We start from the raw sequence: 132,083 nt of genomic DNA, 5'->3' as shown, positions 1-132,083 counted from the left end.
CATTTCAGTGTCGTAAACCATAATCATGTGTACAACAGCTTTTCTGAGTTCTGTGAATGCTTCTAGCAAGTCATCAAACCTGAGGGTGGTCTTGGGGACCCCCAACACAGTCATGTAGTCCTCACAGCAGCCCTCTGAGGGGGTACTATGAGCACCTCCATTTTACAGATGAAGAAATCCAGGCACAGAGTGGTTGGGTAACTTGCTCAAAGTTGCACAGCTAGTAAGTGGTGGAGCTGGCTTTGAACCCCAGGCAGTCTGGCTGCAGAGGCCACACCCTGAACCACTGTGCCACATTCCAGGAGGGAATCTTGTGCTTTTAAGTTATATTTCTCTCTTCATGAATGAAATTAAGCGTTTTCCCACATAGTTATCAGCCTTCAATTGGCCCCTTTCTGTGAAGTGTCTGTTTCAGATTCTTTTCCAACTTTTCTGTTGAGTTGTTCACAATTTCCATATTGACCTGTAGGAGTGGCTGATGACAGCAATTCTCTCCCCACTTTGCTTTTGGCGTTGAAACCTGCCACATCGCAGTTTTATTGTGCAGTTCTCCATTCTTGCCACAGTGGGGACTAGAAAACCACACCAGGTCTTTGGTTAGAAAGTCCTGGGGAATAGAGAGATGTTTCTAAGCTGCCACCAGAGGAGAGAGCCTGTGAGCTCCACAAGGCCGGGGATGTGCCTGTGGGTCTGTCTTATTCGCTGATGCACCCCCAGCACCTAGAGCAGTGCCTGGCAAAGAGCAGGTCTCAATAAACAGTTGTGGATGGTTGAATGACTAAGTGGTCTGATGAAGGGCTAGAGTAACAAACAGAATGAGGGTCTATCTACCAACAGGAATGGCCCCCAGACACACAGTGAACTGAGAGTCAGGGATAGCATGTGCTTGGAGACTGTGCTGATTTGTGTGAAAAGGAAACCAGGCAGGGAAAGGGGCTGGGAAGAGGCGGGCTGCGGAGGGACTGCTTTCTGGGTACAGATTTCCGTTTGGGGTGATGAGAAAGGTTTGGAAATAGACAGTGGGGATGGTCCCACTGCCCCCAATGACAATCCTCACTTGCGGTGTATTGGGCCACGTCTCTCTGGATGTTTTCAGTGCAAAGACAACCCAAAGTAGGTGTATTAGTTCCCAGGGCTGCCCTAACAAATCACCACAAATTGAGTGGCTTAAAACAACGGAAATTTTGGGGCCGGCCCAGTGGCGTAGTGATTAAGTTGGCGCGCTCCACTTCTGGTGGCCCAGGGGTTCCCAGGCCCGGATCCCGGGCGCGGCTCTATGCACCACTCATCAAGCCACTGTGGAAGGCGTCGCACATAAGAAGGCTCTGGGGGAGGATCCTTCCCACCTCTTCCAGCTTCTGGTGGCTCCCGGTGTCCCTCGGCTTGTAGAGGCATCACTCCAGTCTCTGCCTCCTCCCCTGCGTCTGCTCCCCTGTGGCTCTCTCTGTGTCTACATCCACATTTCTCTTTCTTGTCTCTTATAAAGACAGGAGTCATTGGATTTAGGCCCACTGTGAGTTCACAATGACCTCATCCCAAGATCCTTAACTAATTACATCTGCAAAGACCCTGTTTCCAGATAAGGTCACAGTCACAGCTACTGGGGGTAGGACTTATACTTTTTTGGAGGACACAGTTGTACCTTTTTTTATACACAAGGGAGATCATACTACAAATGTGTATATTTCGATGATGAAATGTGGAAAAAAATATCTCTCTAACCACAAACTATCATTTTTAAACTTTTTATTTTGAAATAATTTTAGATTTACTGAAAAGTCACAAAAAAATATATAGAGATTTCCCATATATCCTTCACCCAGCTTTCCCCAATGTTACCAGCTTACATAACCATAGAAAGTAACCAGAGAAACTAATATCAACACAATACCATTAACAGAACCCCTAAATTCCTAAACTTACTCAGATGTCACCAGTTTTTCCACTAATATCCTTGCCTGGTACAGGATCTAATCCAGGATCCCCAATGCACAGATTTGTCAGATCTCTTTAGCCTCCCAATAAGTGACAACCAACTAGAATATTTTTATAGCTAGTAGTAATTTAAAACAGGTGTAGGATCCAAATTTTCCTCAGTCCTACTTCATTTTAAAAATATGAACCAGGTAATTGAATGATGTGTGACCTCATCTGCCAGCTTGCACATCAACAATACATTGGCTTAAATTTCGAGCTATTAGAAAAACAAAAATTCAAGCTATATTTATCCCAGGACTGAACCTGAATACTTCAGGAATGAGCATCGTCTTGCATAGATGTGTGCACCTGAGCTGAGGCACGTTTGTAATTTGATTCTGACAGCATAGCGGCTGGAATACACCTCCCTTCTTCACCTCTGTAAAGGCCACGACATTTTCAACACTTACACCATCTGATCGAAAAATATACATACAGTGGAGCCAGTAGGTGCTGAATCCAAGGAGGTCAGTGTCAACACAAAATATATCAAGGATCGGTGCAAGGATTGTTTAAACAGTTAGTGATTTTAGTGGGGAAGGGGTTATGCAAATATGCAGAAAATGCATGCCTACAATTAAGGAACAAAAGACATTATTTTCACTTACAGGCATATAAAAAATTATGTAAAATAAATGAAATTATGGCTGCCCAAACCATCTTTGAAGGACCAGTTTTAATATATATGCCACTCTCTTGAGCCCTCATTTCTTCTTTTTAATTGAGATTTGATCCACATGCCATAAAAGCCACCATTTTAGAGTGTACAATTCTGTAGCTTTTAGTATATTTACAAGGTTGTGCAACCAACACCATTATCTAATTCCAGAACATTCTCATCTCTCCAAAAAGAGAAACCCTGCACCCGTCAGCCGTCACTCCCCACTTCCCCCTAAACCTCCCAGCCCCTGGCGACCACTAATCTCACTGTCCATCCCTATGGATTTGCCTAATCTGGGCATTTCATGTAAACGGACCCATATAAACTGTGGGTCCTATGACCGGCCCCTTTCACTGAGCACATCCATCTCAAGGTTCCTCCACGGGGAAGCAGGTATCAGAGCCTCCTTCCTTACGATGCCTGAATAACACTGCAGCGTGGGGGCGGACCGCATTTGTTTCTCCACTCATCGTGGGATGGACAATGGAGTCACTTCATGTTTGTTTCACTGTTATGAACAATTCAAAAAGCCTTGTGGCTAAATCCATGTCACCTTAGGACAGGACAAGGAGTGAAACTGTGTGACGCAGCTAAGTCAGAGGGACAAACAGGAGGTCTTCTAATTGTTCAGAAACGGGGCGAGGGTGGGGCCAGGCAAACGAACACCGCTTCACCCTCGTGCCCTCACCTCTGCGCGTTTCCTTGGTGGACGCGAAGAGCACCTGGTCTCTCATTTCCCACTCGCGGAGACGTCGTGGTTGATGCTCCTGGCGGCCGGGAGGGGGCGCGCGCGGGCTCAGCGGCGGTCCCGACGCCTCCCTGACTCCCCCCTGGCCCTGAGCGCTGCCAGGAGGGCCCCCGAGGCTGGGGGTCGAGGACGCCCACCCAGGCCCTTTAAGGACCGGGCACCGGCTCGAAGGTGCCTTCTGCAGGGGCGAGGGTGGGCGACTGGGCCAGCAGATGGCCAGCACCAGGAGAACGCGAGGGAGATCTTGACTCCACCCGACTTCCCGCGTAATTCCCCATTCCATCTCCTTTCCTGTTTCCATTTTCGCCCATAACGCTTCCTTTTTACAAAATCACCTTTCTTGAAGTATAGTTGACGTAGAATAAAATTTGCCCTTTTGAATCTTTTCGGATGACATGCCTACCCAGACTAGGGAAACTAAAGAAAAAATAAGCAATTGGGACTTTATCAGATTAAAGAGCTTTTATAAGACAAATGAAACCAGAATCAAGATGAACACACAACCAACCAGCTGGGAGAGAATATTTGCAAAACATACATCTGACAAGGGGTTGATCTCCATAATATATAAAGAACTCACACAACTGAACAACAAAAAAACAAACAACCCGATCAAAAAATGGGCAGAGGAAATGAACAGACACTTCTCCAAGGAAGATATACAGATGGCCAATAGGCACATGAAAGATGTTCAACATCACTAATCATCAGGGAAATGCAAATCAAAACAACACTAAGATACCACCTCACACCCGTTAGAATGGCTATAATCACCAAGACAAAAAACAACAAATGTTGGAGAGGATGTGGAGAAACAGGAACCCTCATACACAGCTGGTGGGAATGCAAATTGGTGCAGCCTCTATGGAAAATGGTATGGAGATTCCTCAAAGAATTAAAAATAGAGATGCCCTATGATCCAGCCATCCCACTACTGGGAATCTATCCAACGCACCTGAAATCAACAATCCAAAGAGGCTTATGCACCCCTATGTTCATTGCAGCATTATTCACCATAGCCAAGAAGTGGAAGCAACCTAAGTGTCCCTCGACTGACGAATGGATTAAGAAAATGTGGTATATATATACATTGGAATACTACTCAGCCATAAAAAAAGACAAAATCGTCCCATTAACAACAACATGGATGGCCTGGAGCGTATTATGTTAAGTGAAATAAGCCAGAAAGAGAAAGACAAACACTGTATGATCTCACTCATATGTGGAATATAAACCAACACATGGACAGAGAAAACTGGACTGTGGTTACCAGGGGCAGTGGGGGTGCGGGGTGGGCACAAGGGGTGAAGGGAGTCATATATATGGTGATGGACAAACAAAAATGTACAACCCAAAATTTCACAATGTTAGAAACCATTAAAACATCAATTAAAAAAAAAATTTGCCCTTTTGAAAATATACATTTGCCATATAGAACCTCCACCCCAATCAAGATATGGAACATTTCCATCATCCACAAAGTTCCCTCAGATACACTTACCTTTAAACAAACTAAAACTTAATTACTTATTCTACCTATTTGATTATGTCTCCTCCACGGCCCCTAGAGTGTAGGTTCCTGGAGGCAGGATCTTTGTTTGTTCACTGAAGTTCCTGAGTTCACAGTGCTGGGTGAATAGTAGCTACTGGACACACATTTGGTGAATAAATAAATTCCTAAACATGAGAGAATCAAATGCAAAATGAGATATTATCAAACCATTAGAAAAAAGTAAAAGCAAATGTAACGGGTTGAATCGTGTCCCCCCAAAAGATGTTGAGTCCTAACCCCCAGTGCTTGTGAATGTGACCTTATATAGAGATGGGGTCATTAGGGTGGACCCTAATCCAATATGCCAGGTGTCCATATAAAAAGGAGAAATTTGGACACAGACATTCACATAAGGAAAATGCCATGTGAAGACAAAAGAGCAGAGATCAGGGTGATGCATCTACAGGCCGAGGAGAGGGGCATGAAAGATTCTCCCTCACAGCCCTCAGAAGGAACCAAACCTCTGAAAACCTTGATCACAGGCTTCCGGCCTCCAGAAGGCATCTCTGACAAACTAACAGCAAATATCAAATATTTATCCAAGTCAGTATAGGAGGAACTCACTAAGGATAACTTTTTAAAAAAGGAAGAAACTCAAACTGGAAAAGACTGTTAGATTCAACTCTATAAACGCATACACCTATTTCCCTACCCCCCACAAATGCAAATGATGATATTTCCATCATATGTGGAATGCTAGGGTTAAGCTGCATTCAATAAAACAGATTTCTTAAATCAGATGAACAACCCAGGAGAAAGATGGATAACGCAGCAGTTCTCAAAGTGCGGTCAGCTGGCCCCTGGGGTTCCCAGAACCCTTTCAGGAGGTCCGGGATTATTTTCATGGTGACCCTGGGATGTTGTTTGCTGTCGCTGTGTGGACTTTGCACTGTTGATGCCAAAGCAGTGGTGACTCTTAGTATGGGTGAGGGCAGTGACACCAAACTGACAGGATTGTTGCCAGTGATACAATTCTAGCCTTCCAGCAAAAGTAAGATTTTGGAAAACTTGTATCTGCCACCTTTAGCTTCACAGCTTCCCAATATTGCAAGACTTTTGTGTTGAGATTGGTGGCAATATTAATGAATGTCATACGGTTTTTATATTGTATAATAAAATCTGTCAACATTTGCAAGATATAGGTAAGTCGATGAACCAATATTTTCTAAAAAACCAGCGCATGATGTTACAAAATTACGCGAGTGTAAAAGGTCCTTTCAAAGTGCAAAATAGATCAATGGAGTTGAATGTGATAGAATACATAAAATGTACTGGTGTTATCTCAGATTCCACAGTGCAGCTAACCTTCAAAAAACTACCACTTGTTGGGCTGGCCCCATGGCTTAGTGGTTAAGTGTGTACGCTCCGCTGCTGGCGGCCCAGGTTCAGATCCTGGGCGTGCACTGACGCACCGCTTCTCTGGCCATGCTGAAGCCGTGTCCCATATACAGCAACTAGAAGGATGTGCAGCTATGACATACAACTATATACTGGGGCTCTGGGGGAAAAATAAATAAATAAAAATTATAAAAAAAAACCAAAAAAACTACCACTTGTTGAGTGTCGGTGTCGTATCAAAGAGGACTATCCACGACTGTCTGAAAAGGCTATTACAATTCTCCTTCCTTTTTTCACTTACTTACCTGTGTGAGGCTGCATTTTCCTCATGTGCTTCACTCCAACAACATCCCTCGGTAGAGTGAAGGCAGAGGCAGACAGGAGACACAGCCGTCTTCTCTCAAACGCGATACGAAAGAGATTTTCACAGATGAGAACACTGCCACTCTTCTCTCCCACTTAGTGGTTTGAAGATATAGTCACACAGTGAATTTATTATTGCTATTTTACATTAAATTTCTAATATTGTAAATATTGATAGGTGTAACCACACAACCAGAGGCTCTTTGAGCTGCTCAGTAATTTAAAGAGTGTAAAGGGGTTCCCAGACCAAAAAGTTTGAGAACCACTGGACTAAAGAATGTAAATGTTAGAACCAAAGACCCACGTGATAAAACTCTGTGACCTCTCACATTGACTCCATGAGGTGGGTGCTGTTATCATCTCCATTTCCCAGATGAAAACACTGAGGCACAGAGAGGGGAAGTAACTGCTCAAGTCACACAGCTAGCAAATGCCAGAGCCGGGATTTGAGCCCAGGCATCTGCCCCCAAGCTTGTGCCCTTCCTTGGGGACAATTTGGCGACATGTTTAAAAAGCCTTTAAAATTGTTAGCCTTCTTTGACCCCTTTTAGAAATTTCAAGGAAGGGAATAATCAGTGTTGTCAGAACTTTATATATAAAGATATTTATAGTGTAATAAAATTAGAAAAAACCAGAGTCAGTGGATGATTAATAGACAACGGCAGATTCATGAAGGCCTTTGAGTGACACTGGAGAAGGCCCAGGGAAAAGGATCGGGGGACAGTGGAAGCCACAGCAGCTGAAGCAAGGGTGGGAAGCAGGGATCTGCAGATCCAGGGCCTGGAGGAAGCAGGGAGTCTTTCTGGAGGGGTGCGGATCCTGCTGATGTTTGGACAGGAAGAGGAGGAGGATGCGCGTCGGGACGCGGGAGGACGTGGGAAATGCGGGAGGCCCAGGTCAGGCGGGTCCTGGGAGCCGGTCCGTGGGACCGGGACGTGGACCTGCCTGCAGCCCGGGGGGCACTTCCAGCAGCAGCTTTAGAGCGAGAGGAGGGAGGCCGAGGGGAGGGGGTGTAGGGGAGCATGGGGTTTTCTAGAGAGGAGCAGCGTCTTCACTGGACAAACGCTGAGGAAGCGCAGCCAAAGGCGGGGGCTCCGGCCGGGCGAAGGGGAGCGGACGGAGGGAGGGGTCCACGCCGGGCTGCGGGGGCTCGCGGTGAGCGGAGGGCTCGGGGCGCAGTGCCGGAGTGAAGGCGGGGGCGTCCCTGCGCCTGGTGCGGGTGAGGGGCACGGCGCGTGCGAGCTCCGATGATGCTGGGCCCGCTCCTGCCGCCACCCGCCACTTGTCCCACAAAGCAGCGCCCAGGCCCGCAGCTCCCCGCGCCGGAGCAGTCCCGGTCCCCACCGCACAGGGTAGTTGAGAATGACAAGTATCCAGTGGCTGTGCGCTGTGAGTGGCGGCTGGACGGATGGGTGATGGGGGGACCGACGGGCGAGGGAGGCACCAATGGGCGAGGGCTGGGCCAATGGGCCCGGCCTGGGCCGATGGCGCGGCTGCTGCCCTGTCAAGGATGCTGGGCTGAGCGGAGCGAGCCCTTTAATAAACGGAAACCTTCCCTTCGCTCGCTCAGGAAAGCGACGGGGCCACCGAGGCCTTTCAACAAATACTCTTGCTTCCGCGGCGGAGAGCCGGCGTCAAACCCGGCGGGAGGTGCAGGGGTCGCAGTTGACCCCAAGCCCCTCGTGCTGGGAGACTCCAGCCAGGGACTGAAAGCCTGGCGGCAGAATCTCCGACGCTCCGCCCTTGGAGGCCACCGCCCAATCCCGAGTGGGCCACGCCCCCTTCCGAGTCCTGGCCCCACCCCCACGCGCCGATTGGTCAGGCCGCCAGTTCCGCTCCGCGCTGGGACGACCTGGAGAAACGGAGTTCGCTCAAGGAATGGGCTCCCCGCGGCCCTGCTGCGCATGCTCGCGCCGTGACCCCAGCTTGGGGTGACGGTCCCCAGGCACAGAGACTGAGGGACCTGCTGCAGCTCGGTTGGCGGAGAGGGAGGGCCTCGCTGCCGTCGCTGCACGGCCGGTGCCGGTGAGTTCGGGCCCCAGCGGCTCGGGGAGGGTCCCGGGTCTCACGGCTGGGCTGCGCCCCCCGCCGGATTCTCCCGGGGGTCCCAAGGGCTGCTGATGGGGGGCGGGGGACGGGGAGGGGCGGCGACCGCGGCCCCGGCTCTGTGTTCCGGCGCTCAGGCCGCCTCCTTGTCCTTCACCCGCGATTCGCTTCCTTTTTCCTCGCTCTTCCTTCCCCCCAACACACCCGACACCGGGACTGAGCCCTGACACCCGACATCACGGAGCCCCACACTGGGCTGCCTTTCCTCGACCCCACCCAGTACTGCCCCCCTCCCTGCACCCATCCCCAGCCCCGTCCCACGCTTATGGCTCTAGAGGTCCCTCAGGGGTGGCAGAAGAAGTGTGAGGTATTGGGGCGGGGCAGACAGTCGGAAGGCTTGGTCATGAGGTGGCGGTGATGATGGGAGAGGAGAGGAGCGGGGCGCCGGGGCCATCTGGACGCTGCATAGACAGGTCTGATGACAAATTACATTGGGTCAGAAGGAGTAAAAGTAACTAAGATTCTGAGCTAAGGTGATCAGGGGAAAGGAAGTGTCATTACATGAGATTCCCACCTTGAGGAAGCTCTTCCCTGAATACTATAGATGGCATTTCTTGCCCTTTTTTGGTCACTGCTGCTTTGCAAATCTCCCTGTAAGGATGTGTACCTGCACGCCTAAGTGGGCCCATCATCACACCAGCCAGGGGACAGCTGTCAGTATTGCTGGAAACTTTCGAAAACGACTTCACCCTTGCCTAACCGCTGTTAAGAACCCTGCTACATTTGCCGCTATTCGCATGACACAGAGGAGACCAGCCCAGAGAGGGCGAGGGGTTTGTCCTCGTGGCTGAAGATGCAGGTGTTGTGGACATTGATGGTATTTCTCTCCCATGTGTATGAAGGTGATTCTGTTGATCCATCATTAGCCACCCCAGGCAACGGGTCCTGGCTTTTAGAACCTCACTGATAAGGGATTGGACCTCTTATTCGTTTCTTATTGCTGTGGTAACAAATTACCACCAGTTTAGTAGCTGAAAACATCGCAGCTTTGAAACATTCTTACAGTTCTGGAGGTCAGAAGTCTGATGTGGGTCTGTCTGGGCTAGAATCAAGGTGTGGGCAGGGCTGTGTTTCTTCCTGGGGGCTCTAGGAGAGACAATCTGTTTCTTTGTCTTTTCCACTTTCTAGAGGCCTCCAGCATTCTTTGGCTCATGACCCCTCCCTCCATCTTCAAAGCCAGCAACATGGCGTCTCCCTGACCCTGCTTCCCTCATTACATCTCGCTCTGACTCTCTTCTCCTGCCTCCTTTCTCTGCTTTTTAGGACCCTTGTGATTGTGATTGGACCCACCTGGATGATCCAAGCTATTCTAGTTTAGTAACCTGCATTCCATCTGCAGCCTTCATTCCCCTTTGCCCTGTAAGGTAACATAGTCACAGCTTCCAGGGATTAGGACCTGGACATCTTTGGGGGCCATTATTCTTCTCCCAGGGTGTCTGAGAAGCTCCTACCGGTTCCTAACATTGTGTCACTTGGGGCCTACACTAGCCATCTTTACACGTCTGGGTCCCCTCTGTGCCAACCGACGTCGTGACGGCTGGTTAGGGTAAACGGGTGACTGGACACCTAGCAATATCCAGCCACCACATTGGGGAGTTAGGTGGAGGCATAAAGGGTGCTGCAGTGAGGAAAACTGTGAGCCTTTTGATTTTTTCAATTCGTTTCTGCTTCACCCTTTCAAATTCTGTTCGTTCGATGAACTTTTGTTGAGTGAAAATTTATTTTTCAAAATATATACATTTGGCTTAAAGTAGCTGCCTCTCAACTCTTCCCTTTACACCTAGAAAATAAGTTGCTAGAAGGTTAGGGATGAATCCAGGAAAGAGACTGATCCAGTCCGAAGGACACGTTTACCCCTGTCCATGGAGTGGCTGAAGAGCAGTCAACCTGTGAACCAGCGATTACAGACTTCTCAAGCAGAGGGCCTGTAACATCGTCAGTGTTTCTCCAAGTATCAGAGTCGAATGGGGTACTGGCTGAAAATGTGGATTCTCAGGTCCCTCTCCAGACCCTCTGAGTCAGAAGGCTGGGGATGGAGTGGTCCAGGACTGTGCATTTTTAACAAGAACGCTGGCAGATTCTTAGGTGTACTGAAGTAGAGGAACCGCTGGTTATAGACTTAATTTGCCTTTTTCTTAATATGTAACAGTTTTACTGAGATAATTTACATACCTGCAGTTCACTCACTTGCAGTATACAATTCGATGGCTTTTAGTATATTGACAAAGTTGTGTGACTATCACCACAATCAGTTTTAGAACATTTTCATCACCCTAGAAACCCCATCCCACCAGCAGTCCCTCCTCATTCTTCCCCGCCCCATCCCTCCCAGCCCTAGCCCCAGCCAACCACAAATCTGCTTTCTATCTCCATGGGTTTTTCTACTCTATAGATTTTCTAGACTCTAGGTCATTTCATATAAATGGAATCATATACTATGTGGTCTTTCATGACTGGCTTCTTTCACTTAGGATAATTTTTTCAAGGTTCCTCCATGTTGTAGCGTGGATTTTTTTAATTGCCATGTGGTATTCCATTGTGTGGATATGCCACATTTTATTTATCCTTTCATCCACTGATGGGTATTTGGGCTGTCTCCACTTTTTGGCAACTATAAATCATGCTGCTATGAACATTCATGTACAAGTTTTTATGTGGACATATGTTTTCATTTCTCTAGGGCATGTACCTAGGAGTAGAATTCCTGGGTCATATGGTAATTCTATGTTTAACCTTTTGAGGAACTGCCAGACTATTTTCCAAAGTGGCTGCACTGTTTGCATCCCCACCAGCAGTGTGTGAGGGTTCCAGTTTCTCCTCATCCTCACTAACACTTGTTATTGTCCATTTTTTGTTTTTTGTTTTATTATGTCCATCCTAATGGTGTGAAGTAGTATTTCATTGTGGTTTCATTCTGCATTTCGCTCATCACTAATGATGTTGAACATTTCATGTGCTTACCAGCCATTTGTATATCTTCTTTGGAGAAAGGCCTATTCAGAGCCTTTGCCCATTTTTAAATTGGGTTGTCTTTTTATTATTAAGTTAGAGTTCTTTATAAGTTCCAGATACAAATCCCTTATCAGATATATGATTTGCAAAAATTTTCTCCCAATCCATGGGCTGTCTTTTAACTTTCTTAATGGTGTCCTTTGACTCACAAAAGTTTTAAATTTTGATGAAGTTCAATATATTTGTTTCCTCTTTGGTTGCCTTTACTTTTACTGTCATATTGAAGAAAGCTTTGCCTACTCCAAGGTCACAAAGATTTACTCCTATCTTTTTTAAAAAAGAGATTTATAATTAGTTCTTACAATAAAGTCTGTGATCCATTTAGAGTTAATTTTTGTATGTGGTGTGAAGAAGGGGTCCAACTTCATTCTTTTTTTTTTTTTTGCTGAGGAAGATTCGCCCTGAGCTAACATCTATTGCCAATGTTCCTCTTTTTGTATGTGAGCCACCACCACAGCATGGCTGACAGGTGGTGTAGGTCTGTCCCGGGGCACCAAACCCAGGCTGCCAAAGTGGAGTGCGCCAAACTTAACCGATAGCACGGGACTGGCCCGCAACTTCATTCATTTGTTTTGGACATCCAGTTGTGCTAGATTCAATATTTGTTGAAAAGTCTATTTTTCCCCCACTAAGTTGTCTTGGCACCCTTGTTGAAAATCAGTTGACCGTATATGTGAGAGTTTATTTCGGGACTCTAAATTCTATGCGATCAGTCTATATGTCTATCTTTATGTCTTGATTACTGTAGCTTGGTGATATTGAAATTGGGAAGTGTGAGTCCTCTACCTTTGTTCTTTTTCCAGATTGTCTTGGCTGTCTGGGTCCTTTGAGTTTCCATATGAATTTTAAGGTCAGCTAGAGTGGCTCACAGAACTCAGGAAAACAGTTCACTTACTAGATTACTGGTTTATTATAAAGGGATACAACTCAGGAACAGCCAGATGGAAGGGATGCACAGGGGGAGGGGCGCGGAGCTTCCATGCCCTCTCCAGCATGCCAGCATCCCAGCACCTCCATGTGTTCACCCACCGGAAGCTCTCCAGACATTATCCTTTGGGTTTTGATGGAGGCTTTGTTACGTAGGCATGATTGAGTAAATCACTGGCCATTGGTGATTAATTCAACCTGCAGCCCCCCTCTCCCCTCCCTGGAGGAGGGGAGGTAGGACTGAAAGTTCCAACCCTCTAATCACCCGGTGGGTTCCCTTGGCAACCAGCCCCCATCCTTAGGTTATCCAGGGGCTTTCCAAAAATCACCTTATTAACATAAACTCAGGTGTGGTTGAAAATTGTTTACCCATTTCACCTTAGCTCTGAAGCTATTTTGGGAACTGAGGACAAAAACCAAATATAACAGGAGATGCCCCAGTTTTTCTAATCACTTAGGAAATTACGAGGGCTTGAGGAGCTGTGAGCCAGGAACTGTGGGCAAAGATTAAAATATTTACTTTTATTATATCATAGTATCACATTCCCCTAATGTTAACATCTTATATAACTGTGGTACATTTGTCAAAACTAAGAAATTACCATTGGTACAATACTATTAAGTAAACTACAGACTTTATTCAGATTTCACCAGTTTCTTCACTAATGTCCTTTTGCTGTTCCAGATCTAATCCAGGGACCACACTGCATTTAGTCACCGTGTCTCCTTAGTCTCCTCCCATCTTTGACAGGTCCTCAGTCTTTCCTTGTTTTTCATGACTTTGGTGGTTTTGAAGAGTACTGGCCACGTATTTTGTAGACTAGCCCTCAGTTTAGGTCTGGCTAACGTGTTCTCGTGACTGTGTTACCGGTGCGTTGGGTCCTTGTTGTCCCCCGGGATAGAAATCAACACAGACAACAAACCGGAGTAGAAAAGTAAAAGTTTGTTAGCTTGTGCACAGGAGAGGCACAGGGGAGCAGTGCGGAAAGGAAAGGGGCAGGTGGCCGGCTCATTAGGGAGCGGGACTGTGGGGCTTTTACTAGGCAAAGGCCAGGGAGGAGCCTTGTCATGGCATGTGGGGGGAGTTTCTTGTGCTTGTGCTCTTGTTTGACGTGCCACCACGTGCGTTGCATGTATCATTAGCATGCCAGCTCTTGGCCCCTGGGTGTGATTTTTACTATGGTAATGGGGCTGGGGTCACCTTCAGGCAACCCTTGGGTGCTAGGGTACATGCGTAAACTTGGAAAGTCCTGAGGCTGCGGAATGTGGATCTTGGTGGTCTCTATCTGATTCTCTTAGCTTTCTGGTTGGTTAGGGGCCTTACCTTGTTAGGCCAGGGGCCTTGCAGACGACCCTGTCTTCTCAATTAGACAGGGGTTATGGGTTTGGGGGAGGTGCAGTGGCCCTGGACCATCCAGGCCTGGGTTCGAGTCCTGGTTCTCACTAGCTGTGCAGTCCTGGGCCACTCACTTTAGGCCCTGAGCCTCAGTTTCCCCAGAGGCAGAGCAGGGATGATGGTGCCACTTGGAAGGGAGATTGTTGGGTGACGGTACTAGAGGTGTGGGCTGGTGTCATAGGATTTTTGTTCCTGGCTCAGACCGACGCCATGGCTCTCGGCACGTCACTTTACTGCTTGGACGTGGACAGGAGGGCCAGAGGATGGGGTGTTCTCTCTCTCTCTCTCTCTCTCCCTCCCTCCCTCCCCCTCTCCCTCTCCCCCCTACACAAGAGATCTCTGGGTCACTCCTTTTCTCTGTCAACTTCCACTGTGTCCATAAATTTGAAACCAGGATTTTAATGTAGTTAATTTTATTCATTTTTTCCATTCTAGTTTTTATATTAATCTTTATTTTCTTGTATGACATTATGTTGAGTAGGAATGGGGACCTTTTTTTCTGAGTAATGGACTAAAAGAGAAAATTACCATCTGAGTAAATTTATCTTATTTTTTAAATGTTAAATATTTTCCCATTGTAAAATTAATTTATGCATGTTACAGTTTGGGGAACATTAGAGAAAATTAGCGAAAAATGAAGTCCCTCATTCCTACCAGTGCTAACATTTTGATAAATTACTTCCTCCTTGGGTTTCATGCATTCTTATATAGTTCTTTGAAAACAGAATAGAAAGCACTGCTTTTTAAATTAAGAGCAGATAAAATAAAGTCGGTGAATACATGACAAATATGACTGGAGTGGAGAAGAAACAGAAAGAAGGACAAGAGGGCTGAGAGAGAGAGAGAGACGCAGGACGGGGACCAAAGTTTAGTCTTTTTTGGAAAAATGCATAGTTGTTTAGCCTGGAAAAGACCACCTTTGCTCAATGTGTTCATTAGACTTTCTATTAATGCTTTTTGTAAACCGAATATGAACACTTTAAAGTCTTCCTATATCCCTTTCGCCCCTTGTGTCCTTTTTTCTTATCTCAGAAAAATGATATGCATTTGATTTTCCTGAAAAGTGATTCATTTTAAGGAGCAACACCTCCATCTTGTGGCCTTCTAGAATACTGTTGCTTAAGACTTAAGTTGCATTTTCCACAACTACAGGCGTGAATTAAATTGTGCTCTGGCACTTTATGAGGGTCTTTATAGCTGGTCTCTAAGCAGGTTCATTCTACCCTAAGAAATGGAAAGAAAACAGGAAATACAATTATTTGAAAGCTTTGCTTGTAGCTGTGAGAAAATGTGTGTAGACAACAATAACGTGAAACGGCAGCAGTTTGTGACAGGATGAGGGGAATATGGAGATTCACTTAGTGTTTCCTTTAACTTATTCTATATAACTTTTTTCATTTAAATAATTCAGAATGTTAAAATAACCTCAGCACAGTCTATCTCCTCACTTCCTCTAGAGAGAGTAAGCGTCCCGGCCGGTGGTGTGGAGGAGCTGTGTGCTGGGCAGGGATGTTTCCAAACTGCAACTCTCCGATGAAAATAGTTTCTACAAGAATTAAAAAAAATTTTTTTTTATTTGGATAATGATCTAAAGAACAGAATCCATATAAGCATCTTCTGCAGCCCCTGGCAGGCCAGCAGAGCCTTTGGACCCATGGTGGCCTTTGTCTAAGAGCCAGCTGGCGGGAGGCCCCCAGCTGAGCAGAGACCCTGGTCTCCCCTGCGCTGGGCCCCTGTGTGCTCCTGCCTCCAGGAATGCACTCTGATCTGAACAAGAGTGGAAGTTTGGAATCAGGAGGGAGAGATGCCACAAGCTGTGATTCATTGAGCACTTACTATCTTCTAGGCTGTTGTGTCTGCCTTGTGTCCCCCCAGATTCCTATGCTGAAGTCCTGACCCTCAGAATGGGACAGTATTGGAGATGGGGTCTTTAAAGAGGTGATTCAGTTAAAATGAGGCTATTAGGGTGGGTCCTCATCCAGTCTGACAGGAGTCCTTGTAAGAAGATATGAGGACCCCCACTCAGGGAAGGCCCTGTGAGGACATAGGGAGACGGAAACAGAACCACAGAGCTGGGTTAGAGAAACAGGTCCAGGGGGACAAGTTGGCGTTGCTGGGCCTCACTGCCACCCAGGTCCTGGACAGGGTGAGTGAGGTGTCTCCTGAGGCTGCAGTCTTGTTTCCAAGCTAACACTGTAAACCAGGAAGACCCCACCATCTGCCCACTGCCCCATTGCCCCCCCAAAACACAAAAAAGCCACCCCACACTGATGTCCCAGGGCCCTGCTCTCCAGGCCAGCCCGGCCCCGCAGTTGGCCCAGTAAGCCGTCCTGACTGCTTCCCCACACCGGAGGCCAGGGAGCCCTCAGTGACCACAGATTCTCGGGACACCTCCACAGCCCTGTCCCCACCCAGGGGCAGCACCAGCACCGGCTCAGCACAAGGTCACTGCCCCAGGGGCCCTGGCCACTCCTGGGCGCTGCGATGGGCCGGGTCTAGTGAGTCCAGAGAGGCCTCCTCCCAGGGCCCGGCTTCCCCGCTGGGGTCTGCAGAGTGCCAGCGGGGCCTGGCCCATGCTCCCTGGGACCTGGTGTCAGGGTGAAGAGCACCAGGCATCCTGGGCTGGTTAGTGGCCTGAGCTCAGTCCCCACAGTGCTTGTCTCTGACCGTGGCGCTCAGTGACACCAGATACTGTTGTCCTGGACCAGGTGCCCCAAGTGCCGTGTGGGGCCAGCTCTGGATCTGCCCTGATGGGCCCCCCAGCTCCGTGCTCCATGGCCGTGTGGGCCACCCCGCCGTGCCTCAGTGTCCTCGCCTGTACATTGGGTCAATAAGAATGATGAACTCTCAAACCATAGGGCTGAAGGTGAAATGGAAAATCCCATGCAAACGCTTCACCATGCTCAGCACCTCCAGGCCTCGATTCAGAGTCACTCAGTTAGCAGCACCTCGGTCCCCTCCACGCCCCTGAGAGCCCGGTGGTTTGCATACTTTACATTCAGGAAAGTGAGGTTTGGATTGTGGCGGGGGGTCCCCTCGGTGGCCCAGAGAGGATGTGGCTGAGCAGAGGCCCCGGCCCAGGGTTGTCTAGCATCCTCAAGGTCCTGCCCCAGCCTCTCAGCCCCGGGACACCGAGTAGCCCCATGTGCCCCGACCTCCCGCCCAGATCCGATCTCCTGAGTCCCAGGCCCCAGGGCGCCTCCCCTGATGGGGTTCTGCCTACCCCCTTAGGACGGAGCCCCTGGACTCCCAGGATCCTTGCCAGGGAGGAGACAGCCGTCTGTTGGGGCCTAAGCGTGGCTGGGGGACAGCCCGTTGGTCCTGGAATGCCCCTACCCAAGCACAGCGAGCAGGAGGCTGAGAGCGTGAAGGCCGGCCAGGAGCCGTCCCCTGAGCCCCCTGAGCCGGGCACAGATGTCGTCCCCGCAGCCCCCAGGAAGCCCAGGAAGTTCTCCAAACTGGTCCTGCTGACGGCCTCCAAAGACAGTGCCAAAGTGGCTGGGGCCAAGCGTAAAGGAGTGCACTGCATCATGTCCCTGGGGGTGCCCGGCCCCGCCACCCTCGCCAAGGCCCTCCTGAAGATCCATCCCGAGGCTCAGCGGGCCATTGAGGCAGCCCCCCAGGAGCCGGAGCAAAAACGCAGCAAGCTGGACACAGGTGAGGCCCCTGTCCCAGTGAGCAGGGCTAAGAGCAAGGCCTCCCTGGGGACAGAGTCCCCTGACACTGGGGCAGCTAGGAGACAGACAGGCTAGGCTGGCTCTGGAGAGAGTACACGTGCCATGAACGTTTCTGTGTGTGTTCTGTCTACGCTGCATCTCACTGGGAGTCTCTGCATGTCTGTAGTCCTCCGTGCACGTGTGTGTGTGTCTGAGGTTGTGTCTACGTATGTATTTGCCTAGGAGGGTAAGTCTAGGTCTGTTCCTGTGGGTCTTTGTGTGTCTGTGTCCCTGGGCCTGTTTCTGTCCCCGTCTGCTCTGATGTGTTGAGTATTTATGTGTCTGGGGGTCTGTGTGTGTGGGTTTCTGTGCCAGAGGCTATTTGAGGCCTCAAGCAGACGCCCACCCACTCAGTGCAGGTGATGTTCGAACACGGATACGTCTCTGGGCGTGGAGTCCTGAGGGATGCCCAGTGTCTAGGAAAGAGATGAGCTGGGGTTTCTTCCCAACTGGAAGCGGGATCTGCTGTGTCCTGAGAAGATGGGGACAATAAAAGCCTCAGCGGTTGGCCTGTCTTTGCTGCCTGTGAACAGGTGGCTCCTGGGAGTCAGCCAAGGCACTCAGCCTGGCAGCCAGTCCCAGGAAAGGGAGGGGGCTCTGGGGTTCCATCAGTTAGCTAAGCAGTGCAGGGGACCCCACCTCATTGATTGAAACTTAGGGCTGAGTGGCCTGAAGTCACAGGGGTGTGAGCCCCTCTGCTTCCCCCTGGGCTGAGACCCCAGGGCACCTGAGATGGGGGCATCCCCAGCCACAGGCCTGGAGATCTCGGGAGCTGAGGGGTCCCTCAGCCGTCATCACTTGCTGGACAAGAGCCGTACTCAGGGAGTCAGAGGACCCTGTACCCCCAGAGCCTGTGCCCCAGTCACCCTGTGAGCACTGCCACCAGCCAGTCCTGCTCTAGGTGCCTCCGCGTGTCCACCTGCTTCCTCCTACCAGCCCGGGGGTGGAGGGTGCCATCCCCAGGACCTGTGGGGAGGCAGGGCTCTGAGGGGCCAAGTCACTGCCCTGAGGTCACCAGCTAGTCACTGTAGAGGGTGGAGGGGGCATCTGGCTCAGAGCCTGTTCTTCCTGCTGAGCTCGGTGGGTCGGGCCGTCTCCAAGGTCCTTCTGTCCTGTGAGACCTATGCTTACTGCTAGGATCTGCCCAGGCTCTGGGGCCATGTGGGCCGTACCCCACATGGCTCCGTAGTGAGAATTAGAACAAAGCCGCCCTTCCTCAGTTGGAGAGATGGAGAGCAGAGCAAGGGCTCCGTCTCAGCCCCCGGGGCTCCCCTAGGCAGGCACTCTTGGGCCGTCAACAGCCCCCTCAACCTGCCACCCCATCTTCACCTCTATGCCTGGTCCACTGGCTTCCCCACCTCTGGCCCCAATCCAGGCCAAGGGGGATAGCAGCGGCTGCCTAGTGCTCAGCCCAGGTTTGGCCCAAAGTTTCCTGGAAATGACTTTAACAGCCTCTGTGTCCCTGGGCTAGTGGCCTGTGGGAGTGTGTCTCTGGAGTCTGCAGTTACTTCTTTAAGTCAGCCAATGGCGCCCCAGAACATCCCCTGGGGGCTGAGAGCTCCAGGCCCCTCCCCAGGTCCCCCCCACACCCGCCCCTCCCTTTTCCTCTGACACCAGCCTGACCCACCCCCTTCTCTTCCAGACAGAAAAGCAGCTGGAAGGTTGGCAGGGCAGCCTGCTTCCAGTCCCTCGCAGGGCGGGGAGGAGTCCACCGTGTGTCCCAACACGCCCAGCGAGTCCCCGTCACCCTGACAACGGCGGCCGGCCTTGCTGGGTCAGTGAACTTGGCTGTGACTTCTCCCTGGGGCCCAGTCGCCACTGGTTTTCACTCTTAACATTGTGTCATTTTTTTCAGATCAAGCATAAGTTACTTCTGTAAGCAGAAAAAAAAATTCAGGAAAGAGAATAAAAGAAGCTGTACACTCCGTCCCATCATGGACAGGTTTCAAAAATGCCACGATTCTGGGTCCTTTGTGGCCCAGCTCCAGCCCCACCCTCCCAGGGGCCACTCCACGCCCCCCTGCCCTTTTCCGGCCCTTCCCCAGAGCTGCCTGCCTGGGCCATCTCTCAGACCCCCGGTGCTCTCTGGGGGCCTCCCTCTCCCAGAGCCTCACGCCCCTGAGCCCCCTCAGCCTGGAAAACCAGCGGCTGGCCCAGAGACCAGGTGGGGTCTCTGAGGTGTCCACTTCCTGCGGCCTTGGCCTGAAAGGGGGTGCTGGGACCTCCGCCCCTAAGCCCCTGGGAAACCAATCCTGGCCAGTCCCCAGGAAGCCTCAGCCTGCCCCTGCTGGCCCCTCAGGAGGCTCACCTCGTCCAGGCAGCTGCACAGACTGACAAACCCCCTGCACAGGGGCCCTGACATTCATGGCGGCCCAGAGTTCTGCTGAGGAGGGGGTGGGCCCCGAAAGAAGTGTATGGTGCCCCATCATCCTCCTTCTGGGTGGTTTGGGGGCTGAGGGAGATTTCCTGGAACCTGAGCCGCTCCCCAGACCCCCCTGCTGGAGGAGGAGACAGGAAACACACACAGTTCCCCTCCTTCAGGGAGTCAGAGGCAGCGATGGGAAAGGCTCCTCCTCCTGTGGCTTCCCCATGTGGGGTCCTCATTCTGTGAAAACTGCCACTGGGCGAAAGGAAATGGATTATTTTTTTTAAATACAGAGTTTAGAGGCCTTTTATTTTATTTTTTGCTGAGGAAGATTCGCCCTGAGCTAACCTCTGTGCCAATCTTCTTTTTTGTGAGCCACGGCCACAGCATGGCCACTGAGAGACGAGTGATGTAGGTGTATACCTGGGAACCAAACCCGGGCCACCAAATCGGAGCACGAGGAACTTTAACCACTAGACCATCGGGGCTGGCCCGAGGCCTTATGTTTTTAAACATTTTCCAAATTTAATTAGTACCTATTGACTCTCTCTTAGGGAAACGAGTCCCTTGGCACACTTTCCTTGCCCGACTCTCCAGTTTGCTGTCATTTTTACAGCGTGATTGTTTGTAACATTTATATCCTGTAACTCTAATTTGGAAAGTTTTGTCCGACTTCTGTGTTTAAATAGCTTCCCGCTCCCACCACATTTCTCCTTCCCTCAGTTCTGAGTCGTCCTCCTGGGCTGGTTTTGTCAGGTGACAAGGATGCCTGAGGAGGTGCTCAGGGTAAACATTCCATGGTGGAGTGCCACCCAGGGAAGCGGGAGTGAAGAGGAGGAGGTGAGGAGGGGGCAGGCAAGGCGCCACTTCCAGCCACGGGGCCTGGTGTCCAGGCAGTCCCGGATTGACCCCTGCCCCGCCCACTGGGCAGGGTCGCCGGCAGGTGTCCACTCCCCTGCACTTTGGTGTGGCACCATCAGCCCCTCCTGCTACTGCCGGGGAAGCCATGGGCTGGGGCGGGCACTCGGGTCCCCAGGGAGGGGGCGTGGTTGACTTGGTGGCCGCTGGAGGCCGAGTGGGGATGCAGCAAGGGCGCACCTCCCTCCTGGGCCCTGAGTGGCTGACGGTCTGGAGGTGGTCAGTACCTCGGGGCAGGAAGGCACCACCTCCCGCCAAGCCGGGAGCCCACGCACTGGGTCCAGTGGTGTCAGGGTTTTCTTTACTTTTTTTATTTTGAAACATTTCAAACTCACATAGAAGTTGAAGGGTCAGTGCAGGGGACACCATGTCGCCCTCACCTAGAGTCACCCTCCCTGTCCCTCCTGCCACCTTCTTGCCCCTTCACTTCTTGGGGACTTCAATGTCTGGCAGGAGCAGGGTGCCCGGGATCTAGTGGTAAACGGGTCCCAGCTCCAGCCTCCCAGAGCTAGACGGGAAACACGGAACTTCCTGACAGATACGTCCACAAGAACTGGCTGAGGGCTGCCCAGGAGAAGGCCAGGTGCCCCTAGGCGTATGACAGGGACCTGACCCAGTGGGGCTCAGGGAGGGCAGCCTGAGGAAGCCCTGTGGAGGAGCTGAAGGGTGAGGAGGATGGGCCTGGGAGGAGTGAGCCTGGGACCCCGAGGGAGCAGGACAGGAAGGCCAGGAGGCAGGAATGGTGGGCAGAGCCCAGTGGCCCAGGGCCTGGAGGCCACAGGGAGGGTTCCAGGTTCATCAGGGGTAGTGGGAGGCCGAGGGAGGATTTATGCAGAGGAGGGACACGGTCAGCGTTGATTTACCAAACTTTCCCCAGTGCCATGGGGAGAACAGACTGGAGGGGTCCAGAGTGGGAGCTGATATGCCAGTGAGGGGCCACCACAGCCTTGGGGGAGGTGAGGAGGAAGGGAGGGGGGAGATGCTGGAAGGAGGCTGAGATGGGCTCGGTGACAGGTGTCTCGTTTGTGGACAGGGTATGAGGGAGAGAAGACTGGCCTGCCCAGCTGGGGGTGACAGTGCCACCCACCAGGAGGGGAATCCAGGAGGAAAAGGGGCAGGAGGGAAGTGATCCCTCTGGTTTCCCACGGTTGGCATTCACTGGATGGATGTGTTCCCATGAAGAGTGGTTCCCACAAGTGTTAATGGAGCAGAAAAATCCTCAGAGATTGAAGACTGATGCCAGCCCTGGGTCCCTGCACTCTGTGAGTGGGTGGGGGCATTATGATGGGGATAAAAAGTAAATAGAGTGACTATACACTTCCTTTTAAAAAATAACTTTTAGGGCCGGCCCCGTGGCTTAGCGGTTAAGTGCGCACGCTCCGCTGCTGGCGGCCTGGGTTCGGATCCCGGGCGCGCACCGACGCACCGCTTCTCCGGCCATGCTGGGGCCGCGTCCCACATGCAGCGGCTGGAAGGCTGTGCAGCTATGACATACAACTATCTGCTGGGGCTTTGGGGGAAAAACATAAAAAAATAAATAATTAAAAAAAAAAAACGTTTAGGAGTGGCTTGGTGGTTAAGTTCGCACATTCCGCTTTGGCGACCCGGGTTTGCAGGCCCAGGTCCCAGGCATGGACCTAAACCACTCATCAAGCCATGCTGTGCTGGCATCCCACATACAAAATAGAGGAAGATGGGCACAGAGGTTAGCTCAGGGCTAGTCTTCCTCAGCAAAAAGAGGAAGATTGGCAAGGGATGTTAGTTCAGGGCCAATCTTCCTCACCCAAAACAAACAAACAAAGAAACAAACAAAAACACAGCTAAAAAAAACTTGTATTGGTATTTCCTTCAGGCTAAAAAAGGAATTCATGTCATTAGAATAAATAGAGAATACTGATTATGAAGAAATATTACAAATATCTCCGGTAATTCCAACATCTACGGATAAGTCTATGATAGCATTTTTTACATTCGGAAAATTGGGATGATATGGCTCATTTTCTCTTAACATATTATTATAACAAATGTCTCCAACATCCGCTTTACTGACTGCACAACATACTACTATGGGGACGGGTGATCGTTTGTCCAACACTTCCCATGGCTGGACGTATGCCAGCTGTTTCCAGGTTGTTAACAATCCTTGAAATAGCCTGTGTTTTCAGAGGACAAACCTCTGGAAGTGAGATAGCTGCTCACGGGGAGGTCACAGCAACTGTCACCACCCACCCCCACCCTGCCTGTGAATGCCGGGCCCTCAGGCATCCTTGCCAACACCCGATACTATCATTAAAAAGAAAATGATAATAATCGCACCCTCTGCTTCAGTCTTGTGTGCACAACCTCTGCATGTTTTTTCCTGGGGTTGCATTTTTCCTGGTGAGCTTGGAGACCCCAGGATTCCCCCCGCGGCGACGGTGGCTGGCGGATGCTCCTGGCGGCCGGGAGGGGGCGCGCGCGGGCTCAGCGGCAGTGGGGACGCCTCACCGATACCCGGGCCGTGAGCGCCACCCGGAGTGCGGTGGGGCTCAGCAGTCTCGGTGTGTCCTGCGCTGCGGACCCAGGACGCCCACCCGGGCTCTTTAAGGACGGGACACCGGCTCTAGGGTGCCTTCTGCAGCGGTGAGGGTGGGCGACTGGGCGGGGAAAGTCTCTTCAGTGATGACCCGCCGAAGGCCTGCTCCGCGGAGATGCCAGGGAGATGCTTAATCCTCGCCATCCTCCAACAGGAAGGCCGACACATGGTGCAGCCCCTCCTCCTCCCTGTCTTATTTCCCCACAGCACGTACCAGCTTCTAGATACCACGGGACTCACTGTTTATACCTATTACTTCTTGTCCCCTCTCCCCCACATAAGCTCAGCGACACCAGGGCAGGAGTGTTTGTCGGTTTGTGTCCCTGGGGTGCCCAGTGTGGAGAACAGGGAGGACGAGCGGGAGGAGAGGTGAGGGGCGCGGAGGGGGTACAGGACGCGGAGGACAGGGGGAGGGCAGAGATGCGGGGACATGGAGGGCGGAGGAGTCGGAGGTTGGATGAGCATAGGTGTGAGAGGAAGACGCCGAGGATGGGAAAGGAAGGGATGCGATAGAGGATGCGGGAAATGCCGGAGGCCCGGGGCAGACGCGCCCCAAGGAACCTGGACGTGGACCTGCCCGGACCTCCCGGGGCAGGGGGCGACTTCCAGCAGCAGCTTTAGAGGGAGAGGAGGAAGGCGGAGGGGAGGGGGTGTGGGGGAGCGTGGTGTTTTCTAGAGAGGAGCAGCCAAAGGCTAGGGGCTCCGGCCGGGCGAAGGGGAGCGGACGGAGGCAGGGGTCCCCGCGGGGCTGGGGGGACTCGCAGTGAGCGGAGGGCTCGGGGCGCTGTGCCGGAGGGGACGCGGGGGCGTCCCCGCGCCTAGGGCCGTTGAGGGGCACGGCGGGCGTCAGCTCGGATGATGCGGGGCCGCTCCGGCCGCCACCCGCCACGTGTCCCAAAATACAGCGTCCAGGCCTGCAACTCCTCGCGCCGGAGCAGTCCCGGTCCCCACCGCACTGGGTGGTTGAAAATGACAAGTGTGCAGTGGCTGTGCGCTGTGAGTGGCGGCTGGACCAAAGGGCGAGGGAGGGACCAGGGGGCGAGGGCTGGACAATGTCGAGGGCTGGACCAATAAGAAAAAGACGCTTTCTCCTCCTGGAATGCCAAAGGGTGAGCAGATTTTTTTGTCCGACTTTTTATTTTGACGTAATTTCATACCTACAGGAAAGTTGCAAGAATCGTACAAAGCATTCCCATATACTCTTCGCCCTGATTCCCCAAATGTTAGAAATGAAGCCAGCCACAGCAGCAAGATTTATAAGCGAAATTCAGAAACGAAGTGTCCAATAGGAAGATAACTAAGTTATGTAGCCAATCATATGTAAAATAAGCTTATAATATAGAGGGATGTTTACAATATAGCATTAGGTGGAAAAAGCAGGGATACATGGAAATAATTGCTGTGGAGTGTGTTCTCAATGATGCAAAATTTAAAATAGAGATTCATTTTTGAAAAGATTGACAAGAAAGATGACAATTGGAAACTCAAGGGACTCAGAACAGCCAAAACCATCTTGAAAATGAACAGAGTTGAAGAACTCACACTCTCTGATTTCAAAGCTTATTACAAAGCAACAGTAATCAAGACAGTGTGGTCCTGGCATAAGCATAAATATAGATGGATGGAATAGAATTGAGATTCCAGAAATAAACCCTCACGCTGATGGTCAATTGCTTTTCAACATGGTGCCAAAATAATTAAATGAGGGAAAAAGTACTCTTTTCAACAAATGGTGCTGGGACAACTAGGATATCCATATGCAAAAGAATGAAGTTGGAGCCCTACTTTACACCATATACAAAAAATAACTCAAAATGGGTGTAAGACTCAAATGTAAGAGCTCAACTATAAAACTCAGAATACGTAAGGGTAAATCTTTGTGAACTTGGATTAGGCAGTGAGTTCTTAGATATGACATCAAAAGCAAAGCAACAAAAGGAAAAAAACACGGGGTCGGGCCGGTGGCGCAAGCAGTTAAGTGCACACGCTCTGCTGCGGCAGCGCGGGGTTCGCCAGTTCGGATCCCCGGGCACGCACCCACGCACCACTTGTCAAGCCATGCTGTGGTGGCGTCCCATATAAAGTAGAGGAAGATGGCCATGGATGTTAGCCCAGGGCCAGTCTTCCTCAGCAAAAAAAAAAAAAAAAAAGGAGGATTGGCAGATGTTAGCTCAGGGCTGATCTTCCTCACAAAAAAAAAAAGGAAAAAAGATAAATTGGGCATAATTACAATTAAGAACTTTTGTGCTTCAAAGGACACCACTTCAACTGGGGGCAATAAAGTGAAAAAACCCACAGAATGGGGGAAGGTTTTTGCAAATCATATGTCTGATAAAGGACTTATATCTAGAATATATAAAGAACTCACACTCAACAATAAAATGACAACTCAATTTTAAAATGGGCAAAGGTGGCCGGCCCTGTGGCTTAGTGGTTAAGTGAGCGCGCTCCACTGCTGGCAACCCCGGTTCAGATCCCGGGCACGCACCGACGCGCTGCTTCTCTGGCCATGCTGAGGCCGCGTCCCACATACAGCAACTAGAAGGATGTGCAGCTATGACACACAACTATCTACTGGGGCTTTGGGGGGAAAAAATAAATAAATAAAATCTTTAAAAAAAAATAAAATAAAATGGGCAAAGGATCTGACTAGACATTTCTCCAAAGAGCATATACCAATGGCAAATCAGCACATGAGAAGAGGCTCAACATCATTAGCCATCCGGGAAATGCAAATCAAGATCACAGTGAAATACCATTTCATCTCCACTAGCATGGCTATAATCAGAAAGACAGATAATAACAAGTGTTGATAAGGATGTGGAGAAATTGGGACCCTCACACACTGCTGGTGGGAATGTAAAATGGTGCAGACCCTGTGGAAAGCAGTCTGGCAGTTCCTTAAACTGCTAAACATAGAGTTACCATGTGACCCAGCAATTCCACTCCTAGGTGTATACCCCAAAGAACTGATAAAATATGTCCACACAGAAATTTGTACATAAATGTTCATAGCAGCATTATTCATTCATTCAGTAGCCAAAAAGTGGAACTAACCCAAATGTTCATCAACAGATATATAGATAAACAAATTGTGGTCTATCCATACAATGCAGTATTATTTGGCCATAAAAAGGAATGAAGCACTGACACACGCTATAACATGGATGAACTTGGAAAACACTATGCTAAGTGAAAGAAGCCAGACACAAAAGACCACATATTGTACGATTCCATTTATATGAAATGTCCAGAATAGGCAAATCTATAGAGACAGAAAGTAGATTAACATTTGGAGGGCCGGCCCCGTGGCTTAGCGGTTAACTGCGCGCGCTCCGCTGCTCGGGGCCCAGGGTTCGGATCCTGGGTGCGCACCGACACACCGCTTCTCCGGCCATGCTGAGGCCGCGTCCCACATACAGCAACTAGAAGGATGTGCAGCTATGACATACAACTATCTACTGGGGCTTTGGGGGAAAAAATAAATAAATAAATAAAATTAAAAAAAAAAAAGAGTTCAGTTAAAAAAAAAAAAACACTTGGAGGTGATGGCTAAAGGTTTCTTTTTGGAGTGATGAAAATGTCCTAAAACTGATTGTGATGATGTTTGCACATAGCTGTGAATATACCAAAAACCATTGAATTGTACACTTTAAATGGGTAAATTGTATGGTATGTGAATTATGTCTCAATAAAGCTGTTACCAAAAAACACCAATAATAAACCCTTTATGTGTTAACATATTTTTGTGAAAAATTACTACATTTTCTAAAACAAAGATATTTTGTGACAAGAGCGGCATTGTTTTATATTTTTGCAACTCACTTTAATGTAGGCTTAACGGAAGACTACAGGTTCTCATATGTGCTTCTGCATTCAGCCTGTTACAACTTCACATGTCATGTAGCCTCTGGAATATTCCACAGGGACCTCCAGGAACCCCCAGACTACAGTTTGAGAACCATTTCTCTACTGTAAGTTCCTATATTCCCCTTTGTAATTAATAAGTATGTTGTGGGGAGATACTTTGGGATTATGTAAATACTAGTTCCTTGCTAAACTTTCACCCTCCGGTTTTAGTGGCCATTTATGATTTTTGCCTGAATCAGTTATTACTTACGATGGTCACAAATGGTGATTTTTCTGCAGCATTCTTTCTGCATTTTTTTACTTGGCTTTCTACTATAAGAAAGAGCTTTCCCTTCTCCCCATTTACTTATTTACAGCAGTATCGACTCGTGGATTCTTATTTTATTCAAAGTTGTAATCCGTTATTACCTTTATTTGAATCTCAAATCGGCCCAGTTTTGGGGTCATCTGAAGGTTTCTATGAGCTGCGTAAGAAATTTCATTTGGCTAGCTAAGGAAACTAACGGGCCTAAAGATGCATTTAAACAAACGCTCCCGCTTAGTGAGTGCGAAGTCAAATCCTGGGCAAGATCGGAGGGTCTCAATTAACGCCCCCTCCACTCACAAGTCTGAGGGCACCCCGCCCAGGATCCCCGCTCCAAGCCGCAGGTCCAACCGACGCTCCGCCCTCGCACGCCGCCGCCCAATCCTGGGCTTGCCCCGCCTCTTTTGCGAGTCCTGGCCCCGCCTCCCAGCGCTGATTGGTCAGGCTGCCAGCCCGGCGCCGCGCAGGGAAGATCCAGAGAAGATTTCGCCCAAGGAATGGGTCCCCGCGGCCCTGCTGCGCATGCTCGCCGGGAGCCCGCTTGTGCGTTCGGAGAGGCCTGGCCCCCCGCGACCGCTGGGTGGCGCGCGCTCCCGACGGCCAGCGGGGCGGCGCGCGCGGGCACGGGGCTCGCTCCCGAGAGGGCAGGTGGGGGCGGGGACCGGGCGCCGGGGTTGTGGTGGCCGAGGGTCCTGGGCGCGAGGTTGACACCTGTGGCTGCAGCGGCCGAGGCCAAAGGACCTGCCGCGGCTGGGTGGCCGGAGAGGGAGGGCCCCACTGTCGTCGCCGCCCGGCCAGTGCCGGTGAGGACGGGCCCCAGCGGGTAGGGGAGGGTCGCAGGTCCCACGGCGTGGCCGCGCCCCCGGCCAGACTCTCCCGGGGGTCCCAAGGGCTGCTGATGTGATGCTGGGGGCGGGGGAGTGGGGTCCCCCGGCTCTGCGTACCGGCGCTCAGGCCGCCTCCTTGTCCTACAGCCACGATTCGCCCTCTTTCTCCTCGCTCTTCCTGCCCCCCAACACACCCGACACCGGGACTGAGCCCTGACACCCGACATCACGAAGCCCCACACTCGCCCGCCTCTCCTGGCCGAGTGCGCCCCACCCAGTACTGTCCCCGCCCTGGCACCATCCCCAGCTCCGTCCCATCTTTGCGGCTCTGGAGGTCCCCGTGACCTTGCACTTTTGGCTGCTGTTACACCCCTCCTTCCACTTCTGATTATGGAGATGGCCGGTTGTGGCTTTCAAACTTTTTTGACTCAACCTACACTGAGAAATGTATGTTACGTGCATACCCTGTGCCTGCAGATGTAGATTCCTGACGGTCAAAATTTACACCCTGCCTCACATGATGCGGCGATCTGCTCTACATCTGTCCTGTTCCGTTCTATTCTGTTCTGTTCTATTCTTTCATTCCACAAGACTATTGCTAACCTATTAAATTGATTTCAGGACCTAATGAGATCCTTGCTTTAACCATCAGTCTTTTGCTCCCTTTACTCCTTGCTGTTGGAGGATGCTGAGCTCCAAAAGTCAGATAATCACGTGTAACCTTTAATTCCAAAGAAAGGGTATATTTGTATTATTTTGACATTTCTTCTTTCAGGGCTAGAATCATTTCTAAGACTAGATTTGAATTTTCTGGTTTGATTAGATCAGGTTTATCTTGTTTCTCTTCCAAATGCTCCTAGTTGGACTCGTGGAAGAGCTAGTGTGTGAGGTTGGGACTAGATTGTGGAGCATTTATAACGGAGATGGACATGATTTTTATTGGAGAGAGAAAAAATTAAAGTTGAGCTTTGGAAGATTAACCTGTCGGCACTGTGTAGGGAGAACTGGAATGGCCAGATGCTGGCTGGGAAGACCGTTAAGGAGGTGGTGGGATTAAGGAGGTGGTGGGAATCGAAGCCCTGGGGTGATGTGGAATGGGAAGGCGATGGAAGATGGCCTGATCAGGTGTAGAGAGAATGAGATCTGAGGACACATTAGGCCTGATGAGGGAGGAGTAAAAATAGCTAAGATTCTGACCTCGGGGAATGGGGTGATTGGGGGCTGGGAATACCATTAGTTGGATCTCCATTTCTGTGCCCTCTGCATCTCTAAATTGCTTTGGAGCAGTGGTTCTCAGGGGACATTCAGCGTTGATGGTTGTCAGGACTTGAGGGTGCTACTGGCATCTAGAAGGCACGACCAGGGATGCTGCTAAACACCTTCATTGCATAGGACCGCCCCCCACAACAAAGGCCTATCTGGTGCACAATGCCAGTGGTGCAGAGATTGAGAAGTCCTGCGTTAGAATAGCAGTTCCTAATCTTTGAGGGATCACTGCCACCTGCGACCTCTCCTGGGAATAAAGCCTGTAGGCGCACTCAGAGACTCTGCATGTAATTGTAGGAGGGTTCTGAGCCAGTCAACTCGCCCCTATAGCTCGTTAGTGGGGGAGGGGGAACAGCGATTGGAATCATCCAGGCACTTTTGTAAACATCAGGACCTTCTCTCCTCCCCAGTCCACTATTCAGCACCCGTCAGGCCTGGACAAAGAACTCCTGTTCTTGTGTGATGATGTACAGTTTAGAGAAGAATTTCACATACAAGATCTCATTTGCCCCTTTTCCTGTTTCACAGGTGAGATCAGCCCAGAGAAGTGATGGGACTGGCCCCAGGTCTCCCACCCAGCCGGATGGCGCAGAGGCCCCGGGTGTTGGCGGATGGTGATGGTGGCTGTCCCTCTCGAGTCTGAAGGTAATTCTGTGGCTCCACCGTCAGCTGCCCAGCCAGGCCCTGCCTCTCAGGACCTTACTGGTTAGGGGCTGGATCCAGGGGTGTCCAAGAGGCACCTAACAGTTGTGAATCCTGTGTGTCCCGTGGGTGTTGGGTTTACGCTGAGCCATTTGTGACTACCAGAGGGACAGCAGTGTCAGAGCAGGCCATCTGAGTACTGCACTCAGATTGCTCTGTGCCTTGATTTGGGGTGAGGGGAGAGAGGCTGAGAGAGTGATGAGCCATGAACTGTGGGTCTCCTGAAGTTTCCATTTACAGCAGCCTGACTTAAAAATACTCCATTCATGCAACAAATCTTTACTGAGTAAAAATTAAATATAAAATACATTAAGGACCAATTATTCACCTCAAAACAATGACCATCTGAAATAAAAAATACATTTAAATCCACCTAGAATCAATATACATATGTATAACAAAAGTTCCATAAAATAATACTCACTTTTATTACGTGCAGTGCAGACTGGTATTTTCTATGTATTTTAAAAATTGGTGTCTGGAACCCAAAGATTATTGGACAATGACCAGGGCAATTTGAAAAACAGTGCCTTAGACCAAAAGGGAATAAAACTCTTTCATACAGATATAAAATGAACACGTGTGAAAGATTTTACTTAACTCATTATTAATCAAGGAACCAGTAAGATCTTACAACCAGTTTGCAAGAGAATACAAAGAAGATTCTAGAAGACTGTAGATCAGGAATATTGAAATGAATGTACAAATGGTGGCAAAACTGGCTTCTTCCAAGTGGGAAGTTACTTACATATACATCTATTTACATGGAGAGAGAGAGAATTTATCCTCTATAGACTAGGATTATTTTGCATTGTTCTCAGTTATCCACAAGATACAGAGTTGTAAAAATTGCTCAAAGGCAGTGAAGGCTGGAATTGCACAGCCTGGAGGGTGTTCTAGACAATGCAGAGCTTTCCACTGAAGCACAGATTTTCCCTACTGTCTTAGGATCTCAGTGAAAGACATTTTTGGCATGAAATAAGGCTGGTCTCGTGAGATTTGGCCTCATTATTTGCACAAGTGCAACAAGTGGGTTAATTCACCATCTGGGGCTTCTTGAGTTTGCTTTGCTGGAAGTCCCCATAGGGAATCTCAGACGGGAGTTTTACAAGTCTGGTATTTGCTACCCTGAGGTACAGAAGCCGTGCCCAAGAAGCCCTCTCCCCCGGATTTCACCTGCACTGCTTATAAATTTGGGCAGGTGCCTCTCTTCTTGAGGTCCCCAAAATACCCCAAGGTGTCTGAAACTTGTTAAATTCTTAAAGGATCATTTCAAAAACGATGAAATCATGACTCTCCCACTGATTTAAAACGAACAGATGTTAGTGATTTTATTTAACGCACTGATGAGGGAACCTGGACCAGGTGATGGATTAAATGAGGCGGTGTGTGTCAACACTTCATGGGGTGCCTGGCACAAAGAAAACCTTAACCCTTCCTAGGGCGGCCACTTAGCTGTGGGCCACCTATTCCTCAAGGGTATCCGTTCCAGTGTTTCTCAAAGTGGAGCCCATGATCCACCAGTCCCAGAGCCTCACAGAATACTTTTAAAAATCCAGATTCTTGAGTCCCTCTCCAGACCCTCCATCAGAATTTTGGGTGTGAAATCCAGGCATCTGCATGTTATCAAGTGCTCGGGTAATTCTTATGGAGACTAGAAGTACACGTACAAATAACTGAAATAAAAGTTTCATGAAAACTATACTTTACCTCATTGGATGGATGTGCCCTTTCTAGTCTATTCCATCTTTTTTAAACACTGGTCTTAAGCAGGGTTTCTCAGCCTTTGCACTGTTGGCATTTTAGACCAGAACCTTCTTTGGGGCGGGGTGGGGTAGGGTGGGGAGCCTGCCCTGGGCACTGTGGGATGCTGAGCAGCATCCATGGCCCCTTCCCACTAGATGCTAGTTGCATGCCCCGCACCCCCCCCCCAGTTGTGACAACCAAAAATGTCTCCAGATATTGCCAAATATCACCTAGGGGGGTAAATCACCCCCATTGAGAACCACCAGTCTTAACCCACTATCTTGATACCTATGGTCAGAATCCTCAATTTGAAAAGAACCGTTTTAACTTGTTTTAAGAATTCAGGCCCTGAAGGCAGACACAGGAGGTTTCAATGCTGACTCTGTCCTTTATTGACCTGGCTTTGGTCACAGGAACCTAAAGTTAAGCCTTATGTTCCTCCTCTGCAATGTGAAAGAACAGTAGAGTCTAACTGATCCTCGGTGGTTTGGAAAATAATGCACACAAAGTCCTTAGCGTCGTGCCAGCCCCACGGTTGGCACTGGGTAAATATTAAGTGTTGTAATCACAGTCCTTCAGATTCTTGGAGGATGTGTTGGTCAGAATCCAACAGGGAAAACAGAAACTACTGTAAGATTTCAACTGGGGATTTCAGTGCCCTCCCTGGGGGTGGAAAAGCCGAGACGCCAAACAGGAATTGGTGAGCAGCTCAGAGATTAGCAGTGGTTAGAAGCTGCCACCCCAGCCAGGCCGAGGGTCCAAGGCAGCAGGAGGCCCCAGAAAAGCTGGAGCAGACGGCAGTGGCGGGGGCAGGTAGCTGCGGGCACCCTCCTCACTCCACCCTCCAGTGCCCCCCGTGCCTCCCATCGGCCAGGTCAGCGGGAAGTCCTGTGATCAGCCAGGAGACAGCTGGTTTGCAGGGAGGCCTCAGGGCAACTGACTGCTGCCTCTGCAGGCGCCTGCCCCTCTGTGCACCAGTGTCATCTGTGACCGGTGTTTCTCACTTTAAGCCTCAGCTGCTCAGGGCAGAGGGAGGTGCAGTGGCCCTGGACCATCCAGGCCTGGGTTTGAGGCCTGGTTCTCACTAGCTGTGTGGTCCTGGGCCACTCACTTCAGGCCCTGAGCCTCAGTTTCCCCAGAGGCAGAGCAGGGGTGATGGTGCCACTTAGAAGGGAGATTGTTAGGTGCCAGTACTGGAGGTGTGGGCTGGTGTCATAAGATTTTTGTTCCTGGCTCAGACCAACGACATGGTTCTGGGCAGGAGGGTATCTCTCTCTCTCTCTCCCTTCCACCTAGGAGGTCTCTGGGTCACTTATTTTCTCTGTCAACTTCCACTGTGTCTATAATTTTGAAATTTGGGTTTTCAAAAACCTTTTGAGTTAATTTTAGACTTTTAAAAAATTACGAAAAGAGTACAAAGAATTCCCATACCCATCACCCAGTCTCCCTGCATGTCAACAATCAGTGATCAAAACTGGGAAATGAGCATCGGTACAGCTCTATTAACCGAAACTACTGCCGTATTCAGACGTCACCACCTTTTCCCCTAGCGTACTTCCTCTGTTCCAGGATCCAGTCATCATGTCTCCTTAGTCTCTTCCAGTTGTGACAGGTCCTCAGCCTTTCCCTGTCTAATGACCTTGACACTTTTGAAGGGTCCTGGTCAGTTGTTTTGTAGACTATCCCCCCATGTGGCTCGTCAGATTGGAATGGGGGGCGCATTGGGGCAGGAATATCACAGAGATGATGCCATGTCCTCCGTGCATCTTATTGAGGGGGTCACAGTGTTGATGTGTCTTATTACGGGTGGAGTTGACCTCGGCCACTTAAGGGGCATCTGTGAGATTTCCCCACTGTCAGGTTACTGTCTTTCCCCTTGTAGCTAATACATGTCTTGGGGGAGATACTTCAAGGCTAAGCAAGTCCCGCAACAGGGATTTTAATGTACTTGATTTCTATTCACTTCTCTGTTCTGTTGTTTATATTGCTCTTTATTTTCTTGTGTGACATCGTGTCACATAGAAATGGAATCCCTGCTTTTTCTGAGAGTTATGGAGTTGAAGAAAAATTCCCAAGGAGGAGACACAGCTTATCTTTAAAGCGTTTAACATTTTCCCACTGTAAAAAGAGTTAATGCACATGTAAACAATTTTGAGAAAACAAAAGAAGTTTAAGGAAAAAATAAATCACTATTCGTACTACTTGTAACATTTTGCGATATTTCTTCCTAGTTATTTAAGGTTTTTTAAAGTCACCAATAAATAAAATAAAATTAGTCAATAAACATCAAATATGATCAGAGTGGAGAAGAGAGCGAAGAAAAGAAAAGTGGATTGAGGGCTACAGGTCCAAGTAACACTTTGGTTTTTTTTTGAAAACATTACTGTTTAGCTTAGAAAAGATAGTCTTTGCTGAATTTGTTAACTAGATTTTGCTTTCTGACTAATAAGTTTGAAAATACAAACATTTTTGGAAGGCTTCTTGAATTATTTTTGCGACATGGAAGAACTCCCAAATTCTCGTTTTGGAAACATCGCATCGAGCATTTAATTTTACCAGGGATGCGTACGCGCGTTTTAAGGCACTCCCTCGCCATCTTGTGGCCTTCTGGAGTATTGCTGCTGAGGATTTAGATGGTGTTTTCATAACTGTTAGGGGCCTATGAGACATAATGCCTGGTCCTGTACAGAGGCTCCATCTGATCTGCAGGCTGGGGCTTCCCACTCTAAAGGGGAATGAAATAGCAGACAGCATGCTGAACACAGTGTGTGTGCAACAGAAAATAAAAAGTATGTCAAAGGCACTAACACAAGAATGGAAATAGCTGTGCGTTCGAGTGGCAGGGTTATGGGTGATTTATTAATATCATGTTCTTAACATTTTAAAAATGTTTTCTATAAAGTTTTTACAATACAATATTAGCAACTTACAAAATATCTCGATATCTAATCCATGCCACCCCTTTCCTCTGATGAGGAAACCAAGCCCAGGAGTGAGAAGCTTGTTACAGTGTGTTTTTCATCCAAGTGACCCTGGGGACCCGAGGCATACCTATAAGGATTTTCTAAAACAGCCAGATTGAGATATGATTCACTTACATACAATTCCCCCATCTAAAGCATATAATTCAATGTTTTTAGTGTATTCACAGAGTTGTGCAACTATCAGCACGATCAATTTTACAACATTTTCATTACCCCCAGAAGAAGCCACACACTCCTTAGCATCACTCCCTAATCTCCCCCCCAACCACAGACCCATGCAACCACTCACCTGCTTTCTGTATCTGTGGATTTGCCTGTTCTGGACATTTCAGAGAAATGAAATCACATGACATGCTGTCTTCTGTGTCCAGCTCCTTTCAGGGAGCATGTTTCAAGGTTCATCCACATTGTAGCGTCTATCAGAACTTCATTCCTGTTTATCACTGAATGAATTCCATTGTATGGATAGGGCACATACAGGCCAGGCAGGTATTTCGGAGGGAGGACATGGTTTATAGACCGACTGAGCCAGAGCTGATCCTGCATGGTGGCCAAAGAGGAAAGTGGTGTCTACAGAGTCGGGGGGCAGCTGCCCAACGGCCCGGGTGAGAAAGAAGGGTGTGGGCCCTTCTTGCGAAGTCAAACTGCTGAGGGAAGGAGGAGTTTCTGTTAGGTTTTGTTTTAGGATACCGGAGACGGATGAACCTTGATGGTCCAAATGCAAAGCACCAGCCAAGGCAGAGAGTTTTGGCGACCAGAGAGAGCAGGATACGAATGGTGGAGAAAGGACCGCGAAGGGAAGGGGGATGTACAAGAAGACTGGGTGCAGATACTTCATTTTCCAAATCAGGCTGAAATATGTCTGCCCCCTGTATCCAGACAGTGAACAGTGATGGCAGCTTAGGATACCCGTCCTCGATGGATTAAATGTGAAACAGAGAAAACTTGCACAACTCTGAATCATAGAGGGATAGCTTCAGTTAATCAAAAATCTGCGTTGTACGCAGATCCTTGTTCACTGATGACGTTAGGTGAATGGGGCATTACCTCGGACAGTTTGTTACAGATGTTTTTTCGAGTGTGGGGTAAAATATACAACAAAAATTTACGACTTCAATCATTTTTAAGTGTACAGGTCAGTGGCATTAAGTACATTGCCATTGTTGTGCAACCATTACCTCCATCCATCTTTTCATCATCCAGAACTGAAACTCTGTCCCCAGTAAAGGACAACTCCTCATTCCCCCTCCTTCGGCCTTAGCAACCACCATCTGACTTCTGTCTCTGTGAATTCGACTACTCCAGCTGCACCATGTAAGTGGAATCACACAGCAGTGTCCTTTTGTCACTCGCTTATTTCGTGACAGACTTCTTAAATAGTAATTCTCATTTGCTCTCCTTTATATTTAATATATTTGTTCCTCTCACTGGATCACCAGCCCTTTAAACATGATGGTCTGAGGGATGTAATGCCTGTGTAGCATGGCCCCCGGAGTTCCAAAGCACCCTGGTGTTGGATATTTCACAACCATTAGTATTCTTCCATCCATCAAAAAGCCAAAACTCACCAGGTTAGTCACTTGCCAAGAATAGCAGTTACTGCTGTGTAACAAATGACCCCTGATCTTACTGGCTTAAAGTAACATTAGTTTATTATTGATCAGGGTTCTGTGGAGTAGCTGGGCTATCCCTCTGCTGGTTTCCTTGGGCTCCGTCATGTGGTACACACAGCTGGAGGGTCTGCTGGGCTGGACAGTGCAGGTGGTCTTCCTATGGCCTCTCCTACAGCCTCCTTCCCTGGCAGTCTCAGGGCCACGTCCCATGAGGGCGAGGACTTCCAAACCCCCACAGCGTGCTTCTGCCACACTCAACAAGTCACACAGTGAGTGACCAATCTGGGCTGGAGCCCAGTCCAGATTCGAGACCACATTACAAAGGGCCTGCATACTGTTTGGGAGGATTTGTGGTCATTAAACAATCTACACTTCAAGGCCCTTTAATGGTTGAGAATGGCAACCATCAATCGAATCCAAATTCTAGTTCCTTGGGGGCACCCATGCATTTCCACCAACGGTGGTCAGCCATAGTTCAAGGTCCTTTCTTGTGCTGGAATTTTTTCCATATCCTTTGAGGTACATGGATCTTGGAAAGCTTTTAAACATAAATTTTATCTGCGAGGATTGCACTGTCTCCTGACTCGGGGTACTCATGACTCGGGGTACAGTTCCACGGGAATGTGGGGGGTTCTTTGCCATGCCAACTCCCACTGGTCACGGTTGGTCATGCCAACCCTCGCTGGTCCAGAGGAGGCCGGGCTTCGGCATCCGATCGTCTGAGACATCCGATCGTGTGTCGGGTCCCTGCAGCCCCCATTCCTGGCCTGCTGCGCGGACAGTGACCGCAGGGCTTTGGGTGGCCTGCGTTGTCTGAAAGGCCTTTTGTGGAAGGGAGGGCCAGCTTCTCTGCGCCGTTTCGCCCTGTCGGGTAGAGGCCGCAGGGAAGGCAGGAGCGCCGGCAGCTCCCGGGCGCCAGGAGGATGCGGGTCGGAGTCGACCCGCCGCATTCATGCCTCCGCTGACCTCTGAGCGTGCGGACCAGAGGGGCGGGCTACCGGCGGAGGGACGTGCGCCGGAGCCAATCAGCGGCGGGGCGGGGCGGCCGTGGGCGGGGCCTCTGCCGGGACCCTTCCTTGCTCCTCTGCCCAGAGGACCGGTCCCCTGTTCCCCCGCTGTGGGCGGGCCCGGGGAGGAGCGCAAGGGGAGGAGCAGAGGTTGGCTTGTCCCGGCCCGGGGCTAGGGGTAGGACAGGCGCGGGAGGACAGGCGGGGATTCCCAGGAAGGTGTCCCTTCACCGGGTGGGTTTCCTGGAGTCCCGCCTTCAGGACAAGGCTTCCCCGGGGCCCTGGGCGGGCGGACGGTGCCGGGGCGCGGGGACACGGTCGAGACGCTGCGCCTCCTGAGTCTTCGGCCTTGGCTGCGGCTCCGCGGGCTCCCTGAGGCCCCGCGCTTGGCTGACCAGGTCTCCGGGAGCCGGTGTGGGCCCCAGACCAGGATGGGGCACCCGGAGGGATTGGAACGGCAGAATTTGGGGTGGGGGTGACAGCTCACAAGTGGGGAATCTGAAGTGTGAGGGGAGGCTGCAGTCTTGTTTCTGGGCTCTTACTGAGAGGTGGGAGGGACCTGCCACCCTCCCCACTGCCCTAAGAGGACGAAAGGGCCACCCCACACTGATGTCCCAGGGCCGGGTCTTCAGGCCAGCCGGGCCTGGTAGGTGGCCCTATAATCCATCCTGTCTGCTCCCCCAGGCGGGAGGCCAGGGAGCCCTCAGTAACCACGGATTCTCGGGACACCTCCACAGCCCTGTCCCCACCCAGGGGCAGCACCAGCACCGGCTCTGCACAAGGTCGCTGCCCCGGGGACCCTGGACACTCCCGAGTGCTGAGATGGGCCGGGTCTAGTGAGTCCAGAGAGGCCTCCTCCTAGGGCCTGGCTTCCCCGCTGGGGTCTGCAGAGTGCCAGCGGGGCCTGGCCCATGCTCCCTGGGACCTGGTGTCAGGGTGAAGGGCACTGGGCATCCTGGGCTGGTCAGTGGCCTGAGCTCAATCCCCACAGTGCTTGTCTCTGACCGTGGCGCTCAGTGACACCAGATACTGTTGTCCTGGACCAAGTGCCGTGTGGGGCCAGCTCTGGATCTGCCCTGATGGGCCCCCAGCTCCGTGCTCCATGGCCGTGTGGGCTGCCCCGCTGTGCCTCAGTGTCCTCGCCAGTACACTGGGTCAATAAGAATGATGAACTCTCATACCATGGGGCTGAAGGTGAAATGGAAAATCCCGTGCAAACGCTTCACCCCGCGCTCAGCACCTCCGGGCCACGATTCGGAGTCACTCAGTTAGCAGCACCTCGGTCCCCTCCGCGCCCCTGAGAGCCCGGTGGTTTTCACACTTTACATTCAGGAAGAAGAGGTTTGGATGGGGGGGGGGTCCCCTCAGCGGCCCAGAGAGGACGTGGCCGAGCAGAGGCCCCGGCCCAGGGTTCTCTAGCACCCTCAAGGTCCTTCCCCAGCCTCTCAGCCCCAGGACACCAAGCAGCCCCATGTGCTCTGACCTCCCGCCCAGATCCGTTCTCCTGAGTCCCAGGCCCAAGGGCGCCTCCCCGATGGGATTCTGCCTCCACCCTTAGGACAGAGCCCCTGGACTCCCAGGATCCCTGCCAGGAGGAGGAGGAGACAGCCATCTGCTGGGGCCTGAGCGTGGCTGGGGGACAGGCCGTTGGTCCCAGAATGCCCCTGCCCGAGCCTGGTGAGCAGGAGGCTGAGAGCGTGAAGGCCGGCCAGGAGCCGTCCCCTGAGCCTCCTGAGCCGGGCACAGATGTCGTCCCCGCAGCCCCCACGAAGCCCAAGGAGTTCTCCAAACTGGTCCTGCTGACGGCCTCCTCAGAGAACAAGGATGGGGGGAACTCCCAGCCCAAAGGAGTGCCTTGCGCCATGTCCCTGGAGATGTCTGGCCCTGACACCCTGGTCAGGACCCCCCAGATCCTGCCGTCAGAGGAGCAGGGGGCGGCAGTCCAGCCAAGCCCCCCAACCTCTGAGCAGAAATGCAGCAAGCCAGACACAGGTGAGTTCCAGGCCTGCTGCCCCGGGCCCCGCACCTTTGTTGTCCTACCTGCTCAGACTTGGGCCCCCTGCACCCCACTTCTTAGTGGGGTGACCTTGGCTGTCCTGTCCCTGTTCTGAGCCAAGCCTCCTTGTCTCCTGTCCCTGGTTAGTGTGACGATCGCAGGATGTCAACCCTGTGTGCCCCCCATTGCTCCCCTCCCTGCCCTTGGCTTCAAGCCTTGCTCTGCGTCAGCTAACCCAGCCTCCCCTTGCCCTCGGCAGCCCCCAAGCCCCTGGAGTTCCTGAGGACCCCATTTGGGGGCCGCCTCCTGGTGCTCGAGTCCTTCCTGTACAAGCAGGAGAAGGCTGTGGGTGACAAGGTCTACTGGAAGTGCCGCGAGCACGCCGAGCTGGGCTGCAGGGGCCGGGCCATCACTCGCGGGCCTCGGGCCACGGTGATGCGGGACCACTGCCACCCGCCCGACGAGGAGGGCCTGGAGGCCCGGCGCCAGAGACGGAAGCTGCCCAGCCCAACCCTGCCCGAAGGCCTGGGGGGTCCCGAGGGCCCCGGAGGCCGAGTGGAGGAGCCGCTGGAGGGGGTGGGCGCGTGGCTGTGCCGCGAGGACCCGGAGCCCGACCCTGGGCTGGTGCTGAGCAAGCCGGCCCCGGAGGAGGAGGGGATGCGAGCCCTGCGGCTGCTGAGCTTGCCCCCCAAGAAACGCCCGGCGCTGGGGACTGGTGAGTGCCCCTACCCTGGCTCCGCTCAGGCAGGCGGGAAGCCACGGGCCCTTTCCTGTGCCCAGACAGAAACATGGGGCCCCACGTGGCTTTTTAATGCGCTCAAAGTCAAAATGACTTTTAAAAATATAAACATGTCCTAGTAATCATTAAGCCGGTGGGCTAGAACTAGTGCTCCTGAAGCAGGGGGGGTCCCAGGTCCTTCTGGAATTTTCTGATGCAGCAGGGTCTGGTGTGGGGCCTAGAAACCTGAGTTTTCACAGGCCCCATGTGATTCTGGTAACCCATGAAGGTTCTGGTGACCTTGGGGAAGGTCGCCCTAGAGGGAGTCTTGAGCTTTGGGCCCAGGTTCAAGTTCCAGCCCCACCTCACTTAGCTGGGTGGCCTCAGAACATTGGCTGGGCTTCTGGAGTTTCAGGAGCTTTGTCCTAAGATGGGTGAGAGCCCAGAAGTTCGGGAGAAGAGGCGTTTGATGCGTGGGAAGTGGTGGGCACTGGGCCAGCCTGTGGCGGCACTGAGCCACTGGGAGTCTTAGAGGAGGTTTTCATTGCCTGTAACTGGGAGCAGGGGTTGGTCCCAGAGGCTGGGTGCCTCCTGACCTGGAAAGGATTCAGCGATTTAAGGCAGCTGCTGCGCTGAGTACCTGGGGCAGGGCGAGCCTGAGGGAGACTTATTTTTCACTGTGAATCATTTTGTACCATTTGCATTTCATGGCACGTGCATGTGTTATTCATAAAATAGATAAAGTTTGCAAACAAATCCTAAGCAAAAGCATGGCCAGGAGTGACTGGGCACATAGGCTTTGGAGTCAGAGCCCGCTTGGCCCTTCCCGGCATGTGACCTGGGACGTAGTATTTAACCACCGAGAGCCGTGGCCTCCTTACCGACCACCAGGAGGGGAACGGAAACTCATCCTTGGGTCGCTGGGTGGGGGGTCAGTGGGAATGCACCGGGGCCAGCAGACGCCTGGCTCAGGGGAAGCCATGGTAAATGTCACCAGAAAGGAGAGCAGTTTATGGCCCCACTCCTCGGGCTCCCCACCCCCGCCAGCCGGCTCCCAGGGCCAGCTGTGACCGCCCTGGATCCCTCCTCCAGGAGAGCCCCAGGCCCTGGAGTTCCTGAGGACATGCTACGGGGGCAGCTTCCTGGTGCACGAGTCTTTCCTCTACAAGCGGGAGAAGGCTGTGGGGGACAAGGTGTACTGGACGTGCCGGGACCATGCGCTGCACGGCTGCCGCAGCCGCGCCATCACCCAGGGCCAGCGGGTGACTGTGATGCGTGGCCACTGCCACACGCCCGACGTGGAGGGCCTAAAGGCCCGGCGGCAGCAGGAGAAGGCCACGGAGACGCTGCAGGCCAGGCCCGGTGGCCCCGGGGGCCAAGCAGACACACCGTTCCAAGGTGTGGACAGCCTGTTCTACCGCAGGGGGACTGGCACCCTGACACTCACCAGGCCATGGCCCAGAAAGCGCGTCAAGGTCAAAGATCAGGGCCTGCCGGCCCAGCCCAAAGCCCTGCAGGGAGCCCCTGAGGACCAGGATGAGGACCCGGGTGAGTCCTCCATACCCGCTGGCCCAGAGCTGGGCCCCTTCAAGGCTGCCTTCCGAGTCCCAGGAGGTGGGAGGGGGGCCCTGAGGCCCAGAGTTCCTGCCTCCCTCCCCCCGACCCCTCTCTGATTTCTCCCCAGGCGGCCCTGAGTTCCTGAGGACCCCTCTGGGGGGCAGCTTCCTGGTGCACGAGTCCTTCCTCTACCGGCGGGAGAAGGCGGCCGGGGAGAAGGTGTACTGGACGTGCCGGGACCAGGCCCGCATGGGCTGCCGCAGCCGCGCCATCACCCAGGGCCAGCGGGTGACCGTGATGCGTGGCCACTGCCACCCGCCCGACCTGGGGGGCCTGGAGGCTCTGAGGCAGCGGGAGAAACACCCGGGCTCGGCCCAGCGGGGGAGCCCAGGTAGGACGACAGCAGAGCGGGCCTCAGGGACGGGCAGGGGACACAGCCAGCCAGCCTTGCCCTTTGACTTCCCATGTCCCCAGGAGATGTCCTCCCTTTCCTTCCTGGAATGCTCTGGAAGGAGTGAGCCCTATCCTCTGGCTCTTCCCTTTCCTCCCTCCCCCTCCTCACCCACCACATCCTGCTCTCTCAGGTGGGGGTCCTCACCCTCCTGCTCAGACCCGCCTGCGCTGCCCCCACATCTCTGCACTTGCTAGACCCGGGCTCCCTCTCCTCCTCCTCCTCCTTTTCTTGTCTTGAGAATTTATAGGATGGATAGAATATAGAATTTATAGGATGGATAGCGGAAGCTGCCTGCACAAGGCCAGTCTCGCGTCCAGACAGTGAGCGGGTGATTCAGTTCCCAGGACATCCGACGGACCGGGAGCTCAAGGGCTGAGGGTGTATTTTCATGTAATCGATTTCTTTGCCCCTCCAGCTGCTCTCTCCTGAGGGATCCATGACGAGGGTCACAGCCCCGCCCTCGTCATCTCTGTCCCCTGGGTTGGCCCCACAGTGCTGGTCTTCTGCTCTCGAGGTCGCCATAACGTAAGCTCGCCTGTCCTCAGCTTGCTGAGAAGGGCAGTTCCAGCCCCGTGTGTCTATGTCCTGGCTCTCCCTCTGTCCGCCGACACCTGCCTCTCCTTCTGCATCTGGTCCTGCAGTGCTGAGTCCTCTGAGTCTCCCACACCCGGAGCTCTGCTTTCACTTCCTTCTGGCTCTTTCTTTATTCCATTTCCATGGGACTCCTGTGGACAGGGAGGTGATGCCACGAGGCACACGGCAGCCCCCACTGGCTCCTCACCCCAGCTCCCACCCAGAGAACCCCTCTGAGCTTCTTCCGTTGTTTCTCGGGGTGTCTGCTGCCCCATTTCTTAAAACGGGCTTCCACCGCTATCCGGTGCTTTTTTAATTTCCTCGTGGCCTGTGGACTTCCAAGGAGAGCCAGTAGGCCTCGCTGTTCCCCGCGGCCCCTCCTGGCAGGTGCCACAGGTTTTGTCGTCATGTTATTGCATAAATCTGCTCCCGGCTGAGCCAGGACTGCACCTTGGCCCCTTTTCCCCCCTCACATGGCTGTTTTCTCTGCAGTCCGGTGGTTCCTTTGTTGGCCTCGTGTTCTGTGTGCCATCACGTCACCCCATCAGTGGGAGCTCTGTGTTCTGCTCCGGGTCCCCTGGCCCCACCACCCCATCTCCCGAGAGTCCCCTGGGCTGGACACCACCTCTGGGCCCTTCTTTCTCTTGCTTGGAAGGACTTCTGAAGTCCTTCCTCTAGTCACCTCCCAAGCAAGAGTCCCCGGAGGTCATACTGCAGAGACTGTGGAGGTCACACTGTGGGGACACTGGAGGTCACACTGTTGAGACCGTGCGTGCCTGAAGATGGCTGTCACCTCCCCATATGTCATCTAGTCCCTGTCCTTGGGAGGCCACAGCATTCTGAGGACTGATCCTAGGCATGTGATGGGTCTTTGCTTGAAGCTTTAGGGTCATGTCTCCATCCCTGGGGTCTCTGGCTGTGCTGGGGGTACTAGGGTCTTTTCAGGCCGGAAACTCGGTCCTTCGCTCCGAGCAATTTTCTCCTGTTCCTGGATAACTCCGCTCCCCGTTTTCTTTCTGTTGCTCATGTTGGTCAGATGTCCATCTTCCATTTCCTCGAATTTGCCCCCCAAGTCCTTCTATTTAGTTTCTAAGTTTTGCTCTGGCATTTGAGCGTCTCCTTTGCATTCCGTCGTCCCAGGAGCGCGGCAGCCCTGTCTCTCCGGCCTCTGGCACAGCCTTCTTTAAGTCTTTGCTTTGATCTCCGCCTTTCAGAGCCAAGCTTGTCTCATACTTCTGGTGATTTTGGCCATCTGCTCGTGTTTAAGGCAAGACTAACACGCTCTGCACGTGGGCGCTGGCAGGGGGTGGCGGCGGGGGTGGTGCTTAATTTCAGGAGGCTGTGGCAGCCAGGGGTCTCCACCTTGAGACCCTGGACCTCGCCTGTGTGGGTCTACAGCTGGCCGGTGTGCACAGGACAGCCTCCCACAGGGCCGCTAAGCCGGCTGCCAGCATTCGTTCCAGGACTAGGGCAGGGAAACGGGGGAGGTGTCAGTTCCGGATGCAGACTTCCACTTCCTCCTTCCCCTGGCGCAAGCACTCTTGCCTCATTGCTCTTCACGCAGTCACTCTCCCCCGGCCCCCCGTTTAGGCCTGCCCTGGACCCTACCTTCGGAGGGACCTCGCTGCCCTGGGCTTGGCCTGTGACCTCCACTGTGCTTGGTGGCTGCTCCTCTGGGCTGGCAGTTTGCCAAGTGTGACCACATGTCCCCCGAATCCTTGCCTCCAACACTCTGTCAGCTCCTCTGCTTTGCTGCCCTCCCTCTCCTCTCCAGATCTCTGGCCTGTGCCCCGTGCCGACATCATTCCTCGGCGGACATTTTCATCGGTCACATAGCTCCATTCCATGGCCAGACGCCCCTCACCGGCCCCCCTTATCCAGGGCATCCTCACCCCCGTGGCTTCCGCTACTCCCCAGTCTGTCTCTAGCTCCTCTGTGTGGTCCTCATGCCTGGACCATGGGAAGGGAGTCCTCTGGGCAGAAGCGCGCGGCCACCTCCCGGTGTCCTCCCTCTCGACACGTCCAAGACAGTGGCCATGCACTCCTTGCCTCCTCCTGCCACCCTCCAGTCAAATCCCCACCAGCCTGGCTCTGGGGAGTTGACCCTTGATCTTTCTATAGTGCCATCTCCTGCTGTGCACACAACGCCCATTTTGCTCCTGATTGCTGGTTCCCCAAATGGGCTGTCCACTTATTCCTCCAACTCAGCAGGGACCACACGGCCTTGTGGGCCCCCCCGTTGCAGGCACATAGGATAAGTGAGTGGACGTAGCAAAGACGCCACCTTCTATAGGCCCTGTGAGGTGGCGGCAGACCCCTGCCTGCAGGGGCCTCCCCCTCACCAGTCTCCCACCTCCCTTCACTCCCAGGCTCAGGAAAGGAGCCCCCGGAGCTGAGGCTAGGCTGGGTTTGGGGGTGGGGGTCTGTGTTCTGGGCTCTGGGTCCGTCTCGCTGTGAGGTGGTGGGTACAGCATGGGGGCCCTTGGGTCTCACTCCAGAAGCCATGCTGCTCTTGGTGCTGAGACCAGGAGCACCACCACCCCTTGCCGCTCTGCTCTAAGGCCTGGGTTCCAGGCTCTCCCTCCTCTGCTTCTCTCTGATTTCTCTCCAGGAGACCCTGAGTTCCTGAGGACCCCTCTGGGGGGCAGCTTCCTGGTGCACGAGTCCTTCCTCTACCGGCGGGAGAAGGCAGCCGGGGAGAAGGTGTACTGGACGTGCCGAGACCAGGCCCGCATGGGCTGCCGCAGCCGCGCCATCACCCAGGGCCAGCGGGTCATGGTGATGCGCAGGCACTGCCACCCGCCCGACCTGGGGGGCCTGGAGGCCCTGAGGCAGCGGGAGCAGCTCCCCAGCCAGGCCCAGAGGGAGGACTCAGGTGCGGGTGAGGGGGGTCGGGCAGGCAGCCCCGGGGGCCAGCCCCAGAACACAGGCTAAGGGCTGCCTGCTGGGACATTCTGTGGTGGCCCATGTCCAGCCAGGGTCCAGCCATGCAGTTGGTCTGCCTGCCTGTGATGTGAGCTCCCTGCGGGCAGTGTACTGGGTGTGCCGGGCCCACCCTCCTGGTGCTGGTTCTAATCTGGGATCAGGTGTCAGTGGGAGAAACCCACTCTGACTGCTAGAGATAAGGGGGGTGGGGGCCCAGGGGCATTATCGGCAGCTACAGGAAGGGCTCGGCACCCACTTATGGGGCGGTGCACCTGGACCTTGAGGTCCCTCTCTGGGTCTCTCTCGTGCTGTTTTTGTCTGTCTCCTCTCTCACTCCGCCCTTACAAGCCCATTCCCCCCTCTTCTCTCTGGCCATTCCAACCCCAACAGTGCATGACCTTTCAGTTCAGGTTCTTAAAAGTCTCTCTCGAGAGTGGATTAGTTGCCAGCTGGCCGAGGGGAAGGTGGACGGGGAGCCAGGAGGCCCCTGCTGCATAGTCCAGACCAGCCATGGGCCTCCCAGAATGTTCCAGCCCTGCCCCTCTCCTGGGGCCCTGCCAGCAAATGTAGAGTCAGCGGGGTCAGGAGAGGCCTGAAGGGAAGCTCGAGGTTTGGGCGGCTGTGGGGCCAGCCTCCCTGGGCAGCACCAGAGCCCTGAGAAGAGACCGCCAGTCTGCACTCCAGGGTGTCAGGGCTCTGGACCTTGGGCTGGTGGCCTGAGCTTCAGTCCCCAGGGCCCCACATCAGAGACGGGGTGGAGGGCAGTGACCAGAGTGTGTCCTGTGGGGGGGATCGCAGTTTGGGGCAGGCTGGTGGGACAAAGGAAACTGCCTCTGTCCTTGGCACCCAGGCTCTGTCCCCTGCACCCCACTCACGTGTCCTGTTCCCTTAGGGACCCTCCAGCCTCTGGAGTTCCTGAGGACTTCCCTCGGGGGCAGGTTCCTGGTGCATGAGTCCTTCCTCTATCGGAAGGAGAAGGCGGCTGGGGAGAAGGTATACTGGATGTGCCGGGACCAGGCCCGCCTGGGCTGCCGCAGCCGGGCCATCACCCAGGGCCAGCGGGTGACCGTGATGCGCAGCCACTGCCACCCGCCCGACCTGCTGGGTCTGGAGGCCCTGAGGCAGCGGGAGCGGCTCCCCAGTGCGGCCCAGCAGGAAGACCCAGGTACAGACAGGGGTGGGGAAGAGGTGGGGACAGAAGAGCTGTGGGTGTCTGGGCCTCTGTCAGCCCCAGGTCCAGACACCTCACGGGACAGGCACTGTCTGAGGAGCTCTGTGCCCTGGTCTTTCTGCCTTGCCAGACTACTCTCCTCTCTACTGGCTCCTTCTCCTGAAGCTGAAAACACATCTACATCTGTCCCACCCTTAAAAACAGCTCCCCTTCTAACTACCCTTTTCTCTCCTTTCTTTTATTCTAACTTTTTATGGATTGTAGTCTCTTTTGAAAATCTGTTGAAAAACTATAGACTACCCCAGAAAAATGTACTAATGTTTATGTGTGTGTGTGTGTGTACATGCCCATGCACACACACATGTAAAGTTTTGCAAATAATTAACTTTATTGAATTGAAAATGAGTTCCCTTTACATAAACAGAATATAAAACCAGTCTTTAGAAAGCATCATATGTCTCGGGGGGCCGGCCCGGTGGCGCAAGTGGTTAGGTGCGCGCGCTGTGCTGTGGCGGCCCAGGGTTCGCCGGTTTGGATCCCGGGCGCGCACTGACACACTGCTTGGCAAGCCATGCTGTGGCGGCGTCCCATATAAAGTGGAGGAAGATGGGCACGGATGTTAGCCCAGGGCCAGTCTTCCTCAGCAAAAAAAGAGGAGGATTGGCAGATGTTAGCACAGGGCTGATCTCCTCACACTCACAAACAAAGAAAGCATTACGTGTCTCATATTAATTCATATAAATATTAAGGGCCATGTCTTATAAAATACAGGAATGAATCCAAGTTGTATAAAGCAACCAAAAGAAACTTCATTTCTGCTTAAAACAGAAAAGGAGATTCCCATGGGAAAGCCACTGTTTGGCTTAAACAAGAAGTAGAAGTTGTGAGTGCCTCTGGTGAAGAACAGATCATCTCTGATATCTAGTTCGTTCCCAGTCTTTTTGATGACAAGGTGAAGACTAACTCTTAGGATCTCAAATAGCTTATTTTACCAGACACAGGTAGTTTTGGGCATTAGCAAACCAGAATTCCCAATGACTCTGCAAATCAGAGTCATTCAACCTGGTTTCCTTTCTCCTTGAGGTCGTCATTACAGGGTGTGGGCCTTTGGCTCTAGCAGCTTCAACAAGAAAAGAATTATTGGGGGCTGGCCTGGGGGCCTGGGCCTATTGGGGGCATAGCAGTTGGGTTCGTGTGCTCTGCTTCAGTGGCCCGAGGTTTGCAGGTTCAGTTCCCTGGCGTGCACTGACACACCACTTGTCAAGCCATGCTGTGGTGGCATCCCATATAAAGTAGAGGAAGATGGGCATGGATGTTAGCCCAGGGCCAATCTTCCTCAGCAAAAGGAGGAGAATTGGCAACAGATGTTAGGTCAGGGCTGATCTTCCTCAAAAAAAAAAAAGAAAAGAAGAAGAAGAAGAAAAGAAAAGAATTATTAATCTGTGTTTTCAATTTTTTTTCCTCAGAGAAAATAAAACTTCTGCCTGAAGTTCAACTGTGCCTCAAGACTTGTTCTCCTGAAAGCCAGCAGATTTATGGGTAATTGTATTAGTTAGCTAATGCTGCATCACAAATAACCCCAAAACTTAGTGGCTTAAAACAACAAATACTTAGTCTCTCTCACAGTTTCTGTGGGTCAGGATTTCAGGAGTGCTTGGGCTGGGTGGTACTGGCTCAGGGTCTCTCATGAGGTTGAAGGAAAGATGTCAGCCAGGGCTGCAGTCATCTGAAGACTTGAGTGGGGCTGGAGGAGCCACTTCCAAAATGGCCCATTCACTCACATGGCTGTGGGCTGGAGGCCTCAGTTCCCCACCATATGGACCTCTCCTTAGGGCTTCTTGAGTACCCTCAACATGACACCATCTTCCCCCAGAGCAAGTGATCCAGGAGAGAGCAGAGCAAGAAGGAGGCCACCAACAATGGCAGAATTCGTATTCTTCTCAAGCACACTTGGGACATTCTCCAGAATAGACCCTATCTAGGCCATAAAACAAGATTCCGTAAATTTAAAAGGATTAAAATCATACAAAGTATGTTATCTGACCACAGTGGAATGAAACTAGAAATTAATAACAGAAAGAAGTTTGGAAGGGCCGGCCTGGTGGTGCAAGGGGTTAAGTGTGGGTGCTCCACTGTGGCGGCCCAGGGTTCGCCGGTTCAGATCCCAGGCACGCACCGATGCACCACTTGTCAAGCCATGCTGTGGCAGCGTCCCATATAAAGTGGAGGAAGATGGGCATTGATGTTAGCCCAGGGCCAGTCTTCCTCAGCAAAAAGAGGAGGATTGTCAGATGTTAGCTCAGGGCTGATCTTCCTCACAAAAAAAAAAAAGAAGTTTGGGAAACACACAAATATGTTTAAATTAAACAACACACCCCTAAATAACCAAGGACTCAAAGAAGAAATCACAAGGGAAATTAGAAAACACTTTGACGTGAACAGAATGGAGCTACAGCATACCAAAACTTATGGGATGCAGCAAAAGCAGTGCTTAGAGGGAAATGTATAGCTGTAAATACTTACATTAAGAAGAAGAAAAATCTCAAATCAATAACTTAAACTTATATGTTAAGACACTGGAAAAAGAACAAAGTAAACCTAAATCAAGCGGAAGGAAAGAAATGACAAAGATAAGAATAGAAATTAATGAAATAGAGAAGAGAGACATAAGAGAGAAAATTAACAAAACCAAAAGTTCGTTCTTTGAAAGGATCAATAAATTAACAAACTTTTAGCTAAACTGACCCGAAAAAGTTTTTTAAAGATAGAGAAGACTCAGATTATTAAAATCAAGAATGAAAGATGGAACATTACTACCTACCTCACAGCAGGGAAAAAAGGATTATAAAGGAATACTATGAAACAAGAGCATGACAACAAATTAGATAACTTAGATGAAATGAAAAAAATTCTAGAAAGACATAGGCTACCAAAACTGATTCAAGAAGAAATAGAAAATCTGAATAGATCTACAACAAGTAAAGAGATTGAATTAGTAATTTAAAAACTTCCAACAAAGAAAAGCCCAGGCTCAGATGACTTCTTTGGTGAGTTCTACCAAATGTTTAAAGAAGAATTAACACAAATTCTTCACAAACTCTTCCCAAAAATAGAAGAAGAGGAACACTTCCCAACTCATTCTATAAGGCCACTATTACCCTGATACCAAAACCAAGCAAGGACATTACAGAAAAACTACAGACCAAAATCTCTTAGGAATAAAGATGCAAAAGTCCTCAACAAAATACCAGCAAACTGAATCCAGCGACATAAAAAAGGATCATACACCATGACCAAATGGGATTTATCCTAGGAATGCAAGATTGGTTTAACATCTGTAAATCAGTTAACATAATACAGCATTTGTGCAGAACAGACTTAGCATAGCAGGCTTGTGACTGCTGTCCTTAGAACAGCCTGCTTGCAAGGTTGACCCTTAGCTGGCATCTAGGACTCAGTGTAGTTCCCTACACTGACACAATACTGTTCCAGAATGATAGCAGTTGCTCACTCTTATCTGTTTGTACAAAGAATGTGATTTTTGCTGAACACTGCTTTTCTTCTGAGATTCTGGAACTTCAGTGACTGCAGCCAGGCACTCAGACACCATATGCCTACATGATCGACCCCCAGTAAAAACCCTGAATTCCTAGGCTCAGGGGAGTTTCCCTGGTAGACAATACCTCACACATGTCATCACAGCTCCTTGCTGGAGAATTAAGCACATTCCGTGTGACTCTGGTGGGAGAGGACTTTGGAGAGTTGTGCCTGGTCTCCTCTGGGCTTCACCCCCTGTACTTTTTCCTTTTGCTGATTTTGCTTTGTATCTTCTCACTGTAATAAATCTTAGCCAGGAGTATGACCAGATGGTGAATCCTATGAGTCCTTCTAGCAAAATCACCAAACTTGGGGGTGGTCTTGAAGACGCCAGCACACCATGTCAATAGAATAAAGGACAAAAAACATATGATCACTGAATAGACATGAAAAAGCATTTGACAAAATCTAACACCGTTTCATGATAGAAACACTCAACAAACTAGGAATAAAAAGGAGCTTTCTCAACCTGGTAAACAACACCCATGAAAACCCCACAACTAACGTCACACTCAATGGTGACAGACTGAGCGCTTTCTGCCATAGATCAGGAAGAAGACAAGAATGCTCACTCCCACCACTTCCACTCAACACCGCACTGGAGGTTCTAGCCAGGGTATTAGACAAGAAGAAGAAAGAAGAGACATCTGGTTTGGAATGGAAGAAGAAAAACTCTATTTGTAGATGACATAATCTTATATATAGAAAATCCTAAGGAATCTACTAAAAAGCTATTAGAACTAATAAACAAGTTCAGCCAGGTTGCAGGGTACAAGATCAATATGCAAAAATTAATTGTATTTCTATACACTTTCAATGAGCATTCCAACAGAGAAATTAAGAAAACAGTTCTATAGTTCAATATGCAATAGCATCAAAAAGAATAAAATATTTAGGAATAAATTTAATAAAAGTGTAAAACATACTGGAAAACTACAAAACATAGTTGAAAAAATTAAAGAAGAGATAAATAAATGGAAAGACATCCCATATTCATGGATTGGAAGACCTAAAATTCATATGGAAACTCAAGGGACCTTGCCAAAACAATCTTCAAAAAGAACGAAGTTGGAGGACTCACTGATTTCAAATTTCAAAGTTTATTTCAACAATTTCAAAACTTACCACAAACTTACAATAATCAAGACAGTGTGGTACTGGCATAGGATAGACATACAGATCAACAATTGAGAGTCCAGAAACAAACCTTCACATATATGGTCAATTGATTTCAACAAGGGTTTCAAGACAATTTAACGGGGAAAAAATAGTCTTTTCAACAAATGGTTCTGGGACAACTGGATGTCCACATACAAAAGGGTGAAATTGGACCCCTTCCTCACACCATGTACCAAAATTAACTCTAAGTGGATTGTAGACCTAAATATAAGAGTTAAAGTTATAAAACTCTTTTTTTAAAAAAAAGATAGGATTAAATCTCTGTTACCTTGAATTAGGCAGAAATTTTTAGATATGACACCAAAAGCACAAGCAACCAACAAATAGATAAATTGGACTTCATCAAAGTTAAAAACTTTTGTACTTCAAATAACACCATCAAGAAAGTGAAAAGAATCTCAATCCACAGAATGAGAGAAAATATTTGCAAATCATATATCTGATAAAGGATACAAAGAATTCTTATAACTCAACAGTAAGAAGACAAATAATCCAATTAACAAATGGGCAAAGAATCTGAAAAACATTTTTTCAAAATTTAATTTATTTTATGAAGTCCAAGATATACAAATGGCTAATAAGCATAACCAAAGATGCTCAACATCATTCACCTTGGAAAATGCAAATCAATGCTACAATGAGATACACTTCACACCCACTTGGGTGGCCTATAATAAAAAAGGCAGACAATAACAAGTGTTGGCGAGGATGTGGAGAACTGAAACCCTCATACCCTCTTGGTGGAAATGTAAAGTGGTGCAGGCACTTTAGAAAACAAGTCTGGCAGTTCCTCAAAATGTTAAACATAGAGTGTATGTTTACCCAGTAATTCCGCTCCTAGGTATATACCCAAGAGAATTGAAAACGTGTGTCCGTACAAGAATGTATGCTAATGTTATAATTAACATTACTCATTATAGCCAAAAAGTGAAAACAACTCAAAATGTCCATTAGTGGGTGAATGGATAAATAAAAGGTGGTCTATCCATACAGTGAAATATTATTCAGCCATAAAAATGAATGAAGTATTGATTCATGCTACAACGTGGATGAACCTTGAAAACATTATGCTAAGTGAAAGAAACCAGTCACAAAAGAGCACCTAGTCTATGATTCCATTTCTGAGAAATGTCCAGAATGGGCAAATCTATGGCAACAGAAAGTAGATGAGTAGATTTCTAAGGCTAGAAATGGGGGTGAGAGCTGAAGGGTATGGAGTTTCTTTCTGGGCTGATGAAAATGTTCTAAAAGTGATCGTGGTGATGGATGCACAACTCGGTGAACACACTAAAGACCATCGAATTCTACACTTTACATGGGTGAACCGTATGGTATGTGAATTATAGCTTAATAAAGCTATTTAAGAAAAGGAAGGAAGCCACAGGGACTTTTATGACCATTGTCACACCCTGTCACTCCTGCTTTACTCTGTTCATTGGAAGCCAGTCACCACATCTAGCCCACACCCAAGGGGAGGGGAACTAGGCTCCTCCACTTGAAGTGAGGAATATCAAAGAACTTGTGAACACGTTCTAAACCCATCACAGCAATACAGGAGAACTTTGCATTTTCTTGACAAAGAATCTTGAAAAGTCCAGGCTGTGAGTACCAGCAACTTCTGGGACAGGAAATGGAACTCAACTTCTCAGGGATGTTGGGTGTTTCCTCCCAGGACATGCTAGTGTAGAAAGCTGGGAATTCCCAAAATATATGTTATGGAGTGATCTCACATTTTAAAGGAATTGATATGATGTGTGTAGATGTGTGTGTATAAAAATGATCCAGTTGGTGGTTATCTCTAGGAAAAAGGATCACAGGAATCCTTAACTTTCTGTATTATCTATTTCCACCACATTTGGATTCTGATAATGAATATGTGTTTCTTTGTAATCAGGAAGGTCAAAGATGTAAAACTTGACAGCAAGTCCCAGTGAGGCCAATCTCCTCCCCGATTCGAGCAGAGGAACCTCACGTGTTGCCAGCATCAAGGATGCTCCGCGTCCACATGGGACCCCGGCATTTCCCACCCGGTGAGAGTTTGCTTGACTAAAACTCTTTCACTCTTCCAAAGCATCAATGGCCTTCACTTTCCTCAAGAGGTGTTCCAGGAGGAATACTTTGATGGTGTCTTTGTGCGGGCAAAGAAGAGTGCCAGGAGCTGGCGGCTTGCAGGTGTGCGTGACGTGGGGAACGCTCCGGCCTCCGAAGATCTGAAGAAGCATCTTTTGTCAGACACCTCTTCCCTGCTCTGCCGCTCCAAGCCGCAAACACCCATGGGTTTTCAGAGCACGCGACTTTGCCAAGGACTTTCCCCTGGTGTGGCTCTGCTTCGTCCAGGGCACATTTGGGGGAGTTCCTGCTTCTTCAAGCTGAGTTGAGCTGCCCTGCGGAGCGCCAGCCACCCCAGGTTTTTTCTGGGCAGGTGCCATGTGGGCCTTCATGCTCTTGGCCCTCTGCTGCCAGGCTACAGCCGTCCCCCACCGTAACAGAGCAGGCCAAACCAGAAGTCTCACTACACCCTTTCTCGGACTTTCTTTCCTTTGCTGTTTCCAACTTAAATTAAACCCAGCGTCCCCATGGCAGGCGTCGTTCTTGGCAGTGGGAGCCAGCCCGGATGTCCGCAGGAAGGCCAGACACTTACCTGGCTGAGGCCAGCGGTGTCCCGGGTCGCCCACGTTTGTCTGATGCAGGAGGAGAGGCAGACCCGGGTGGCAGCAGAGGCACATGCCCTCTCCCGTCCAGTAGTGTGGCAGAGAGCTGGCCTAGCAGGTCCAAGAAGAAGCAGGCCGACGTCCCCCGGGAACTCCAGAGGCTGCTGCTTGCTAACAAGGCTGTGTCCTCGACAGTGATGTCCCTTGCCCCATCCTATAATCGCAGGGGGAGCACACAGCAGCAGGCTGCCTCTCTCCTGGCAAGCTGGCCACAGAGCCTGCCGTCCAGCTATGGGACAGTGACAGCTCAAGTGCCCCCCCATCCCTCTGCTTATTCATTTCCCCAGTAAACCCTATTTTATACCTCACCGTGTAGAGCTGCTGTGTGTGTCCACATCGCCTTTGCAACCACTGTCCACCACCAGGAAGCCATACACTCCACGTGTCTCAGTGCCATGGGGTTGGAAGCGACAGAATTTGGTTGGGGAAACCCCTGGGAGACCCCCACACCTGGGGTAGTCAGGCCACCTGGCCCCGATGTGAGCTGGACCAAGAGCTGGTGGGGGGCCTCGAGAGGGGTTGCTGAGGCCTCTGCTCCAAGCCCACAGGGGGCAGTGTGGCCCTGATGTCACTGAAAGAGGCCTGGATTCTCTCTGCCGCCTCTGGTCCTGAGTCCTCCCTGACTGTTTTCACAAGCTGAGGCAAGCCTAAAATAGAAATGGTGCCCAAGCAACGGGCAGCTTAGACCCTGAGACCCGGGCTACCTTCGCAGGCAGGTAACCGGCCCATCGAGTGACCCAACTGCAAGCTCCACGGGGCCCTCACCTCCCATTGTTGCCAGCGGTTAAGACGGCCCAGAAACGTGACAGCCACGTTGCAGGCGGGAGGCAGGCATCTGCCAAAGTGCCCATCATGCTGATGGCCCTCGGCGGTGGACACTCGACACAGGGGCTACGTTTGGGGCAGTGCTCTGGGCCATGAAGCACACTGCCCCAGGACAGTGACCTGCCCACGGCCAAGGCCAAAGACCGGCCCTGTGGGAGCAGATGCGACACCCCAATCCCAGAGCCATCTTCATGCCACAAATGTGCACACCCACGGGAGGCAGCCACACCTAGGGGAACGCACCTAGACTCACAAGGCTGGTCAAGTTTGTGCCACCACCAGTTGGGTCTCGGCTCTGTCTCACCTTGGAAGGGGGACCTCACACAGGCCCGAGGTGCCTGGCAAGAAGTGCTGAGCCACCTGCAAAGCCTGCACAGTCTGCTGGGTCTGCAGCCCCTCAATGGGGCCTCTGCAGGGCCAGCGACTTCCCTGGTCCCGAGTCCCATGCTGTTGCCTTGGCTGGGCTCCAGGCATCCAGACATTGGGGTACAGTGCCAGGAGACTCGGAGGAAGGACATGGGCTTCTCTCCCCTCCCGGACATTCATGATGAGGGCTGGTGCACTCTCCTCCTCTCCACGCCTGCTTTGACCTCGGAAGACAGAGGAATGGTCCATGTGGCTCAGACTGAGGACTCTCAGATGGACGTGAGTTTGGACACTGCGGTCACCTTGCATGGCCCCACGGCCACTCAGCCACTGAGCTCCAGAGGCTTCCCCCTCATACCTCCACTTCCCCCATGGTTCCAGGGCCAGAGACGCCCCCTACCCTGTCCCTGTCAGAGAGCAAGGCGCACAGGGGCAGGTCCCTGTCTGGGAAGCTGGCACCTTGGGGACGGTGACAAATTGGCGGGGCTGCCCTCCTCTGCCCTTGCTCCCACTCTGCTGCTAGTTTCCCCCAATAAACTCTATTTTGTCGTGTCTGCACCGTGTGGCACCGGTAGTGTGTCTCTGTGCCCGTTTGTATGACAGTGTGCAACAACGTCTCAATTATGAAATTTAAAATAAAAAGGTCACAAGGAGTAGCGAAAGTACCAACAAGGAACTCAGATTTCTAAAGTGGGGAGCAGTGGTTGGCTCTAAGAGCCCTGGCCCCCAGTCCCTGTCCCCACGGTGGTGAGGTGAGCCTCATGGAAACACTGCTCATGGACCCCGCTCCCCCTTCTGGCCCCAGCTCCACCTCCTGTCCCCACATCCTCTGTCAAGATGGCTTCGGCAGGGTGGCACCAAGGACCTCCTTGTCCCTGAAGTCAGCGGATGCGTCTCAGAGCTCGTCCTCGGCCGCCCCTCCTTGATCCCTCCCTGATGGCAGCTGTTGAGTTCTCCACCCACCTCCCTGTGTCCCCTCCCAGCCTCCCTCCTGGGCTCCTCAGCCCCCAACAACCTCTGAGCGCAGTGGTTGGTGTGCTGGGGACTGGACCTCAGCCTCTTTCTGCCCAGCCACTTTCGGGGTTCACAGTTTGTCAACATGCAGCCCCAGCCTGGTCCTCCCTCCTGCAAGCAAACCTGCATGTCCAGCGGCCTCCGGGGCCTTGGTCCTGGGCGTCCCATGGGCACTGGGCGCGAGCGGTGAAGGGGAGTATCGGCCTGCCGTCCTCCTCGTCTCATGGCTCCACCACACACGGAGAAACCCAGGGCTGTCCTCCCTGCCGCCCTGCCCGTCTGCTGTCCTGCCAGCTGTCAGTGCCCACCAGTGCCCCCCTGCCTAGTTCTTTTTGTCTTTTTCAGTAACAGCTTTATTCAGATATGATCCACATACTCTGCAATTCAATGGCTGGTAGTATATTCACCAAGTTGTGCCTCCATCACCACTGTCTGATTCCAGAACATTTCATCACCCGAAAAGAAACGCCAGACCCGTCAGCAGTCACTCCTTCGGCCTCTTTCCCTATGTGTTAAGGCTGAGGGGGAGTTCCTTCCTCTGGTGCTGGAGGGGTTTGTGGATTTTGGGCTGCCATCACAAATACCATAGACAGGGTGGGGGGCAGGAAGGAGGGGCTTAAACAACAGACAGTTGTTTCTCACAGTTCTGGAAGCTGGAAGTCTGAGATCAGGGTTGGGTTCTGGTGAGGGCTCCCTCCCTGGTTTACAGACGGCCACCTTCTTGCTGTGTCCTCATATGGGGGTGTGGGGGAGCTAGCTAACTCTCTGGCCTCTTCTTATAAGGCCCTAATCCATTATGAGGCTCCACCCTGACCTGAACACTTCCCAAAGGCCCCTAACACTGTTACACTGGGACTAAGATTTCAACATATGAAATTTGGGGGGGACACACATTCAGTCCATAGCACCATGTAAGGCACTTATATGGTAAAGACAACCCTTCAGGCGGTCCTTGTATTAATAAACCTCCATCCCCCTGAGTCACCTAGAGCCCCAGCCATTCGCCTGCATGACCACAGAAGCCTCCAGTGTCCCCTCTCTGCATTCCATCCCCATGACACCCAGGGGCTTTTCTAAAACGCAATCCCATCATGGAGCACCTGCCCCAGATGTTCTCTCCCTCATGTCCGTATCAGGTCTGACTACCTGGTTCAAGGACCAGAAGCCAGAGGCACCCAAGGGGGTCTCTGGAGCCCAACCAAGGACAGGGCAGCCGCCGGGCTCAGGCTGCATCTTCACCACAGCTCTGCAGAGCCCACCCGCTCCTGGCTGCCCACTCTACCGTCCCTCCCAGGGCTCTGAGGGCACTAGATGGGCCCCTCAGCTTTGGAAATAAAGAGGGGCCCTGACATGGACCTTGACTCTCCCTCCCACCTCCAATACTTCAGAGAAGGGATCATTTGCCTAGCATGCAGTAAGTGCTCATAAATACTTGTTAAAGATATGATCGACTGAATGACTGGCTGAATGCATGAGGGGAGTGCAGTGTGGATGAGGGTCGGGGTCCTGCTCGGGTCTCTGTCCCATGTCTGTCGGACTCTGGCTGGTGGAAGTGATTCACATGTCCATTGACAGATGAATAGATAAAGAAAATGTGGCCTATCCATATGGAATATTATGCAGCCTGAAAAAAGAAGGAAGTCCTGTGCTACTACATGGATGAAGCTGGTGAACACGATGCCAAGCAAAATAAGCCGGTTAGGAAAGGACAGATACTGTACGATTCCACTCCTATGAAATATCTAAAGTACTCAAAATCCTAGACGCAGAAAGTACAAAGGTAGTTCCCGGGGGCTGGGGGAGGGGAGGGGGAATCAGTGTTTAATGGGTGTAGAGTTTCAGTGTTGCAAGATGAAAAAGTTCGAGATCTGTTGCACAATGATGTGAATATACTTGACTACTGAACTATTCACTTAAAAATAGTTAAGATGGTAAACTTAATGTTATGTGTTTTTTACCATGATAAAAAAGAAGATGAGTGGATGGCCAAGGGCCAGAAGGTACCTGCAGTAAATGCCTTTCTCCCACCAAAGAAAAAGAAAGACTGGCTGCTGGAGGAGTTGCAGAGGGTATGAGCAGGGAGTCAGATATCATTTGGGAGAGCCATTTGTCCAGGTAGGAGATGGTGGTGGCCCAGACTAAGGAGGTGGCAGCATGGATGGAAAAGCACAAGAAAAAAATTGAGAGATGTTATGAGTTGAATTGTGTCCCCCAAATTCACGTGTTGAAGTCCTAACTCCCAGTACCTGAGAATGTGACCTTATTTGGAACTTGGTCGTCGCAGATGTGGTTAGTTAAGATGAGGTCATGCTGGGGTAGGTTGGGCCCCTAATCCAATATGGCTGCTGTCCTTCTGAAAAGGGGAAATTTGGACCCAGACACGCACACGGGGAGAAGGCCATGTGAAGATGAAGGCAGAGATTGGGGTGATGCTTCTGTGAGCCAAGGAATGCCAATGATGGCCAGCAAACCGCCAGAAGCTAACCAAGAGGCATCGATAAATTCTCCCTCACAGCTCTCAGGAGGAGCCAACCCTACTGACATCTCGGTCTCGGACTTTCAGCCTCCAGACTGTGAGACAATAAATTTCTGTTGTTTAAGCCCCCAGTCTGTGGTACTTTGTTACAGTGGCCTTAGGAAACCAATGCGGAAGACAAGAACTGAATGGGGGTGGCAGGGTGTATTAGTCAGGTAGGCTGTGCCAGCTGCTGTAACAAGCAAGCCCCCAGTCTCAGTGGCTTAACACAACAGATGTTTATTTCTCACTCACCCAGAGTCCCAAGCTGGTACTTCTCGTTGGCGGCGCCTTCCACAAGGTCACTCAGGAATCCAGCTCCTTCCACCCTTGTTTAGCCCTGGGCATCCCCTCTATTCAGTTGGTGAATGGAGGAGAGAGAAACTGAGGCTGCCATAGGCCAGACCTGGCGGGGGCCTCCACCAGTGCTTTCCATACTTGAACACCTGCAGATCTTGTTAAATGCAGGTTCTCATGAAGGAGCGCCGGGGTGGAGCCTGAGATTCCGCATTTCTAACAAGCTCCTGCGGATGCTAATGCTGCTGGTCAGCGCCCTCCCTCGGCCCTGACTCTGAGTATCGAGAGGCATCACTCCTGCCCGCGCCATTGGCCTGCACTCACTCCCACAGCCACACTTAATGCAGGGGAGGAGGGGAAGGGAAGTCTAGCTGTTTGTGCAGGAGCTGGAGGAGCTGGGATCAGTAAACACAGGTGGATGGGGGCAGATGGGACCCAGCCCTCCCACAACAGCAGTGCCATTGCTGCCAAGGGACCAGGGGTAGCAGGGAACTGTGGGGCCCCTCAGCAGGGGGCTTTTCTGAACTCCCCAGAAGTGGTGGGGGCAGGGGCCAGGGCCAAGGCCTTCCTTAGTTGGAGATTCCATGAGCCCCCTGGGACTGGAACTTGCAATGAGGATGTTGCCTCTCATCCCAGTGCCCAAATTTTGAAAGTGAGCACCCCCTCCCTCTCATCTGATACCCCTGTTTGCAGGAAACTGAGGCCTACTGGGAGTAGAGGGCCAAAGTACAGTGGACCAGATGGACAATCCTTTTTGGTCACCCTCTCGCCAGGGCAGGGACCAGCTCCTCCTGCACTTCCGCCTCTGATCCCCGTTCACGTGGTGATCTAGTAGTCCCTGTCCCCCACCTCCCCTTTCCTCAGTGGGGCTGAGACCCAGGAACATGAGGCTCCCCATGCACCCCCATCGTCCACGGCCTAGGCCTGACGCCCTGGGATGCTTTCTGTTGGCCAGAGCCTGGGACGACGTCCCCGAGCCCCCGCAGCCCCGGCGCTCATGGGCAGGAGGGAGAAGGGGGCCAGTCGACAGGTGGCCCCGCTGCTCCCTCGCTAGGGGGAGCGTCAGACCGGTTCCCGGGGCAGGGCTAGCGCACACAGGTGAGACTCCCAGTCCAGTGCTCAGCGGGGACAGGAAACTGCGATGGGAGCCTGCGCTAGCCTGGCCGCTGAGAGGAGTCCCCTAGGAGGCGACCCGGGCGCCGGCCTCGAGTCTCAGCAAGCCCACCTCCTTGCCTTGCTCCCCCACGCGCCACCTGCCCCCCGGACGCAAGAGCCTGCGTGTGGAGCACTAACTTCGAGGTCTCCGCCGGTCTCTCACCGCCAGGGCCACCTTGGCTTTTCTAGAACCTTCCCTGTGTCCCCCATCTTGGGGGGGGGCTGCTGCCAGGGCGGGGACAGGTCCTCCGGGCTGGACAGCCGGGTGGGGGCCCGCTGAGGGGTGGGGAGGCTGGACTGCGGCGCAGGGGATCTGGGTGGGGCAGGGCCGCTCTGGGCCCCGGCCACCACCCGCCTCCTCACCGGCCCCCGCGCTCCCACGCACCTGCGCTGGCCTCCCCCCAAGCCCTGGGGGCAGCCGGCGGGCGGCGCTGGGAGATCAGAGGACTCACAGGAGTCGGGCCCAGGGGGAGGGGGCGGGGAATTTCCCCCCACGCCTGCCCGGGCCTGCTCCCCTCCCCCTCCCCCGCCAGGTGGGGCGGGGCACCGCTGGGGGAATTCCTCGGCGCTGCGAGGGCTCCAGCGAGCCTGGGCTGGGGGTCCTAGGGAGAGAAGGGGGAGGGTAGGAGGGGACAGGGTGGGACGAGGGACGCAGCTGCCTTCCTCCCCAGACACCAGCTGCCCCTGCCTGTCCAGGACTGAGCGTCCACCATTCCCGCCTGTCTCGCGGGTGCGGGGGCAGGGAGTGGCACTTCCTCTGTCAGGCCAGAGGCGTCGGCACCTGGGGAGCGAGGGGTGTGAGCCTCTGACAGTGAATGGGTGACTGAGTGGGAGTGCGTGCGTGCACTTCATTCAAGAGTGCCTGTGAGCCGGAGACTCCGGCGTGTCCCGGGGGCGGGTGGCCTCGGGAGAGGGTCTCGTATGTCCTCCACTGGGGTCCTTCTGTCCACCAGCCCGGCCTGGCCTCCTCCACACACTCCCACTAGAACCTGCACCGACCCTGAGAGGGGGAGGGGGCCGGCGAGAGCTGGGACGCCGAGGGTCCCCGGCGGGGGGTGGGGGGGAGGCGGGCGTGGGAGGCGTCTGGACCTGCTGCCTCGGCTCCAGTCTCGGGCGGGGCTTCCCGGCCTCGGGGGATGGGGTGGGGAGGGAGGGACCCAGGGGGGAGGGATCCGCGGATGGATGCGAGGGGGGCAGGAGCCAGCGCGTTGGCAACCCGGGCAAAGGAGACTCAGAGAGCGAGGCGCCGCGGGAGGGGGCGGGTGTGGAGGCTGAAGCACGACCCCGAGCACGGAGAGGCAGGACGGAGAACGCCCCTGGCCAAAGACCACCCCCGGGGAGACCCCCAATAGGGACAGGGGCAGAGAGACGCCTCCAGGGGCAGAAACCCTAGGAGGCAAATACCCCCGGGAGATATTTCGCCCGCCCCAGACGGAGAGCGCCGCCCAGAGTGGGACGAGGACAGACGGTCAGAGGACAACGCCCCCCATGTGGCCTGGGAGACCCCGAAGCGACCCCGGGGACGGCAGGCGGCATGTGTGGGCCAGGGCGACCTCTTCTTGGTCCGCGGCGATGGGGACACGGGCCCGGCGGGGCCTCCTCTTTCTCCTCCTCCTCCGCCCGCTGCTGCCGCCACGCGGGGCCTCCGCAGGGAGCCTGCATAGCCCAGGTGAGTCCTGGCCCGGCGACTGGGCCGTGGTCACCACTCCCTCCACCGCCTCCGCGCCTAGGATCCAGGTCCCGAGGCTGGGGAGCAGGTGGCACGAGCAGCTGAGCAGCCCCAGGGCACCACGGCCGCCGGGGGCACTGGCTGGGGAGCGGGACAGGAGCTGGCGTCGGCGGGTGAGGATGCCGGGCGAGGGTCCGGACCTCCCCAGGCCCTGCCGTCGCCGTGCAGGCCTGTCCGAGTGCTTCCAGGTGAATGGCGCCGACTACCGCGGCCACCAGAACCGCACGGGCCCGCGTGGGGCCGGCCGTCCCTGCCTCTTCTGGGATCAGACGCAGCAGCACAGCTACAGCAGCGCCAGCGACCCCCAGGGCCGCTGGGGGCTGGGTGCTCACAACTTCTGTCGGTGAGGGGCCGGGCCAGGGGCGGGGCCTCGCTGGTGGCGGGGCAGGACTTCCGTGTGGGCGGAGCGGAGGTCTCTGGGCGAGTACGGGGTCCACCGGGAGGGTCGGGGGCGGAGCCAAAGCGACGGGCGGGGCCTAGTTGAGCTGGGGGCGGGGCTAGGCGCTGGGACTCTTCCGTGGGTCCCGCCTTACGTGCCCAACTTCTGCAGGGCCTCACGCAGGGCCAGAAGCGAAGGACCAGTCTTGGGCACCCAAGGGGCCCCTGCGGGCGGGGCCTCGTCAGAGGGCGGGCCCTGGCGTGAGGGGCTGGGTGGGCTCTTGCCGTACTACTTCTGCGCGCGGCATCTACTAGCGGTGACCGAGGGACTGGAGGCTCAGAGCCCTGTCTGCTGTCTGGAGCGGCAGGGCCCAAGCGGAGCGAAAGGGCACTTCTCTGCTGAGCCTCAAAGCTTTGGGCTCACCACTTCTGCTTTAAGGCAGGGCTCCGAGGCAAGGGACGTGGCCGAGGCCCATGGCTGGGTGGGGGGCGAACACTACAGATGGCCTCAAAGTCCTCATATATGAGGTCACGTCCTAGCAACAGCTGAAGACCTAAAATCAGCCCTCAGGGCCCCTTTAATGGCTTCCCACGGTCTGCTCGGAAGTCGACATCCAGAAGCACGTGGGGCAAACCAGAATTTGTGCGAGAACGGAGGAGCGCTCAACTAACACACATGGGGCTAGTTTCCGAATAGACCGTGGGGCGCAGCCCGGGATTCGTAGCTCTTAGGGCAGTGGGATTCCGACCACTTCTCCTCCTCCCGCAGGAACCCCGACGGAGACGTGCAGCCGTGGTGCTACGTGGCCGAGTCGGAGGAGGGCATCTACTGGCGCTACTGCGACATCCCCACGTGCCACAGTGAGTGGGCCCGGCTGGACAAGGGGGGAGCGCGGGGCTGCCCGGAGGGAGTTCGTTTTCGGAGGCGCCTGACAGAGCCCGACTCCACTGACCCCCCCAGTGCCCGGGTACCTGGGCTGCTTCGTGGACTCGGGGGCACCCCCGGCCCTCAGCGGCCCTAGTGGCACCTCCACGAAGCTCACGGTCCAGGTGTGCCTTCGCTTCTGCCGCATGAAAGGCTACCAGGTACTGCCCGCCAGCCCCGACCAGTGACCCCTGACCTTGACCTCAGGACCCAAATCAACTCCCGACTCTGACGCCAAACCTTGACACTGATTTCTGAACCTCCAGCCCGATTCCCACTTCCGACCCCGACCCCTGGCTTCCACCACCCCACCCCTACCTCGGCCCCTGCCTCTGGGGTCACCTGGTCTGTGCCCCCAGCTGGCGGGCTTGGAGGCTGGCTACGCCTGTTTCTGTGGCTCTGAAAGCGACCTGGCCCGGGGACGCCCGGCCCCGGCCACCGACTGTGACCAGATCTGCTTCGGCCACCCGGGCCAGCTGTGCGGCGGCGATGGGCGCCTGGGCATCTACGAAGGTGAGGAGGGGGCGGGGAGGAGGGGCCTGGGTGAGGGGAGGAGTCTGGGTGGGACCCAGAGTGCGATGCCCCGATAGGGGGCGGAATCGGGAACCTGGAGGCCGTAGGCTGGGGGCGGGGGCTGAGAAGGGGCCTGGGCTGGGGGCCAGCGACAGGGTCTGGGTGGAGGCGTGCCCTGACCAGGAGATTAACGGTGTGAGGCCGGGGTCTACGGAAGGGGCTGGCGGGGCCCGCGGAGGGGATGGGGGCGGGGCCTAGCTGCGGCGGGGCGGAGCTCCGACGTGGGGCCCCGCCCCCTGAGGGAAGAGCCTGGGGCCTCCGGGTTCTGACCGCCGGCCCCGCCCACAGTGTCCGTGGGCTCCTGCCAGGGGAACTGGACCGCGCCTCAGGGTGTCATCTACTCCCCGGACTTCCCGGACGAGTACGGGCCGGACCGGAACTGCAGCTGGGCGCTGGGCCCGCCGGGCGCCGCGCTGGAGCTCACCTTCCGCCTCTTCGAGCTGGCCGACCCACGCGACCGGCTGGAGCTGCGCGACGCCGCCTCGGGCAGCCTGCTCCGCGCCTTCGACGGCGCCCGCCCGCCGCCGCCCGGGCCGCTGCGCCTGCGTGTCGCCGCGCTGCTGCTCACCTTCCGCAGCGACGCGCGCGGCCACGCGCAGGGCTTCGCGCTCACCTACCGCGGTGAGGCCCCGCCCCTCCCCCTCCGCCCTCTCCCCCGCCACCCTACCTCACACCCCTCTCCGCAGGGCTGCAGGACGCCGCCGAGGACTGGGCGGCCCCCAAGGGCTCGGCCCAGACCCCCGCAGCGCCCCCCGACGGGGCCAACGTGAGCTGCAGCCCCAGGCCTGGGGCTCCAGAAGCTGCGATGGGGGGTGAGGCGGGCGTGCGAGGCGGGAGGGAGCTTGGGGAGAGGCCCCTTCCAAGCCCTGTCCTCACTGCACCCGTGTGCCCGCAGCCCGGGTCTTCTCGACGGTGACGGCCGTCTCAGTGCTGCTGCTGCTGCTGCTGTCGGTGCTGCGCCTGCTGCGCCGACGGTGCGCGCGCTGGGGCAGGGCTGGAGGGCGGACCCAGCCCGGGACCTGACGCCTCGGTGCCCTGGGGCGCGGGGTTCCTGGTGGAAAGCTGGGGCCCACGAGGGGAACGGGGCTGGGAGGAACTCCTGGGTTCTTGAGGGACAAGGCCTTGGGTCCACACGGGGCATCTCGTACGGGATCACAGGCAATGTAGGATGCCGGAGATGAGATTGGTTGGGGGTTCGGCTGACCTCTGCTCCCTTTTTAGGAGCTGTCTGCTGGCTCCAGGAAAAGGGGCCCCCGCGTTGGGTCCTTCCCGAGGCCCTGGGAGAAGCTTGGCCGTGTGGTACCGCCGGCCTCGAGGGGTGGCCCTGCCCTGCCCCCCCGGGGACCCCCAGGCTGAGGGTCTAGCCGCGAGTTACCGGCCCCTGAGCGCCTCCAGCCAGAGTTCCCTGCGCTCACTCATCTCTGCTCTCTGACTCGGGACCCCCAGGGTCCACCGAACCCTCCGCCGGCGGGATGGACACCTGAGACGCTATGCCGCACTCGGCCTTTGGTCACCTCGTGGAGGACAGACATCAAACAGGAAGTATCTGGTGTTATTATTGGGAACTTGGCCTGATCCTCGGAGTCCAGATGGACAAGGCCAAAGGACAAGAGGAATCCGGTTACCCTCCTCATAGACCTTAATATGGGGGTCTCTGATTTCACGGGTCTTTGAGACCCTCTTGGGGGTGGTCCTGGACTGCTGCCCTAAGTGAAATGTGAGAGGTCAACAAAAGTGGTCAAAAGACCAGCCATGGACTTTGAATAAAGGACCTATTTTGGTATAGGGCTCCGCCAAGTTCTTACATGATGGGAAGGGCTATGTTAATAAGGGTACGGGAGCCAAGGGTTGGGTGTGTCCATGCAAATTAAGGACATTCCAAGCAAAGAGTTTCTCGGACGCCCGTGGAATGCAAAGGACTGAGGGACTTCGGAGGCGGAAGGATGGGTGGGCGGGTCCCGGAGAAGGGAGGAGGAGGATGCCGGTTGTGGGCGGGGTTAAGCACAAAACAGGATGCCTTTCTGGGCCCTCCTTAGGATGAATCTGGGCGGGGACTGAACTTTCTCCCCTGGCTCTTTCTCTTCGTTTCCTGCCTGTCCTGGTTGGTGCCGAAGATGCGCCTTGTGGGCAATAACAGGGAACGAGTTCGGCCGAACCCAAGCTCGAAGAAGCCTGGCCCGAAGGGTAGAGCTTCGCCCGAGGGCGCTGGGTGCGTCAGGCACACCTGTAGAGGCCCGGGCATCTCAGCGCGCCTTCCTGCGCTCCGGAGGAGTCGGGCCGGTGGGTAGATCACCCCTGGAGTAGGGGAGCGCCGGCTCTAGACCTGACCCGTCCAAACGTCCCGGGCCGGCAGCACCTTGGACAGAGACCGGGCTGCGGGGTGGGGCTGGGTGGTGGGGCTGTGCCCTAGAGGCTGAGTGCCCAGGGGTGCGTCGACGTGGGGGTCGTGCGGAAAGCCCGGACGCGCCCTGTGGGGGAACGCGAGGCGCCGGGGTCACTCTGGCAGAGCCACCGGGACCTAGAACGTCGGGTCCCAAGCCAACAGTCACCCCATGCAAACGAGGCTGGGACCGTATAGATTATGCTAAGAGAGTGAAGGTCTGGGCGGCCGCGGGGCGGGGCCTCCCCGCCGGCCGGGCCCATTGGCCCTCGCAGCGTCGACGTCAGGAGCCCAGCGCGCGAAACGCTGGCAGGATGGCGGGGGCGAGCAGCTGGGGCGGAGCCTGGCGTCCCCGCCCTCCCGCGTCCTGCCGCGCCCGTGTCCCGGGCGGCAGAGGGACCACTGGCCGCTGTCGCCGCCGCCGCCGCCGCCGCCGCCGCGAGCTGTCCCTGTGGCGCGTCTGCCTCGGCGGAGCCGGCCGCGCTGCGCTCGGGCGCCGGCCTCGTTCCCAGCCTCCGACTCCGGGTCGCGCGGCCCGCGCGTGCGCAGCGCAGGAGGGGCGCAGGCCGGGACCCCCGGGCCGGCGCGTGCGCGGACCAAGCCCTGGGCGGCTGGCGGGCCCCGAGATGAGCCTCCGGGTGCTGCGGCCCCAGTGAGGAGGAGGCCCGGGGGCAAGAGGAGCTGGGGCCGCCAACGCCGTGCCGGGCCGGGCCATGGCGTTCCTGGCGGGACCGCGCCTGGTGGACTGGGCCAGCTCGCCACCGCACCTGCAGTTCAACAAGTTCGTGCTGACAGGCTACCGGCCAGCCAGCAGCGGCTCGGGCTGCCTGCGCAGCCTCTTCTACCTGCACAACGAGCTGGGCAACATCTACACGCACGGTGAGCCGCTCCCCGCATCCCACTCCCGCGGCAGCCCTGCCCGCGCCGGGCGGGGGTCCCGAAGGCCGAGGAGCGCTCCAGCGCCCAGGTCCTGCCCCGGCCCTGGCACGGCCGGGAACCGCGGTGACAAAGCTGCCATTGTCCCGGACGGCGCTGCCAGTTTCCGCTGTCCCTGCGGGGCCCCGGGGCAGGCGAGGGAAGCAGAGTCGGGGACCAAGTCCGCTTAATCCCTCTGAGCCCTGGGGAGGAGGAGCCTGGTGTCCGGCCACCTCGTAATCCCGGCGCCCTGGGCACCCTCCCCCGCCAGCACCCTTCCCGGAGATGGGTGTTGACATCGGCGAGTAGGGGCCCAGAAGGAGAAGCCAGGCTCCGGCCCCTCCTCGCGCGGCCGTCCTGTCGCCCCCGCCCCGAGTAGCCCATGCGCAGGGCTCCGCCTGGTGGCGACTCCTTCCTCCCCCCCGCAGGCGCCGGGCCCCTCCTCGCGCCCCGCTGAGCTTTGCTGACACAGCCGTGCCCGTCCTTGGCCTGCCCCAGCAGAGAGAGGGGCCCTGAGCGAGCTGGGCCCAGCCTTGGCACTTGCTCCACTGGGTGACTGTGGCCTGCCCAGACTCTTCCAAGAGTGGGCAGCCAGCAGCCCCAGACTGCTGTGCCTGCCTTGGACCCCTGTGAGGGCAATGCCAGAGTGCCAGCGGGAAAGGGTAGGCATCTGGAGGGCTGGGGCTAGGAGGAATGGAGCTCCCGAGGAGGTGCCTGAGGAGATTGAACAAGCTCTTTTCAGCCCCCTTCCCCTGCCTGGCCTCACCTCTTTCTGGAAGACAAAAAGGCCCAAAGCCTCCGTTTGGTCACTTGTGGAGAGGAGAAGACATAGAGTTTTGGCAGGCAAGCTAAGTGGCTCTGGAATCTGGTATCATTGCCCACATGTGCTGTTCAGAACTCAGCTTCAGGTCACGCCTCCTTGTGGCTTCTACTGACACACTGAGGCCAGGTTCGGGGTTGGGGACCCCTGCTTTTGGGGGACGTGATGTGGCTGCAGGGGTGAGAGCAGCTGGGGAGCTAGGCTGCCCGGGCTCTGTGCTGCTTTCATCACTTACTTGCTGGAGTCACCTGGAGCAGGTTACTCAGTGTCCTCACTTGCAAAGTGGGCACAGTGGTCTCTACTTCCCAGAACATTGTGAGCTCTGCCAAGTAAGTTACAGAGAGCCCAGGGCCGGCCTCTGTCCAGGCCTGGCCGAGTCAGCTAACAGCGTTGTCAAGACCTGCCTTGCTCTCAGCCCTCGTGTTGTCTCCAGACTGTGGACTCCTTGAGGACATGACTTGTCCCCAGTACTGAAGCGCTCTCACGGGTCACTATCTCCCTCCCCCAGGTCTGGCCCTGCTGGGCTTCCTGGTGCTACTGCCAATGACCATGCCCTGGGGTCAGCTGGGCAAGGATGGCTGGCTGGGGGGCACACACTGTGTGGCCTGCCTGGCACCCCATGCAGGCTCTGTGCTCTATCACCTCTTCATGTGCCACCAAGGGGGCAGCCCTGTGTACACTCGGCTCCTTGCCCTGGATATGTGTGGAGTCTGCCTCGTCAACACCCTTGGTGAGCCAAGGGATGGGGTGGGGGGCTCGAAGGATGGGAACTGGGGGGCGACTGGGGAGGGGGAGACAGGGGACGCTCACACGGGCGCTGGGTAGAGAGGGCAGGCCAACCCTAGACTGATGTTCCCTCTCCTGCTTCTCTCCTCTGTGCAGGGGCCCTGCCCATCATCCACTGCACCCTGGCCTGCAGGCCCTGGCTGCGCCCTGCTGCCCTGGTGGGCTACACCGTGCTGTCAGGTGTGGCTGGCTGGTGGGCCCTTACAGCCCCCTCCACCAGTGCCCGGCTCCGTGCCTTTGGTTGGCAGGCTGGTGCCCGCCTCCTGGTGTTTGGGGCCCGGGGAGTGGGGCTGGGCTCCGGGGCTCCTGGCTCCCTGCCCTGCTACCTGCGCATGGACGCGCTGGCACTGCTTGGGGGGCTGGTGAACGTGGCCCGCCTGCCAGAGCGCTGGAGACCTGGCCGCTTCGACTACTGGGGCAACTCACACCAGATCATGCACCTGCTCAGTGTGGGCTCCATCCTCCAGCTGCACGCCGGCGTCGTGCCTGACCTGCTCTGGGCTGCCCACCACACCTGCCCCCCAGACTGAGCCACCCCCTACCCGCCAGGCCAGCCTGCCCAGTTTTCTAGGGCCAACACCATACTTCCCTCCTGCTGGTCCGCAAGGAGCTGGCTCCCGGGATGTTTCCAGCAAACAGGACTTCCCAGCTGGGAGCCTGTTCATCCATTCTTCCCTGTGGACTAGTCTCTTCTACCCCCACCTTAGAACTCCAGCCTCCCCTCCCCGCTTTCCTCCAGGGTACTGTCTTCCTATGGAGGCTGGAAGGAAACTTTTCCTTCTCTAGACCTCAGTTTACCCTCTATGACCTGTGAGGGTTGGGCCAGAGGAACTCTGGGCTCATGTCTCGCTCTGACAGTTGGAATCCTGCCAGCCTAGATCCATCACTCCACCCTGCCCCTCCTCAGACCCTCCCATGAGGTATCTTGTGGGTGCCAGGCCCAGCCTCCAGCCCATGCTTCCTGATCTCCATCTTTCTGCCCTGTAGGCCAGCCCTCCCAGCAGCCTGAGGCTCGCCCAACCCTTCTGCCTTCTGTCCAGAGACTATGGAGGGAGGGGTTTGGGCAGCAGGACTAGCCCCTTATCCCAGGACCAGTTTCTTTCCAGGCAACTGGCACAGAGACATCGAGCTGAGCAGCCCTGAACTTGGGACCTGCTGGGCTGAGGGCCCACCCTCCACCTTGAGTGCCACACTGACAGCTCGACCTGCCCCCCGGGGCCGCGCCTGCTCAGGAAGTCTCTGCTCCACACGGTGTGCGGCTTCCAGCTGCAGTCTGCTGGCCTGGGGCCTGGGCCCTGCAGCAGGGCTCAGCCTTGGCCCATCCTGGAGGCTTCAGATCCTGGGCAACATCAGTAAAAGGGGAAGGAGGCGCTGTGTTGCCACACAAGCAACTTGGGTGCTCCCAAGATTCAAATACTTTTTATTAGACATGGCCAGGCAGAAGGGACCACTGGAGCTCCCAGAGGGACCAAAGCCTCTGGGAGGATGGGAGAAGGAGTAAGAGGTTAAAAGCATGGAGCCTGGGCCCATGGGCTCAGGTTGGGCCCAGTGAGTCCTCAAATAGGCTGAGGAGGTTCCGAGGCTCAAAGGAGGGGAAGGAGCCCCGAGGGGGCTCGGAGTCAGTGTCACTTAGGTCCAGGGCATCCCTGGAGGGAAAGGGGGAGAAATGACATTCAGGATCCGAAAGCTGCTCCCTCCCGCCCCCCGGACTCAGCCTGCTTACCTCAGCGTGTACCTGCTCCGGGGGGCAGGGGAGCCACTGCAGGGGGTGGAGGTGGTCCCAGCAGCCCTGGCCAGGATGGCCTCTGGAAAGAGTGAGGGCCTGCACACGGGGAGGGAAGACAAGCAGGGTGTCAAGTGGTGGGGAGCACACAGGGAGGCCGCAGCTGCGGGGAGCAGCAAGACCCACCTGGTCCCCGTGTGCTCCAGGTTCCCACCTGCCACGGGCGGGGGCCACAGTCAGGGACACTACAAGTGTGGTGCACTGTCACAACTCTCACAGGCTACCTCTGTCCCTTTTCAGAACACATGGGTGTCGACTGAGCCCACTTTGACCTGAACTTGTGGTAAATGAAGCTTGTTTGGCACTTCGTGTCTGCTATAAAGTGGCCCCTGTGTTGACAGGGTGACATTTCCTAAGGCAGCGGTTAATGGTGCAAGTCCCCCTGAGAACCGTCTGCCCCAAGCATGTGGTTTCCCTTTGCAGCAGTTTCTTAATTACAGCCTCTCACGTGGCCACCAGGCACCTGGGACTAAGGAATTCCTGGGGCTGGGGAGGGCAGCTTGCCAGGCTCTGGGGGTTTTGTCCCCCGAGAGGAAGGACAAGGCCTTGTCCTCGGGCACTTGCAGCCTCTACTGAGGTGGGTGCAGGGCCCTCGCGCTGCTCTCTGTGTGACAGCTCCTAAGTGTGAAGCTGCCAGCTCTGCTTGGCTCTGAGCCAAGCAGAAAGAAACAGCTGAGCTTAGAAGAAACAGCTGTATTCAAACTAGGCCAGGCAGTACCAGCCTTGGTTCCCTTCCCGGGGCGTGATGGGGGCCAGGTCTGTGGGAGGAGTCCTGGTTTAGCACTAATCCCCATGGGGCCTGGGCCTCGGGTGTGGAGTCTGGCCACGATGCCAGTCCATCTCCCCCGACTCCGTCCACATCTCACCCACCCTATGCTGTCGTCATCCCAGTTGCTGGAAAGGCTGCTGTCCAGGAGGAGGCTGCAGGGCGGTGAGCCAGGCGGAGTGGCTGGCGGGCCCGGAGGCTGCAGCCAGCTGGCAGGGTGAGCCAGCCCATGCCAGAGCCAGCACAGCAGGGCCAGCAGGGCCTGTGGGGACAGGGGGCCAAGGGAGGCTGGGTAGACCCTGGGGCTGGGAGCAGGGTGGGACAGTCTGTCACCTTTGCCCAGCTTACCTGCCACAGAGCCCACCCTCGACTCAGGGCTTCAGCAGCCATGCACCAGAGGATGCTCCAGGGCCGCGGCTGCCTGAGCATAGGCAGGGCCAGCAGGGCCTCGGCTGTGGCCCGCAGCTTGGGGTCAGGCTCCAGCATCATAACGAGGACAGAACGCAGCTCAGAAGACAGGCCTGTCCACAGGGCAGGGCCACATCAGGGGTGACTGGGCCCTGAGCCCAGTAGTCCACCACTGCCAGCAGTTCCCTCTCATAGGAGCCTGCCCTCCCTGCGGCAGCATGTCCTGCCCATCCTTGCCCCCACTCACTGGCAGTGAACTCAGGAGGCAGGTAGCCCTGGCGCAGCTGCTGCCAGCCCTTTCCGCCATGGGGCAGCTCCATGTTGCATGCCACTTCCAGGATGGTGAGACCCAGACTGGGAGGGACGGAGACAAGGACAGAAGAGGAGCAGGGTTGGCCTCAGGATATAGACCCCAGAGCCCCAGGCTGCCCCCAAGAAGAGGGTGGGAAAGAACTGTTGTCTTCTACCCTGAGCTGGGAAGGAGGGGCTGAGGACCCTGAAAACGCCCCTGCAGGGCCAACAATGGGGACCACATCATGGTCCATGGACCCCATGCCTGGCGCAGCCCATATGCCACCATGGTGAGTCCTCCTGGCACCCCCCACTGGACAGTTACTGTGGTTAATGTGGTTACTAGTGTTCTAGCTGGTATGGCTGTTAGAGGCACAGCAGTGGTTACCAGCATGGACCACGGAACCCAGCTCCACCACAGGCTAACTGGGGACTTGAGGCAAGTCCCTTGACCCCACTGTGCCCAGTCCCCTGAAATTGGGGTAATAATAGTGCCTCCTATGGAGGCGTGGTGAGATGGGTGAATCCACATAAAGCGGCTCCAGAGGGTTTGCTGATTAGACTGGCTGACTCTGCAGACCCCCCTCAACTAGAGGTGGGGCTGCTACCCCCTCGGGGCAGGGTCTCCCAGCCTGAGGCCAAGTCTTCCTGACTTTAGTCTAGGATAGTGCTTCCCTCCTTCTGCTGATCACCGCTCCTCCCCCTGCCACGAAGGGCTTCCCACGTTCCAGCCCTCACCTGAACACATCTGCCGCTGTCCCGTAGGAACCCTGTAGCAGCTCAGGGGCCATGTAGCGGGGGTCTCCCTCCTGGGCCTCGCCAGCTCCGGACGCACCCAGCTCCACCAGCAGCCCAAAGTCACCCAGCTTGCAGCGGCCCTGGGGCCCCAGGAAGATGTTGGCAGGCTTGACATCAAGGTGGACCAGGCCTTGGCCATGCAGGTGGGCCAGGGCGAGCAGGGTGTCCCGCAGGTAGCCCCAGACCTGGGCCTCGGGCAGGCTGGCGCCCCAGGCCTCACAGTGCTGCTGCAGGCTGGGACCGCACAGCTCCGTCTGCAGGTACAGGATGCCGCCCTCCTCCCAGGCCTGCTCCAGCCGCACGCAGCGCGGGTGCTGCCCCACCTTCTCGTGGCCGCTGACCTCGGCCAGCTTGCGGGCCCGGTCCTTGGGGCCCCGGAATGGTGACATGGAGCGCTTTACTGCATAGAGACGGCCGTCTTCCTTGGAGCGCACCTGGAAGGGAAGTGGAGCCCGCAGGCAGGGTGGGAGGGGGCACGACCATGTAGGAGGACGATCCAGCAGATTCTATTAATATTTCACATGTGCGAGAGGTGCAGCACAGTCTCTACCTTAGAGAGAGCCTGCACGTACCACGGCAGAACTGGACACACCTCCACCCCAGGCGCTGGTTCACTGGGACCCATTATGGGAAGAAGCGGGGCAGACCTCTCAGCACTGAGCCAGGAGGGTCTCTAGGACGCATTATTCAGTGAAAAAAGCTGACTACAGACTGGTACAGGCAGTATGATTGCCATATAGACTATAAAATGCATTTGACCATATACAATTTTAGAGATGTATAGAGAAAGGTCTGGAAGGAAGGATGCCCACCCGAGAAGCACAATGGTTACCTCCAAGAAGGAGAGCTAATCAAGGGGCCTATGTTCTTTGTACTTTTTAATAGCAAAATTGTCTTCATGTATAAGGAAAACTCCCATTTAAAGGAAATATAAATGATTGGAAAATATACTTTAAGTAAAAAAAAGGCGGCCTGGAGGGTGTAGCCTGAGCGCCTGGCGGCCTGGGGGGTGGCAGGACAGGGTGTACACTGCACTCGGGCTGGTGCCGGGGGCTGGGCAGGGCTCGCCAAGACCCCAGCGCAGCTGGCTCCAGGGTGGTGGAGATGGCAGCCAAGAGCTCCCATGCGGCGTGCCAGGCTCTGGACAGAGGGAGAGTGTGCACTGAGGGGGCCCTAGGAGGGGCCTGCGTAGGGGGTTACCAGACAGCAGCCAAGTCGAGCACCGAGGTGGGAAGCCTGTCAGCCCATGAGAGGCGGGCTGCCCAGGACACTGCCCCATCCATGCAGGGGGAGGGAGGCAAGGCGGGACGCCCAGACAGGCCCAGGGAGCGTCGCCCTACTCACCTTGAAGACTTCTCCATAAGAGCCGCGGCCCAGGCGGCCAAGCCTCTGGAAACTCTGCTGGAAGAAGGACTCTGGCCGGCTCGGGTCGTACCCGGGGCTCTGCAGGGTCTTAGAGGCCTTGCCTCGGAACGACACTCTCCGGGGCTGGTGCTGCTGCCAGCCCGGGGGCCGAGGGGGGAAGAGGCGGCTGAGGGGGATGCTGCCCTTGGCAGGAGGCCGGGGCGGGAGGCTCCGACTGAGGCCCCGGGGCCTCTTGAGGGAGAAGCCGGGTTCTGCATGGCGGAAGTAGGCTGGGACTGGGACAGGAGTGCCACTCAAGGGTGGCGGGGTGCCCTCTGTGGGCACAGGCATGGCCAGCACAGGACGCCCTGGGGGGCAGAGTACAGAATAGTGTGTCCACTCAAACAGCGCCTGGTCCTGTGGCCCCAAAGAGGCTGCAGAAGGGAGCTGCGTCTACTCCACACACACGTTCTGCTTTAAACATGGAAGACGTGGGGACGACGAGCACCTGCTGGGAAAACGCAGAGGACAAATACACGCCTGCACACAGCAGCCTGTGCCTTGGAGGTCAGAGAGACATCAGCTGAAACCACAGGGCTGGGTCCCGGAGGCTCCCGCAGTCCAGCAGAGGTTAAAGCGAGGTGGGTTCTGGAGCCAGACTGCCTGTGCACACAGCAGCCTCTCCCCAGACTGTAAGGTGGAGACAGTAACACAGGCCCACCATCCCTTCTCTCCAATTCCAAAGGAAAAAAGGTCTGAATTCCAAAAGTTTCTTCCTTGCTGTCTTTTTCATAGTAGTGGTGCTAGGACTCATTTCGTGGAGCTCCACTGCTTCATGCTGCAGAGGCTGTATCCCAGCTGAGCGCAGCACAGAGCCAGGGCCCCTCCCCCACCAACCCCCCTCGCAGGCTCGACCTCGCAGGCTCGACCTCGGGTCTAGCAGGCTGGGAATACTGGCGCTCATCGCTCAAGCCCCAGCTCATGCCTAGGAAGGAGGTTCCACACTGGGAGAGGCAAGCCGAGAAGGCCAGAGGCTACCACCCGCATGCTAAGGCAGCAGTGTCACTCAGACAGGCACCACTGTCCCTGCCCCCAGCTCCTGAGTTGCAGCTCAGAGATTCTGCCCGGAGGAGAGGCAGGTCATAAAACAGAGCGCTCCAAAGCTCTCCTTGCAAAAAAATGACCTCATTTGAAACAGAGTGTGGGAAGTTCAAGTCTAAAGGTGCTCTCAAATCAATGGAGGTTTTGGTGGTAGGCAAATAGGAGCAGGCTGGTACTTCCATCATCAACAAGCTAAACCATAGGCCAGATAGTTTACCAGAGAGAACTGGGGAAAGAATAGCTAAGAAAAGCCTTCCTGGGGTCAGAACAAACCTCAAACACTGAACTCAAAAGCTATCCTGTTAAAGGAGCCTGAATTTAATCAGACCAGTCTATGGAGCAATTGATGCCCCCAGGGCATTGTCAAAAACAATAGAGCAACCAGTCAGCAAGTGGTGAAGCCTAACAGCTGCGTGTGACCAGCAAAAGGACAAAGAGAGCTCCCCTAAAACCACTGGCATCCCAGGGTGACTGTGCCCATGCCCAAGGCTGGGCCCTCTGAGGAGCAATGTCTGAGGCTTCACATTGCAAGAGAAAGAGCTGTCACTACAATGGTCCAGCTGGTCACTAAATAACAACCAACAACAGTCACAAGCCCCAGAGTGGAGTGAGGAACCAGTATCCACAGTTGTTACAACATATTATCTAAAATGTCCAGTTTTCAACAAAAAAAATTATGATATGCAAAAACACAGCAAAGTGTGACCCATATACAGGAAAAAAACAGCAGAAACTGCCTGTAAGAAGGACCAGACATCAGATTGAACAGAAAAGCCTTCAAAGTAGCCACTGTAAATATGTTCAAAAAAGTAAAAGAAACTATGCTTAAAGAAGTTAAGGAAGGCACGACATCTCACCAAAGACAGAATATCAATAATGAGATAGAAAATATGAAAAGAACCAAATGGAAGTTGTGGAGTTGAAAAGTGTGGTAATTTAAATGAAAAAATTCACTGCAAGAATTCAACAGTAGATTTGAACTGGCAGAAGAAATAATTAGTGAACTTGAAGATAGATCAATAGATTACGCAATCTGAAGAACAGAGAGAAAAAAGAATGAAGAAAAGGAACAGAGCCTCAGAGAAATGTAGGATGCCATTAAGGACGCCAACATAGGCATATGGGTGCACAGGAGAGAAGAGAAGGAGCAGGAAAAATAGGCTAAGAAATAATGGATGAAAACACCCAAATGTGATTTAAAAAAAAAAGTCATAGTCAACAGTGAACTTCAAGAAGGATAAATGCAGAGATCCACACATAGACATATCACATTAAAAGTGCTGAAAACCAATAACAAGGAGAAAATCTTGAGAGCAGCAAGAGAAAATGTCTCATCACTTACAAGCCTCCCCCATAAGATTAACTGCTGACTTATCAGAAATAATGGAGGCCAGAAGGCAGTGGGATGTCATATTCAAAGTGCTGGGGGAAAATTTGTCAACCAAGAATCCTATATCCAACACAACTATCTTTCAAAAATAAAAGCAAAATAAAGACATTCTCAGATAAACAAAAACAGAAAGAATTCATTATTAACAAGCCTGCTTTACAAGAAAAACTAAAGGAAGTTCTTCAGGCTGAAAACATGTGATCCCAAACAGTAATTCAAATCTGCGTGAAAAAATAAAGAGCATCAGTAAAGGTAATTATGTAACACAAAAGACAGTATAAATGGATCTCTCTCCTCTTTTCTTAGTTGATTTAAAAAGCAATTGTATAAAACAGTATGTATGTAATTGTACTGTTGGGCATATAACGCACAGAAATGTAATATACTTGCAAAGAAGAGCACAAAGGAGGTGAGTGGGAACAAAACTATATTGGACTAGAAAATGACACCAGATGGCAACTGGAACCCACAGGAACAAATGAAGAGAACCAGAGGTGTAAATAAGATGGTCAGTATAACCAACATTATACATATATATACTTGCTTTGCTTTCTTCCCTCAGCTTCTGTAAGAAATTAAAGATGATCTAAATAAATGGAAAGACATTACATCTTCATAGGTCCAAAAACTTAATATAGATAAAACAGCAATACTCTCCAAATTGATCTACAGATTCAATACAATCCCCATCAGAACCCCAGCTGGCTTCTTTGCAGAAATTGTCAAGCTGATCCTAAAATTCACATGGAAATTCACAGAATCCAAAATAGTCAAAACAGGGCCGGCCCCGTGGCGCAGCGGTTAAGCGTGCGCACTCCACTGCTGGCGGCCTGGGTTCGGATCCCGGGTGCGCACCGATGCACCGCTTCTCCGGCCATGCTGAGGCCGCGTCCCACATACAGCAACTAGAAGGATGTGCAGCTATGACATACAACTATCTACTGGGGCTTTGGGGAAAAAATAAATAAATAAATAAAATTACAAAATAGTCAAAACAAAGTTGGAGGACTCCCACTTCCTGATTTCAAAACTTACTACAAAGCTACAGTAATAAAAACAGTGTGATACTCATATAAGGACAGACATAGATCAATGGAATAGAAGAGAGAGTTCAGAAGTAAACCTTCATATTTATACTCAATTGATTTTGACAAGGGTGCCAAACAATTCAGTGGGAAAGGATAGTCTTCTCAATGAATGGTGCTGGGACAAATGGATATCTACATGCAAAACTCATTTGTCAGAAAAATCTGACCTGACCTATTTTTCTCTCTAAGTGTAATTATCGTATATTTCTTGACTGAAATATCATCGTCTTTGATTATGGGATGACGTCCCACAGCCACCGGTGGTATTACATGTAAATGTTAATAGGCACCCTACTAGCTTTCTAAAATTGGAGACATTTTGAATTCTGAAACACACCTGGCCTCAGGGGTGTGTGGACCTGTACTACTGACGTCATGGAAGGCTTAGCCCGGTGTTAGGCATGCAGATCCCTCAATAAATGCTATCTGTTATATAATAAATGTAAATAATGCTGAGTAGTCATTGAAAGAACACACCAAGTACAGTGGTCCTGTGGGTGTAACTGATCATGTGTTGGAATAGAAAGGGATATTGAGTTGCTATAATGTTATAATTGAAACAAAAACAACAAAACCAAAGCAGAAGAGGAGTCCAATTTTGAGAAGAAGCCACAATGTATCAAAAGATGCCATACCCGGCAGGGGGGGAGGCAGTAACTAGAACAGGGAAGGAGCAGTCCTCTGGAGAGCCCTGCAGGCCCTGGGAGAGTCAGGGGGAGGTGAGGGACCCCCATGGGGGCTTGCCTGGAAGACTCACCCTACATCCTGGGGGGACCCTTCCTCTGGCTCTATTCACTTCAGGAATCCCATCCCAGGGTTTCTCGAAGTAAAGAACCAGGGTGTCAGGATCCCCTAGGGCGCTGGTTAGAAGTACAGCCTCCAGGCCCAGTCCTGGCACATTCGGGGACACCAGGCACCTGCATCTTAAACCAGTTCTCAGACCATCCCAATGTCACTTACGTTCTAGCACCACTGGCCAGGCCAGACAGCTTTGGGAGTGGGACAGGGGAGGTGGAAGGAACAGGGGCTCCCGGGTGAATCCAGGATGGCCCCGAGCAGAGGGCCTCACCCTCTCACTAGGCCGGACACGCACGCCTGCTGACCACGGTCTACCGCGCTAGACTGCGAGTTCCTCCCGGGCAGGGCCACCGCTGATTCACCTCCGTGGGCGTGGGGAAACCCTGGCGAACAGAGGCGGAGTAGACGGGCTGTCACGGGGGAGGGGCTGAGTAGGGACGAGTACGCGGGGGGCGGTGGCTGGGGGAAGGGGTTCCCAGGTGAAAGGTGACGGAGAGGCCGGGAAGGACAGGAGGGCAGGGCCAGTCACTCGGCGGCCGGCCGGAGGGCAGGTGGGCGGGGCTGGCGCGGGAAGGGTTGGGGGGGCGGGACCACGCCCGACATGGGGGTGGGGCAGTAGGAGCGGGATGTGGGAGGGGGCTGGGGGATAAGGATGACTGCGGCGGGGCTGTCACGGGGGCAAAGGGCTGCCGGGAGCGAGGAGGGGAGGGCGGTCCGCCCGAGAGCCCTCGCGGCCGGGTCTGGCTCACCTGGGGCAGGCAGGCGGGGCGCAGCTCAGCGAGGTCCCAGATTCCGGGTCGGAGGAGGCGGTGGGAGCCCTCGGGGCGGTCAGACGGGCCGGGGTCTGCGGCCGACGGCTCCCCACACCCGGGCGGACGACTCTCCGGAGGAGGAACGGCCCGTGAACGCGCGCGGAGCTGGCTCGCGCCAAAAATTCCAAACCGGCCTCGAGGCCCCGCCCAAGGCCGCCCCTTTCCCCGCCCCCTCCCCGGGCGGCCCGCGGAGGCGCCGGCCTGCGTGGCCCCGCCCCCCGCATCCTGCGTGCGCGTCGCCCACCCCGCCCCGCCGGCGCCGCTGGCCTGCGCTCTCATTGCGCAGGCGCAAGGCCTCCTCCGCGCTGGCCTGGGGCGGGGGCGGCTATGCGCGGCGACCTTTAGGATGAGGTGTCCTGAGGGTTGTGAGCTGGCGCTTGGGCTCTCGTCTCCCGCCTGGCTCCCGGAATGCAGGCCGATGTCCAGACCACGGTCCCGGCACCCACGGCCCTTGCTGGGCTGGCTTAGTTTTCGCGACTATAAAAGGCGCCATCACCGCGTTTCGCCCCGCAGGTGCCTCGGGAGGCGGTCATTCGGGGCTGGACAGGAAGTCCCTGCGGCCTCCGAGGCCCCGGCGGAGTGGAATGCCCTGGGATCCTGCCTTGCGTCATACTGGGGACGCCGGGGGGGGGGATGCCAGACACATTCCCCCACCCGCGGAACCCTTGGCTCGGGGAACCAGGAAACGCCGCCTCTTCCAGGAAGCCCTCCAGCCAGCCAGGCTGAGCCTCCCTGCCTCCAGGCTCAGCCACCTCCAAGGCAGCCCTTCCCATTCTTTGGATTAGAGACTTGAGTTCAGCTCAAACTCCCCTCAGACCCTTCCTGGCTGAACGACCTTGGGAACGTACTGGGCCTTTCTGAGCTCCTGATTAGCCTCCTGCCTTCATCCTGAGCGGATAAAGCTTCCCTCTCAGAGCAGAGGGTTCAAATGGGATGATCTCCTTAAATTCTTAGCAGGGGGCTGGTGTGGAGCAAGGCTGATTCCTAACAGTAGCGGCTGGGGGTTGCTCCTTCTTTCAAGGAAGGACATTTTATCCGCTTAACAGGGTGGAGGGGAGTCACGCTCCAGGCCACCCTCCCTAGAACGTTCCCCATCTGTCACATCTCTTTTACCGCCTTATTTTCGCCTTTCACTTACTCTGAGATTCTAGCCTCTGATTGTTGGTGCGCTTGTTGACCACCCGTCCCCAAGTCTGAAAGGCTGTGGACTGCAGGGCTCCCAGCGCACTGCAGCAAGGCCCCTCCATAAACACTCACCAGTGCCCACACCGGGATCTCCCATGAGGCTCTTCCCTGAGGGCTGCAGCCCCCTCAGTGCACTCTTCCTCTGCATTAGCATCTCTGGCAGCCACAGCTCCTGTGACTCAGGCTGGATCCTTGTTAGAGATTCCAGGCTTGTCGTCAGGAGGCCTGGGGAGCAGGCAGGCCTCTCTCTAGCTGCCATACCCCCTGCCAGGCCCATCTCCAGGAGTCCTGGATTCAGGCCCCCTTCCAACTGCCCATACTTTTTTTTTTTTTTTTTGGTGAGGAAGATTGTTCCTGAGCTAACATCTGTGCCAATCTTCCTCTACTTTTTATATATGGGACGTTGCCACAGCATGGCTTGATGAGCAGTATGTAGGATCCGAACCCGTGAACCCGGGGCCACCGAAACCGAGCATGCGAACTTAACCACTACACCACCAGGTGGCCCACCAGGTGGCTCCCAACTGCCTATTCTTGAAAGTCTTATTTACAGTGACTTAAAAAAGTATTTTTTTGATTCAAAAACATGCTTCCAATGGACATTTCCCTGTGTGGAAGGACTATAATGTAAAGTTAAGTACAGATAGCAGGTAAGAGCATGAGCAGTGGAGTCAGGGAAATTAGGGCTCAAACCCTACTCTGCCCACGGAGGCTGTGCAGTTGTGGGCAAGTTGCTTTATGTCTCTGGGCCTGTTTCCACATTTGTAAAATGAGGATAGCAGTAATAGTAACGACCTCCCTGGGGCTTATGAGCACTAAATGAGAACATGCATGTGAAGTGCTTAGCACGGGCGAACACACAGTAGGAGCTTACCCATTGTTTAATAATAACAGTAACACTCATTTGCATAGTGCTTTGCAGTTTTCAAAGCAGCTGCCTGGGCCAAAAGGAGGCCCCTGGAAAAGAGAGACCAGGACCCCGGGCACCCACCTCGGGGTCACAGAGACAGAGACGCACGGGCCCACAGGGTTCCAGACCAAAGCTTGCCCGGGGCTCGGTCCAGGAGAAGCCCGGCAACCGCCGCCCAGGCACCCGACTCCGGGTCCGGCCCGCACGTGCAGGTGAGAGCCGGCTTGAGCCGCGCGCGCCCCCGTGTGTCCCCTCACCGCAACAGCACCGCGCCTGGCCCAGACTCTCCCCGGGAAGAGTCCATCGAGGGATGGGGCCCCGAAACAGGAATAACGTGACTTAAAGGCAAGGAAATGACAGCCACAAGTGCAAACGTGGCTACCCCAACAGGAAAGAGGAGACTGATGGGCGCTTCTGGGGAGCTGGCCGTGTTCTGTGTCTTGACCTCGGTGCCGACTGCGTAGGGGCTGGCTTTGTAGTGATTTATGTTATACATCTCTGTCTTAACGCACGCTTCTATGTGTACGCCATATTTCTCACTGGCATAAGGTTTTAATAAACTGACAGGTGGGGGGCAGGGAGTTAACGGAAGTCAGCTTTGCACGGTGCTGGTGCCTGGGGGTGCCAGGGAAGGTGTCCCAGAGGTGGCGATGCAGGGATCTGGGCTGAAGAGCTGCCAGATAGAGAGGGCCGAGAGGAGACCTTTAGTACAGCTGTGGATTCAGAAGGTGTCAGCTCTGCAGGCGCCTGGCCGTCCCCCCAGCTGTCCTCCCCGAATTCCCAGCCCGGCAGGTGCTGCTGCTGTGAGCAGCTGGCCGGGAGCCTCTTGACACAGGCTGTGCCATTTCAGGCGACGCACTTCGTGGGCCTCCACCTTGCACTTCCAGCACCCCAACTGTCGCCTTGCCCCGGGCTCCCAGCTCTGGCCCCTCAAAGTTGCTCTCCATTCAGAGCCTGGGAGCAAAGTGTAGCCCAGGCTCAGTTCCATCAGAGGCTCTGTGCTCCCAGGCCGGCCTTGCCTGGGTGGGGCTGAGGGGGAGCTGGGGCGACCGGCTGTGCTGGGGGTGGGGGGGTGCCCAACTGTGCCCAGCCCTGGTCCTGAGCAGCGTCAGGCTGGCCTGAGGCCCCAGGCTGGCTGGCATTTTCCACAGGCCCATGCCAGCACCAGGCAGCCTGGCAGTGGTGGCGGGCCCTGGCATTCCCGCTGGCGGTGGCCAAGCAGGCACCCAGCCCATACCTCCCGCGTGGCCCCTCCTGGTCGCCCTGCCTGCCTCCTCCTGAGCCAGGCTTCCCTGGCACCCTGCGGGTGAGCCATGTGTCTGGGTCTGTGTAGGCGTTCAGCTATCCCAGCTCTCAAGCAGACACCTTGAGCCCAGACTGGTGTGGGGCGGGCAGAGAGCGACGCCCATGCCCACTGGTGTGTCTGGGGCAACTGGGTCTGCTACCCATGCAGAAGTGTGTGGACTAGCAGAGAAGGGAGGACTGTGGACTCGGGGGTCCCCGTGGACTGCCTGGCTTGAAATCCAGCCCCACTGCTCCAAAGTTGCACAATAGGGGCCAAGACCCTTCTCCTCTCGCCTGTTTCCCCATCTGTAGAATGGGGTCAGAAATAGCTTCCCCGATAGTCCTGAGACAGTGCTACTATTAGTGTCATCATTTTAGAGGACAGTGGACAGATTCGGGGGGCCGGACTCCTGCTTGAGCTCCCCAGCCAGAGAGAGCAGGTGTGCGAGCCCGATCTGCATCTGAATCTAGCGCCTAGCCTGCAACCAACCATGGGGCCTCGCAGCTGCCCTCTGTGAGACCAGGAGCCAGTGCCTGCTGCCTCGGGCTGGAGCAGGGGGCCTGGCAGGAAAGCCCTCCCGGGGAGCCTGAATGCATAGTCCCAGCTGTCCTGGGCTCTCATGGGGGGGGTGGAAGGTCCAGCCTTCTGGGCAGGGTAGGAGGTGGGCATGGGGGGTGCTGCGCCGGGGCACTGGGCTGAGGGGGCCCAGCGGGAGTGGAGGGGCCTTGTGCAAAGGTGAGTCTGTGTGGGGAGGTGGGTGTGCTCATGTCAGCGTGATCCCTGGGTGGGGGCCCTCGTGTGGGGAGAGAGGGCAGCAAGGGGTGCAGCCCAGGGTGTCTGTGGGTGGGAGGCAAGAGGGAGGTGAGGTGCAGGCACGGCTCGGTGCTGGGGGGACTGTGAGTGCGGGGGGACCTCGTAAAGGCCCTGCAGTCCACTGGCGGGGGGACATGGCCCCCTAGGTGTTGTGGGCTCAGAGGCCTCACACCGAGAGGCCCCCTCCCTACTGCCCTCTCCTCACTGTAGCCCCTCTCCAGGCCCCCTCCCCACCAGGCTGCCTGGTTTGGCAGGCTGGACTCCTTAGCCAGAGGTGCCACAAGGGGCTGGCTGGGCAGGGGGCAGGCCAGCAGAGAGAGGGTATAGGGCCTTCTGGACAAAAGTCCAGGGGGCTGGAGTCACTGCTGTCCCTGCTAGTGGGTGAGGTCCACAGACTCACTGGAGGAGGTGGGGGCTGGTGCCCAGACCTCCCACTCCCGGTTTCCCAGGCCTGCCTCTCCTGTCCTCCTGTCCTCAGCTCCCCACCAAGCCCCCTGCACCCAGCTCAGGCTTCAGGCTCATGTGCCCGCCACCTAGGAATGGGGAGGGGTTACTAGCACCCTCTGGCAATCCTGCCCCACCCCACCCTGAGCAGTGGCCCCCCCAGAGTCTGTCCCCCAAAGTTAGAGTTGGTACTGCTGGAGCTGAGCAGATGGAAGGGAAGCTGGGAGGGCCTCCTGAGCGCTGGGTGACACGTCCCTCTGTGCCACCATGCCTCGTGGAGGGGAGGCTCAGGCCCACTCTTGCAAGCCCAGCCTCCGTTGGGGAGGAAGGGCCATCTCCAGGTGTGGTCCCTGCTGTCTCCAGGGATAGAGAAATAACACCCTGGCTCTTCTTATGGACCTGTCTGCCTGTCAGGTACACTCTGCTACACTATTGCCTCACCAGCCGCCCCTGTAACTCCCTAACACTCTGTGGCCTCTGCCCCCTTGGCTATCTAAAGGTGTAACACTGTAACTCATTCTGAGTCTCCCCTGCCAGCCACACCCACAGTTCTGGGCCTGGCTCCCCCTTCTCCCCAGCTGTGTTGGGGCTGGGCCTGGAGTGCCCGCCTGCCCCTTGCCAGCTGCTGGGGGAGCATCTGAGCCCTCCAGGCCTGGCGCCAGGCCCCAGTCCCTGACAGGAGTGGAGGAGCCTCGGGGGGCCAGGTGGGGCTTGTCTGTCCTGGCTGTCAGCGCCCATGATGGATGAGGGGTGGGGCAGGGAGGAGGCCAGGGGCTGGACTCCTGCACACAGGGAGTGGGGGCTGGCCCCCCGGGGTCTGCCAGCAGAGCCTCTGCTACTCACAGCTGGGGGGCTTGGGTGAAGGCCTCCACCCAGCAGGGGGTTTAAAGGCCCAAAGGCCGTGTGCCCTCCCACTCTGCCCGGCACCATGGGCGCCCAGGCCTTCCCCACCACCCTTTTCCTGCTCTGCCTGACTTCTGAAAGCCTGCAAGGCGGTACGGCCGGGCAGAGGGCTAGAGGGTCTGAACAGCTGAGGTTGGGGCTGGGGGTCTAGGGACAGCATTGGGTCAGATGCTGGGGCTGTGGAGGCGGGGTGTCAGGTGTGTGAAGTCTGGGCTGGGCAGGGTTTTGGGGTGCTGGGGGAGAGACGCCTGGGTCCTGCCCCCTCTCCATCTTTGGGGTCATTGCCCCTGAGTCAGCGCCCTCCTTGCTCCCCAGGGCTACCTCCATTGTCTCCTGGCCTGGGGAAAGGTAAGTGGACCCTCCTGGCACTGGGGTCAAGGAAGAGGGCCTAGTGTCTCCCCCCAGGGGTCTGGGAGTTCTCTGGAGGAGAGCACCAGATGTTCCTCAGCTCTGGGATCCAGATGTGGGGCCTAGGAGAGCACAAGGTCCCTCCTTGTCCATGGTCAGTTCAAGTGTGGGGAGCACGGACACCTGCCACCATTGGAACGGAGTTGGGATAGGGAGGAATCTCAGCTCTGGGCATGAGAACATCAAGCGCAGAGGAGGAGCCTGGACCTGGGTCTTCAAGGGGGGCAGGTTGTGACAGGAAAGGGAAAGGACGTCCCTGGGAGCAAGACAGGGCAAAGGCCTGGAGGTGGGAGGGGAGGGGAAGGGACAAGGCGAGCTGGAGCAAGGCCCAGGGCTGGGGCAGGTGGAGGCTGGGTGTCACAGAAGGGTCTTCACTCCAGGGACCTGGGCTCCTAAGGGTGGGAAAAGGGGCTCCCTCCTGAGACCTGATGCATCTGAGCTGCAGGACAGAAAGACTTGGGGGGTAGGGGACGAGGAGGATGAGATTTCCAGGAAGGGAGGGGTCCAAAGACCCTCTGAGGTAAGAATGGAGGGGAGAGGTGCACATGTCCCTGAGGATGTGCCCTAGGGGTATGGCCCAGACACCTCCCTCCACGCCTAGCAACCCTTCAGCCTCTGCTCTCCCTGCTCTATTCTGCTCACCTGACTCTGTCCTTGCCCCTCCTGTGACCAGAGGGGAAACTGAGGCCCAGTGGGGGCCTCTGCAGAACGGGCCGGGGAGCATCCAGATTCAGCCCTCTTTGCCCTCTCCTAAGTCACCCCCCTTCTCCCCAACCCCACAGGCTTAGGGACCCTGAATGGCTACAGATCAGGTAAAGCTGGCTGAGAGGGTGGGCAAGGTGGGGGCAGATCTGTGTCCTCCAAATGAGGGTGGGGCACCCCAGCTCCTGGCCCCTCTTGCCCCCCTAGGCTCAACCTCTCATTTTGCCCCCAGGCTACGGCCTCCCCAGTGGCCTAGGAGCTGGTAAGGGATGGGCAAATGGGATTTGGGGGTTGGGGGCAGCCATCTCAGAAATAGGCGGGGACAGCACTGATGCCCCCCAGGCAGAGAAGCCCCCCTGTGGCCCCTTCTGGCAGGCCTCTTCGTTTCCCTCCTGCACACACTCCCCTCCCCCCAAGAATCCATCAAGACTGTTCTGGTGTCATCTCACTTTTGTACCTTGCCCTGGGCACCCCAGATTCTTTCCTGTCCCTGCTTGTTCCTCTGTTAGCACACTAAGCCCAGCCCCCAGGCAGGCAAGCCTGGCTCGCTGTGTGACCCTGGACCAGCTGGGAGCAGGCTGGGGGTGGGGGTCCTGGGGAGACCCTGAGGGAGAGGATTCTGGGTCCCTCATCTGCTCCCTGGGTCTCCCCCAGGCTTCCAAGGGGGTGTTAAACTTCAGAAGGCAGGTGAGCCGTGCCCTGCGTGGTTCTCTGTCTCTCTCTCTGTCTCTCCATCTTTTTCTCACACCCCTCACCTCCATCTATCCCCCAGGACTTGGGAACGGGAATGCGCTGGGAGCCCAGCCCGGTGAGAGCGGTGGGGTCTGGGAGTTGGTCCTCTCCCTGCCTCCCTCCCAGGCCTCGGGGGTGGGGTAGGAGGGCAGGATTGGTGAATGATCTGGGGAGGGGCAGATGGGGAGCCTTCAGGTTTGCTGTTTCTGGCTGGGTCCTGCACCCCCACCCCAGCTGGGACCCCAAACCTCTGTAGTTCATCCCTCCCTCTCCCCACAAGCCCTCCAGCTCATTATGGCTGTGGAACAGGTAGAGATGGGCCTGAGGTGGGGGGGAGCTGGGGCCGGGAGTCTAAGGGCACCCCTGAAATGGGGTAAGACCGTCCCTTGATCCCCACCTCCTTCTCAGGCACTGGAGGGGATGTGAAAGCCCACAATCCAGGCGAGCCCCCCAGCCTACCTGTCTCTCCCCATCTCTTATGCCCGGCCCCCCCATTACTCCCTTACTCCTCTCTGACCCTGCCTGCCCTGTCTCCCCAGGGTTTGGGAACGGGAACCAGCTGGGAGCAGGCGCCTTCCCAGGTGCTGCAGCCCAGCCAGGTGAGGTGGGGAAGAGGGATGGGTATGGACATGGGGGGATACGGCCTGGTCAGCATTGGGAGGGTCTTCTCCCAGAGTCCCCCAGGACAGAGCTGGTGACTCCACTGGAGGTGGAGGGAGGGGCCATAAGGGTTCCTGATGTCTGATTTGGGAAAGGGAGAACAGGACACCCCTGCTTCACCCCCGCCTCAGCTGGGACCCCAAGCACCCCCGGCCTCACCCCTCACCTCAGCATGGCTATGGAGCCCCAGGAAGAGGCTGGGTCCCTGGGGTCCCCTCATCTCTCACATCTCTCTCCCCAGCCTTTGGAGGAGGTGTGAAACTTCAGCAGCTGGGTGAGACTCCGCTCTACACCCGACCCTCTGTCCACCAGCCATCACTGTCTGTCTGCTCCCATTGAAGCCCCAGCCCCCTCCTCCTCATTCTGTCCTCTGGCTCTGTCTCCCCAGGATATGGCACCGGGCTGGGAGCTGGGGCCTTCCCAGGGCTGGGAGCCCAGCCAGGTGAGGACACCTGAGGCACCTCCCTGGGGTTCAGGGAGGGAGAAGGGAGGGGGCAGAGGTGGAATCAGGGAACCAGTAGGGGAGAGACTTGGGTTCTGGGGGGAGGGCAGGGGGCTCAGCCTCTTGGTCTCTCCTCAGGCCTAGGAGGGGGCATGAAACCTCCAAATGGGTGGAGAGCCCTGTCCTGCCCCCGTCTTGTCACTCCCCCCCCATTTCCATCCCAGCCCCCTCTGTGTGCCCGAACCTGCCCACCTCATGGCTTACAGCCCCTACTTCTGTGTCCCCAGGATTTGGGATCAGAAATGGTTTAGGAGTCAGCGCTTTTCCGGGGGCAGGAGCCCTGCCAGGTGAGGGTGGCTGGGGCCGGGGCTGCAGGGAGGGGCAGGCAAGTGGGGTTCAGGGTCCTGGGCTGCAGGGAGGGGCAGGCAAGGGGGGTTCAGGGTCCTGACAGCATTCTTAGTGGAGGGGCTGGTTGGGGTCAGTGTCAACTTCTCTCTGTCTCTCCGTAAGCCTGGGAGGCAGCGTGAAATCCCTGAAGCCAGGTGAGGAGAGAGCCCCGCCCTCTCACCCTGTCCCCAGCTCGGCACTGTGTCACCCCTCCCAGGACTGCTCCCTTCATTGGGCTGCTGCCCCTCCTATGGCTTGAGTTGTGGTCTTGGGGAGGGTCTCCCAGACTTTCAGGCCTTTCTCAGGACATGCTCCCTGAGAAGAACTGGTGGTGGGGGGCACAAAGGTCCCGGGCTGAGGAAGCACAGGAGGTGTGAGCCCACCTGGCAGCTGGGACCGCACACTGGCCCACCTCCAGCCTCCGCCCGCCCTCTCTCCACAGGCCCTGTGGCTCAGAATGGTGGCCAGGGACCACGTAGGGGAGGGGGGTGAGAGCTGGGGGCATATGCTTGGGTTTGGGGATTCAAGGGGTTCCAAGCTCCATAACCTGGTCCCTGTCTCTTTCTCAGGAATTGGAGAGGGCGTGAAACTCCAAAAGCCAGGTGAGCCCTACCCTGTCCCTCTGTCCCTGTCCCCCGCCCCCCACTTCTGATCCCTCTTACTCCCTCCTGCTGTCTCCCCAGGATTTGACAACGGGAACGTGGTGGGAACCAGGGCCTTCCCAGGAGTTGGAGCCCAGCCAGGTGAGGGCACCAGGCCAAGCTGGGTTCTAGAAAGCAGAGGAGGAGCTAGGGGAGGGCAGAAAATTGATCTCTGCGGGGAGGATGGGGGCAAGGAGGGGTCTGCATGTGGTCCAGTCACACGCCTGGTCTTTCTCCAGGCTTGGGAGGGGGTTTGGAACCTCAGACACCAGGCTAGCCAGAGACCCTGCCCTCCTGTCCCCCATGTTGACTCTGTCCCCACCCACCCCTGTCCTTGTCCCCTCCCAAACCATGTCCTCACACTGCTTTCTCTCTTCAGGATATGCATTGGCAATGGCCTGGGGGCCCACCCAGGGGGTTGCTAGCATGGGGGTGCTCGGAGGGGGAAGTCAGGGTGCTGCCCCCCCCCGCCCCTTACCTGAGTGCCTGCCCCAAGGAGGGGGCTGGAGCCCTGGGGGGTTTATCCCAGGCAGTGGGACACACCCTTGGGGTTTTAAGCAGAGCGTGAAAGACCTTGTTTATATGTGAGAAACTCTTGGCTCCAGGACTCAGTGGGAGTCGGAGAATGTGAGGAAGAGCATTTCCAGGGCTGGGCTCGCCAGCGGCCAGCGTGGGGGCCGGGAGAAGTGGCGGCATTGAAGGCCGCCAGGGAGTCTCAGAGCCAAAAGGCAGAGGGCAGCTGTGAGGGGGCTCCTGCCACAGGTCCACCAATCACCTCCCCTACTCCTTTTGTGAATCTATGCAGGCTGAATGGAGGGATGTGAGGGGAGGGCCAGGATCCAGGTGGCAGGGTGTGGGAGGCTGGGGGCCACTCTTGCTTCAGCACCCCCAACTTTCCTGTGTCACCCTCCACGTAGGTCTCGCAGCTCTAAATGGCTTTGGACCAGGTAGACAGCAGATGGGGGTGGAAGCTGGGAGCAGGGGCTGAGTTTCTGGGGAGAGGCCCAGAGATGAGGGGCTTCTGGGTTCTCACTTGCTCATCTCTTCCCCAGGCTTTGGAGGGGGCGTGAAACCCCAGAAGCCAGGTGAGCCTCCCCCTGCCTGTCTCTCTCCGCCTCCCCAAAACCCTGAGCTCCCCTCCCCCCATTCACACACCCACCTCGGTGTGTCCCCCCAGGTTTCAGGAATGGCAATGGGCTGGGAGCCCAGCCAGGTGAGACTGGTGGGGTCTGGGGTGGGGGTCCACGTCTGGGTGTCCTCTCCCACCTCCCTCCAGGTCTTCCAGGGGCAGGATTGGTGAGTGGTTAAGAGAGTCTGGAAGAAAGTGTCCAGGACTCTTGGTTCAGGCTTGGCTCTGAAGTGGGGACCATAGGCCGGCCCTTCACCCCCACCTTAGCCAGGGTCCCAAACCCCCTGCTTGTCCCTCCCTCCCCCACAGGCCCCCCAGCTCAGAATGGCTACCCAGCAGGCCTCCCAGCTCAGAATGGCTACGGAGCAGGTACTGGGAGTTGAGAGAAGCTGGAGTCAGGATGCTGGGGTCTGGGGGTGGCTCTGAGATGGGGGGCTCCTTGGTCCCTCACCTGTTCCCCATTTGCCTTCAGGCTTTGGAGGAGGTGTGAAAACTCAGAAGCCAGGTGAGCCTCACCCTGCCTGTATCTCTGTCTCTCCCAAAGTTTGCTACCCCCTCCCCCTCTCACCTCCACCTTGATCTGTCCCCCCAGGATTTGGAAACGGGAATGGGCTGGGAGCCCAGCCAGGTGAGACTGACGGGGTCTGGGGGGGTCTGTGTCTGGGCATCCTCTCCCTCCTCCCTCCAGGCCTTGGAGAGGCGGGATTGGTGAATAATTGTGGGGGTGCTGGGAGAAAGCCTCTAGGATTCCAGCTTTCTGGCTTAGTCCAAGAGAGGGGACCTTCACTTCCACCTCAGCCGGACCCCAAATCCCTCCAGCTCACCCTTCCTCTCCCTACAGGCCAGGTAGCCCAGAACGGATATGGAGCAGGTAGGAGCAGAGTGAGAGGACCCTGGGGAGGCCTGGAGATGGGGGCTCCTGAGTCCCTCACCTGCTCCCTGTCCCTCTACCAGGCTTTGGAGGGGGCATGAAACCCCAGAAGCCAGGTGAGTCCTGCCCCAGTCTTGTCTCTCTCCATGTCCCTCTGAAGCCAGAACACCCCCTACTCACACCTCCCATCTCTCCCCAGGATCGGGGAAAGGGCTGGGAGGGGGGCCTTTTCTGGGGCAGAAGACCAGCATCCTTAGTGGGAGAGGGGAGAGCGAGGAGCGGGGACAGGGGCCCAGGAGGGCAGGGGGCTGTGTGCCGAGCAGGGAGATGGAGGAGTTGGCCTGTGGCCTGGGAGGGGGCATGAACCATTAGAAGCCAGTTGAGGGAGAGACCCTATTGCACCCCCAGTCTTGTCTCTGAGGCCGCCCGACTCTGTCCTGCCTCCTCCTGAACCCCTGCAGACACTGACCCTCAGCCCGCCCCTGTTTTTCCTCCCCAGGATACGGTAATGGAAATGGACTGGGAGCCCGGCCAGGTGAGGGCAGCTGGACCCGGGGCCTGAGGGGTTGGGAGGAAGGAGAGAAGCAAGAGCTGGGGGCACAGAAGACCAGGAGGACAGGAGGATGGAGGGTTGGGGCCTGGGGGTCGGGAGAGGCCTGGCAGAGGCAATGTCAGCCTCTCGGCCTCCCTAGGCCTGGGAGGGGGGCAGGAAACCCCAGCAGCCAGGTGAGAGGTGAGCCATCCTGTCCCTCGTCCCCCTCAGGCTGCTTTTTCTGCCCCCGCCTCCCGCAGACCTAAGTGCGTTGCGCTGGGCCTGTGTGGGACTCTGAGCAGAGGGGACTACCTGCTCCATGAATGTTCCAGGGCACCAAGGACCATGGGGAGAGGAATGGGAGCCAGACCAAGGGACCTCAGTGCTGGCCTCACCCCCTCAGCCCCATGGCCAGCTTTTCACCCCCCCTTATCCCCAGAGGCCCTGCAGCTCAAAATGGCTATGGACCAGGTGGGGGTGGGCTGGAGTTCTGGGGAGGCCCAGAGATGGGGCCTGGTCCCTCACCTGCTCCCTGTCCCTCTACCAGGCTTTGGAGGCGGCGTGAAACCCCGGAAGCCAGGTGAGCCTCCCCCTGCCTGTCTCTCTCCGCCTCCCCAAAACCCTGAGCTCCCCTCCCCCCATTCACACCCCCACCTCGGTGTGTCCCCCCAGGTTTCGGGAATGGCAATGGGCTGGGAGCCCAGCCAGGTGAGACTGGTGGGGTCTGGGGTGGGGGTCCGCGTCTGGGTGTCCTCTCCCACCTCCCTCCAGGCCTTCCAGGGGCAGGACTGGTGAATAGTTATGAGGGGCTGGGGGACCCCTGGTTCAGGCTTGGCTCTGAAGTAGGGACTACAGGCCTGCCCCTCACCCCCACCTTAGCCAGGATCCCAAACCCCCTGCTCGTCCCTCCCCCCCTGCAGGCCCCCCAGCTCAGAATGGCTACCCCGCAGGCCCCCCAGCTCAGAACGGCTACCTCACAGGCTTCCCAGCTCAGAATGGCTACGGAGCAGGTACTGGGGGGTTGGGAGAGCTGGGGACTAGGAGAGGAGGAGAGAGGAAGAGTGCTGGGGAGGAGGTGGTCCTCATCCAGACCCTATTCTGAGATGCCTCTCTGGGCTCCTGCCAGACTTGGAGAGGGCAGAGTTGGCAATGAAGGCAGGTGGCATGGGCAGAGGAGGCCCTAGGCTTTCTGGTTCCTAAACTGGGAGAAAAAAGCCGCCCAGACCCCAGCCTCCTGCACCTCAGCCTCTCCCTCTCGGTCCCCACAGGCCCTCGGGTTCCTATCAGTTACGCACCAGGTAGGGTAGTGGACGCTGGGGGCCAGACGCCAGGGCTCTGGGGGAGAGGCCCAGTGGGTGGGTCACGGGTGCCTCACCTGCTCCCATCTCTTCTCTAGGCATTGGTGAGGGCGTGAAGCCGCAAAAGCCAGGTAAACTCTTTCTCTCTTCCGCTTGTGATACTGAGATTTATAATAAGAGATATATATTCAGTCTTCCTCCTGTTCCTGGCACAGAGCTAGGTCCTAAAAGCTGTGGAATTTCGTGAGTAAGGAGGGTGCTAAAGGTGTCTTTTGTTGTGTTAATGAGGTGACTTTTGGACAGCCCCTGGGTCGCCTAAGGCTGGGGGCTTGGGGCTGGTGATTAGAGGGTGGGAACTTGCAGTCCCACCCCTGACCTCAGGGAGGGGGTGGGGCTGGGGAGTGAGGTCAGTTACTGATGGCCAAGGAGTGAACCAGTCATGCCTGTGTAATGAAGCCTCCATTAAAACCCAAAAGGACGGGGTTTGGAGAGCTTCCCTTCGAGTCGGTGAACGGTGAACATGTAGGGATGTGGGGAGAGCATGGAGGATCTGCACCCCTCCACCATACCTTGCTCTGTGCATCTTTCCCATCTGGCTGATCTCGAGTTATATCCTTTTATAATAAACCGGTAATCTAGTAAGTAAACTGTTTTCCTGAGTTCTGTGAGCCGCTCCAGCAAATTAATCGAACCCAAGGAGGAGGTCATGGGAACCTCCGATTTATAGCTGGTCGGTCAGAAGCACAGGTGACAACCTGGACTGGCGATTGGCACCTGAAATGGGTGAGGAGGGGAACAGTCTTGTGGGACTGAGCCCTTAACCTGTGGGATATAACGCCATCTCCAGGTTAAATAGTGTCAGAATTGAGTTAAATTATAGGACACCCAGCTGGGGTCTGAGAATTGCCTGGTGGTGTTGGAAACCCCCAGAATTGGAATTGGTGTCAAGATTAGACCCCCCTACTTCCCTCTACCCCCAGAAACTGTCTACTCCACCTACCCCGTTCCCCCTCGCGACCCCCACCCTCTCTCCCCAGTGTACAGCAATGGGCTGGGAGCTGGAGCCTTCCCGGGCGAAAGGGCCCAGCCAGGTGAGGGAGGCAGGGGTGGGCCCTGGGGTGCTGGGAGGTGGTCGAGAGGGGAGGAGGGGGCACAGGGCCCCATGGGGCAAAGAGGGGTCCTGGGGAAGAGAAGGGGCAGGGTGGGGTCTGACCCACCCCAGCCCCTGCCCTCATGCCTGCTCTCCTCCCAGAATCCCTGCTAGGGAGGGCGCTGCAGCTCCCACCAGGTGAGGGCAGTGGGGGCCCCAGTAGGGGAGGGAGACGGCTCATTCTTTTTTTTTTTTTTTTTTTTGTGAGGAAGATCAGCCCTGTGCTAACATCTGCCAGTCCTCCTCTTTTTTTGCTGAGGAAGACTGGCCCTGGGCTAACATCCGTGCCCATCTTCCTCCATTTTATATGGGACACCGCCACAGCACGGCTTGCCAAACGGTGTGTCGGTGCGCGCCCCGGATCCGAACCGGCGAACCCCGAGCCACTGCAGCGGAGCAGGCGCACTTAACCGCTTGCACCACCTGGCCAGCCCCAGAGAGGGCTCATTCTTAGGGCCAGGGCTGGTAGGGTCTGAAGCGGCCTCTGTCTCTCCTGCAGGTCTGGGAGGGGGTGTGAAACCTCAGAAGCCAGGTGAGTGAGAGATCCCTCCATATCTGTCCTGCACCTCCTCCTGCCTCTCCTTCCAGAACCCCCCTCCCCTAAATACTGCCTCTCACATCCCTGCTTTCCTCTCCAGGATATGGCAATGGAAACGGGCTGGGGGCCCAGCCAGGTGAGGCCTCCAGGGCTAGAAGGGGAATGATGAGGAGGGAGGTAGGGGGGATGGTGGGCAAACAGCAGGAACCACATCAGGTGGCTGGGTCACCTCGTCCCCAGAGCAGGTCGTGGCCCCTGGGAGCTGGACTTTTTCTGACCTGGCCAACCTCCTCCTTTGGAAGCTGTGTCTGCCCTAGAAGCCACCGCAGGCTGATGAATTGGCCAAGCCGAGTCCAGGAGGGCAGACTGGGGTGGGCGCTGGCCTGGGCTCAGTGCTCTCTCCCTCCCCATCCAGGTCCCTGCGATGAGAGGGGCCCTCCTCTGCTTCTCCCTAGGGCTCCCACTCCAGGGGGCCCTTCTGATAAAGGGGGTGGCTGGGGCCCAAAATCCCAGCCCCCTCCCCCAGTGCAGAATGGCAACTTCCCAGGTCAGTGTGGAGGAGGCAACTGGGGGGACCTGGTCCCAGGAGGGGCTGGGCCAGGTCGGGCTGCTCAGAAGCCTCTGTACCCGTTCTCCAGTTGAGACTGAGGCTTGTCACAGTGAGCCAGCTGCGGAAAAGCTGAACTCTGGTCCTGAGACCACGTGTGGCCCCCAATATGGCAGCTCCCCCCAGCCCCTGCCCCCAGGGCAGGCTGCCCCACTCCTGACCCACCCTGCCCTGAGCTCACTCCTGTCCCCTGGCTTTCTTCCTAGCACCGACTCCAGCCATCCAGTGGGGACTGAAACCTCAGAAAGCAGGTGTGAGTCTGTCTGCTCCCCGTCCCCATGCTAGATCAGGTCAATCCTCCATCACTCTTGTTCCCCAGCTGCCTCGGCTGTTTAGGCACCTTAAGGCCAGGAAGTCCCTTGCCGAGCCTATCCTCAGTCTCTCTTGCTGCTTTCTAAGCTCATTTCTTCTGGTTCTGTTCTTTGTGGATAGGGAGAATCCGTTCTTCCTCCTCAGAGTCCCTAAGGTCCATACTTGGCCCCCAAGGAATGAGGGAAAATCTGGGTCCTCCCCTCTGATCTCCATTCTCTTCACAGGGTACCAGCCTCTGAATGGCTATGGACCAGGAGCAGAACTGGGTGAGTCTAGGGTCTTCTCCCCACCCCTCCTTTCCCCTCCACCAGCTCAGGATGAGGGGAGAACAGACTGCAGCTATCTCCGACCCCCCATCTCTGACCCCTGTTTCCTCTCCTCCAGGCTTTGGTGGTGGCCTCAAGCCCCAGAAAGTCGGTGAGCCCCCCCTGGCCCCCACGTTGGGCACGAGCTAGTGTCTCCCTCACGGCGAGCCCTCCTTGGTGCTATCTCTCGCTGTGTCCGTCTGTCTCTTTCCTTATTCACCCAGCACATATTCACTATGCACTGGGCCATAATGGTGGCCAGAACCGGGTGCAATCCTGTCTCAGGCGAGGGTGTAGTGACAGACTGAGGCCGAGTGGAAAGGGAGGCTGCCCAGAGGGAGGTCAGGGAGGCTTCTGGAAGTTGGGACCCAGAGGTTGCACAGGGTTAGCTGGCTGAGGGTGGGGGAACTTGTGGGGTCCTCTCCAGGTTACATCTGAGTCAGTCTGTCTCTCCACGAGGGGTCCCGCTGGTCCCCCAGTGCTGCCCCCCAGCCCCTCTCCAACCTTTCTCCTGCAGGTTTTGGCTACAGGAATGGTGGTCTGGGAGCTGGGGTCTTCCCCGAGGCCCGCCCACAGCCAGGTGCCTGGAGGGTGTGGGGAGTGTGGGGGACCCCGGCTCAGGGGCTGCTCCTGCGCTGACCTTCTTTGTTCTCCTCCAGGGTTCCCTGGGGCCAATGGCTTTAGGAATGGTGAGTCAGACCCGGGGGACAGTGCAGGGGTGAGGAGAAGGGACGTCCAGGGGCTGGGCAGGAATCGCTTGGATCTCTTGCAGGGTATGGGGAGGAAACGCTTGTGGACCCCAGAGCTGCAGCTCCAGCCCCTGAAGGAAACAGTAAGAAATGAGTGTTTGGGGAGCAGAGTGAACCCCAGCAAGGGCCGTGGGGGCCAGGCTGAGTGGGCGGGGGCTCTGAGGTCCCGGGAGGACTGGGGCGTCCTAGATGTCCAGGACCAGTGGGCGGGTGCCCATGCCAGCTCTCTTCCTGCAGGTCAGGCCGGGTCCCTGAGGGGCTCTCCCTGGCCCTCCCTCCAGCCCTGGGGGGCCGCCTTGAAGCCCGGATATGGGGCTGGAGGTGCATATCCTGGGGTCAGGAGCCAGCCAGGTAATGGGGTGTGTGGAAGAGTGCTGTCGGGGGGTCAGGGGTGGCTTTGGGGAGCTAGGTCCTGGGCCCAGGCCCACCCCACAGCCCTGCAGAGATGGAGGGCAGCACTGGTAGCGGAGGGAGTGGGAGGGGCACAGGAGGGAATAAGCAGGAATGAGTGGGGGTGGAGGAGGGGCAGGCGGAGCAGGGGACCTGAGCATGAGCCTGGACACTGGACCAAGATGGGGAGGTGACAGAGCTGAAGCGAGGGCCACTGGGGACTCAGTGCTCCCACCTTCTGTCCCTCCCCACAAGGGCCCTACGGGCAGCTGAGACCAGAGCTGGGCTTCAGGCCTTTGGGTGAGTGGGGGTCTGCCAGGGCCTGGAATGAAGTTGGGGTGGGCAAGGGGACTCTGAAGTCCTCTGGTGACCGGGTGCCCTAGCTTGTCTGTGTGTGCCTTAGGGGGCCCCGAGGTGAAAAGAGACAGCAGTGGCCTGCTGAGAAATGGCTACGGAGGTGAGAGGGAGCACACTGGCCCTGTCCCCCACTTGCCACATGCCACCATTGTCACCCTTCCAGGCTGTACTGGGCCCCCAGCCCTTGGGAGGGATAGCAGGCTCTCAGGCTGCCTGTAGGTGTCTGCTGAGTGACTGACCTCAGAGACCAGAGGAGGCAGAGGGCTCAGATCCCCGGGGAGGTGAGGAGGGGGCCAGACCTCACCAGAGCCCTGTTCTCCCTCTTCCCAGGCCGCTGCCCTCTTGGGAAATGCTGAGCACTGGAGCCCATCCACTGCCCATCCTGAGCACCTCTGGGCAGAGCCTTGTGGGCCAGGCAAGGATGGCCAGACCCTCGGGCTCGGCCTCTGGCCTGAGGTCTCCTGCGGGCTGAAGTATTAATAAAGGCAGTGCGCTTCCCTCTTTGTGTCTGTGTGCCATGGGGGTGGGGATCGGCTGGCTGGGGTGGGGGGCCTGGGCCTGCAGCCTCCACCCAGCACCTCGTTCCATTCATTCATTCAGTACACATCGGTGTGGCTGTGTGCCAGAGCTGTGCTCTGATGGGAGAGATGTGAGAACAGAACACACTCAGGCCTGCCCTTGGGGAGGGGGTGTCATTTGGTCACAATCTAGTGGGGGAACCACATCCATTTAGGGGACCTGTGCATTATTTGTGTTTTAATTTATAATCAATTTATTCAAGTCATTAAACTAAAAATCTAATTTTCCTGAAGCCTTTACACTTGCCTTCTAGACATCACTGTACTGATTAATCTTATAATTTGGATATAAAACTTTCCCATTCTTTGATTAATGCTCAATTAGATTAGAAATTTGACAGATCGACTTCCCCCTAAATATTTAGCATGCCTTACGAGCCTGATGAACTCAGTTCCCTTAGACACTTCAAATGATTGCACACATAATCTACTTGATCTCTTGACGGAGCGGAGGGGCGCAGATCCTAAGCACTTACGGGGCTCCTGGAAATGAATAAACCAGACATTTAATATCTCACATTACTGAGTGCGTTCAAACGTCGTAAGAAGCCAGTTACTAATCCAGTATCGAGATCAGTGCTACTGGATCACCACTTTCTCATCCCATGATTGCAATTTACTCACCCAGAAATACGGAAGCAAACTGCTCTCCTAGATTAGGTCGAGAATGGTGGTTGCACAATTGGGGATTGACCTGCTATTCTGAGCTTTGACCCAGAGCCTGGCCAGTCCCAGAACCAGTCCCTCTGAGCCTCTGTGTTCTGAGCTGTGCCCTTCCAAGGCCCACTCCTCTTCTTGCAGCCTGGTTAAGTTTTAACTGAAGAACAGAGTCGATGGGATTTGGCACCCCATAAGGAGCTCAGCTCAACTTTGTATTGGCCTGACTTACAATAGTGGGATTTAGATGTAAACTGAAACCTCACCACAGTATGCACACGGTTTTGGGTTGATCAACCATTAGGAGATTCTGTAAATATTGGAATTCCAGCCTGATTTCTCTTAGCCTGTCTCATTTGGTTTGCTCTATTTGAGAATCATTACAGACTTTTGCTTTTTCACAGAACTACTAACTCTTTAAAAGTATCCAAATAGTCTTACCTTTCTCTGCCCTCAGGCATGGAATAAACCACATTTTTTTTTTTTTGGTGAGGAAGATCAGCCCTGAGCTAACATCCATGCCAATCCTTTTTTTTTTTTTTGCTGAGGAAGACTGGCCCTGGGCTAACATCCGTGCCCATGTTTTTCTACTTTTTATGGGACACCGCCACAGCATGCCCTGACAAGTGGTGCATCGGTGTGTGCCCAGGATCCGAACCCAGGCCGCCAGCAGCGGAGCGCCCGCACTTAACCGATACACCACCGGGCCATCCCTAAAGCACATCTTTTTGCTGGAGGACAGGATTAGAGGCTAACATCTCGGCTCAGGGGACACCGAGCAGACTGTCTCAGTGAGGGCAGTGGGTGAAGTCCTTCCTAACCCACCTAGAAATGTTCTAATACAGGTTTTTATATTCCAATTTCCAACAGATTGACCATTTGCTCCTTTTTTCCGATTCTCACCCATCTGTCATTTACAACTGTTCGTAGCAACGTTACCACAAATGCTACATGTCAACAACTTTGCTTTTGAATTATGATATCGTTTCATCTTTTGTTTAAGCTAAATGAGTGGAAATCTGCGTAGGTCTTGACGCATGCCCAGGAGCATCAGTCCGGAATCACTAAGGGCAAATCCCCAAAAGGGGAGAACCACACACTCTCTCCTCATTGGCCGCCGCAGGGGGGCGCGGCAGGGCGGCCGTGGGGATGCCGCGGCTCAGTGGACCCTCAGGCCAGGTGGGGGCGCCCACTGCGCGTGTGCAGCGCCTAGTCTTAAGGATAGAGGTGTGGGGCCGGCGACACCGTAGGACACCGTGATTGGTTGGGGCCAAAGGAGGGCGGGAAGAAGACCTTGGCGGCGAGCGCTGCTGCCTCTGATTGGCTGTCAGGGGTAGCGCGTGCCGGCGGAGAGACGCGTAGGCCCCCCGGCGCACAGGCCCTTGATTGGCTGGGGGGCGGCGGCGCACGGCTCCGATTGGCTGGGTCGTCTGCAGCGCCGCGCGTGGCCTCCTGCGGGAGGGACCGGGCCGCCATGGGAGGCGCGCGCCGGGACCTGGCGCAGCGGCGGCGGCCAAGCTGGCGGCGCGGCTACCCCGCTCCCGCTCGCACCCGCGGCTCGCCGGCGTCCGCGCCCACTCGCGGCTGGGCCGGGCCTGCGCGTCGCTGTCGCTGACTCCACCGCCCGCGGCGTCCCTGCCGCACCCGCCGCTGCCCGGCCTGCCGCCGGGCCTGAGCCCCGGGCCGCCACCGCCCTCGGCGCTCGCCCTGGCCGAGCTGCCGCCGCTGCCCGCGCTCCCGCTGCGGCCCGAGCCGCTGGCGCCCTGGGGCCCCGGCGCCCACCTGGCGCTGCCCGAGCTGCCGCCCGAGGTCTGCGCGCCCGCGCCGCCCGCCGCCGCGCTCGCCCTGCAGGACCTGCCGCGCCTGCCCGCGCCCGCGCCGCCGCCCGCGCACCTGCCGCTGCCGCCGCTGCCCGAGGCCGCTGTGGCCGCCACGCCCGAGCCCGTGGGCGCGCGCGGCCGCCCGCCCCTGGTCGCCGAGCCTGCCCCGCTACCGCTGCCGCCGCTGCCCGCACGGCCCTCGGCCTTCAGCCTGCTGGCGCCGCCCTCGCCCCGCGACCCCTGGCCGCTACCCGCCTTCCCCCCGCCCCTGCCGCCGCCGCCCCCGCCTCACTTCTTCCTGTCGCCGCCCTGCTGACCACCCGGCCCTCCCCGAGGCCACCGACGCTGAGGGGCTGCGGGCTGGTGAGTAGGCAGCCCTGCCCGGACACCCTCTCCGCCTTCCCCGCGGGCAGATTCAGAAGGCGTGGGGCAGGGCCCGGCTTGGAGAAGAGGGAGGGGGTGACGGGAGCAGCCCGAGTTTGGGGGAGGAAGGAGCAAGTCTGAAAATCCACTCACTTTAAGATTAGGGTCTTATTCCATTTCCCCCCACTGCCCTACAGCAAGCCTCTTGCGTGGTTATTTGAGAATATAATTCATCCCTCGTGCTGATAAGCCAGCTGGTGATCTGGGCAGGCTCCACCTGGGGAACCCACAGCACGTGGCTTGAGAAAATGAAAACAAAAGTTTAAAATGCTTTAACTGGGGTACCCTAATGTCTCATTTTCCCTTATAAAATAAAGGATTTGGATGCCACCGCCAAGACCCTCCTCCGCTTTCGTTTGTATGGCTTCTTGGAAACTCGGATCCTGCCTTCCAAGTCTTAAGAAGTCAGACTTGCAACTGAAATAGATCCAGGGGTCCCAAGGGCCTGGGTGCACCAGGAAAACAGTGGTGTTGAGGGACAATCGATACTGGGCCCTGGAGCAGCAGTGTCACATGCAAGGGCTGTGAAGTCATCCGCAAGGGACAGGAAAGCTCCCACTGTGAGTCATGAGAGGATGCCCCTGTTCTCTCCCCATCTTTACCTGCCCCCGTCCCCCTCCAGTTTCTCCCCAGGGCATATAACTCAGAATAAGGTTCCCTTTGTTACTCAGGTGGCTTGGGCTCAGGTAACCAGGCAGCTGCCCTATCTCAGTGGGCAGCTCAGGAGTAGTGTCAGGAAGCCAACTTGACCTTGGGGGACCTCTGAGAGCCTGGGACCCACCAGCAAGAAAGGTAGTGTGTGAATTTATTATGACTGCTGTAGCAAATCACCACAAACTGGGGGGCTTAAAACAACAAGGATGCATTCTTTCACAGTTCTGGAAGGCAGAAGTCTGAAGTCAAGGTGTGGCAGGGCCATGCTCCCTCCAGAGGCTCTAGGGGAGGCTGCTTCCTGCCTCTCCCAGCTTCTGGTGGCTCCTGATGATCCTTGGCTTCTGGCCGCCTCACTTCAGTCTCTGCCTCTGTCTTCACGTGGTCTCCTCCCCTGTGTCCGTGTCTTAAATCTCCCTCTGTTTTTCTTTTATGACACCTGTCTTTGGATTTCACCGTAAACCCAGAATGATCTCATCTTGAGATCTTTAACTTAATTACATTTGCAAAGACCCTTTTTTCAAACAAGGCCCAGGGCGGGCCCAGTGGCGTAGCGGTTAAGTTCACATGCTCCGCTTCCCTGGCCCACGGTTTGCCGGTTTGGATCCTGGGCACAGACCTACATACCGCTCATCAAGCCATGCTGAGGCATCGTCCGGCATAGAAGAACTAGAAGGACCTACAACTAGGATACACAACTATGTACTGGGGCTTTGGGGAGAAAAAAGAAAAAGAGGAAGATTGGCAACTGATGTTAGCTCAGGACCATTTTCCTCAAAAAACAAACAAACAAACAAACAAAACCCAAAAAACCAATAAGGCCCCTCTCAGTTTCCAGGGTTTAGGACCTGGACATAGCGTGGGGGGCCACCATCCAATCCATACAGGCCACTGTCCTCTCCCCTGTGGGGCTGGCCCACCTCCCAAGCTGGCTGCCCAGCTTCCTTTACATGTTTTAGGCCCTGTCCCCGGCTGACCCTGCACCTTGGGTGCCCCTGGAGTCCTCAGGCAGGAGCCGAAGGCACTAGTACCTTCATAAAGCTCTCACTGGCACAGGAAGAAAGTAGAATGACTGTCTTTCTTCTTTGCTGTATTATGCCCCAGTTCCCATTGCTGCTGGCTTGCTGCTTCCTCCACCATCTTTAGGTCCTGTCGCCCTCCTCCCCTCTCAGCTAAGAATCAGAGAGTACACAGGAAGGACCTGATTGGATGTGTCTTCTGAAAGAAGACAGCCTTGAGAGGGCAGCCACACCCTCCAAACTCCAGATCCCGTGGCTGACTGCTGCTGGTTGAAAGCTGACAGTTAGGACTGATAATAAAGTTAATTGCACAGCAACTAGAAGGATGTGCAACTATGACATACAACTATCTACTGGGGCTTTGGGGGGAAAAAAAGGAGGAAAAAAAAAAATAAAGTTAATTGCTACCCAGTCAGTGGAGTCTGCCCAGGTTGACAAGTGAAACCACCATCATGTTCTTCACAAGATACTCTTGTCCCGCGTCAATACCTGTACTGACCCCAAGGTGCGTGAGGCGCTGGCTGCCTGGGCAGATGCCTCCGGTGGCCCTGGAGGGAGGTGTGGCAGACTTCTCCCTCTGTTTCACAGCTGGGAGGCACCTGAGATGAGGGCAGCTGTGACTTGCCCAAGCCCTGCGGTGGGGTTGACACCAGGTCTGACCCAGAGTCCGGTAAGCTGCCTGCTGCGAGTGACGAGCAAACAGTGCTTTCTGCGTCAGGGACACGGACGCGGTGAAAATGAACCTGGGTGGAGGGTGACTTCTGCCTAATCAGATCCAGATGCGGTTCTCTGTGGAGACTTCCCAGCACAGGGAGCCTCGGAGAGTGGGGGAAGGAGGGAATGGCTGTCTGGGGAGGAATGGGGTGGGAGGTGGATGGGGTGGTGCGTGGGAGGGGGGCCTGCCACCACTGCCTTTGGGGGAAGAGGCACCAGGAGGCCCGGCTTACTCTCAGGAAGCTGGGCCTGCAGTGCTGGGCAAAGAGCCAGGCTTTGAAGTCAGGGTCTGGGGTTGCATCAGGCTTGTCCTGTTTCCTGCGTGTAGACCTGGCCAGGTTCCCGCAGCTCTCTGAGCTTGTTTCCTTGTCTGTAAAATGGGGTAGTAAACCAGTGGGCATTCTTAGGGGACTTCCAGGTTTCATCTGCACCTTTTGGTCCAGGAGCCAGGAGACCTGGCGTCTCTGCCTATGAAATCGGGGCCTCGGGCGCCTCCCCAAAGCAGCAGGTGATGCTGCCCTGGGGTTGTGGTGTGGCCTCCATGTCCACCCCCATACCCTTCTGGCACGGCGGCAGCTCTCATGACCGCTCATTCCCCTCCTTTGTCATTGGGCCACACTTCCCCTCTAAAGGGAGCGAGATATACCATGGGATTGGAGTTAACCACTTCCATCCTCCCCTCATCTAAGCTGAGTTCCAGTTTCTTCTGCCCACCTGAGCCTCCCCACCCCCTGCCCGCCCAGAGAGAACAAAGACCAAGTCCAGTTCTGTCACTCCTTGAAGGGGGGAGAGGGGCGAGGGCTGCCACCCTGTGCCTCGGTTTCCCTCCAGGTTAGTACTGTGCGGAAGTTCTCCTCCCCACCTCTTTCCCAGGTGGAGCCGAAGGGGGTGGGGATTCAAGGGACTTGTGAAAGTGCCATTGAGATGGTAACCGCGCAGAGGGAGTCCCCATCTCTCCATGCCAATGGCATTCCAGCCCCAGTCACAGGCCCTGCTTAGGCCCCAATGTTAACCCTTCGCTTCCCAGATTCAACTGAATCCAAGTGGACCAGGGGACCCAAGAGAGGGCCTGGGGCCTCCCAGCCTCTGCCTAAGGAGGGTGAGGGCTGAGAGCAGGAAGTGCACTGCTGCCTAGGTGCCCTGAGAATCCTCCCCTGACCCGCCCCTTCCCACCTCTCCTAATTCTCTATTTCCCCACTTTTCTCTCCCTCTAGACCTTGTGGGGAGGCGCCTTGTCTTATCCTAGAGGGGAAAGAGTGGGAGATTTAGGTGGGAGGAAGCTGAAGCCGCCCAGCTATCCTGGAGGAAGGTCCAGCAGAGATTGGTCTCTGGGAGTGGGGGGCAAGAGGGAGGCAGTCTTCATCCGCTGAACATCCACCTCCCATGTGGCGGGCCAGCCCCTGGCAACACAGGGTCTCCCTCTTTGCTTGTCTCTAGGCCAGAGGCTTCCCTGGTATGTGCAACCCCCCACCAGGCCCCATCACAATGCTGGGGGTTTAAAGCTGCCTGGGGAACTGGTGGGCCCTTGAAGCAAGGCCCGACTGCAGGCTGGTCAACTGTCTGGGATTCCCTAGGACGCATCTTAACACTCAAACCGGGAACGTCCCGAGCAAATAAGGACAAGTTGGTCACATTAAGCCCAAGGCAGGAGGCGGACTGTTTCTCTGGGCCTGGGGGAGAGAACAGGCCCTGGGCTGGGGCTGCCCAGGATGGGAGGCCTTGTGTGCGGGTCGGTGGGCCCCTCAAGAGACCCAGGGCTTGCCACTGCCGTCTCATACCTGCCCAAACCAGTGCAGCTGGATTCCTCTTGGCCCTGGAAGGAAGGCCACAGAGGGAGCCCACTGGAGGCTGGCCTCTATTTGCCCTTCTTCTCAGCCACCGCTACTCCTGTGAAATCTCAGGCCCCGGGGGCTGGATGAGTTGCATAAACGGCCCCAAGATTCTCCACGGCCGTCCCAGTCAGCAGGGGGCTCTGGCCATTTTCCAGCTCTCTGTCATCATGTCCATGAGGCTGGAGGAGCCCTGCCCCGTGGCAGTGTGGGGAGGCACGGGCATGGGGGAAGCCCTAACCTTTCAGACCTGCTGCTGGGCGCTGGCCTCAGGCTCTCCATTTTAGGGGGAGGGGTTCTCAAGCTTTTTTAAGTCACGTGCCCCTTTGCAAATCTGATGAAAGTATAAACCTCTCTTCCCCAAAATGCCAAACCCATTCCCAGAAGCAATGCACCCAACCTGAAGTTAGAATCCTTTATAAATAAAGCCCCATTGAACAGGTGAGGAGGCCCCCAGCGCCCTGCCCCTCCACCGGGTGTAGAGGTGCAGCAACCAGACATGCAAGGGGGGCCCTCACAGTCCTGCCCCCACTGGCTTGGTTGGCTCCAGCTTGGGCCCCAGCCCTCCCGGGCGCCAGCCTAGGGGTGCCTCCTCCCAAGGCAGCCAGGCCAGGGGCCTTCCTCAGGAGGAGGCGTGGAGGCCAGAGGCTCTCTCCCCCAACTCTGCCTTTGAGCCTCCTCCCATCCCGGAAGGTGTATGAATGGAAGGAATTTTCATCAGCCTTCCCCTTTCCCTCAGTTCTTGGCACCAAGGGAGGGGCTTGAGGGAGTTCGTGACCCACCCCCCTAAAATGAGGGGCTTGTGTTTGTGGGTCACATGAGGTTTGTCAAAGGGGTTTTTGACCCAAGGAAGTTAAAGACTTTGACGTTTCATGATCTGTCCTTGGTGGGGGCAGGATTTGAGCCATGGTCTGTGTGACTCCCAGGCTGCCCCCACCAGGGGTGTCACGGGCTTCGAGGGGGTCTACAGGAGGGGGTCTTTCTGGGGACTGTGAGGCAGGGCCCAGGGAGACCTGAATCACCTGGGCTTTGCCTCCCTCCCCTCCTCCGTGGCGTCTCATCCAGAGACATCAGTCACTCCCCATGGAAGAGAGAGTAGGTCCTGGGGTTTCACCTCGCTCAGGCTCCTGCCCCTCCCCCACCCCACAACAGGCCCCTTCTCCTTTGGCCCCTGGAGACCTTCAGCAGCTCAGCTCGGGCCCCCAGTTTCAGCAGCAGGGGTGGGGAGGGCACACCTGAGCTGAGGTAGAAGTGGGGGATGGATTTCTAGGCCGTTACCTGGGCGATGCCACCTGAGCTGGGCGCCAGGCACCTGTCACCCCGGGGAACAGTGTGGGCGGGGCCTCACCCTTGGGAGCTGCCAGTGCCACTGGGCTGAGATAGGAGACAGATCGGATTCCGGAGGGTCCCCGGCGGGCAGGGGTACAGGGGCGGGGGAGTGCGAAACTCGGGGAGCTGGGGTGCATTTGCATCATGAAACGAAACAGGGTGAGAGAACAAAGCCGGCAGGGGAGGGGCGGCAGGGGTGGGGAGGCTCAGGAAGGCAGCCGAGGGCCCCGCATCCCTTATTCCACAGCTCCTCCTCAGTCTCCCTATTCCTTTGTCTCTGCGTTCCCACATGCACGGATGTTCTTTTGTCCCCCGTTCCTTCCTGATCACAGTACCCCCCCCTCCCCGTTGACCTGGAGGGCCCCCTCCCACCCCCAGCCCTGCCTCATCCCTGTAGCTCTGGCTTCCCCAGTCCTGGCCTCCAGCTCCTCCCCCGCCTTGGCCTTAAAACCCTGCCTGCGGCAGGGAGCTGGCAGAGTCTCCAAGTGGCACCCGAAGAGAAGAGTGTGCATCGCACAGTGTGAACCTGCGCCAGCCTGAAGGTGGGTCGGGAGGGTCTGTGCAAGCTGGGTCAGACGGGCGGTGGCCAGACGTGACTGCAGGGTGTCAGGAGCAGCAGCCACCAGGCATCTGACAGGCAACGGGCCCCTGAGGGGACGCTAGCTAGCTACTCAACTAAGCAGGACCGTGAGGCTGCTTTGTTTGTCGAGGGTCCGAGACACACCTGTGAGGGGCACGGAGCAAGGAGGTGCCTCACAGGAGGCCCACAGATGTGAGGACTGTCCTGGCCTGAGAACGCCAACTTCCCCTTTCCTGGGCACCAAGACCCCACCCAGCATCGTCTAACCCACCCCTCCAGTCTACCAGGCCGCCTAGGGTTGAGAAGACCTCACTGAGGGGACAGATGGCTTCACCTGGCCTTGAACTACTGGGCATGACCCTGGCTGTGCTGGGCTGGCTGGGAACTCTGGTGTCCTGCGCCCTGCCCCTGTGGAAGGTGACTGCCTTCATTGGCAACAGCATCGTGGTGGCCCAGGTGGTGTGGGAGGGGCTCTGGATGTCCTGCGTGGTGCAGAGCACGGGCCAGATGCAGTGCAAGGTGTACGACTCGCTGCTGGCGCTGCCCCAGGACCTGCAGGCGGCCCGTGCCCTCTGCGTCATCGCCCTCCTGCTGGCCCTGCTGGGCCTGCTGGTGGCCATCACGGGCGCCCAGTGCACCACCTGCGTGGAGGACGAAAGTGCCAAGGCCCGCATTGTGCTCACCGCGGGGGTCATGCTCCTTCTCTCCGGCATCCTGGTGCTCATCCCTGTCTGCTGGACGGCCCACGCCATCATCCAGGACTTCTACAACCCCCTGGTGGCCGAGGCCCTCAAGCGGGAGCTGGGGGCCTCCCTCTACGTGGGCTGGGCGGCCGCTGCCCTACTCATGCTGGGCGGGGGCCTCCTCTGCTGCACATGCCCCCCACCTCAGATCGACCGGCCCCGCGGACCGAGGCTGGGCTACTCCATCCCCTCCCGCTCGGGCGCGTCCGGGCTGGACAAGAGGGACTACGTGTGAAGTGGAGGGTGACCCCGGAGGCCTTGTGCTGATGCCCTGCTTAACCCCTGCCTTCTGTCGACCCCTCCCCAGGTGAAACCCACTTTCCAGAAGCTCCAGTCAGGCCTGGCTGCAGGTCTGGTCTTATCTGGCCTGGCTGAGCCGAGACCCACCTCATGGCCTGCCCTCACCGCTCCTCAGCCAGGGCCTGAGCTGATGGGGTACTCTGACCTGCCTCTGCCTGTCCCAACAAATTGCTTCCTTCTTTTTTTTTTTGTTTTTGTGAGGAAGATCAGCCCTGAGCTAACATCCATGCCAATCCTCCTCTTTTTTTTGCTGAGAAAGACTGGCCCTGAGCTAACATCCGTGCCCATATTCCTCCACTTTATATGGGACGCTGCCACAGCATGGCCTGACAAGCGGTGCGTCAGTGCGTGCCTGGGATCCGAACCCGGGCCGCCAGCAGTGGAGCGCATGTGCTTAACTGCTACGCCACGGGGCCGGCCCCCCAAATTGCTTCCTTCTGCTGTCCAGGACTTAGGCTGGCCCTCCTCCTCTTCCTCTCTCAGCCCTCCACAGCCCCAGGAACCTGGACCTCATGCAAAGGGCAGTAGCTCCTTGGCTCCAAAGCAAGGAGCAGATCATGCTCTTCTTGCCCTGGGGTTGGTCTCCTCCAGCCTGGCCGCCACCTGCATCCAGAGGCCCAGCCCAGGCCCTCTGGGAGCACTAGTCTGCTTCAGGCTGGAGGCCTGGCCCCCCACCCCCACCTGCGAGTCAGGAATAAATAGAGCATTTGTAACTTGGCTCCTTTGATCTGTGGTTGGGCAGGTGGACTCCCCTGGGGCTGTCAGGCCAAGGCCTGCTCCGGGTCCCGCCAAGTGGGTAACCTCATTGAGGCCTTGCAAGGCACGGGGGCAACAAAGATGAGCCACTTGTGCCCACCTCCTCCTGCCAGGCCAGTCCTCAGCAGCCCCTCAGCAACGCCAAAGGCAAGGAACACAACAAAACGTGCTTTATTTAGTAAAAAGTGGTGAGTGTGGGCAGGGCATGGCAGAGTGTGCAGGGGCTAGAGGTGAGAGGGTCAGAGGTCCACTGCACAGCTGGGACACGGCTCAGGATGGAGGAGCCCGAGGTCAGAAGACATGGAGGTGGGTGGTTCCTTGGAAACTTTACACCTGCTCTTCTACAGGCTACCTGAGGCTCAAGAGCCTCTGGGGGTTCTAGAGGCCTGACTAGCAAGACAGGGCTTGTCCCTGCAAGCCTGAGAGGCCCTGCCCCAGCAGCTGCAGGAACTCTTGGGGACAGGCTGACAGCACCCGGACAGCACGCAGCCTTCCCACTGAGCCCGCAGCTCCAGGTTGGCCTCCCAGATGGGGATGTCCAGGGTGGAGAATGATCCAGAAACTCTGAAGCACCATCTCTTTGGCTCCATCATCCAAAGGTGAGAAACACCAGCAGCAGAGGCCAGGGGGAGTCTGAGTTTCTTCTTGGCTGGGTTATCAAATAGACTTAAAAAATACCACGCCCAAAAAAATTAAAAGCAAAAACAAGATAAAAATAACCTCAAAGCTGTCATGGATCACCCTCTTGATGACTCCAGCTCCGGGTTAGCTTCCACTGTCAAAGGAGCCCCCACTGCCCTCCCGAATTAGACATAATTCTTAGTAGGGTACTCAGAGGGACCCCCAGAGGTGGCATGTGGGATGGACGCTGAGTATCGGGCCATGTAATGGCTGGGGCCCCGGGACCCCCCAGAGGGGCAGGTGCAGCACAGCAGCCCCCCACCCAGCAGCAGAAGGCCAGAGCCTGCCCAGCCCAGGTAGAGGGAGGCTCCTAGCTCCCGCTTTTGAGCCTCGGCCACCAGGGGGTTGTAGAAGTCCCGGATAATGGTGTGGGCTGTCCAGCAGATGGGGATCAGGGTCAGGACTGCTGAGATGGCAAAGATGATCCCAGAGGCAAGCACCAGACGTGCCTTGGAGTCCTTGTCCTCCACGCAGGTGGTGCACTTGGCCCCGGCCAGGTAGACCAGCAGGCCGAGCACAGCCACGAGGAGGGCGATGATGCAGAGGGCACGGGCCGCCTGCAGGTCCTGGGGCAGCGCCAGCAGTGAGTCGTACACCTTGCACTGCATCTGGCCCGTGCTCTGCACCACGCAGGACATCCAGAGCCCCTCCCACACCACCTGGGCCACCACGATGCTGTTGCCGATGAAGGCGGTCACCTTCCACAGGGGCAGGGCGCAGGACACCAGGGCATTCACCCAGCCAAGCAGTGTCAGGATGATGCCCAGGATTTGCAGACCAGCGGAGGCCATGCCGAGGTGGAGGCTGAAGCTGAGAGGAGCTGCACTGGGGGACAGAAGCAGAGTAATGTCAAGATGGGCCGGCCCAGACGCCTCGTTCCCAAAGAGTGCTAAGCCCCATACCATGTGCCGTGGCCACCACACAGGACACCAAAAATATGAACTCTGGGAGTTGGGTTTCATGTCCTGTAACATGGGCAAGGCACACTCCCTGAGCCTCATTCCCTCATGGGCAAAATGAGCATTTAATGCTTTAGTATTTATTTTTTTCTCTAGTTATATGACAGGCTTACAAGAGTGAATATGTGAGCACCCAATCCTGGCTGTTTTGAGTGCAAATGAAATATAAAGCCTATGCCCGCACTAGTCCATGGCCTCAGCCACTGTGGGTACATTTTATCAAACAGCAAAGTGCCAAAAAGAGGATGAGACAACAGTACAATTTCCAGGTGGTTTTCACAGAGCACACAGATGATGGGGTGGCTCTGGCTAGGAGTTTCAGGCTTAAAACTTGTCAGTTTCCACACCAAGATTAGAGATCCAAGTCTCCCCCCACCACCCAACAGGAGTGTCCAAACCCTCACCCCAACCTGGTTCCATCTCCCAGATAGGTGATTACCAGTTTGATCTTTTTGTGTGTGTGCGTGAGGAAGATCAGCCCTGAGCTAACATCCATGCTAATCCTCCTCTTTTGCTGAGGAAGACCGGCTCTGAGCTAACATCTATTGCCAGTCCTCCTCCCTTTTTTCCCCAAAGCCCCAGTAGATAGTTGTATGTCATAGTTGCAATACCAGTTTGATCTTAAGATCTTGTGTCCCCGGTGGCCTACCAGTCCTGGCCTTGCCTTCCTCTGCCTGGCCCAGCCCAGCCCAGCCCTGGTCAAACTCGGGAGGGGCAGGAGAGATGAAGAAAAAACCCCTCCCACCTAAAAGCACTTCCTTCCCCAAGACCACCGGCTGCCTCCCTGGGTCCTGCTCTGCTGTCCCCAAGGTTGGGGATATTTTCTTGTGTATTCTTGCCCCAAATGCCATCCTCTCAGGACACAACTTCCCTAAAAGGAACTAAAATCCTTGGAGTCTGTCCAGTGAACCAGTTCCTCTGCAGCAGCCGGGGCCTCCTCACCTGTCTCCCCTCACACTCCACTTCGTGTTAGAGGTCGCCACCGGGATCAGTTCTGTTCAGGATCCTGTTGTGGCTCTCCAGTGCCCAAAGTAGCCAAGCGCGGCTTGGACAGAAACTTAGCCCCAGCCCCAGCAGTGTGGCCAGAGGGCAGATTCTCCACTTGCTTCTCGTTTGCGCCCCGCCCTTACCCGGACCGAGCTCCTGACCTCGAGGGAGATCGGACGGGGCCCGCCAGCCTGCACTCCTCCCAACCTGATGTCAGCCCTCCAGGCCTCTGGCGGAGTTAGGGCCGGCCTAGGCACCGGGCACCTCTCCCTTCCAAGCGCGCCCCTGCCCCCGGTCCAAGGGCTCCCCCTCTCGCTGTCGACCCCTATTTCCCTCCGAGTCCGGCCCGAAGAAGGGTGTCCTCAGCTCCCCAGCCTGGGAGCCCGGCGCCCGGGAGGGGTTTAATGGCGGCGCTAGCAGTAGGGTCCGCTTCGGCAGGTGAGGGGGAGGGGAGCCCCGCCCCAGAGAGGCAGCGCAGGTGGGGGAGGGGAGCCCGGGTTTCGGTGCCTTTGTCCTGGGGGAGGGGGAGGGGCGTTTAACCCTGCTGGGGCTGCCGAAGGACCCGATCAGCTCCGCGGCTTTGGTGCAGCCCCCCGCCCGGGGGCTCGCCGACCCGGGGGCCGCCGCCAGATCACACTCACCCCACCCACGCCGCCACGCCCCCAGCACCCCGCTCCTCAGGCCGTCTACCTCCCCCCCAACACGCACCCCTCCCCCAGGCTCACCTGCGAAGAAGTCCACAGAGATTCGTAGGAGCCCGCCGAGTGTGGGGATGGGGGCGGAGGCGGGGGTCTTAAAGAGGCTGTGACGTCACCGGACCACCGCCCGGGGGAGGGGCAGATACCCCAGTCCAGCCTGCAGCCGGCGCGCGAATCCCAACCGCGTCAGTGGGGGCCGCTCGAGCCCGGGGCCACTGGGCCCGCATCTGGCCCGGGTGCGGGCTGACGTCGGGGCCCGCAGTGGGTGAGACCCGAACGGAGCTTAGGTTACGACTCCGCCACTTAATAGCACTGTGACCTCGGGAACTCACCCAGCCTTCCCGAGCCTCGATTTCATACTCTGCAAAATGGACACAACGAGCCCAGATTTTACTGTGTAACTATGTCCTAAGGTAGATATTAAAGGACGCATTATTAACAACAACAAACACATAAATACAGAGAACAGATTGGTGGTTACCAGAGGGGAAGCGGGGAGGGAGGAGGGCGAAAAGGGTGACGGGGCACATGTGTACGGTGACGATGTAATTAGTCTTTGGGTGGTGAACATGATGTAGTCTACACAGGAATCGAAATATAATGATGTACACCTGAAAGTTATATAATGTTATAAACTAATGTTACCTCAATAAAAAAAATGAAGGACATATTATTCTTGTTCTGTTATTATTAATGCCCCTGGGGTCCTTAAGAAAGCTGCAATTATCTCTGCCATGGGTTGTTTCGTGTCGGATTCCCCCTGCCCCTAACACACACCTCCCGGACCTGAGCTGCGAGAGGGCAGGGCCAGGCGGGTCTGAGTCCCTGCAGGGTCCCGGCCGTTCGCGCGCGAAGACCGTGTTTGTTGAGCGAACGGGTGAACTTAGCGGGCCGGGCGGGGCGGGACGTCCCGGAGTGGATCGCGGGCCGGGCCGAGGCGAGGGATCCGCCCCGGAAGGCGGGGGCGGGGGCGGGGCCGCCGCTGTCTGCGAGGGCCGGCAGGCGGCGGGCACAGTCGGCAGCGGCCGCCGGACGCGCACCATGGCTCCTGGCCCGCTGCGCCCGCGGCTGCGGCTCCTCGTGCTGGGACTCGGGCTGGCGCTGCTGCGCGCCGCCGCCGGGGAGCCGGTGCCAGGTACGCCTGGCGGGGGCGGGGGCCGGGCGGGAGGGCGTGGGGGCCGGAACCCCCAGCTCGGGATAGGGAGGTCGCCATTGGGGGCCTAGAGGAGGGGGCAGCACTGGGGTGACTGGGCGGACGTGGGGATCGAGGGTCAGGTGGTCTCCAGACATTGCGCTCCCTCGCCAGGGGAAGTCCCATCCCGCTTCGAGCTTCATCCACGATTCAGGCCTGTTTTCCCGCCTCTCTAACTCGGGGGGCTTCTGTCCTGAAAGTCCGGACTCGGAAGTGGAGAAAAAGTTTAGGGCGGGATGTTTCCTCCGGTGAGGGGGCACGCCCCCAGCCAGGTCAACACCGGGTCTACCCAGCTCCAGTGACCTAAGAGTCGGGAGGGGTGTCGAGAGCCTCGGGGGTCTGTGCCCCCTATACCATGTGGGGTGCCCCCTTCCATCCGGTGACTTCAGTGCCCAGCTATGCGGGGGGAGGGGACCGGGGTCGGGCCCGGTGCCCGGGAGTGAGTCACCCGCCGGCGGCAGGGGGGGTTGTGGGGACCTGATCCCCCTCCACCCCCCCGCGTCCCGCGCTACGCCCCCTCCCTCCGCGCCGCCGTGTCCCGGTCGAGGCGTGCGGTCACCTGTGAGGAATGCGGGGGGAGGGCGCCGGTGACTCACGTTATTCGAGCCGGCCGACCCTGACCTCAGCCCCCAGAATAGCCGCGCCCCGCCCCCAGCCTCTGACCCGCGGCCCCCTCCCCAGGCACCACCCCCTGCTCTCGCGGCAGCTCCTGGAGCGCGGACCTCGACAAGTGCATGGACTGCGCGTCTTGCCCGGCGCGACCGCACAGCGACTTCTGCCTGGGCTGTGAGTGGGGGGCGGGGCCAGAGGCGAGCGGACCCCTGACTGGGGGTGGGGGTGCTGGGGTGGAGAGGGAAGCAGTGAGCTTCAGATCTGGGAAATTAATGGCGGGGGCGAGGACGCGGGAGGCGGGAGTAGGGAAGGGATTCGGATCAGGGTGGGGGCCACGGTGGGGGAAAGGCTTCAGGCTCAGGTCTAGGGGGCGGGGCTGGGCCGGAGAGGGGTAAGGTCTGACTTCGAGTCCCGCCCCCAGGCGCTGCGGCCCCTCCGGCCTCCTTCCGGCTGCTGTGGCCCATCTTGGGGGGCGCTCTGAGCCTGGCCCTCGTGCTGGGCCTGCTTTCCGGCTTCTTGGTCTGGAGACGGTGCCGCAGGAGAGAGAAGTTTACCAGTGAGTGTGCCCAGCCCGCCCGCCGCCTCCATAACTCCCCAACCTCTCCTCTGCTCTTGACCACCCTTCTGCTTGTCTTGCAGCCCCCATCGAGGAGACCGGCGGGGAGGGCTGTCCTGGCGTGGCGCTGATCCAGTGACAGTGAGCGCCCCTTGCCAGCAGGAGGCCCCACCTACTCATCATTCATTCATTCATTCATTCATTCTGGAGCCAGCCCCTACCTCCCAGACACACAGCCAGAGCCAGCCAGGCTGTTCCAACCACAGGGGTGTGGAAGGATGGGGTTCGGGTGAATCACTGCTCTGAGGTCTGGGCCCAGGCTTCCGAGGAGACTTCCAAGGTGTCTGACTGCCCTGTCTCTGGCTCCAGAACAGAAAAGGAGACCCACGCTGGCTCACACCAGACAGCTGACACTAAGGAACTGCAGCATTTGCACAAGGGGGTCCCTCTCCCCGCCATGGCCTGGGGGCCAGGCTGACCTGAGGGACAGACACAACACCAGGCCCCACCCACTCAGATGTACTGAAATTCCACCACGGGGTCTCACCCTGGGGGGTTAGGGACCTGTTCCTAACACTAGGGGGCTGGCCCTCTAGGGGGGGCTGGCCCTAAGACACTGCCCCCAAATCCCCAAAGGGGGGGGGATATTTATTTTGGGGAGAAAGTTTGGAGGGGAGGGAGAATTTATTAATAAAAGAATCTTTAACTTTAAATGGTTCGGAGAGTGTCCTGATCCCCAGCCCGACTTCCCAGAGCTGGCGGGAGCAGTGAGTCAGCCGCGGGGGCGGGGGTGAGGCTCTGACTCACACATTCTCAATGCCTGAGCCCAGCCTGCCAGGACCTGGCCCGGGCCCTGACCGTTTTCCAGGGAAGATCTTGAGGAGAAATCCCAGCATCCAGCGCCCCAGCCCTCCCCCTCTTCCCAAAGGCCCCAGGTTCCAGACTGAAACCTTTATTTGCTCAGCAATCTTTATTCAGTTCTCCTGTGGGTGGGGTGGGGGGGGGGGAATGCCTCCCTTCCCAGGTTCCTGCCCCTCCCACCCCAGGCTCTGTGGGCACAGTGTCCTCCTCTGTTAGGGGAAGGTCATGGAGGAAAAGCAGGGCAGCTGGTCCCTTCGTGGGGGTGCTGGTCTCCCTGTCGTGGGGAAGAAGGAAGGTGGGCAGGGGCAGTGCCCACCAGCACTCAGAGCTCCATTATGTCCCCAGCTGGGGTTGCAGGGTAGTGGGAGGTGGGGGTGTCCCCCAGCCTCAGCAGCCGGAGGGCCTCAGGGATCAGGTTCCCAGGGTAGCGCCAGAGAAGCAGCTCAGAGCAAGGGCTCCTGGAAGAGGAATGGACAGTCAGGGCACAGGGCTGAGGCTGGCCTGGCAGAGCCATCCCCCACCAGGGGCTCCTGCTGTAGGCACCTTCCAAGAAGCCAAGATGGGAAACAGAAGTTGGCTAGAAGCTAAAAATAGCAGGATGAGGCAGGGCCTGGAGGTTAGCTCCCAGGAGCGGGTATGATCCTCCAGAAGACCCAGCCCCTGGATGGTGGATAGTGCCTACCTGAGTGGGGGCAGAGCTGGGAGGAAAGCCATGGGGGGGCTGCAATAAGGGTGGTCATTGTGCAGGCTGAGTCGAGAGAAGTGGGTGGCCATGTTCTCCTCGGACAGGAACTGCTTGCGCAGGGGTTCCCTAGAGAGAGACAGGGAGGCAAGCAGGGTGGGATATTCAGAGGGGAGGCAGTCTGATGGGGACCTGAGGTCTTGTTGGGAGTCCCTCCCTGCCCCCAAACTCACTGCTCCTCCTCCAGGCGCCGCTTGGTGCTCATGGGCACGGCTCCTCGGAGAGGGGAGCTGGGAAGAAAAGAGAACCAGGTGCACCCCACCCTCTTGGCCCCATCCCGAGGATCTGCCTGCCTGAGCCTGCAGGGTCAGCCAGGAGCCTCCAGCACATCCCTGTCTTAGCTGACACCTAAGTCACCCCTCTCTCCCTGGCCATCCAGCAGCCTGCCGCGGAAGTCTCAGTCTCGAGCCTCCAACCCTGTCTTAGCTCATGTACAAGCCCTGCCGACTCGCCCCATCGCGTGTCACCCTGCAGACCTCCCCTGAGCCCCCAGCCAAAGCTCTTGCACTCCTGGGCCAGGCCCAGCCAGGGCCCCTCCACACACACCTCGTGTCCACGCCTCGGGGCGACCCCGAGGCAGCCCGCGGATCGCGCTGGGCCCGACCCAGGGGGCCTCGCTCCAGGGGCTGCTGCAGGATCATTGGGGTTCGGGGTCCCGAGGGCAGGGGTGGGATCCAGGCGACAGGGGCGGAGCCTCTAAGGGCGTGGCCCAACGCGAGGGGCGCGGCCGTAGGCGCGCGCAGCGGGGAGGTTCCGCGCAGGCGCGAAAGACGGGCGGCGCGTGGCTGGAAGGCGGATCTGCTCGGCAGGGTGGGGGAGGGGATCCGGCTCAGGGGGGGCTGCGGTGGGCGCTACTTAGTGTCGAGGATCTTCGCGGCGGTCACCTCAGTTCCTGGGGCTCGGGTTAGTACGCGGCGGCCGCCTTCGCGCCGGGCCTGCCAGCGGTCTTGGAGAGGTGGGGTGCCGCGAAGCGGAGCGGATCGCGGGCACGTCCGGACTCGTGAGGTTGCGTCGCGCGCGGAGCACTCTGGGACTTGTAGTTCTCGTGATGGAGCGAGCTGTGCCGCAGGCGGTGCCTCTCGGTCAGGTGAGGCGGGCGTGGTTGCGCAGTGTCTTCTGGGCTTTGTAGTCCATGCCCGGCTCGGAAGGGGGGGGCGAGGAGTCGTGCCCTGAGTCCTGTTTTGGGTGGGCTCTGGGCTGGGACTCGGACTCTGACGCGGGGGTGGGAGAATCACCCAGACATCCTTAAAAGGACTAACATGAAAGTCGGAGGATAGGGATTGTAAGCATGTTTTTCTGTATTGGGGTAATAGAGCCACTTTTTAAGCGCTTTCTACGAGCCACCCCTGTGTGAAACTCTGTGTACAGTACCTCATCCAATCTGACAGAATGTCCTGTGAGGTCCATTTGACAGTTGAGGAAATTTGGACGAGAGGCTGGGTGCTTGCTCAAGGTCCTATAGGCATCACGCCTCAACTCTACTCGCCTCGCCCTCTTCTTGGAGCCACCCCTGGGACTGTGAGGGCAGGTGCCCACTTGGTGGGCCGCCTCAACGGAGGGCTGAGAAGTCTGTGCAGTGGGAAGCTGGACTGGCGGCAGGGGAAGCAGGAAGGAGTCTGTGGATTGGAGGTCCCAGATGGTCTTCATCCAGCCTCTCCCTACAGGTGGAAGTGTTTCAGGCCCTGCAGCGGCTGCACATGACCATTTTCTCCCAGAGTGTGTCACCCTGCGGGAAGTTCCTTGCCGCCGGCAATAATTACGGGCAGATAGCCATCTTCAGGTACCCTTGGCCCTGCTCCCCACCACCCATTAGCTCTGGCACCTGGCCCTCCTGTACTGATGCCCCCTGCTTCTGACCCTCTCCGCTCTCCCTTCAGCTTGTCTGCTGCTTTGAGCTCCGAGGCCAAAGAGGAAAGTAAGAAGCCCGTGGTGACCTTCCAAGGTGGGTGCAGCCATTGAGTCTGGCTTCGGGGACCCCAGCGTGGAGGAGGGGAGCAGGACAGGGTCACTCAGGGTCTGCGTTTCCATTTAGCCCATGATGGGCCCGTCTACAGCATGGTCTCCACTGATCGGCAGCTGCTCAGCGCTGGGGATGGGGAGGTGAAGTCCTGGCTTTGGGTGGAGATCCTCAAGAAGGTAAGGAGCGTGGGGCTGGGGGAAGTGCTGGGGCGCCCAGCCCCAGAGAGAGAGAACCTTTGAAGTCACCCAGTGTTTCCTCCACCAAGGGCTGTAAGGAGCTGTGGCGTCGTCAGCCCCCATACAGGTGAGCCAGGGCCATGTGGGCAGGGGCATGTGGGGGTGAAGGTACCCTTCAGCAGAGCTGACGCCACTTTCCCTCCCCCAGGACCAGCCTGGAAGTGCCTGAGATCAATGCTTTGCTTCTTGTCCCCAAGGTTTGAGCCCTTTGTGACTGGGGCTCTGCCCTGCCCTCTTCTTGGCCCAATCTTTGATCCTTCCCCTCTCCCTGTCCTGATTTGACATTGACTTCCGACCCCACCTCGCCTTCCTCTGCAGGAGAATTCCCTCATCCTGGCGGGGGGAGACTGTCAATTGCATACGATGGACCTTGAGACGGGGGCCTTCACGGTGAGATGGCCACGGAGCTGGGGTGGTCAGGGCAGCACCGGGCCTTCTTCCCAGATCTTGTCCCGACACTGGCCCTCTCCCTGTAGCGGGCCCTCCGGGGCCACACGGACTACATCCACTGCCTGGCACTGCGGGAGCGGAGCCCCGAGGTGCTGTCAGGGGGCGAGGATGGAGCTGTGCGACTTTGGGGTAAGGGAACGTCTGGTTGGAGGGAAAGACGGTGGTGAGGGAGACTGGGGCAAGTAGGATGCCTCTCATGGTTCTTCCCTCACAGACCTTCGCACGGCCAAGGAGGTCCAGACGATCGAGGTCTATAAGCACGAGGTGAGGGCACACTGCACGCGTCCTCCCTTCCTTCTCCCTGGGCATCCCCTGCGTCTTCACCTCCTCCTTTCTTCCCCTGCTCCCTCCCAGGAGTGCTCGAGGCCCCACAATGGGCGCTGGATCGGATGTTTGGCAACTGACTCAGACTGGATGGTGAGCCGGGCAGAGGGCAGGATGGGGAGGCAGCTCTGGGCCCTGCCAGCTGAGGGCCTGTGGCTCACAGTGGCTGGGGACCCCCACCTTTCTGTCCAGGTCTGTGGAGGGGGCCCAGCACTTACTCTGTGGCACCTCCGATCCTCCACACCCACCACCATCTTCCCTATGCGGGCTCCACAGAAGCACGTCACCTTCTACCAGGACCTGGTGAGGCCCTCTGTCTTGCTTATGCCACCCCTGTCTGGCTCTCCTCTCCAGCCCTGAACGCTGATCCCCCTCCCTGCCCCCCACAGATTCTGTCAGCTGGCCAGGGCCGCTGCGTCAACCAGTGGCAACTGAGCGGGGAGCTCAAGGCCCAGGTGCCTGGCTCCTCCCCAGGGCTACTCAGCCTCAGCCTCAACCAGCAGCCAGCAGCCCCTGAGTGCAAGGTGGGTCCGGCAAGGGGCTATGGGGAGCCTGGGAGGCCAGGGCAGTGTGGGCAGGTCAGTCAGCCCCACCTTGCCTCCAGGTCCTGACAGCTGCGGGCAACAGCTGCCGGGTGGATGTCTTCACCAATCTGGGCTACCGCGCCTTCTCCCTGTCCTTCTGATCTCCCTCGGCAGTCTCCCATTCCAGGGATTTGCAGTGTTTTTATTTCTTTTTTTACAAATAAAATTTCAGGCTTTTGTTCCATGTGCTTTCTTCCCAAGAATGGAGGCCAGGTCGGTGTAATGATTTATATATTACTCTGTCTGATCTTGATACATAAATACCCACCCCCATCCCTGTCGTAGAGCATGCCAGGGGGCCTAGTGCTTAGAAAAGATAGACCTATGTAGATTAGAAAAATAGACAGCTCTGCCCCACCTGCTCCCGCCACCACCTGGGGCGCCTGGTCCCCAAAGCTGGCCCCTGCTCCCAGTGAGCCCCTGCCCAGCCTCCTGGGGCGGGGAGGGCACCAGCCCCCTTTGGAAGACAGTCGGGGCCCTGTCGCTCCACTGGCTGGAAGAGGAAAGTGAGCCTGAGAGGGCATGGGCGGCCCCTTCGGCCCGGCCCTCAGGTCCTTCGGAAGAGGTTGCTGAGGCGCAGCGAGAAGCGGGGCGCGGCGCGACGCGGGACGGATCCGGCCGCGCTCAGCTCCTTCTGGCGTTGCGAGCGCAGCTGCTGCCCGATCACCACCTGCATGTCGTCCTGCGGGCGGGGCGGGCGCGCGGGGGGGCGGGTCAGCGCGCCGGCCCCGCCCCGGGCCCCGCCCCTCCGGCCCCGCCCCTCACCTGCCAGGCCTCCAGCTCTTGCGTCAGCGCCACCTTCTGGCGGATGGTGCGAAGCAGCTCCCGGGAGAGGGAGTCCCGCTCCAGAGAGACGCGGCTGAGCTCCAGGGACAGTTCCAGGGCTCTGCAGGAGAGAGGGACTGAGAGCGGGTCCGAGGGCCCTGGGGCCTCAGCGAGCAGGGGTCCCAGTGGGGCTCCTGGACCTGGGCGGGAGTGGGGCCGCTAACACCGAAACCAAAGAAGTGAGACGGCCCCTGGGTTGGAGTGGGGTTTAATTATAGCCCATGACACAGGTGGAGGACTCGGGGGCCTAGAAGGGCCCGAGTGCCCTGGGGGCCTGCAGCCCCGCCGGGGCGGTGGAAGGTGCAGAGGCAGGCTCACTTGTTCACGGCCTCGTCCCGGTCCGAGAGGGCTCCGCTTAGGGCCTCATCCGGGTCCTCTTGCGCCCGCAGCTGCTTCTGCCTTTGCAGCTCCTCCCGCAGGGACTGTAGTTCTGCCCGCTGCAGCGCGATCTGCGGGTAGGGGAGGGGGCAGAGAAGCGGGCAGCCCTGGGTCTCCCAGCCCTTGCTCTTCCCGGCAGCCCGGCTCCAGCTCTCCCGGCCCTCCCCTGCCTGCTTCACAAACCCCAAACAGCTGTGGCCCACCGGAGACGAGTCTTCTGAGCCCCGAGGCTGGTGCCGGGTGGGGCGGGGCGGAGCTAGTCGGATTCATGGAGAAGTATTGGGAGGCGAGACTAAGGGGGAAGTGTGATCTAGGAAGTCTTCCTGGAGGAGGTGGCATGCAAGCTGGCTCTTGAAGCAGGACTACAAGTTTGTTGGGATGAAGCGCGACCCGGGAAGAGGGGGATTAGTGGGCAAAGGCTCGGAGGTGTAGATGGGAAAGAGAAACTGTCTTTGGAAGGGGCTCTGCATCCAGCACTATGCCCCTCCCTACCCACCTCATCCTGCAGCAGAGCCACTTCGGCCTCCTTCTCCAGTATCTCTCGTGGGCTCAGGGATGCTCGCTTTTTGGGAGGCTCCAAGCTCTCCTCCTGGGGCGAAAGCTGGTGGCTGGACGCCTCTTGGGTCTCCGGGGACAGAGTGGGCTGTTCACCAAAGGAAACAGTCGGTCAGTAAGGTGTCGAACCTCGTGGGAAAAGGAGGAAGGGCGGAGTCTGCAGCCCTCCTGTACGGCATGCGTGGGGGCAGGTGGGTCGGGAGCTCACCGGGGCGTCACCGCGTCCCTCCGCGTTCTGGTCCTGGTCGCCGTCGAGGCTATGGGCAAGCTCCGACTGCAGCGAGGCTCCTGACACGTCGGTGTCCTGGAGACGCGACTCCTCCTCCAGCTCCGAGACCCGCCGCTGCAGCCTCCGCAGCGCGCTCAGTGCCTCCCCGGCCTCGGAGCGCGCGCGCTCCAGCTGCACAGGGACCCACGAACCGACAGAAGCGTGGGTGGTCAGCCCAGGGCGCCCGCATCCCGCGGCCCGCCCACAGGGGGCGCCGGCGCGCCGCGGAGAGCCACGCAGCCCCCTGCGTCGGCGCTTGCCTGCTCCGCTCTTGGATCGCTAGGCGGCCTAGGGCCGCGCACTTCTCCTCGGCCGACACCGATTTCCTAGCCTATAAAGCAGGGCGCGGACGGGCGCCCCGGCTTTAAAGTCTCCGATCACCCTCCCTCCAGCCCGACCCCATCAGGTCACCTCGAAGAGCCCCGACCCCTCCCCGACCCGTCTACCTTCTAACTCCGTCACTAGCTGCTATCATCCAGCACTGACCCTTCCTTCCTTCTAAGCCGGCGCTGCGCTGAGTGCCTCACACCCTCACACAGCTCTGTACCCCGCCATCCCATCTCGAGATGGGGAAACCAGGCTGGGTGTCCCACAATAGTAAGAAGGGACACTGGGATAAGAACTCAAGTGAGCTGACCCCAAAGCACAAACTCCTGAGGTCTCAAACATCGGGCCATGCTGCCTCTCATCATTCCCTTCTCTCCATCCGCACTGCCCCAGACCTGGTCCATCATCTCCGGCCTGAGTGCTGACCTCAGCCTCCTCCCTGGCCTCCTTCCAGCTGCCGGGCTCTGATGCATTCTAAGAGCATGCTACCCCTGCCCAATACCCTGCCCTGGCTCCCACTTGCCCTTGGGCTAATGACTATGCTCTTGTGGCCCAGCTGCTGGGGCTCCCAGTGACCCCGCTCTGGCCTCATCTCCCAGGAGGCCCTGGGGTGGCGGCCAAGGCCCCAGCTGAATGTATGCGCCCGCCCCAGCCCCCGCGGTCACCTCCAGGCTGTGCTCCCGCCTCTCCCGCCTCAGCAGCAGCAGCTCCTCGTGGGTTGCCTGTAGCCTGCCCTGGCCTTTCTCCATCTCCTCACGCAGGCCTCGGATCTGGGCCTCCAGGTCCTTCCGGCGGCTCTGCAGCATCTGGTTCTGGGGAAAGGCCTCAGAGCTGGAGGGGAGGTGCTGGGCCAGCCCAGATAGCCCCCAGCCCAGCTTTCCTGGCTCAATAGGTCCCAGCCCCAGCCAGCACTCACCTCCCCCTGCAGACTCTCCAGTCGCGTCCTCAGCTCTGCCCCAGCCAGAGCCTGAGCCTGGCACTGCCCCCGAAGGTCATCCAGTTCTTTCTGAAGCTCCTGCTCAGTCTGTGAGGCCTGGGGGCAGGGGAGGCAGTGGAACCCTCAGCTGGCCCAAGCCTCAACACCAAGCCCAGCATACTGACCCTCCGCCAGGACCCAGGTATCTGCCCCCACCTTGCCCAGGGACCTAGGGTGAGGGCTGTCCCACCTGGGCCAGTTGCTGGCTGAGCCGGAGGTTCTGCTCGCTGAGTTCACCCAGGGCCCGCGCCCGCTCGCGTCCGCTGTCCTGCTGCTCCGAGCGCTGCTCCCCCAGCTGGGCCCGCAGGGCCTCCACGTCCCCCTCCAGCTCCACAGCCCTGGCCTCCCACTCAGCTCCCCGTGCTGCCAGGCCCCGGCGGAGCTCATGGTTCTCCTGCTGCAGGCGCTGTGGGGGCCGGGACAGAGAGTCAGGGACAGAGAGGGAGAGATGAGACTGGAGCAGACACAGAGAGACCAAGACGGAGAGACAGACCCAGAGAGAGTTGGAGGGGGTCTGAGACAGGCACGAAGGCAAGAGAGAGGAGAGACTCGGGGAGGAAGCAGCTGAGAGAGCAAGACCCGGAGACTCAGAGACTCGGAGAGAAGGGAGAGCAGCAGAGAGAAGTTTCCAGGCCAGACAGGAGGGGCTGAACCCGGGCTGGAGTGGGGTGGGGCTCCCTGCTGCCCACTTATCTCTGGCAGCTGCCTCGGTTTCTGAACCCGAGGTCGCAGGCACCGTTTCTGGCACCTGAGTCTGGCGGAATTTAAGCCCCTGCCCATGGCCTCACACACTGGGGTTCCAGGGGCTCCGGAGTTCAGCCTCTGCTCAGCCTGCTCAGCCCCTCTCCCCCAGCTCCTCCCGGCCAGCTCCCTCTAATTAACCCTGATCAGCCCCGCCCTGGCCCCATGCCTCTGCCTGCCCTCCCCAAAACCTGTCTGACAAGCGGGGGGACGCGCCTGGCACACCCAGATGCCCAGCTTGGGGAGGTAGGCAAGCCGGGGGCCCGCCTCTGGCCCCCACTTTCTATGGACTCCCAAAGCAGGAAGGTGATGCTCACCATAGCTGCTGCAATTATTAGCAGGTACTCCCGCCAGGGCCTGTGTTAGCGCTTACCTGTATTATTTCATCTAATCCACTAGAGTTATAATCGTTAAGGTCCTCATTTTACAGATGAGGAAACTGAGGCTCAGAGAAGTTAAATGCCTTGCCCAAGGACACACAGTGTGTTAGTGAACCAGGGATTCCAACCCAGGCAGCCAAGCTCTCATCCCAATAGTGTGGGGCAACACAGCTCTAGGATTAAGCCTGCAGGTTCAGGGTCTGATCGTCCTGGCTGGTGTCCAGCTCTGCTGCTGCTTTGTGATCAGACAAGTCCCTTAATATCTCCTGTCCATCCGTCTGTCTATCCATTCATCATTTCCTGAGCTCCTCCTGTTCTGGGGTCTGGCTGTCCGCAGGAAGTGACACCACCAAGTCCCCTGCCCCAAAGCAGCTTAGAGTCAGAGGGTCATAGACAGGTGGACACATGCTTGAACCAGGCAGTTTCAGAGGGACAGTAAGGGCTGTAGAGAAGCCCTGGGAAGTGATGAAGAGGAGAGGGGTGGGGTGAGGGATCCTTCGGGAGGAAGTGATGTCTGAATTGACTCCTGCAGGGCAAGAAGGAAGAGGGCTGCATGCAAGAAACGGCAGATGCAAAGGCCCTGAAGGGACAAACTTGGGTTACTCAAGGAACTGAAAAGATGTGCCGGGGGAGGAAGTGAGTGCAACTGAGATGAGGTCACGGAGGTCCACACGCGAGGACTTTTCAGCCTTTGTGAGGAGTTTCAGTTTCAAAGTGTGAGGGGTAGCCGTTGGGAAATTCTGACCAAGAATTGAAATGATCTGATTTGCAAGTTTTTTTTTTTTTTTTTTTGGTGAGGAAGATCAGCCCTGAGCTAACATCCGATGCCAATCCTCCTGTTTTTGCTGAGGAAGATTGGCTCTGAGCTAACATCTGTGCCCATTTTCCTCTACTTTATATAGGACGCTGCCGCAGCATGGCTTGACAAGCGGTGCATCGGTGAGCACCCGGGACCTGAACCTGCAAACCCCAGGCTGCCGCAGCGAAGTGCGTGCACTTAACAGCTAAGCCACCGGCCGAGCCCTGATTTGCAACTCTTGAAGATCCTCTGGCTGCCTCATGGACAATGGGCTCCAAGAGGCGAGAGCGGAAGCTGGGACCACTGAGGAGGCAGCTGCAGTGTCTGGGGCAGAGGTGATGGGGGCTGCAGAGACGATGAGAGGTGGGTGGACTCAGAATCTATTCTAGAAGAACAATCCACAGGGCTCGTGGCTGTGGGAGGAGAGGTCATGGAGATGCACAGGCTCTGGTCCTGAGGTAAGAGGCCAGGATGGGGACAGAGGTGATGATATCACAGTCAAGAGGGCCACCAATGTGGAGATGTCCATTAGGTGGCCCTGTGGGGAGAGTGTGGCGTGGTAGGCTACCCAGGTCGGGTACAGGGCAGTGGTTGGGGCCGCTGACAACATGGATACAGGGGTCAGTGGTGTCCAGGGTGTTTAGGGGGCCAGACGTGACTGCCAGGGTGAGAGAGTGTTTGACAACAGAGCCTGGGCAGAGAGAAGAACTGTTCCTCCTTCACAGGGTGGGGTGAGAACTGCCCAAGATGGTGCATGGAAAGTGCTCAGCCCAGAGCCAGGCAGGGAGGGGGCACCCGGTAACTGTTGCCTGGGGTGCGCTATACTGCGGAGGAGCTGGACCCAAGATTCAGAGAGGGCCAGAGGCTTACCCAGGGTCACACAGCCAGGCAGGGGTCTGAACCCAGGTCTTCATTTGTCCTCAGAGCCCCTGTTCTCAACCACCGAACAACACTGCCAGGGGGACTGAGCCCAGCCCTGAACTGTTCCAGAGGCATCCCTGTGCCCAGCTTTCCTCCCCTGCCACCTGCCCACCCCTGTGCCCTGCCGGCAGCTCACTTCCTCACGCTCAGAGTGCTGGGCGCTCAGTGTCTCCAGCTGCTGATGCAGCTCCTCGTTGCGCTCTAGGAGCATTTTGCCGAGCTCCGCGGCCAATAGCAGGTCTTTCTCCTTCTGCTGCAGCTGCAGGGCCAGGTCCTCGGGCTCCTCAGGCCCTGGGCCCCCTCCCAGGAATGAGTCCCGTCGCTCCAGCACAAAAGGGAAGAAGCCCTCGTCGCCGCTGGGGGAGGCACCCCCCGAGAGCAGCCCCGATGGGAAGCTCGGCCCTTCAGGGGAGCTCATGGTGTCTGCAGCGTCTGTGGGGATAGGTAGGTCTGTGGGGACAGGTAGCCACAGAACACTCTACTCTGCAGCCCAGCAGGGCTCGCTCCCCACTGCCCAAGACCTGGCCCTCCTGCAGTTCTCCACCTGCCCACTGCCCTTCCAATCCTGCAGCCAGGGCCGCCCAGCTCCGTTAATGTCCCCAGGGTAAACTGAGGCAAGGAGAAGCAGGAAATGAGCTGCCCTGCCCCCTGCCTCCGGCAGACATTCTCTGCTCCCAGGTAACCTTGCCCCAGTTCTCCTGGACCACAGGCCACCCGCTGACAGTCCCTGCCCCCTGCTCTTCCCAGAACCCAGCTGTTCTGGCTCCTAGCCCCCCACCGGCTGGGAAACTCTTCCCAGAACCCAGGTTCTTAGGGACTCAGGACTCAGAGATGAGTCCAGTCCCTTCTCCTCCCAAGATTCCAGGGCCTTGGCAACTTAGGTGCCCTCACCCCTTTGCCCCCAGAAACCCAGCCCCTCCTCTTACAGAAGCCCAGGGCCCCAGCTCCTTAGGACTCAGATGCCCTGGCCCTTGTTCTCCTGTTTTCTCAGCAGCCAGGGGTTTTGGTCCTCACCACTCAGAACTCAGGTGACCAGACCCTCAGCCCCACCCCCCACCCCTTCTGGAGTGTTGGTCTCAGCCCCCAGTTTCCCAGGGCCTGGGTATCGGGCCCAGGGCAGGGCGAGGTAACAGGTTGTGCTGGCGACTGAGCGCGACACCGCAGGTTTCTGTTTACTTCCCGGCCCGCCCCTGGGGATGGAAGCCTGGTGGCACTGGCCTAGGGCGGCCCAGGGCCCAGCAGGTCAGGGGCTCCAGAGGGAGAGGAGGCACAGGGCTTCCCTGGTAGCTTCCCCCTCCAGCCCTCCTGAGGTCTCCCCACCCCCTACAAACACACACACACACACACACACACACACACACCTGTCCTTCCCACTCCTTTCCTCGCCAGGTGTCCAAGCCTCAGGACCCAGGTGTCGCCGTAGTCCCGGCACAGCCACTCTCTGGCCGGACCCGGGGTCTCCCAGACGTGGCCCCTGCGGCCCGACCCGACTCCGGAGACCCGGGGGCGTCTCTCCTTCTTCCCCCTCCCCTCAAGGAGCTGCCCTTTAGCATCTCGACCCAGGCATCAGGGCCCCCAGCCTCTCGACCCCAGCCACAGACGTCCGGAGCCCCGCCACCGCCTGCCTTCCTGCCGGCGTCCCCCGCCCCCCAGGCGCCCGCGCTGAATCCACCCGGTCCTGTCCCGCCCAAGCTCGAAGGGCCCGTGTCCTCGGCGCCCCCTAGCTCTCACCCGCCGACGCCGGGCTCCCTCCGAGGTCCCCGCGGTCCCCGATCCCCTCTTCCGGAGGCGGTGCCAGGTGCACTGGCCGCACAGGTGAGGGGGCGGGGCCGCGGGCGGGGCCAGGGCGCCCCCTGGTGGCCGGAATGGGCAGGCGGAGGCGAAGGACAGTCTCCTCCACCCAGGTCCGAGGCACTGACTCATCTTGCTGCCATCGCAAATGACAGGGTCCATTAATCGAGCACCTACTGTATGCAGACCTCACCGCTGAGCTCCTTTCCCCTCACACCTGCCCTGTGGGACAGGAAATTATTAGCAATCATAATAACAACAAATCTAACCTGTATGAAGCACTCTGCTAAGTAAGCTGTTTTATAGCACAACTTGTTTACTTTCATGACCTCCTAATGAAGCAGGAACTGCTATCATCCTCAATTTACAGATGAAGAAACTGAGGCTCAGGGAGGATCTAACTTGCTTGGGGTCACATGGGCACAAGTTGAATGTGAACGGCAAAAGTGTGACTTTAGGGTCTGTGCTCTTATGCTGACATGGGGCTGCAGGTGAGGACAGATAAAGCGACTTGCCCGTAGCCACATCTCAGTCCATGTGGCTCCATTTTGGGCTCTTGGTTCCCAGGCAGCCCAGAGCTGGACACCACGCTCCAGTCAGGGCTGGGGCCCTTGATGTGGAGATCAGGAGGGTCCAGGGCTGGCTCCGGGCTCCAGCCCAGTGCAGCCTGAGTATGTGGGTGATGCCCCAGCCATGACCTGGTGGCTTCTCACGAGTCTCCTGTCAGGGTCCCCTGGCCTGGTGAGCAGGGACAAACAGAGGGCTGGGAGCAGTGGCGTGCTGGTAACATTTAACAATGGGCTCTCTGGGGGAAAGAAAGCCCAGATTTGCTGCCTTCACCAGTTCCCGAGGTATAAATACTCCCTCCACGGCTGCTGTCAAGCTACTGACACGACGTCGTTGAAGGTGACATTGGGCGGAGATATGCATGGTCAGCTTTTGCCAGCTGGCACTGGCGGAGTCCTGCACACTGGGGCTGGGGCTCAGCACTCCTGAGTGCCTGGGGGCCCAGTTGCCTGGGTCCTAGGAAAATAGGAGGAAGAAGGGAGCTGGGACTCCTGACTTGTGGGAAAATGGGTGCAAGGACTCCCTGGAGGGGTGGTTTAGGGGCTGGGACTCCTGGGTCCCGGGGCTGGGACAAGGTTCCCTGCCAGCACAGAGTAGGGGCGCTAATTCTTTTGCAAAGGGGTCTGAGGTCTGTGTTGCCTACCAAGGCCACCATTTTCTCCCGCAGCACCTGTGGGAACAGCCTGGTGGACTTTGGAGGGCTGGAAATACCCCAGTCTCCCCTTGGTGCTGCCACCCGACCCCCTCCAAATGCCAGGGTCACCCTGGATCCCACTCATATCACGCCCACACTCAACACATCTTCCCAGAGCCCCCTTCTGCCAGGCAGGGGGCTGGGCTCATCTGGAGATGAAGTGGTCAAAGCCCTACTCCAAGGAGGTTCACAGTCCACCCAGGAGCTGGGAGGGGGTGTAGACCTATAAACGAGAAATGAAGCAATAAAACAGTACAGCAAAGGATCTTGGCTCGTGGCACTGGCATTGCATGGCTTTGGTCCAAATCCCAGTGTGGCCACTTACCAGCTGTGCACACTTATGCCGTTCAGCTGATTAACCTGCAGCCCTCAGTTTCCCCATCTGTAAAGTGGGGGTGATAGCAGTTCCTAGCTTACAGGGTTGTGAGGATTAAATGAGGGTGAAGTAGCAGCCCTTAGTTGGTGCTGGCGATCCTCTGCACGGCCACAAGCGGTGACTCACCACGCATGTTACAATATATTCCATCCTCCAGCAACCTGTGAGGTCATACCATTCTCAGCCAGGAATGGGCTCAGAAAGGAGAAGTGATTTGCCTGTGGCTACATGACCGACCTGTCTTCCCAGCTTGCCCGGCTCCCAGCCCCAGTCACTTTTTGGACATTTGAATCTGGCCCCCAGCCTTCTCTGGACCCAGGAGTCTGGCCTCTGGCTTCCCTGCTGGACCTAAGTCCTGGCCTCCTGGCCCCTCCCTCAGCCCCCAGCTCCTCTCCCCTAGCCTCCCTGCTGATCCCAGGGGAAGATGGCAAGGAGGGACAGAGTGGCCCCAGGAAAGCCCTAGGGAGGCTGGGACTAGTCCAGATAAGGGAAGGGATGATAACCCAGCCCTCACCTGCTCTCCAACTGCCCCCAAACAAGTTAGCTTCCTGGAGCCTCCAGGCCCATACTCAGCCTGGAACATTCTCCCCAACCTTCCCAACCACCTGGTGGGCCCCTGGTGTTCCAAGTATTGGCTCTGGGGACTTCTCCCTGGGGAAGCCTTCACACATGTCACAATGCCTTGGGCAGTCTATGCTGGGCATCTGGAGGGCAGCAGAATGCCCCACGGCATTCCCTGCCCCCTCCACAGAGACACCCCTGTGGGAATGGTGTGGGTCCAGACCCAGGCGCCTCCAGGCTTTTACAGTATATGCAAAGTTTATGAACAATAAGTACTATTGTTTGGAGCATTTAAAACCTTTATATAAAATATTTCACACTGAACGCATTGTTCTGCAGCTTGCTTTTTCCATTTAACCTGATGTTTCCACGTTTTTCCCAACTTAAAAAAAGTCAGCTTTTTTTTCGCTGAGGGAGATCAGCCCGGAGCTAACATCTGTGCTAATCCTCCTCTTTTTGCTGAGGAAGACCTGCTCTGAGCTAACGTCTATTGCCAATCCTCCTCCTTTTTTTTTTTTTCCTTCCCCAAAGCCCCAGTAGATAGTTGTATGTCGTAGTTGCACATCCTTCTAGTTGCTGTATGTGGGATGCGGCCTCAGCATGGCCAGAGAAGCGGTGCGTCGGTGCGCGCCCAGGATCCGAACTCGGGCTGCCAGTAGCGGAGCGCGCGCACTTAACCGCTAAGCCACGGGGCCAGCCCAAAAGTCAGCTTTAAATTGAGGCAGATATTCATTCCCTAGGGCTGCTGTAACAAATGACCACAAACTAGGTGGCTTAAACAACAGAAATTTATTGTCCCATAGTTCTACAGGCCAGAAGTCCAAAATCAAGGTTTGGGCAGGGTTGGTTCCTTCTAGAGGCTCTAAGGGTGAAATGTATTCCATGCTTCTCTCCTGGCTTCTGGTGTCTGCTGGCAATCCTTGGTGCTCCTCGGCTTGTAGCTGCATCTCTCCAGTCTCTGTCTCCATCTTCACGCGGCCCTCCCCTCTGGGTCTTCTCTGGGTCCCATATCTCGCTCTCCTTTCTCATTTAAGGACACCAGGATTTAGGGCCCATCCTAAAACCAGGATGATCTCATCCTGAGATCTTTAACTAACTTGCATCTGCAAAGACCCTGTTTCCAAATAATGTCACATTCTCAGGGACTGGATGTTAGGACTTGGACATATTTTTTGGGGGATACAATTCAACCCACTACAAGGAATAATTAATATATGATAAAATTCACCAATTTTAAGTGTTTCATTTGATGAGTTTTGACAGAAGTGTAACTACCACCACGATCATGGTATAGAACACTTTCATAACCCCTCAAAGTTCCCCGTAATCCTTTGCAGCCAATCTCTCTCGCCACCCCTAACCCCTGCAACCACTGGTCTGCTTTCTGTCACTATTATTTTGTGTTTCCCAGAACGCTCTCTAAATGGAATCATGTACAGTATGCGGCCTTTGGGCCTGGCTTATTTGACTTAGCATAATGCTTTTGAGATTCATCCGTGTTGTATGTATCCATCGAATCAATGTCTGAGAATTTTTCAAACCTAAAGAAAAGTTGTAGGAATAATATAAAGAACACCCTCCACTTAGGCTCACAATTGTGAACATTTTTCCACCTTCACTTTCTCTTTCTCTGTCAATTTAAAAAGCAAATTTGCCTGTTATTTTATCTCAAAATGAGTTTATTGGAGAGTAGACAAAAGAATTGCCATTCAGGATGTGCATCTATGGCGTACCATAGGCAAATCCAGAAAAGAGAGGAGGGGAGCTGCCTTTATAGAGAAAAGGGGGGTAGGGAGGGACTGTCCTGAATGAAACTCCTCTG

At 56.4% G+C, this 132,083-nt stretch overlaps 14 protein-coding genes across 22 annotated transcripts; 10 read left to right on the top strand and 4 right to left on the bottom strand.

Annotated features, from left to right (window-relative positions):
- Positions 1-8,581: 8,581 nt before the first annotated feature.
- On the top strand, positions 8,582-19,724 carry FLYWCH2 (FLYWCH family member 2). Of its 2 annotated transcripts, XM_058570238.1 has the most exons (4): positions 8,582-8,664; positions 17,312-17,737; positions 19,439-19,570; positions 19,652-19,724. In XM_058570238.1, the coding sequence occupies exons 2-3, from the start codon at positions 17,407-17,409 to the stop codon at positions 19,546-19,548; spliced, it is 441 nt and encodes a 146-aa protein (XP_058426221.1). In that variant the 5' UTR covers positions 8,582-8,664; positions 17,312-17,406; the 3' UTR covers positions 19,549-19,570; positions 19,652-19,724. The 2 variants fall into 2 exon arrangements, with proteins under 2 accessions (XP_058426221.1, XP_058426220.1); XM_058570237.1 differs by having other exon boundaries at positions 19,439-19,724.
- Positions 19,725-28,547: 8,823 nt separating this feature from the next.
- Positions 28,548-55,412, top strand: FLYWCH1 (FLYWCH-type zinc finger 1). The gene is made up of 10 exons (XM_058570236.1): positions 28,548-28,631; positions 30,450-30,566; positions 39,532-39,965; positions 40,229-40,684; positions 41,780-42,235; positions 42,372-42,635; positions 45,883-46,146; positions 47,089-47,361; positions 48,834-48,906; positions 54,038-55,412. Exons 3-10 carry the CDS (start codon positions 39,632-39,634, stop codon positions 54,075-54,077), a joined length of 2,160 nt encoding a protein of 719 aa, XP_058426219.1. The 5' UTR covers positions 28,548-28,631; positions 30,450-30,566; positions 39,532-39,631; the 3' UTR covers positions 54,078-55,412.
- A 6,874-nt stretch (positions 55,413-62,286) lies between these two features.
- On the top strand, positions 62,287-66,463 carry KREMEN2 (kringle containing transmembrane protein 2). 2 transcript variants are annotated; one of them, XM_058570597.1, is made up of 9 exons: positions 62,287-62,695; positions 62,924-63,098; positions 63,903-63,994; positions 64,095-64,219; positions 64,418-64,571; positions 64,920-65,252; positions 65,318-65,443; positions 65,527-65,605; positions 65,853-66,463. In XM_058570597.1, exons 1-9 carry the CDS (start codon positions 62,515-62,517, stop codon positions 66,061-66,063), a joined length of 1,476 nt encoding a protein of 491 aa, XP_058426580.1. In that variant the 5' UTR covers positions 62,287-62,514; the 3' UTR covers positions 66,064-66,463. The 2 variants fall into 2 exon arrangements, with proteins under 2 accessions (XP_058426580.1, XP_058426579.1); XM_058570596.1 differs by having other exon boundaries at positions 64,325-64,571.
- Positions 66,464-67,471: 1,008 nt separating this feature from the next.
- On the top strand, positions 67,472-70,881 carry PAQR4 (progestin and adipoQ receptor family member 4). Its single transcript, XM_058570235.1, has 3 exons — positions 67,472-67,890; positions 69,255-69,476; positions 69,629-70,881. Exons 1-3 carry the CDS (start codon positions 67,725-67,727, stop codon positions 70,060-70,062), a joined length of 822 nt encoding a protein of 273 aa, XP_058426218.1. The 5' UTR covers positions 67,472-67,724; the 3' UTR covers positions 70,063-70,881.
- Positions 70,882-70,929: 48 nt separating this feature from the next.
- On the bottom strand, positions 70,930-80,231 carry PKMYT1 (protein kinase, membrane associated tyrosine/threonine 1). 3 transcript variants are annotated; one of them, XM_058570233.1, is made up of 9 exons: positions 80,049-80,231; positions 79,259-79,682; positions 74,923-75,430; positions 73,519-74,012; positions 72,737-72,843; positions 72,430-72,602; positions 72,186-72,343; positions 71,256-71,354; positions 70,930-71,178 (listed from the first exon to the last, which is right to left on the bottom strand). In XM_058570233.1, the coding sequence occupies exons 3-9, from the start codon at positions 75,271-75,273 to the stop codon at positions 71,067-71,069; spliced, it is 1,494 nt and encodes a 497-aa protein (XP_058426216.1). In that variant the 5' UTR covers positions 75,274-75,430; positions 79,259-79,682; positions 80,049-80,231; the 3' UTR covers positions 70,930-71,066. The 3 variants fall into 3 exon arrangements, with proteins under 3 accessions (XP_058426216.1, XP_058426215.1, XP_058426217.1); XM_058570232.1 differs by having other exon boundaries at positions 79,571-79,682; XM_058570234.1 differs by lacking the exon at positions 72,186-72,343 and having other exon boundaries at positions 71,079-71,178; positions 79,571-79,682.
- A 5,445-nt stretch (positions 80,232-85,676) lies between these two features.
- On the top strand, positions 85,677-89,756 carry LOC131422034 (glycine-rich extracellular protein 1-like). The gene is made up of 10 exons (XM_058568887.1): positions 85,677-85,743; positions 85,967-85,999; positions 86,842-86,871; positions 86,994-87,023; positions 87,534-87,569; positions 88,033-88,092; positions 88,395-88,595; positions 88,883-88,942; positions 89,552-89,584; positions 89,666-89,756. Exons 1-7 carry the CDS (start codon positions 85,677-85,679, stop codon positions 88,490-88,492), a joined length of 354 nt encoding a protein of 117 aa, XP_058424870.1. The 3' UTR covers positions 88,493-88,595; positions 88,883-88,942; positions 89,552-89,584; positions 89,666-89,756.
- Positions 88,545-98,358, top strand: LOC131422033 (glycine-rich extracellular protein 1-like). The gene is made up of 31 exons (XM_058568886.1): positions 88,545-88,595; positions 89,425-89,470; positions 89,552-89,584; positions 89,666-89,725; positions 90,185-90,385; positions 90,676-90,708; positions 91,062-91,121; positions 91,225-91,257; positions 91,345-91,380; positions 91,594-91,623; positions 91,707-91,739; positions 92,123-92,158; positions 92,703-92,735; positions 92,828-92,863; positions 93,076-93,165; positions 93,424-93,453; positions 93,552-93,584; positions 94,491-94,544; positions 94,706-94,741; positions 95,103-95,135; positions 95,242-95,277; positions 95,955-95,999; positions 96,285-96,326; positions 96,445-96,477; positions 96,883-96,945; positions 97,025-97,054; positions 97,138-97,197; positions 97,352-97,465; positions 97,760-97,804; positions 97,908-97,961; positions 98,192-98,358. The coding sequence occupies exons 1-31, from the start codon at positions 88,545-88,547 to the stop codon at positions 98,215-98,217; spliced, it is 1,545 nt and encodes a 514-aa protein (XP_058424869.1). The 3' UTR covers positions 98,218-98,358.
- Positions 98,359-100,245: 1,887 nt separating this feature from the next.
- Positions 100,246-103,860, top strand: LOC131422032 (uncharacterized). The gene is made up of 5 exons (XM_058568884.1): positions 100,246-100,352; positions 100,533-101,279; positions 101,657-101,899; positions 102,011-102,131; positions 102,216-103,860. The coding sequence occupies exons 1-2, from the start codon at positions 100,246-100,248 to the stop codon at positions 101,230-101,232; spliced, it is 807 nt and encodes a 268-aa protein (XP_058424867.1). The 3' UTR covers positions 101,233-101,279; positions 101,657-101,899; positions 102,011-102,131; positions 102,216-103,860.
- A 3,560-nt stretch (positions 103,861-107,420) lies between these two features.
- On the top strand, positions 107,421-108,684 carry CLDN9 (claudin 9). Its single transcript, XM_058570231.1, has one exon. The coding sequence runs from the start codon at positions 107,786-107,788 to the stop codon at positions 108,437-108,439; it is 654 nt and encodes a 217-aa protein (XP_058426214.1). The 5' UTR covers positions 107,421-107,785; the 3' UTR covers positions 108,440-108,684.
- A 728-nt stretch (positions 108,685-109,412) lies between these two features.
- CLDN6 (claudin 6) lies at positions 109,413-112,690 on the bottom strand. 2 transcript variants are annotated; one of them, XM_058570229.1, is made up of 2 exons: positions 112,613-112,690; positions 109,413-110,766 (listed from the first exon to the last, which is right to left on the bottom strand). In XM_058570229.1, the coding sequence occupies exon 2, from the start codon at positions 110,730-110,732 to the stop codon at positions 110,067-110,069; it is 666 nt and encodes a 221-aa protein (XP_058426212.1). In that variant the 5' UTR covers positions 110,733-110,766; positions 112,613-112,690; the 3' UTR covers positions 109,413-110,066. The 2 variants fall into 2 exon arrangements, with proteins under 2 accessions (XP_058426212.1, XP_058426213.1); XM_058570230.1 differs by lacking the exon at positions 112,613-112,690 and adding an exon at positions 111,843-112,003.
- Positions 112,691-113,594: 904 nt separating this feature from the next.
- Positions 113,595-115,658, top strand: TNFRSF12A (TNF receptor superfamily member 12A). Its single transcript, XM_058570228.1, has 4 exons — positions 113,595-113,720; positions 114,459-114,563; positions 114,811-114,945; positions 115,029-115,658. The coding sequence occupies exons 1-4, from the start codon at positions 113,627-113,629 to the stop codon at positions 115,082-115,084; spliced, it is 390 nt and encodes a 129-aa protein (XP_058426211.1). The 5' UTR covers positions 113,595-113,626; the 3' UTR covers positions 115,085-115,658.
- A 407-nt stretch (positions 115,659-116,065) lies between these two features.
- Positions 116,066-117,484, bottom strand: HCFC1R1 (host cell factor C1 regulator 1). Of its 3 annotated transcripts, none has more exons than XM_058570227.1 (4): positions 117,433-117,484; positions 116,722-116,778; positions 116,489-116,617; positions 116,066-116,264 (listed from the first exon to the last, which is right to left on the bottom strand). In XM_058570227.1, exons 2-4 carry the CDS (start codon positions 116,751-116,753, stop codon positions 116,129-116,131), a joined length of 297 nt encoding a protein of 98 aa, XP_058426210.1. In that variant the 5' UTR covers positions 116,754-116,778; positions 117,433-117,484; the 3' UTR covers positions 116,066-116,128. The 3 variants fall into 3 exon arrangements, with proteins under 3 accessions (XP_058426210.1, XP_058426208.1, XP_058426209.1); XM_058570225.1 differs by lacking the exon at positions 117,433-117,484 and adding an exon at positions 117,095-117,235; XM_058570226.1 differs by lacking the exons at positions 116,722-116,778; positions 117,433-117,484 and adding an exon at positions 117,095-117,235.
- Positions 117,485-117,554: 70 nt separating this feature from the next.
- THOC6 (THO complex subunit 6) lies at positions 117,555-120,279 on the top strand. The gene is made up of 13 exons (XM_058570224.1): positions 117,555-117,635; positions 118,213-118,328; positions 118,426-118,490; positions 118,581-118,684; positions 118,774-118,811; positions 118,893-118,941; positions 119,063-119,134; positions 119,221-119,323; positions 119,409-119,458; positions 119,549-119,611; positions 119,711-119,821; positions 119,908-120,042; positions 120,123-120,279. Exons 1-13 carry the CDS (start codon positions 117,597-117,599, stop codon positions 120,201-120,203), a joined length of 1,026 nt encoding a protein of 341 aa, XP_058426207.1. The 5' UTR covers positions 117,555-117,596; the 3' UTR covers positions 120,204-120,279.
- A 37-nt stretch (positions 120,280-120,316) lies between these two features.
- On the bottom strand, positions 120,317-128,052 carry BICDL2 (BICD family like cargo adaptor 2). 2 transcript variants are annotated; one of them, XM_058570222.1, is made up of 10 exons: positions 128,004-128,052; positions 126,409-126,704; positions 123,622-123,837; positions 123,372-123,488; positions 123,121-123,267; positions 122,069-122,260; positions 121,802-121,948; positions 121,246-121,376; positions 120,868-120,988; positions 120,317-120,784 (listed from the first exon to the last, which is right to left on the bottom strand). In XM_058570222.1, exons 2-10 carry the CDS (start codon positions 126,688-126,690, stop codon positions 120,650-120,652), a joined length of 1,488 nt encoding a protein of 495 aa, XP_058426205.1. In that variant the 5' UTR covers positions 126,691-126,704; positions 128,004-128,052; the 3' UTR covers positions 120,317-120,649. The 2 variants fall into 2 exon arrangements, with proteins under 2 accessions (XP_058426205.1, XP_058426206.1); XM_058570223.1 differs by lacking the exon at positions 128,004-128,052 and adding an exon at positions 127,634-127,757.
- Positions 128,053-132,083: the final 4,031 nt, after the last annotated feature.

The sequence above is a fragment of the Diceros bicornis genome, chromosome 26 (genome assembly GCF_020826845.1).
Source record: "Diceros bicornis minor isolate mBicDic1 chromosome 26, mDicBic1.mat.cur, whole genome shotgun sequence".
NCBI lineage: Eukaryota > Metazoa > Chordata > Mammalia > Perissodactyla > Rhinocerotidae > Diceros > Diceros bicornis.
This window is presented reverse-complemented; position numbering and strand designations above follow the sequence as displayed.

Bases quoted from the DNA above. Each gene is read 5' to 3' on its own strand.
- PAQR4 (XM_058570235.1), top strand. From the start codon at position 67,725: ATGGCGTTCCTGGCGGGACCGCGCCTGGTGGACTGGGCCAGCTCGCCA. The intron at 67,891-69,254 runs GTGAGCCGCTCC...TCCCTCCCCCAG, and splicing joins GGGCAACATCTACACGCACG to GTCTGGCCCTGCTGGGCTTC. The intron at 69,477-69,628 runs GTGAGCCAAGGG...TCCTCTGTGCAG, and splicing joins CTGCCTCGTCAACACCCTTG to GGGCCCTGCCCATCATCCAC.
- LOC131422032 (XM_058568884.1), top strand. From the start codon at position 100,246: ATGCCGCGGCTCAGTGGACCCTCAGGCCAGGTGGGGGCGCCCACTGCG. The intron at 100,353-100,532 runs GTGATTGGTTGG...GGTCGTCTGCAG, and splicing joins CGGCGACACCGTAGGACACC to CGCCGCGCGTGGCCTCCTGC.
- BICDL2 (XM_058570222.1), bottom strand. From the start codon at position 126,690: ATGAGCTCCCCTGAAGGGCCGAGCTTCCCATCGGGGCTGCTCTCGGGG. The intron at 123,838-126,408 runs GTGAGCTGCCGG...CGGCCCCCACAG, and splicing joins AGCACTCTGAGCGTGAGGAA to CGCCTGCAGCAGGAGAACCA. The intron at 123,489-123,621 runs GTGGGACAGCCC...CCCTGCCCCCAG, and splicing joins TCAGCCAGCAACTGGCCCAG to GCCTCACAGACTGAGCAGGA.
- LOC131422034 (XM_058568887.1), top strand. From the start codon at position 85,677: ATGGGCGCCCAGGCCTTCCCCACCACCCTTTTCCTGCTCTGCCTGACT. The intron at 86,000-86,841 runs GTAAGTGGACCC...CCAACCCCACAG, and splicing joins GTCTCCTGGCCTGGGGAAAG to GCTTAGGGACCCTGAATGGC. The intron at 88,093-88,394 runs GTGAGGTGGGGA...CTCTCTCCCCAG, and splicing joins AGGTGCTGCAGCCCAGCCAG to CCTTTGGAGGAGGTGTGAAA.
- FLYWCH2 (XM_058570238.1), top strand. From the start codon at position 17,407: ATGCCCCTACCCAAGCACAGCGAGCAGGAGGCTGAGAGCGTGAAGGCC. The intron at 17,738-19,438 runs GTGAGGCCCCTG...CTTCTCTTCCAG, and splicing joins ACGCAGCAAGCTGGACACAG to ACAGAAAAGCAGCTGGAAGG.
- FLYWCH1 (XM_058570236.1), top strand. From the start codon at position 39,632: ATGCCCCTGCCCGAGCCTGGTGAGCAGGAGGCTGAGAGCGTGAAGGCC. The intron at 42,236-42,371 runs GTGAGTCCTCCA...ATTTCTCCCCAG, and splicing joins GGACCAGGATGAGGACCCGG to GCGGCCCTGAGTTCCTGAGG. The intron at 48,907-54,037 runs GTAATTGTATTA...CTTTGTAATCAG, and splicing joins GAAAGCCAGCAGATTTATGG to GAAGGTCAAAGATGTAAAAC.
- THOC6 (XM_058570224.1), top strand. From the start codon at position 117,597: ATGGAGCGAGCTGTGCCGCAGGCGGTGCCTCTCGGTCAG. The intron at 119,324-119,408 runs GTAAGGGAACGT...CTTCCCTCACAG, and splicing joins TGGAGCTGTGCGACTTTGGG to ACCTTCGCACGGCCAAGGAG. The intron at 119,612-119,710 runs GTGAGCCGGGCA...CTTTCTGTCCAG, and splicing joins CAACTGACTCAGACTGGATG to GTCTGTGGAGGGGGCCCAGC.
- TNFRSF12A (XM_058570228.1), top strand. From the start codon at position 113,627: ATGGCTCCTGGCCCGCTGCGCCCGCGGCTGCGGCTCCTCGTGCTGGGA. The intron at 113,721-114,458 runs GTACGCCTGGCG...CCCCCTCCCCAG, and splicing joins CGCCGGGGAGCCGGTGCCAG to GCACCACCCCCTGCTCTCGC. The intron at 114,564-114,810 runs GTGAGTGGGGGG...TCCCGCCCCCAG, and splicing joins CAGCGACTTCTGCCTGGGCT to GCGCTGCGGCCCCTCCGGCC.
- PKMYT1 (XM_058570233.1), bottom strand. From the start codon at position 75,273: ATGCCTGTGCCCACAGAGGGCACCCCGCCACCCTTGAGTGGCACTCCT. The intron at 74,013-74,922 runs GTGAGTAGGGCG...CTTCCCTTCCAG, and splicing joins CTTATGGAGAAGTCTTCAAG to GTGCGCTCCAAGGAAGACGG. The intron at 71,355-72,185 runs GTGGGTGAGATG...CCCCGTGTGCAG, and splicing joins TGGGATGACGACAGCATAGG to GCCCTCACTCTTTCCAGAGG.
- CLDN6 (XM_058570229.1), bottom strand. From the start codon at position 110,732: ATGGCCTCCGCTGGTCTGCAAATCCTGGGCATCATCCTGACACTGCTT.
- KREMEN2 (XM_058570596.1), top strand. From the start codon at position 62,515: ATGTGGCCTGGGAGACCCCGAAGCGACCCCGGGGACGGCAGGCGGCAT. The intron at 62,696-62,923 runs GTGAGTCCTGGC...GTCGCCGTGCAG, and splicing joins AGGGAGCCTGCATAGCCCAG to GCCTGTCCGAGTGCTTCCAG. The intron at 65,253-65,317 runs GTGAGGCCCCGC...CCCTCTCCGCAG, and splicing joins CTTCGCGCTCACCTACCGCG to GGCTGCAGGACGCCGCCGAG.
- CLDN9 (XM_058570231.1), top strand. From the start codon at position 107,786: ATGGCTTCACCTGGCCTTGAACTACTGGGCATGACCCTGGCTGTGCTG.
- LOC131422033 (XM_058568886.1), top strand. From the start codon at position 88,545: ATGGCACCGGGCTGGGAGCTGGGGCCTTCCCAGGGCTGGGAGCCCAGC. The intron at 88,596-89,424 runs GTGAGGACACCT...CTCTCTCCACAG, and splicing joins AGGGCTGGGAGCCCAGCCAG to GCCCTGTGGCTCAGAATGGT. The intron at 97,466-97,759 runs GTAATGGGGTGT...CCTCCCCACAAG, and splicing joins TGGGGTCAGGAGCCAGCCAG to GGCCCTACGGGCAGCTGAGA.
- HCFC1R1 (XM_058570225.1), bottom strand. From the start codon at position 117,189: ATGATCCTGCAGCAGCCCCTGGAGCGAGGCCCCCTGGGTCGGGCCCAG. The intron at 116,779-117,094 runs GTGTGTGTGGAG...TTTTCTTCCCAG, and splicing joins CCCCGAGGCGTGGACACGAG to CTCCCCTCTCCGAGGAGCCG. The intron at 116,618-116,721 runs GTGAGTTTGGGG...GTCTCTCTCTAG, and splicing joins CGGCGCCTGGAGGAGGAGCA to GGAACCCCTGCGCAAGCAGT.